General features: G+C 48.0%; 5 protein-coding genes across 5 annotated transcripts; 3 read left to right on the forward strand and 2 right to left on the reverse strand.

Moving 5' to 3' along the window:
- Window positions 1-25,180: 25,180 nt before the first annotated feature.
- On the reverse strand, window positions 25,181-33,290 carry LOC122365715. The gene is made up of 3 exons (XM_043337159.1): window positions 33,235-33,290; window positions 26,137-27,586; window positions 25,181-25,903 (listed from the first exon to the last, which is right to left on the reverse strand). The coding sequence occupies exons 2-3, from the start codon at window positions 27,583-27,585 to the stop codon at window positions 25,370-25,372; spliced, it is 1,983 nt and encodes a 660-aa protein (XP_043193094.1). The 5' UTR covers window position 27,586; window positions 33,235-33,290; the 3' UTR covers window positions 25,181-25,369.
- Window positions 33,291-37,317: 4,027 nt separating this feature from the next.
- On the reverse strand, window positions 37,318-38,280 carry LOC122364995 (venom protease-like). The gene has a single exon (XM_043335858.1). The coding sequence runs from the start codon at window positions 38,278-38,280 to the stop codon at window positions 37,318-37,320; it is 963 nt and encodes a 320-aa protein (XP_043191793.1).
- Window positions 38,281-46,807: 8,527 nt separating this feature from the next.
- LOC122365723 lies at window positions 46,808-50,580 on the forward strand. The gene is made up of 2 exons (XM_043337171.1): window positions 46,808-47,113; window positions 50,246-50,580. The coding sequence occupies exons 1-2, from the start codon at window positions 47,036-47,038 to the stop codon at window positions 50,537-50,539; spliced, it is 372 nt and encodes a 123-aa protein (XP_043193106.1). The 5' UTR covers window positions 46,808-47,035; the 3' UTR covers window positions 50,540-50,580.
- Window positions 50,581-58,859: 8,279 nt separating this feature from the next.
- LOC122365004 (myosin-binding protein C, slow-type-like) lies at window positions 58,860-66,999 on the forward strand. The gene is made up of 4 exons (XM_043335871.1): window positions 58,860-58,914; window positions 62,952-63,121; window positions 65,807-65,990; window positions 66,872-66,999. Exons 1-4 carry the CDS (start codon window positions 58,860-58,862, stop codon window positions 66,997-66,999), a joined length of 537 nt encoding a protein of 178 aa, XP_043191806.1.
- A 2,452-nt stretch (window positions 67,000-69,451) lies between these two features.
- LOC122365727 (tyrosine-protein phosphatase 99A-like) lies at window positions 69,452-100,007 on the forward strand. Its single transcript, XM_043337186.1, has 21 exons — window positions 69,452-69,703; window positions 70,321-70,505; window positions 71,037-71,230; window positions 72,689-72,803; window positions 72,981-73,172; window positions 77,357-77,540; window positions 77,912-78,008; window positions 78,274-78,390; window positions 78,638-78,786; window positions 85,177-85,415; window positions 87,279-87,484; window positions 88,226-88,357; window positions 88,695-88,864; window positions 89,614-89,720; window positions 91,074-91,255; window positions 94,606-94,777; window positions 96,102-96,220; window positions 96,597-96,740; window positions 97,565-97,707; window positions 98,629-98,764; window positions 99,137-100,007. Exons 1-21 carry the CDS (start codon window positions 69,693-69,695, stop codon window positions 99,287-99,289), a joined length of 3,147 nt encoding a protein of 1,048 aa, XP_043193121.1. The 5' UTR covers window positions 69,452-69,692; the 3' UTR covers window positions 99,290-100,007.
- Window positions 100,008-120,385: the final 20,378 nt, after the last annotated feature.

Below are 120,385 nucleotides of genomic sequence, written 5' to 3' on the forward strand. Positions count from 1 at the left end.
CGCCGCGATACAGCTAATGCATGGCTGATATCGCCTCCGGCGGCAGGCCGACACACACTGGATGGATGGAAGGATACAATGCTAACAAAAACCACCTTGGTCTTAGCGCAAAATCTATGTTTTCACCCCTTCCTGACGTATTAATCGGTCCTAATCAAAACACCTTTTGACGTTATCAGTGCGCTGCCACTGCATTATGCTCGAAGAAAAGCGATCCAAAAGAGGCCACTGGTGGCTACTCGCCGACATTGAAGAAGCTTCAGTACACCTATTTCTGCAACTTATTCCCGTTGCTATTTCAAGAGGCCCGGAGTCCGAGATCCATGGTTTGTTTTGTGGCGATTCATTGAGCCGCAGGATTACAACATTAGGAGCCTTCGCCGGCTAATGAAGATGAGAGACGGCTCATCAGGTAAATCTCGATATTCCAGCTCAAGTATGCGGATTGTATAGGAACAGCGTGTGCAACGCACAGCGTGCACCTAAGGTCACCGCAGCAGTCGCGTGGCTGGAGGTGCGCAGACTTATTTACATGACGATGCAGGGGTAATTTTTGTCCTGTACTGAGTGGGCGCACGTGGATAAGTGTGGATTGTTCGTGACGAAATCAGTAAATAGAATCAATACGTTTACTCAAGTATCCACGTTTTATATCACGGCCTATGCGGATCATCATAGCACTAAGTGCTTTCTCTCTGTCCACTCTATCCTCCTACCTATACCTACTTAGGTATGGACTGCTAACCATTTCGACATACGAAATGTTTAAGGCATGTATTTGAAGCCTAATGATGGTTTAATAATTTTTATCTAATAATATACCTAGAGTTCAACAGTTTTTTTTTTTACACAGTACTCATTTTCTTATAAATTAACAACAAACCCCCACCCCAGCGCACTTACCTACGACTAGCCGCTGAATTTTTTATCTTTCTAGTTGAGGTTTATTTGCCATTGGGTCTACAGTGCAGGGATATTTCTATCTCGCACTCCTCTGAGATGCAAAGATAAGGTGTCGAGGGTTCATAGCAAAAAATCAAGAGTTCAAGTGATGATGGGTCAATAATCGAACCATTTTTAATGGTTGTTTGTGTATGAAACTTGTGAAATATTAAAACAAAGTACTCTAAATCAATTTTTCCATAGATGAGAACATTTAGATATAATGTTTAATTAATTAAGAATAAACCTCAACGTAGAAAGATATAGAGGATTCTTCATGGCTCCGAGTGGAAGATAAGGATATCTTTTCCAAGCGGGTTACTGAAAAACCGAGCGACGAAGGAGCGAGGTTTTTCTGTAACACGCGAGGAAAAGATATCCGATCTTCCACGAGTGAGCCATGAGGAATCCTATATCTTTCTATGTTGAGGTTTATTCTTAATTGATAAAATATCATATTTAAATGCATTCATCTATGTAAAAATAGATTCAGAGTAGGGGAGAGCGGGGAGAGTTGTATCATGTCCAAGTTGTATCAGGGCGAATTGCGCCAAATTTATCCAACAGATGGCGCTCTTGACACGACCAGCCGACGAGGTTTTCCGGGCGCCATCTTTCCCTGTTCTGTCGTGTGGCTGGGTGGACGCGTCTCGAGGTGAGAGCCGATTTTATGTTTTTTTAATGTTTCTTTTTTTAATAAGTTGCAAGAAAATGTGTGTTTTGGGCATTTAGATGAACACGAATTTGAAAGATCTCCGTAGCGGTGGTGAGGGTAGGTTCTAACGCTGCGTGAGTGAAAATGGATTTCTCCAGCTGTCCGCTGTTATTGAGCACGAGGATGTTTTTTCCAAGATGGCGGCGAGGTACATGTTGTATCAGAGCCGGGTGGGGTGTGTTGTAACATGTATGTATGTATGTATGGGTAGGTATGTTGCTTTTGATCGCGAAAGCTAAGCCCTGGCTCGCGTTTGTAGGTAGCTAGTTAATACTCGTTCCATTTCGGCACAATGTGTTGGCTTCTTTGCTCTTAACGGGCCACTTTTGCGTCTAGTCTGTTGATGTTTCGTGCGTTTCGATGTTTCGTTCGGATTGACCTAAGTTTGGTCTAATAAAAGTGAAGCCTTTGAGCATATACATTGTATTAACCCCATTTAATGTTGTTGTTATGTTCAAAACCAGTGGCAAGCACACTGCTTGAAACGTGAAATAGTGATACAAATTACCCCACCATGTGATACAACTCACCCAAGCCATGGGGCAAGTTGTATCAAAAACATTGTTCTATTCGGCAGACCGTAGAAGAAAAACTGGTAGAGGTAGCGGAAAAGTTTCTTTGCACAAAAAAGCAGAAGAATCAAGGAAGGAGATAGTATGGAAATAATGATTTTATCACGGATGGTTACGAGGTTATGTGTCTCGGAGTAAAAACTGATACAACCCACCCCACTCTCCCCTATTTTGTTCTTATTTCATAAGTTTCATCCATAAACAACCATTAAAAATGTCGTTCGATTATTGACCAATCATCACATGAACTCTTGATTTTTCGCTATGAACCCTCGAGACCTTATCTTTGCATCTCAGAGGGATGCAGATATACCAAATTCTTATCTTTGCATCTCAGAGGAGTGCGAGATAGAAATATCTCTGCACTGTAGACCCAATGGCAAATAAACCTCGCCGCGCTCTATCGTTTCCTTTTTTCCTTCCGTTCCCTTATCTTTTGTTCCAATATTATTTGTCCTTAGTTCACCGTGCGCCGTTCTGGCTCGACGCCAACTTGGCCGGCTACCCGAGCCTGTAAATGTGACCACTGCCGATAGATGCCGCTAATGATTAACCGCGAGTGACCTGAGAAGTGGTGCCGTCCGACACAATATAGCATAAGCGTTTTTATATGTATCTGTAATTGCAAATGCTTAAAATTGATTGTTTCGGGTGCTTATTTATTCAACAATATTTCCAACACTGTTATAATTATCCCGATGTTGTGCGATTTACTTTCGAGCTGCCACGTCATGTGTTCGTGCGCGGGGCGTGTCGCAGTGACCGGCGACTGGGTCGCGGCGCCATTGCTGGTCGAGAGGCGATAATGTGACGTTGTGTGCTGTGCTCCGTCGCAACTGATGGTGAGTTGAGAGACCTGAAATTGAGATTGTTCTTTTATTTACGTCGGCATGAAATATGTGATATTCAGTTCAGTGTTATTGGCGCAGATACCTGAGAAAACTTATTGACCTGTTCTAGGTATGATTCGATGGTGACCGTCGTGTCAGGAGCGAGCCGCGTGGAATGTCCCGCAGGAGGCGTTACCTGTCGGTATGTAACGAATGTTGTTGGTCTCTGGCACATTGAAATGTTATTGCTGAACACATTTACTATCGGATTTGCAAGCTGAAGATAAATGTTAATTATCGGGAGAATTGCCGCGCTGTTCGGATTGTGTGAGGAATTGGCGCACGGTGACGTTATTTGTCTCGTTGGTTGTATTATGTTATTTGCTTTTGTTGTCGCCCGCGTTATGTGCATGTTTTGCTGTTTTCGTTGCATTAATCTTCGTACTGTTTGTTTCTACAGAAACGACCAAATACAGGCCAGTTACGGCTGAGCGCCGTTTGCATGGGAGCGGGTACCGCGGCTACAGTTTCGACAGATCTCCAACCGGCGGCGGAGCGACTGCTGCACCTGATGAGCAGCTGCTGTAATGGTTCGTCCAGCCGTGCCGACGGCTGCTGCGTCTGGTGAAGCCAGGAGCATGATCGCCTACAACGGTAGGAAAAGCGCTGCAGTGCCGACCCGTGTGCTGCGTAGTTTAACTGGTCGAGTTAACGTCAAGTTGGACTAGTGACGTGACGTGATAATGACTCGGGAGTTTCTGGTGGCGTAGAGTAAAGGGTGACGTCATAAATGATAGCGGCAGTGCTGTGACGTCATTTATTGAACTATAGCGTCACAAGTTGGGGACGTGACAGCCGATTGGTGACTAGTGGGTTTGGTGTGACGTCACAGATCTGCAGTGTTAGTGTACATGCTGACGTGGTTTGATAATCGATGTTATAAGACTGCTCTGTAGCTCACTAGCATATAAGTTATGAACGCAGCTGCGTACTTGTCGATAAGGCCCACTGTGGGGGGTATTTGAACTGGAACGAGTTGGTTTAACGTTGAGCCAGATTTGTTCCCGATCCAGTCCATTCCTGCCTTACCCGGTTAGCGGCGTCCACTCCGTATCTTCTCTTCGGCGTTTCGGACTGCTTCGAGTGGTTTGATTCCCGCTGTTGCAGTCCTGTCTTCTTCGGCGAAGTTGCAGTTGGAGCCGCGCCGACGAGGTTGGAGGTTGGAGCCGCACCGGCAAGTTGGAAGTTGGAGCCGCGCCGACGAAGTCGCAGTTGGAGCCCGCGCCGACGAAGTTGGAGGTTGGAGCCGCACCGGCAAGTTGGAAGTTGGAGCCGCACCGACAAGTTGGAAGTTGGAGCCGCGCCGACGAAGTCGCAGTTGGAGCCGCGCCAGCGAAGTTGCAGTTAGAGCTGCGGAGATCAAGTTGGAAGTTGGAGCCGCGCCGACGAAGTTGGAAGTTGGAGCCGCGCCGACGAAGTCGCAGTTGGAGCCGCGCCGACGAAGTCGCAGTTGGAGCCGCACCGGCAAGTTGGAAGTTGGAGCCGCGCCGACGAAGTCGCAGTTGGAGCCGCGCCGACGAAGTAGCAGTTGGAGCCGCGCCGACGAGTGGGAAGTTGGAGCCGCGCCGACGAGTGGGAAGTTGGAGCCGCGCCGACGAAGTTGCAGTTGGAGCCGCGCCGACGAAGTTGCAGTTGGAGCCGCGCCGGCAAGTTGGAAGTTGGAGCCGCGCCGACGAAGTCGCAGTTGGAGCCGCGCCGACGAAGTTGGAGGTTGGAGCCGCACCGGCAAGTTGGAAGTTGGAGCCGCACCGACAAGTTGGAAGTTGGAGCCGCGCCGACGAAGTTGCAGTTGGAGCCGCGCCGGCGAAGTTGGAAGTTGGAGCCGCACCGACAAGTTGGAAGTTGGAGCCGCACCGACGAAGTCGAAGTTGGAGCCGCGCCGACGAAGTTGCAGTTGGAGCGACACACACGAAGTTGTTGTTACCCGAGTACTCGTGTTTGCTACTGTTAGCCTTTCGTCATGAATCCGCTGGAAGAATTCAAGGTCTCGCAGCTGAAGTCTGAACTGAGACAGCGGGGAGCAGACACAAGAGGTTCGAAATCTGTACTCATGATCCGTTTGAAGGAGCTGCTGGATGATCAAGGTGTGGATGTGGCATCCTTTGTCGCTTCACGAAGAGATGATGCAAAGAAAAACGGACAACTGGAGGATACTAATGCTGGAGACTCTTCTCGTCGTGAGGACGACTCTTCTCCAGCCCCTGGACAACTCGTGAGGGCCGGTTCGCAGGCATCAGTGAACAGTTCCGCCTCACGAGTTTCTGTTTCGTCTTTGCGTGCTGCAGAATCTGCTAAGAAGGCTGGACTGATTGCGCGGGCTTCCTTTCTGAAGCAAAAGCAGAAGCTCGAGATGGAAGTCATGGAAATGAAAATGCGCCAGGACGAACTGCAGCTTCAAGCTGAACTTGCCGAGTCTGAAGCCAGAGAGCAGGCTCTCTTAGAGAGTGAGATGGCCCTGAATCCTGGAATGTCCCAACTGGTAGAACAGCCGTCCACCAGAGACCAGCGCGTGGAGCCGGAGAGAGCAGCAGCATCTGAAATCCAAGAAGTGTCTGGGTTGAGGAGGACTCTGCCTCTCTCGAGGCCCGGTCCTACTCCAGTCGTCCCGGAAGAACCGACGACCGATGAAAGTACGAGGTTCCAGTCAGCTCCTGTCCAAGCTCCCCACGAAGCCAATGGCAGCAAGAGCAGGAGTCAGCAGGATGCCACGCAGATACTCCTCTCGCAGTTGCAAAGGACTGGTCTTCCCACGCCTGATATACCAGTTTTCACGGGTGACATAACCAAGTACAGGTCTTTCTTGCGTGCCTTCGAAAGCAGGATTGGCAGCAAAACGGACAACGATGCCGAGAAGCTGCTCTACCTGGAACAATACTGCAGCGGAAAGCCGAGGGACATTAGAGGATGTCTGTATATGTCCGACGAGGCTGGCTACCTGGAGGCGCGACGACTATTGGAGAGACGCTACGGCGATCCAGAGTCCATTTCGTCGGCGTTCGTAGATATGCTGATGGACTGGCCCCAGGTGAAGCCGGGAGATGTAGACGCGTTGGATCGCTTCTCACTTACCTTGACGTCGTGCCTGAATGTAATGCAAGAGATCCCACCTGGAGAAAGAGAAACTGATCATCCCCGAACGATGAGAAGAGTGGTTGAGAAGCTTCCTGTCCATCTTCAGGATGCATGGCGCAGACGTGCGCATCAGATCAAAGAAACTGAGGGAAAAAAAGTGGTTTTCAACGACATCGTATCATTCGTTGATCATGAGGTTCAGGTTTTGACAGACCGAACTTTCGGAAAGCAAAAGGATGAGAGAACAAAGAAGACCACGCATACCGTGTCTGCTACCACTGTGACTGACAGAAGCCGTACCGTGACGTGCACGTACTGCCAAGGAGGACACTTCACAGATGTCTGTTCGGAGCTGAGCAAGCTGCAGTTCGAGGAGAGGCGGAAGTTTGTCCAGGAAAATAAGCTGTGCTTTGGCTGCTTACGTAAAGGACATCGGTTCAGGACGTGCTTCAGAAAGCTGACTTGTCAATCATGCAAGAGACTTCATCCGACCGCAATGCACAAAGAAGAAAACGCCGAGACTGCACGAACTGACGGCGTGAGCCAGGAACAATCCACTCTGGTGAAAAATGGAAGGCTGGAAATCACAGAGGTCTCGAAAGGCACAGCTTATAGCTCGTCAGCCATGATGGCTATCTTACCTGTGCAGGTTTGCAATGAAAACTGTTCAAAGTCGGTGGTTACTTACGCATTCCTGGACATGGGTTCGTCTGCCACATTCTGCACGCCAGAGCTTCTGAGGAGCCTCGACATGGATGGAGAGGTGGAAAACCTCACCATGACGACTGCTACGGCAGTGAATCAGAAGATCGCCTGCAAGGTGGTCAAAGGGTTGAGGATCTCCGATCTTAGGGGCAGGAACGTGATCTCCATGCCACGCCTGTACACCTTAGAGAAGATACCGGTAGATCACAATGACATTGCGAAAATCGAAGACCTTCGACGGTGGCCGCATCTGCAGGAGGTTGTCACCGAACGTGTGGATGCCGACATCGGATTGCTGATTGGAGCCAATTGTCCTCAGGCCTTGGTCCCCTGGGAAGTTCGTTTGGCTGAGGAAGGCTGTCCGTTTGCTGTCCGAACCGCGCTTGGTTGGGTCGTGTATGGACCAAGGGAGAACAGTTTGCTGTCAGATCGAGATGTGAGAGTGAATAGAATTCTGACTCGGAGACACGCACCAGACGAAGATTTGCACAGCAAGTTCTTGGCTCTGTATAACCAGGACTTCGACCACAACAGAAGCGAGCTTGGCACAGGGCTGTCCATGGACGATCAGACTTGGTTGGATATAGTCGAACACGGGATCCGTCATGTGGATGGTCATTACGAAATTCCATTACCATTGAAGCCGGAGACGCAGCTTCTGAACAACAAGCACCAGGCCAGGAAACGAGCAGAGTGTTTGAAACGACGACTGGCTAAAGATGAAAAATACTTGCAAGATTACAAGTCCTTTGTAAGCAAACTCATCGAGAAAGAGTATGCAGAGTTGGTGAGCAACAACAGTGAGACAGAGGAGGGGCGCACGTGGTACATACCACACCACGGAGTGTACCATCCGATGAAGCCAAACAAAATCAGAGTCGTGTACGATTGTTCTGCCGCTTACCAAGGAACCTCGCTCAACAGCAGGTTGTTCCAAGGTCCGAACTTGACAAGCTCACTCTTGGGAGTTTTATTGAGGTTTCGGGAAAAACCTATCGCGGTTATGGCAGACATAGAGCAAATGTTCTACCAGGTTCGAGTGCCCATTCATGACAGAAGTCTTCTCCGTTTTCTCTGGTGGCCAAATGGCGACTTGGCGCGGGAACTCAGAGAGTATCAGATGACCGTCCATCTCTTCGGAGCTGTCAGCTCACCTGCGTGCGCGAACTTTGCCCTTCGTCGAACAGCGGACGATTTTGGCCACATCTTTGGGGATGACGTCACACGGGGAATCCATCGATCCTTCTATGTGGATGACTTCATGACTACTGGAACTTCCCCTGAAGAGGTCTTGGAAGTTGCACGTGGCGTTCGCGATTGCTGCTCGATGGGAGGCTTCCGGCTTACCAGTTTTGTAAGCAACAGCAGCGATGTCATGCACGGGTTCTCAGAGACAGAGCGTGCAGTGCAGGCAAAGCTTGATCTTGCTAGCGACAAAGTCTGTCAAGGGCAGCGAGCGCTTGGAGTTCAATGGGATGTGATCGAGGACAGCTTGAGCTTCCGGGTCGACGTTAGAAGAAATGCAGCTACCAGAAGAGGCATACTTTCCACAGTTGGGGCGGTTTATGACCCTCTTGGGTTTGGCGCGCCATTCATTTTGCCCGCAAAGATCCTTCTGCAAGACCTGTGCAGGCTCCAGCTGGACTGGGACGAACCGATCCCAAACACTCATCTGACACGATGGAATCGGTGGTGTGATGACCTGCAGAAGTTACGAGATTTCAGTGTGCCAAGGAGCGTGACTCCAAGAAGTGAGGCACAAAGCTGTCAGCTTCACATGTTCTCAGATGCCAGCGAAGCCGGTCTCGGCGCAGTGGGGTACTTACGAGTTCTGAGCAAGACTGGAGAAATCACAACTTCACTGCTGATGAGCAAAGCCAGAGTTGCCCCATTAAAGACGTGTTCCATTCCTCGTTTAGAGTTGAGCTCGGCGACACTTGCAGTACAGATGAGCACACAGATACTCTCCGAGCTGGATTTAGTGATTGATGACGTATATTTCTGGACCGACAGTGTTTCAACGATTCGTTACATTCAGAACAAGACATCACGTTTCCAGACTTTTGTGGCCAACAGGCTTTCAGTTATTCACGATGGATCGGGGCCACATCAGTGGAGATATGTTCCGTCAGCTTTGAATCCAGCAGATGGTCTTTCCCGTGGACAGTCTGCTCAGGAATTCTTGCAGTCACGATGGGCTGTAGGCCCTGCATTCCTGGACGAGTCTGAGGAAAACTGGCCAGATCAGGCTTTTGCTCGCTTTGCAGACGACCATGTCGAAGGCCTCGAAGTGAAGCGACGCGTAGTTAGTGCCGCCAGCGTGCAGCACGACTACACTACCACGCTGCTCAACAGCACCTCTGACTGGCATCGGCTGAAGAAAAGGGTGGCCTGGCTGCTTCGGCTGAAGAAGCTTCTCCGGCAGCAGGTGCTTCGCAAGAAAGGCGCTTCGCCTGAAGATTCAGCTCGTTCCACCCGCCTGACTTTGACGGAACTAGAAGACGCAGAAACAGCTGTTGTACGATACACACAACAGAGGTCGTTCTCTGAGGAATGGACTGGTCGGCTGAAAAGGTCTAGCTCTATTTACCGCCTCAACCCGCGCCTGGTAGGTGGAGTGCTCAGAGTTGGAGGGCGTCTACGCAACGCAGAGCTACCAGATGCTTCAAAACATCAAATGATCCTTCCGAAGAAGGGACACGTTACAGACCTAATCATTCAAGACATGCACGAGAGGAAAGGACATTCGGGACGTGAGCACGTGCTGGCTGCGCTGCGTTGCAGATACTGGATAGTGAACGGCAATGCTGCAGTGCGAAGAGTTCTTTCAAGATGCACTCGCTGTAGAAGAGTTCAGGGACCGATGATGTCTCAACTGATGTCCGACTTACCTGAGGACAGGATGACGACACATGAAGGGGTCTTCACGCGTGTTGGAGCTGACTTCTTTGGACCGTTTTACGTCAAGGTCGGAAGAAAACAGTTCAAGCGCTTCTGCGTTCTGTTCACATGTCTCGTGACACATGCGATTCACATAGAAGTTTGCGAAAATCTGAGTACGAGCTCATTCATAAACGCACTACGTCGATTTCAAGCTCGTAGAGGGCAGGTCAAAAGCATCCGCTCCGACAGAGGTACGAATTTTGTAGGCGCTGAGCGGGAGCTGCGTAAAGAAGTCGAGAAGCTTTTCAACGACAAAGTTCACGATTTTCTGCTGAAGAAAAACATTGAATGGCAGTTTACACCTCCCGGTGCGTCATCCCAAGGCGGCGTGTGGGAACGACAGATTCGGAGCATCCGAAAGGTTTTGAGCTCTATTCTGAAAGAACAAACGTTGAGCGACGAGTCGCTGTGCACTCTTCTGTGTGAGGTAGAAGCAATCCTCAACAGTAAGCCATTGACAACTGTTTCCAGCGATCCGTCTGACCTGCAGCCGCTAACGCCAAACGACTTGCTCCTGCTGCGTGGTGGGCCAATGCCTGATGGCATTTTCAGTAAGGATGACTGTTTTGCAGGTCGAAGATGGAGACAGGTGCAATACCTGGCTGATATATTCTGGAAGCGTTGGCTGAAGGAATATTTGCCCATTCTGCAAGTCCGGCAGAAGTGGAACAGGCTGCGAAGGAATCTTGCCGTTGGTGACGTGGTCATGGTTGCCGACATGAGCGTGTCACGCTGCCGGTGGCCGCTTGGTCGCGTGACGGAGGTGTTTCCAGACAGGTGGGGGCTGGTGCGCTCTGCAATGGTGAAGACGGCCGTATCAGTCCTAAAGAGGCCGATTTCCAAGTTGGTTTTGGTGTTAAGTACGGAAAAAGGCCTGCCAGACGCAAAACTGGGGACATCTGGTTGAAGAGTGGGCGCTGGGGGTCGCCCGGTGAGTGTGTGTGTGGTGCCGGCATGCGATGACCGGTGGATGAGCTTCTGCCGGCGCCAGCAGCGGCAGCAGCAGCAGCAGCAGCGCGGGTTTTGGTGTTAAGTACGGAAAAAGGCCTGCCAGACGCAAAACTGGGGACATCTGGTTGAAGAGTGGGCGCTGGGGGTCGCCCGGTGAGTGTGTGTGTGGTGCCGGCATGCGATGACCGGTGGATGAGCTTCTGCCGGCGCCAGCAGCGGCAGCAGCAGCAGCAGCAGCGCGGGTTTTGGCGTTGAGTACGGAAGAAGACCTGCAAGACGCGAAACTGGGAATATCTGGTTGAAGAGTGTGTCACAAGTGCGATTTTCGGAAGAATGTGTTTGTTGGTAAGATTGGTGTCTTATTTGAAGCGTCTGGAAGATAAGCAAGAAACCCTGTTGGTTGTTGTATACCACACATCAAGCAGACGGCTGCCTTGAGCGCGGCTTTGGTTAAGATCTTTGAACCAGGAGGGTTCAAGGGAGGGGGTGTGGTCGCCGCGCTCTATCGTTTCCTTTTTTCCTTCCGTTCCCTTATCTTTTGTTCCAATATTATTTGTCCTTAGTTCACCGTGCGCCGTTCTGGCTCGACGCCAACTTGGCCGGCTACCCGAGCCTGTAAATGTGACCACTGCCGATAGATGCCGCTAATGATTAACCGCGAGTGACCTGAGAAGTAGTGCCGTCCGACACAATATAGCATAAGCGTTTTTATATGTATCTGTAATTGCAAATGCTTAAAATTGATTGTTTCGGGTGCTTATTTATTCAACAATATTTCCAACACTGTTATAAGTATCCCGATGTTGTGCGATTTACTTTCGAGCTGCCACGTCATGTGTTCGTGCGCGGGGCGTGTCGCAGTGACCGGCGACTGGGTCGCGGCGCCATTGCTGGTCGAGAGGCGATAATGTGACGTTGTGTGCTGTGCTCCGTCGCAACTGATGGTGAGTTGAGAGACCTGAAATTGAGATTGTTCTTTTATTTACGTCGGCATGAAATATGTGATATTCAGTTCAGTGTTATTGGCGCAGATACCTGAGAAAACTTATTGACCTGTTCTAGGTATGATTCGATGGTGACCGTCGTGTCAGGAGCGAGCCGCGTGGAATGTCCCGCAGGAGGCGTTACCTGTCGGTATGTAACGAATGTTGTTGGTCTCTGGCACATTGAAATGTTATTGCTGAACACATTTACTATCGGATTTGCAAGCTGAAGATAAATGTTAATTATCGGGAGAATTGCCGCGCTGTTCGGATTGTGTGAGGAATTGGCGCACGGTGACGTTATTTGTCTCGTTGGTTGTATTATGTTATTTGCTTTTGTTGTCGCCCGCGTTATGTGCATGTTTTGCTGTTTTCGTTGCATTAATCTTCGTACTGTTTGTTTCTACAGAAACGACCAAATACAGGCCAGTTACGGCTGAGCGCCGTTTGCATGGGAGCGGGTACCGCGGCTACACCTACTTAGGTATGGACTGCTAACCATTTCGACATACGAAATGTTTAAGGCATGTATTTGAAGCCTAATGATGGTTTAATAATTTTTATCTAATAATATACCTAGAGTTCAACAGTTTTTTTTTTACACAGTACTCATTTTCTTATAAATTAACAACAAACCCCCACCCCAGCGCACTTACCTACGACTAGCCGCTGAATTTTTTATCTTTCTAGTTGAGGTTTATTTGCCATTGGGTCTACAGTGCAGGGATATTTCTATCTCGCACTCCTCTGAGATGCAAAGATAAGGTGTCGAGGGTTCATAGCAAAAAATCAAGAGTTCAAGTGATGATGGGTCAATAATCGAACCATTTTTAATGGTTGTTTGTGTATGAAACTTGTGAAATATTAAAACAAAGTACTCTAAATCAATTTTTCCATAGATGAGAACATTTAGATATAATGTTTAATTAATTAAGAATAAACCTCAACGTAGAAAGATATAGAGGATTCTTCATGGCTCCGAGTGGAAGATAAGGATATCTTTTCCAAGCGGGTTACTGAAAAACCGAGCGACGAAGGAGCGAGGTTTTTCTGTAACACGCGAGGAAAAGATATCCGATCTTCCACGAGTGAGCCATGAGGAATCCTATATCTTTCTATGTTGAGGTTTATTCTTAATTGATAAAATATCATATTTAAATGCATTCATCTATGTAAAAATAGATTCAGAGTATTTTGTTCTTATTTCATAAGTTTCATCCATAAACAACCATTAAAAATGTCGTTCGATTATTGACCAATCATCACATGAACTCTTGATTTTTCGCTATGAACCCTCGAGACCTTATCTTTGCATCTCAGAGGGATGCAGATATACCAAATTCTTATCTTTGCATCTCAGAGGAGTGCGAGATAGAAATATCTCTGCACTGTAGACCCAATGGCAAATAAACCTCAACTAGAAAGATATAGGATTCCTCATGGCTCACTCGTGGAAGATCGGATATCTTTTCCTCGCGTGTTCCAGAAAAACCTCGCTCCTTCGTCGCTCGGTTTTTCAGTAACCCGCTTGGAAAAGATATCCTTATCTTCCACTCGGAGCCATGAAGAATCCTCTATATGTTCCACCATAACGGATTATCCAGTTACACATATTTTACCTTCATAGCTACTTACCTTCATTTTTACGGACTATCTAGCCTTGCCCCGCTCAAATATTATGTAACAATGACACTTCCGCAGGCCTCCACATGAAGGTCGTGCAAATACCGTGAAGTGAGGGGGGAGGGGTTATCTCATTGCTAGCACTGCTGCCTGGTGGCCAGCGAAGACACCCGCCACCCGCCCGTGCTGGCGTTGGTGCGGAGAGGGCAGCACCGGACCCCGGGCTTCCGTTCCTTGGGTTGGTAATATTGAATGAGGTCTGTTTGCTATTAGAACTCAAGGTCCCTGCATTGTATTTGCGATTCTACGACGTTTCCTTACAGACGTTAGAAAGCTGGGGAGTGTGGTTAAGAGTTTGAACTTAAGTCCAACAGGACGAAAGTAACCACGCATGGCTGGGAGGGCCTCTACAGAGCCCCCTTCCTCATTTTCTGCAATGCCTTCCAAATCGCTGAACGTAGCCGCACGAAAGTTAAGCACCTTCGGCTCCATCAATTTAACACCTTGTGTCAAAAGAAGAAGAACTTTGTAGCTACCACTCGTTGGCTGGAAATGACGTCAGCGTGACGTGATGTTTGGCCGATTTGGATGCACAGCCTTGACCTACAACAATCGCTCTCAAGGGCCTAGTTTTTAAGCAAGCAGCTTTTTCGTTTCATAAGAGAGCTCTAGACACGTATAGCTACGAAACTTCTATCTCAGATTTTCAAAATTTTCGAAAAAAAATGAAAATCAAACACAAACTCAGATTACAAAAATACCTATTTTTTTACTTAAAAAAAACAGCACACCTATGTGATGGAATACATGATAGTCAACTTTCTAGACAGGTTAAGCCCCATAGCTTAAAAATGGTCAATTTATCTGCTTTTTTAATTTACGTGGTCAATTATTCATCGTTAATAAAAAATAAAATTCCTTTTCAGCCATTGTGCTAGACTTCGTACACCAAAACAAATAGCACCACCGTGTTGCTGAGCTCAAACTGCATGTGGATGATTTTTCTTGAAGCAACAATCAGCTTTTTTGACCTCTTTTGACCTGATGTCAGGCACGTAGCTAGGATTTGGCCAAGGGAGGGGCGGAGGAATCCCGGGGGCCTCCTTTCTACAGAGGGTCTCATGCCTACATAATTACATACAACATAATGCATTCACTTTTGTTCAGCTTTCATATGGCCAGCGCACTGGTATGTTTCTTACCGCACTGGTACTGGTATGTTTCTTGTGATATGCGTAAGAAACATACGCATATCACAAGTCACCGAGTGGCATGGTAACTGGCAAAAAAAGAAAAAAAAAAAACTCGGGCGCCGGCGGCGACGGCGGTGGCGGCCGGACCGCAGCAGGAGGGGGAGGATCTGCGAGGAATGGGTGGATGACGGTCAGAGTAACACTATTCCGGGCGGGCTCTGAAAGACTCTTGAATCAGGCGGGGGCCTTTTTGGCCCCCGTCAGAACTCGAAAAGCACGAATCTTAGCGACAAACGGCAACGGCGTTTGATAGTTCGTTGAACGACTTACAACTTTTGCAAGCAACTTTTTTGGGTCAGGTCAATATTGAGGTCGCCAGAGGTCATAACAAATAGTATGGTTTATAATGTACATAGATAGGTCAACTTCAAAATCTGACCTAGGAAGGTCACGCTGGGTATCAATCGACGCGTTATGACCAGGCGAACAGTTTGGTACACTAACAACTATTTAGCCCCATCATATCGTGATTTATTGGCTAAAAACTGTTGATGACCTCAGCTCACCTCAGATGATCCTTCCCGGTGCCCCTGTCAGTAAATGCCACCTGGGTGCTTACAGATCAGATAATCTGACGTAATTCAGAAAGAATTGGGTGGTTTTGACTCGTTTTCTCGAAGCAGGACACAGTTCATTATATTTTCCAATAGGCTTGTCACGATTCTGACCTGACTGACGTCTGCATGATTGAAACTATACGGTTATCGATTATTTCTGTGTGAATGATGCCACGTTTACTTGCTGTAAGTAAAACATGGTTTCGTTAGTAAATTTTCCTAGGTCCAGGTGGTTTGCTTCATTTACGCCGTAGATGAAACAAACAATCGATGGATATATATTGATTTCCCGGTCAAATAAATTATTATGAGTTGTGCGAAGCATGGCTATGGGAATATCACCACGATCCAGGGCTGCGGAGTCGATGGATTTTCGGCGACTCCGACTCCGACTCCGACTCTGGCTTTCAAAAACCAGCTCCGACTCCGACTCCGACTCCGGGCAGAATTGTCGACTCCGACCGACTCCAACTCCCGACTCCGACTCCGCAGACCTAGCAGGGCTGCGGAGTCGACAGATTTTCGGTGACTCCGACTCCGACTCCAGCTCGGGTTTCTAAAATCGACTCCGACTCCGACTCCGACTCCGGTCACAACTGTCGACTCCGATCGACTCCGACTCCGACTCCGACTCCGACTCCGCAGCCCTGCCACGATCTGATAAATGGTTTGGGTAATTGCATCCATCGTAAAAATACCAACGCAGCCACATGCATACATATATTACAGAAATGGGCTGCTGTGTTCATGCATTAACCCGCGCCCTGCCGGGGGGTGTTTAAACACCCCCGTGCAGTTTTCCGTGAATATCTCAAAAAAGGCGGCGCGGCACACTTTATCCTACATCATTTCTACATATGTTGTGAAAATTTCAGACCCTGGTCACTTAAGGTCACAGGTCAGGTCAAATGACCTCACTACATAAAAAGTTTCAATGTCTGCCAAAGCTACACGTAGTGACCAAACGCTTTGAAACTTTTAGAGATGCAAATGCACAAGAGCGACAAAATGCACAAAATGTATGTCTTGGAATTTTGATATCGATGACATAAGGTCAGGTCAATTTTGCGACCTGAAATTGAAAGTCGCCTTTTTAGACGGAAGTCATTATAAACACTCTAAAACACTGAATTACTAGTATCTTTGACACATTCAACATGAAAATGGCACCCGTGACTCCTTTTTATAACCCTGAGGTCATCTCAGGTCACCAATGGTATCTGACAGTTTTTCGCGAATAACTTTTGATAGAGGCATGCTAGAGCGATGAAAACACCTTAGTTTAGTGTTTGGCTCGACGATACGGATGTACTGATATGGAACTTAGCCCTTATCGGTCAGGGCATGACCTTGACCTGAGGCCAAATTTTCAAGTTGACCTTTCAAGGTCAATTGATAGGTAGTTCATTCCACACGTCTTGACGAGAGGAACACGATGCTGGTAAAGGGAAGTTTTTTTTTTACATTTATTACATTATCACATAGAACAGATACGAACATAACGATAGTATGTACATGGCACTTGAGGGTTACGATACGATCTGGGCGCGGCGGTCTCGTGTGGGACCGGCGTCTGGTCCCACACGACCGGCGCCGCACGTCCCACACGCCTGTCCCTGTAACTAGCTTCGTTACCACGCAGAAACATTAAGCAGGGGAAACAAAACTCGACCATTTCACGTCCCCGACGCGATCGTTGCTCATGATTCCTGTGAGAGGATTTTAATCATTTTTGAGGTTGCCTCCCAAAGAGTATTAAATTCCTCAACTCTGCCGTTGATTTTATAAACACATTCTTGCACGTTTTGATATTGTCGTAAATGAGTCAGGTATGAACGCATCGTAAGCATGCTCTCGTTCCTACTTTGTTTCCAAATAAACCATTTGGCCAGGAGCAAGAACAGATTTAAGTCTTGGGCTTCATCTTTACATGAGCCAAACATTATTTTTCGAGGTAATAGTTCAACATTCCGATATGATATGTTACCGCGCTTGAACACCATCCATATTTTGTTCCAGAAGACTTCAACTACTGGACACCGTACTAATAAATGTATTGCCGTTTCCTGGGCTTGTTTGCAAAAAACGCACTGGTCGTTGTCCGTTAATTTGAACATCTTCAACATTTTACGTGTTGGGAGTATTTTATGCACAAGTCGGAACTGAAACCATCTCAAATCGATATTTTTAGTACTTTCCGTCAAGATTTTAAACCATTTCTTCCATTGAGGTGTAATGCCTAGTTCCACATTCCATTTGTTTTCGCATTGACATGTCTCTAATAGTTTAGGCTTAACCAATTTTTTGTAAGCCCATTTTGTGACGCTTCCTACTGTCATCATTGTCTCCAGATATTTATCTGAGCTTAATCTAGGTTCCGTGTTCATTTGAACTTGCCGCCATGATGACGGCACAACGCTCACAAGAGTGTTGCACGTCATGATATCTAAATTGTTCCATTTTCTTTTCAGTTCTAAAGCAGTATGCCATCTTTTAGCAGAGAAGTTGTATAGATCCTTAACGCGAACAACGTTAAGTTCTTTCATATTCTGAATCTGCCTAGCCGATAGCGACTGTTCGATGTTTAAATTCTGGTTTAAATAAAGCACCTGCATCATTATCTTGTCTGGCTCCTCTCCTCTATCCCGCATTTGTGCCCACGCTGTTAAAGCCTGATCCCAAAAACTCGGCAGGTGCCTTTCACGTATTTGCGAATTGCTAATCTCGCATTGGAAAATGTTCGTATCACGACATATTTCGAATTGGCCCTTTACGAGCTCCTTCCAGCTGGGCTCGTTTGGGTCTAGCCAACGTTTAATCCAAGATATCTTTATCGCATTGGCAAACGCTTCGACATCAGGCGCTCCTATACCACCATCTAAGAATTGTCTTTTTGCAATGCCTCTTTTTATTTTGTCCTTCTTTCCCCATATAAACTTGAATATCAGTGACTCTAATCTTTTAAGATAATCCTTGTTAGGACTTTCGATAGCTGCAAATAAATGTACAAATTTCGCCAAAAACAGGGACTTTACAAGAATTACTCTTCCCAACGGTGTTAAACTCCTTTGTATCCAGGGAGACATAGCTTTCTCCATTTCTTCAAGTTTATGTCGATAATTTTCAGACTTGGTCCGTTCTGGGTCAAGAAACAGCTTGATGCCAAGAACATCCAAGGCTTCGTCGTCCCGTAGCCATTTTAGGTGCAGCTCTTGGCAAATTGGTTCTAAATCGCACCCTCTGTTACCTATCCATAAGCAGGCGGTCTTATTAACATTCAGGTGTAGTCCTGTAACTAAACTAAATTCTTTTAATAGGTTTACTGCATTCTGTAATGAAAATTCAGATCCGTCCAGGATCAGTGTAAGATCATCTGCGTATGCTGATAACTTTATTTCTCTCCCTAAAATTTGGAATCCTCGAACTGAGTTCGTTGCACGTATTTTTCTCAAAAGCGGTTCCATGCAGATTAACCATATCAAACAGCTCAGAGGGCAACCTTGTCTTATCCCACGCTCAATTCGAAAACTCGGCGATAAGAAGTTATTCACGTTTACCCTGGTGGTACTATGTGATCCAGATGGGTAGAACACATACATCCATCTCTTAAACTGATGTCCAAACCCATACGCTTTAATAACATCGTTCAGATAGGGCCAACTAATTGAGTCATACGCCTTTTTAAAATCGCATTGCATAAGCATTGCTCTCGTCTTATTTTTATTTGTTAAGTCAATCAAATCCATTATTAATCTAACATTTTCTCCAATAAAGCGCCCTTTTAGAAATCCTGTCTGATCAGGGTGGACTATATCATTAATCACTTTCTTTAGCCTTAAAGCTATTGCTTTTGCTATGATTTTGTACGCCACTGGCAGAAGGGTAATTGGTCTTAAATTTTCCACCCTTCTCTTGTCTTTCCCTTTTTTAGGAATAAGCGTTGTGACGCTTGTAGAAAATGACTCGGGTAGAAATCCTCGCTCAAATATTTCCGTTACCACCGCCAGAAACAGCGGACAGAGGATGTCCCAAAAACTCTTGAAAAATTCAACTGTCCAGCCACAGGGTCCAGGTGAGGTGTTTAGCTTCAAGGACAACAGGGCTGCCGTTAATTCCGCAGCTGACAGTTTTGCATCGCATTCTTGCCTCTGAGCATCAGATATTTCCTCAATTTCATCTAAAAACGAGACGTTTGCGTCCGACGGAGGCACACGCTTATAAAGTTTTTCGAAGAAGACTGAACATTCATTCAACATCTGATCTGTATCTTCGGAAAGTTTTCCTGTAGATGTAAAATGATTTAACCCTCGCCCGTAAACGGCGATCTGCCACCTTCGCCCATGCAGGGGGGGGGGTTTGGTGCGACCCCCCCTTGGCGTTTGAAAACGGAGCGTCGTAGAGCTTAGCGGAAAAGACCAACGGATTGCTCTCGCCGAGATCTCGCGATTGGTGGTATATTTTTTGGTCCTAGGTCAACATTTGACCTACTTTTGACCGGTCAAAGGTCAAATTTTCGGAAAAATAGACTTTTTTCAACTTTCCGCGGCGATTGCGGCAAAAACGGTGGGAGATATCGACTTGCAAACTTCACTATCGTGTTCCTTGATCAATTCTCTATCGTTTGGTATGTATTTCGTTTCCCTAGCTCTAAAAATGGCGCGTTGGGAGCGCCGGAAGTCGGCAAGGTCACAGTCGGCGGAAGAAATTCGAAAAATCAAAAATTAAATTTTTGAAATCTGATTGTATTTTTGGATTTGGGAGGTCTATTTGCTCCCTATAGAAGCTAATATTGCTGCATATTCTCATTGAGGTGACAAGAATTAGCAAAATAGTGGTTCGGGCGCTTTTCAAAAATAGTACCGGACGCTGTTCCTCTTGTGACGTCATAGCTCCGTGACCTGACCTGACCCGGTCAAGTTTCTTATACCATATGATAGCCAATACTTGCCCCAACATGCATGGGAAGTTTCATCACGATCCATCAACCGATGTCCGTACCACCGGCAGGAAACCTCGGGCGTTGGCACTCAGTTTGTGAAAATCCGGCTGGAGGCTGTTCCCTTTGTGACGTCATAACTCCGTGACCTGACATGACCCGGTCAAATTTTTTTTATCAAAAGATGCGCAAGGTTTGCCCCATAAGGTACCCAAAATTTGGCGGCGCTGCGCGCCGCCGTTTTTGCACTATTTCCGAAAAACCTCAGGGGGGTTGCACCAACCCCCCCTACATGGGCGAGGGTTAAGAACATGGTTGGTAAAAACCGTGAACGTTCTTTTCGTTGCTCCAAAGAGAAAAAATATGATGAACATCTTTCCGCATACGCAGCCCAAGTTACTTTGCACCTGAACATGTTCCTTTTTGTTCTGGCTTCTATCAACTCATTTCTCTCCTCGACCGCCTTCTGAAGCTGCTCATCGTTCCTATTGGCATCACTTTTGCTAGCGATTATATTTTCTAAACTAACAAGTCGTTCATTTTTTAACCTTTTTTGCCTTGAGGCGAATTGGATTACCTTCCCGCGAGTCATGCAGAGCACTGTATCGAAGAGAAGTACGCGAGAGACTCCTGCAGTATCGTTACTTTTTATTGCTTCTTTAATGAACATACCGAGCTCCTGTACAAACGTTTCATCTGCCAGTAACGAATTGTTAAATTTCCAATATCCTGGACCTCTGGATTGCTTCGCTGGACAAACCTTCAGCTGTACTGCTCTGTGGTCACTTAAGAATGGTGGCATTATATTGCATGCAACTAGTTTCCCTGGCATGCATAAGTGATCAGATATGAAAAAATAATCCAATCGAGACCGGGAATCACCTCTGGTAAATGTGAATTGGATATCGTTCGGATGATGCCTTCGCCAAGCATCAACAAGACGGAACTCGTCTAACGTTTCTTTTACCGCCCTGTTTCTTTGTCCGTAATAATCGCGTATCACTCTTTGATTTGGCCACTCGCGATCTCGAGATGGATCTAATGTTACGTTGAAATCACCTGCAAGCACGACGTTATCTGCATGCATTTCGCTCAGCCAATCGTTAATTCGCATTATTGATTCGACTTCATCTATGTTTGGGCAGTAAATACTACCAAGCAAAATTGACCTGCCTTCCAGTACAGCTTTCAAGAAAATTGTTCTGCCCTCGTCATCTTTTCGTACTTCTTTAACGTCTAAGTCGAGACCTCTTCTGACTAGGATGCACACACCTCTACTACTGCTGGTACCGTTACAGAAGAAACTGTCACCACCCCATTCGTGGGCGAATAAACGTTCCATTGAACTTGAACAGTGCGTTTCCTGCAGCAGAGCCACGTCACATTGATGGGCTTTCAACCAAGTGAACAGCTTACGTCTTTTGGGAACCTGCACGTTGTCACTGGCCAAACCGTTTATATTACAAGTTATTATGTTTAGGCTTGTCATGCTACCGAGACAGGTAGTACGTTAATTGCGTTCACTGACTTAAGCGAAGCATGTAACCATATCTCAGCAAGTCGCTGTGTCTTGTTATCGGCACGCGCATGATTTAAATGGCTACTTCGAACATGGATCACCATGTGACACTCGAGTACCCAGTTACTAGTCAATTTGCATGCTATCCTACTACGAACTAAAACAAAACGAGCAGTCAACCGATCACATTTCATCACACTTGATATGCGACGTTCCGATACAGCTACACTTAAACAGCTATAAACAAAATGTATAACTTGAGCAAAACTTGGATTCCTACCGCTCATGTACATGCTGTCTTTTTTCAAAGTGGTGTCTTTTTGTCTTTTTTCAAAGTGGCACCCGTGACTCCTTTTTATAACCCTGAGGTCATCTCAGGTCACCAATGGTATCTGACAGTTTTTCGCGAATAACTTTTGATAGAGGCATGCTAGAGCGATGAAAACACCTTAGTTTAGTGTTTGGCTCGACGATACGGATGTACTGATATGGAACTTAGCCCTTATCGGTCAGGGCATGACCTTGACCTGAGGCCAAATTTTCAAGTTGACCTTTCAAGGTCAATTGATAGGTAGTTCATTCCACACGTCTTGACGAGAGGAACACGATGCTGGTAAAGGGAAGTTCGTGCAAATTTTGAGACAAAGTTATTGCCGAAAACTGGTTTCCGAAAATATCGGCTATTTTGGCAGTTTTTGCCCACTGCAGGTAAAACCGCTGACGGCAAAACCGTTGACGGCACCCGGCATGATTTCTCTGAGCGCATTTATACAACTAGTTTGTCTACATAGGATAGGGCCTTCTGTTTACAGAGGACCTCCTCCTTACAGAGCCCCTGTCCCTTCCTACAGTGGGCGGCGACACGGTTGGGAGTCTATTCTGTACAGTTTCCTGAGTTCTCAGTTCTCACTATAGTGAGATAGAGAGTAGCAGGGACCAGAAGCCAGAAGGTAATTTGCTTACAGTGGGCCTCCACTCTATGTACTTAATATACGACGCTGTCTGACTACCGGGGGCCTCCTGCCCACAGAGGGCCTCTTATCTACAGAGGGCCTTCTCTCTAGTCTCTACAGGGACCTCCTCTCTACAGAGGGCATCCTATCTATATAGGGCCTCCTCTCTTCAAAGAGTCTCATCTCTACACAGAACCTCCTCTATACAGAGGACCTCATCTCTGCAAAGGGCCTCCTCTCTTCAGAGGGCCTTCAGTCTACATGGAGGGCCTCCTACCTACAGAGGACCTCCTTTCTACTGAGGGAGTCTTCCTCTACAGAGGGCCTCCTCTCTTCAGACGACCTCCTCTCTACAGAGGGCCTCCTCCGTTCAAAGGGCCTTCTGATTTCAGACGGTTTCCTCTTTACAGAGGGCCTGCTCTCTACAGAGGGCATCCTTTTTACAGATGGCCTCTTTTTTACAGAGGGCCTCCTTTTTGCAGAGGGCCTCCTGTCTACAGGGGGTTTCCATTCTAAGGGGGCCTCCTCTCTACAGAGGGCCTCCTACCCACAGAGGGCCTCCTCTCTACTGAGGAGTCAGAGGGGCCCTAGCGGTCAGACACAGACATTAGTGGTTATTCACAGGAGATGAGAAGGACCCTAGCTGTCACTTGTCAGGCTGGTCAGGGGGCCCTGATTGTTCTGACGTCATTTTTTTAGATTCCCGCGTGAATTTCGTTCGCCTCCGACGTGATTTTGGCCAACGTGGGCCTTCGGTCCACGTTTGATTCAGGCCGAAAGGATTCAGGCCCATTCGGCCCACGTTGGCCTGAATCCTTTCGGGGGGCCTCCTGAAAACCCCAAGGGAGGGGCGGGCGCCCCCTCCGCCCCCCCCCCCCTTGGCTACGTCCCTGCCTGATGTTGACCTGACCTTCGCTCTATTCAGCTGAAAATAGCCTTGGATGGCACCGACGACACTAGTTTCGAAAGCTATGACCGAAACTGACCGTGTCGCATGTCCCATACATTGTTTTTTCCTCGCCGGCACAGGGCAACCGGGTTGATGCACAGGGTTGATGCAACCCCCCCTAAAGTTTTTTCGCGAATAACTCGCGTAAAAAGCGACCGATCGCAACGAAACTTTCAGTACCATCGCATTGATCAATTTTACACCTGCCTTAAAAATTTCATGACCTTGACCCAAATGACCTTTGACCTGTGACCTCTTTTCCGAGACCATGTTTGGCCGGAATCGCGATTCGGCGTATGTCGGCTCGCATTAGCCGTGCGTTTGCCAGCTTTTCGTGGTTTCAAACGTTCAAACATGTGATCTGATGTTCCTCCCATGCATTAGGGTGGCTATCAAGGTCACCTGAAGGTCAGGTCAGGTCATTGACCTTTGGTGACCTCGGTTCACTTTTTCGAGTTTTACATGTTTCTAGGCTAGCTTTTTTAGCTGATTTCGAATTTAGCAACCATTTGAACATTTACGAAGTAGTTTTGGTGCTTTCGTAACCCGTTACGAAGCTGTCAGAGGCGGTTGACACGTATTACGAATACCCGTCACGACCCCTACCGGTTGACCTGACCTGACCTGACCCGACCTTCTCTAAATGCTTAAAGACATCATCTCTGATCAAAACTAACACGATATTCGTGATCAGCACACCGGAAAACCTCATAGCAGCCACACTTTACGACTTTCTAACAGGTCCCGATTTTCCCGATTTTCGGGTCATTGACCTGACCTGGAAGATCACCCGATGACCTAGGACCTTGAAATTGGACATCATCGGCTTCGTCTCGTGACGGGCAACACGCTCGTTTTTTCCGCGAAGCTCTAGCTCGATCAGGGGCCAAACGCGAGGGGGGTCGTACCCCCCCTTGTGCCGTCGAAGGACGCAAAATGGCCTGTGCCGGCGAGGGTTAAATTTCCGTAACCTAGCCTGACCTATAGCTTTAACCTGAAATGTAGGTAGGGGAGAGCGGGGCAAAGCGGCCACCCGGGGCACAGCGGCTACCCATCGTTTTAGCCCTTCATAACTCGAGGGTACTGAAAGTTTCGTCGCGTTCGGCCGCTTTTTACGCGAGTTATTCGCGAAAAACCTTGGGGGGGTTCATCCGACCCCCCCCCTCTACACATGCGAGGGTGGCTGTACTCTGTAGATCACGTTCGTAAGTTCCTGGACGGTCAATGATAGTGTAGCTTAACCTTAACGCTCTGGTCCCCAAAATCGTCACTGGCTTATCAGCCAATGAGCGTCGAGTATTGACGTACGCTGATTGGTGGGATGACTGCATTTGTTGTTTAGAATGCTCACGGTGCTGACAGCGCTAGCGAAGGTGTCTCCACTTTTCGTAATGTTAAAAGCCCGGAGCGCACCTGCCGCCCCGCCAAACATTCTTTCCTGCTCGTTCAGTATGAGGCTTGTGTTGATCAACGTCGATTGTCGATTGTCGATCAATGCAAATGATGCGTGTAGCAGTTCATTTTCTAACCTTTGACTTGCGTGTGTACTGAAGACATTGTAAGGTCTTAGAGATTGCAGTAAATTATATGATCATCGTATGTATTGTGAAAAACAGGTCAGATTCACTGTTTTATAACATCGCGCTTCCGTCACATGTAAGCATCTCATTTACCAATGGGCTATTTGTGAAAATGCGGCGACCTCGATGCTAAAGTTCAACACATATCTCAATCACTGTTGAAAACGCCACCCACTTTCAATGGTGTTACACTTGAGCCACTTGTTTTGAACCCCCTCGGCAGCACTTAGTAAGGAGGACGGTATCCTCCGTACCCTCCCGAGTGTCCGCCGCCGCAGTATCCGCCGCCGCGTTTCTGCGTGACCACGCGCTCCTGGTTCTGCACCTGGTCCACAATCCGCGTGTTGTACACCTCACGCTGCACGGGCACCGTCACGATCTGGGTGTTGTAGGTGTCGGCGCCTCGCACCGTGCTGGCCACCTGCACCACCTCTGTGCGGTACACCACGCGCGGCTGCGACGGCACGCGCACCGTGTTGTACACTTGTTTCACCTCGGTGCGCACCACCCGCTGCGTGTCGGTGACGTAGTCGGTGACGAAGCGCGTGTTGACCACGTTCTGGACGATGGTGCTGCGTACGGGCACCAGTTGAGTGGTGGCCTCTGTGCGTGTCACGGTTTGGGCGACGTTCTTGGTGTTGGTGACGTACTGCGGCACCACGCGCGTCCGGTAGACGATCGAGGTGACGGGCACCACGTTGACACTGGTCACGGTGACGAAGGTGTCCGGCTGGCGGACCGGCTGAGACACCACCTCCGTCTGTGAACAGGAGGCAACAACGATCAGGGATAGGAAAAACATCTTTTGAGAAAGGTATGCAATGAAAGATGTTGTGTGACTATCAAGCGTGAAATCGTAAGGCATAAGATTTCGGTAATCGGTACCTGTTGAAGTCTAGCCCATTCAAGTATTTATGATTTCTTTCTGGATTACTGAATGCTCCGTAATTACCACTTCAGCGGCCCTTCACAGCATTGTCTGAATAAACTTACCCTGTATTGGATACTGGTCTTGACGATGGTCTCCGCTGGAACCTGGAAGAAGCTGGTGACCTCGCGGGTGTTGTAGACCGTGCGCAGCTGGGTCTGGGCAGGTCCGGGCACCGGCACCACCAGGGTGCTGACCTGCAGCCGCGGCACCTGCACCACCGTCGGCACCTGCACCTGCGTGTTGACGACGCTGACGCTGGTGCGCACATCCTGGCGCGTCACGTACTGGGTCTGCGTTTTGAACTCGGTGTTCACCTGAGTGCGGACCACGGTTCTTATGACGGTGCTGAACTGATCCGGTAGGCGCACTGTGGAGACGACCTGCTGGGTGTTGACCTTGGTCACCAACTGGGTCCTGAAGTCAGTGCGGCTGTCGATGTCTGTGCGCACAACGAGGCTGGTGACGAACGAGGGCACGATCGTGGTCCGTGTCAGCAGACGAGTGCTCCGCTGGGGCACCCGGACGGTACTTACGATCTGCAAGACTGAGGTGGATTCCCGTGGCACCGTCACCACACGATCCTGGGGACAGTCGGCTCCCACACTGGCACCCGTGTTCCCGCCGCCGACGAACGTCGCTCCGCCACCACCGATAGCGCTTCCGGTGCTGATGACATTGCCGGTACCGCTGTCACAACCAACTCCAGTTGCAGGGTTGCAGCCTACGGTGAGGATGTCGCCTCCGCCACAGCCAACTCCAGTTGCGGGGTTGCAACCTCCAGTCTGAACACTGCTTCCACCACAGCCAACGCCGGTTGCGGGGTTGCAGCCTCCAGTCTGAATACTGCTTCCACCACAGCCAACGCCGGTTGCGGGGTTGCAGCCTCCGGTGAGAACATTGGTTCCGCCACAGCCAACGCCGGTTGCAGGGTTGCATCCTCCAGTCTGAATACTGCTTCCACCACAGCCAACGCCGGTTGCGGGGTTGCATCCTCCAGTCTGAATACTGCTTCCACCACAGCCAACGCCGGTTGCAGGGTTGCATCCTCCAGTCTGAATACTGCTTCCACCACAGCCAACGCCGGTTGCGGGGTTGCATCCTCCAGTCTGAATACTGCTTCCACCACAGCCAACGCCGGTTGCGGGGTTGCATCCTCCAGTCTGAATACTGCTTCCACCACAGCCAACGCCGGTTGCGGGGTCGCAGCCTCCAGTCAGAACATCGCTCCCACCGCAGCCGATTCCGGTGGCAGGATCGCAGCCGCCGGTGGTGTATCCACTACTGCTGTCACTGCCAGTTCCACAGCCGACGCCAGTAGCGGAGTTGCAGCCACTGTCGCTGTTGACGCTGCTGCTGCTGCCAGTGCCGCTGAACAGGGAGAGAAGCTCAGCAGCGCTTGAGTCAGAAGTTGTTCCAGTGGCGAGACCACCGTCGTTCTCTCCATCATAGTACGCCACTGGTGATGCAGCGCAGAGGGCCAAGAGCCCGGCCAACAGAATGAGCCGACACATCCTGAAACAGACGGGTTATTCAGACAAGGAATACGCCATAACACCGCTCAGAAACTGATCAGCGACATTCGCACGAGTTCTCCTCAAAACCGTTCACATATTACAAGTTAAAATAAAAGATTGACTTACCAAAGGCTTGGATATAAATGCTGTCACGAAGAAGAAGGACATTTCAAGCTCGTAGAAGATAAGATGTGGATGTAGGTATGATGTATTCTCACATTGAGCAGCCATGGACACATTTGGTACACACTAAACGAGACTGTGTGTCGGTCATTTTGTCCACATGGTAACTTATCTCGCATGCTTAACTCCCCCCTTTCTAAAATAATTGCGCTGGCTTATTCTTATGCCTCACACTCTAGAAAGAGATTTTGGCACATGACAAACGGGATATTAAAAAACTTTGTTGGCGCATATTCTGCTTTTAGCCCTTCAGGTGTTAACGCAATAAAATGACACGTTAATAGCGATAGGGCGCCCTGTATGACCCATAGCCACCTCTACCGCCGAAACCACCAACAGCCCCCGCGCCACCTACAAAGCCCCCACCAAGGGGCGCAGAGTAGCTCCCGCTGGGCGCCGCAAATCCGCCGCGACCGCCACTCCTGCATGGCAGGTCGATGAACTTGGTGCGCACGACGATGTTGGGGATCACCCTGGTTGAAAGCACCTCCCGGTTGACGACCTGCTCCACGGTCTGAGTGCGCACCACCGGAATCACGTTGCCGGGCTGGGTCACGACGTTCACGTCGGTCCTGTACACGACGCTCACGACCTCCCTGGCCGGCTCTGTGACGGTCACGAAGTTGGTGTTGACGCGGATATCTGTGTTGGTCACCTGGATCTGCTGTGTCTTCACAATGCGCGAATCAACGTACTGGGTGTTGACCACTTGCACGGGCACCACCTGCTGCGAAGTGTAGGTCTTGTAGAGAGTGCGCTCGAAGAGCTCGGTAGAGGTAACGTCGATGGTCTTCACCTGAGGCACCACGACCTCCGACTCAACGGGAATCACCCGCTGCGACTGCTGAATCACTGTCGAGGTGCGCACGGCACCGGGAACTTGCACCGGCACCGTCCTGAAGCGTACCTCCTCCTGCACCAACGTTGACACCACTGGCGCAGACGGCTGCGAGACCACGCGCGTTTTCAGCACCTCCTCGGTCCTCGTGACGACCACGTTGGGTCCTGGCACGGGACGCCGCTCGGTAAAGACGCTGACCTGCGGCACGATCTGCGTGCTGGTGACGAAGATGGTGCGTGTCTGGGTGCGGAACTGGACCGAGGTGCGCAGCTGGGTGGTCTCCAGAGTGGTGGTAAGCTGCCGAATGACGGTGCTGCGAACCACCTGCTCGCTAGTGCGCACCACCTGGCGCACGGCGCCCGGAACCTGCACCGTGCGCGTCACGTAGCGCACCACGTTGCTGGTCCGCACCACCTCCTGGGGCACCACCACGGTGCTGCGGAAGACCGAGGTGCGCACGATCACCGAGGGCACCACTTGCGAGGAGATCACCGTACTCGTGACGAACTGCACCACTGGCTGGGAGACCACGCGGGTCTGGGTGTCAACCACCAGCCGGTCGGAATACGACGTGATGGTCTTGGCAGGCGGGCAGATGCGGTTGTTGTTTCCGTCACCGTCGGGATCGGGTGGAAGGTAGTTGCCATCGAGCTGCGGCACCTGCGCGCGCGCAGCGGTCACCAGCAAACAGAGACAGAGGGCGGCCAGCATCCTGCCGGAGAGAGGGCCACACCAGTGAGAGGTGATTGGACTGGGAGACGCGGGCGGCGGCGGGGGCGATCTAAGTCCAATCACTTCTGCACCGGCGTGAACCCTCCCCCGGCTGGCGGGCTGGCCCTCCGGCTGATTGCCGCTGGCCGACCCTGGGCAGCAAGGACTGGACTTACGATCGCCCCCGGCCGGGGCCGCCCGCGCGACACACTGTCGCTCAATACCCAGACAGATGCGGCGGGTGTTTCTTCACATGAATCTCGGAATGTAAATGTTAATATCAATATCGTTTTTCATAGCCTATCGCCATTATTGACATCTGTCGGACATGAGCAGCACCTTCCGAGATCACCGTCATCATTCAATTCAACACGTTACTCTGTTTTTATCTGTCTGCGCTTATTAACATCATGCGCTTATCAATTTCTACACTAAGCGGACGAAGTCAGGGATTGTTTTTATAGTACCACGGTGACAAAGATAAACGTCTTCCTGTCTCTTTGTGCTTACTGATTATGTCCACAGCTTTGCATTATTAGATAATTCAATAGTTTTCAGGTAGCTATATTATGTCGATAGGTAGGTAACAGAACAGGGGACTCTCTCGTTCCCCCATCTCACGCATATAATATGCGCTGCTTGGCACGTGCTCTACCTGACATGATCACATGCCATGTTTTAAGTACCGAAGTCCTTTCACTTTGTCGCAACCTCGTCGTGTTTTTAATAGGCATTAATACCCTATGTTCTAAGTGACACAAAACACAAAAGCTGAAGAAGTGAATTAAGGCCAAGACCCATGCATCTCTCGTCATGCATTCAGTATGTAACAACTACCAACGTCATATGTTTCAATGTGTCACAGAAATCGTAAGAGATTTACTTAAGCTAGCAGAAGAACATCTTTTGCAATGAACATCGTCTTTTACTGCATAGATGATAGCTATGAAACCTCTTGCAAGGGAGTTACCACATTTTAAAGACTGCCTGACTCATGAGCCGATGTCTCATAACGCGTTTTTGTTTCGTACGCAGCCGTCCGTAGCTGTTCTCAGAGAGCCACAATCCGTGTCGCCCTGCAGTGACTGGCGGCCAGACCGGTCCGGGCAAGGTCAGCACGGCCGGTCACGTCAGGAGCGTAAAGCGTCACTGATGTCACTGATGTCACTGATGTCACAGACACGGTGCCGTTGGGAAACTCGTGCCGCTTCTGGACACCCGCGCGTGAACTAGCGGGTCGAATCTGATGCTATCTGAATTTTAAGCCGGTGTGAGCTGTGGCCGGTATGATGAAGTGTCTATTAGATATATCATATAGCATATATCGTACTTAAAACACTTATATTGTGTAGCATATTATTCTTCATTGTTTTAACTTACTTTGAAACCCCTCAGATCTCACCAACAAAATAGCTTCTTCTCGTTACCAGACCGAAAATGTGCCAGAAGATGACATTATTTTTTACATATTGCACGAGAATGATCCTTATTTCTTTCTTCTTTTTTTTTTGCTTTTCAGTATATATCGATCACTTATTACTTTTCATGTACAAAGCATGTCTCACATAAAAAGAATACTTTTTTTAGTAATAAAACAGTCTTCTTCCCTGAATCAAACTATGTCAAACAACAGGACCTGTAGGCGAGCACCATAAATCATCGTTGAAATGTTTATGAAATAAATATGCGAATCATGACAGCGGTCTTTCCCAGTTAAGAGTTGAATTTGTTCTTCTTACAATTTAAATCAGTTAGATATGCAAAATTGGATAGAAATTATTTTTTTTCATCTGATTTACAGGCACATTGTTTGAAAATATTAATTTATCCCTCGCATGTGTGCGGCGTTTGCCAGCTTCTAATGTTTGGGGGGGGGGGTCAGTTGGACCCCCCCCCTTTGCCGTTTGGCCCCTGATTGAGCTAGAGCTTCGCGGAAAAAATGATCTTGTTTCCCGTGACGAGAGGAAGCCGATGATACCCAATTTTAAGGTCCTAGGTCATTGGTTGACCTTCCAGATCAGGTCAATGACCCAAAAGTCGGGAAAATCGGGATCTGTTAGAAAGTCGTGAAGTGTGGCTGCTAAGGTTTTTTTGTGCTGATCACGAATATCGTGTCAGTTTTGATCACAGATGATGTCTTTAAGCATTTAGACCAGGTCGGGTCAGGTCAGGTCAGGTCAACCAGTAGGGGTCGTGACGGGTATTCGTAGTACGCGTCAACCGCCTCTTGCAGCTTTGTAACATGTTACGAAGGCACCAAAACTACTTCGTAAATGTTCAAATAGTTTTAAATTCGAATTCAGCTCCAAAAACTAGCCTAGAAACATGTAAAGCTCGAAAAAGTGAACCGAGGTCACCAAAGGTCAATGACCTGACCTGACCTTCAGGTGACCTTGACGTCCACCCAAATGCATGGGAGAAACATCAAATCACATGTTTGAACGTTTGAAACAACGAGAAGCTTGCAAACGCGCGGCTAATGTGAGCCGACCTACGCCGAATCGCGATTCCGGCGAAACATGGGTTCGAGAAATAGGTCACAGGTCAAAGGTCACTTGGGTCAGGGTCATGAAATTTTCAGAGTAGGTGTAACCTTGATCAACTCGAGGGTACTGAAAGTTTTGTCGCGATGGACCGCTTTTTACTCGAGTTATTCGCGTAAAACCATAGGGGTCCATCCGGCCCCCCCTGCACATGCGAGGGTTAACCTGTTTTATGGCAAACAAACATTCAACCCGGGCGCAATCACTTACGGGTGTGAGCAATTACGCATTCACAACGCCCTTTGAAATAATAAACTGCAAAAGAGGTTAAGTACAGAATAGTAGAAGCCAGCTGCTCTCTTTTCACTTTATCTTAATCACGCATTGATTTACGTGCAATCGGAGTATTCAAACTCAAAGGTTTTGAGAAGCGGGAAGCGTAAGTACACACTTAGGAATTTACTTTGATATGTGAGTGCCACGTGCCACTGCCTTTGACCAAAGAACTTTTTATCCCCTCCCCCCAAAAAGAAGAACTGAAGTTATCAACTCATAGAAGTGGAATCTGCATGTGCGCCTTTCGCACATGCAGAATCATGCCCTATGCAATGAGTGACGGCAGCTGACTATATCTGATCGCCCCCGCCCCCCCCCCCCCCAGACGCTCCAACCGACCGCTTTATCTGCAACTGCGACTACGATGTGGGCGAAAAAGTACTTTTTTCAGAGAAACCTCGTGGACGCTTTGCCCTTCCTCTTGTACAATCAATGTTGGCTTTTATTTGACCAGATGCACAAACAGAAGTATGACGTATGCCAATTTGCTTTCGAAATGGCCATCGGATGCCAACTTTTGTGCGTGACTTTATACAAATACCAAACCAATGCCGATTTTGTAATAAGTATTTCAATTTAAACCAATCGTTAAGCATTTTCTGGAGCTTAACCAGTATCTAATTTTGTAAATTTGGTAAACATTTTTTTACAGGAAGTGCCAAGTTTTGTTCTGTATTTCCCCCCGCTGTTTTGGTTTGTGTGTTTTGGTGCGGCTTTTCCAACCATATCAATTTGATATCAATTTGAATCAATTTGAATCTGATAACAATTTGACTTCACTAGTATTTTGAATATGGCAACTGATAGATATAACTTCTTCCTTTTTACCTGCTCTCTCCAGTCATACATCTCTGTCTCTCTCTCTTTCTCTCTTTTCTCTTTCTCTATTTTTCTTTTTTTCTCTCTCTCCCCCTCTCTCTCTCTCTCTCTCATTTTCATTCCAAAAGTAATTTATCTGATCGCAATGACGTCTTTCAGGATAATTCTAGAATCTAAACTGTCAGCCACAACTGGAGATGCTTCTAAATTGTTTGAACCGCCAGAGGACATGCACTGCACCCGCGACCCCGGCATACCGCTCAAGGTTCTTACCTTAGGTGCTGCGTTCGGAGAGGTGTTGTGATGCTCACCTCTCGACGGTGAGAAGTGCCACTGACCACCACCGGTCCTGGCTTTATAGCGGACCACGGAGATGGTGTCCATAAGTCGCCCGGTGACGAAAGGGTCATCCGCACCAACCAACCCGCGGCCAGCGGTATTAGTGACAACAGGCGGCGACAGTGCACCGGTTGGGACCAGAAACGGTGAGTGGCAGCGCACTGTGATATCACCGTGTCATCGGTTACGAAAATCTGCAGATTTTTAAAAATCGTACATTCGTCGTGTGATGATCTGAATTGTTCTTATCATTCAGAAGTGGTATGCATTTAATGATGGTTTTCGCCTTAATTTCGCCAAACACGTGCCCTCAGTAATAGTAATTCTACGAGTACAACTGAACAAGATTGATCGACTTAATTTTGTATTGAAGTACCTATGATGTAAAAAATATCCTCATGTGCCAGATTAGCACATTGCATCACCATCGGTCATTGGAAGTAGGTAAAAACATCTCTTAACCCGCGCACCGACGGGGGTCTGCGCCAACTTCGCACCGACGGGGGGGGGGCGGATGACCGCCCCCCCTGAGATCTCGAGAACGAAGCAAGATAGCGACAAGCGGTAAACGGCATCGGATACGCACGGTCAAGATCTACAATTTTTACACAGGTCATTTTCAGGTCAGGTCAAAGATGACGTCACAGGGGTCGAAAAAGTCAAAATGGCGGCGCTAGATATGGAGAGAGTTTTTCTCGAATAACTTTCGAATTAGTCAAGATAGGAACAAACTAAGGGCATCATCGTGATCCTCTCGTCAATCCGCATCGAATGATATATATTTTGACCTCGAAAGGTCAAGGTCAAAGGTTGACCTCAGGTCACGTGACCTCGAGGTCATCATGCATATCATTCGATGCGTCTTGACGAGCTGAACACAATGAGACCATCCACGCGGCTGTATCTTGTTCCTGTACGGAGTTATTGGCCAAAAACCTTTGGTGACTTTTGATGACGTCACATGACCTCACAGCTGGCCAACAGCAAAACAGACCTCCAGGTAGTGAGGGTTGATCGTATATGAAGTCATGTATGGTATATGGGGCCATTCCGACCCGTTTTAGTGGTAAAAATAGGGAGTTGATTTTTCCCCCATTGACTAATAATGGGGAGGTCGTGAAATTGACCTGACCTTAGGTCACCGATATCAAAATTCCGAGATATACAAATTGTAGCTACTAATGACCTTATAACATCTTGCGGCTTTCAAAGGCCTCCGACATCTACTGTAGCTCTGGCACGGTGACAAAGTTGCAAAAAAGTGACTTGAGGTTGGGTCATTCAAAGTGACCTGGTGACCTGACCTTAAAAGGTAGGAGGTTCAACCTTGCACACCATGTGTAAAATTAATGAGGGAATAGTCGTACCAACTTTCGCGGCGCTACGCGCTGTGGTTTTCCCGCTATTCGCGAAAAACCTCACTCAGGGGGGCGGATATCCGCCCCCCCCGTCGGTGCGCGTGTTAACCTTCGCCCCATGGGGGGGGGGGGGGCATAGGTATGCTACCACCCTGTCGCGCTTTTTGCGTGTGAATAAAAAACTGCGGCGCGTAGCGCCGCGCCGCTTGGAGTATTTTTCTGTACATTAATTTTGGACAAGGTGTGAAATTGTTGACCCCAGGTCAGGTCAGGTCAGGTCATCAGGTCAAGTTAACTGACCAAGCCTAAAAAAGTTTGCAATCATGTCCAGCCTGCACTGTTTGTAAGAGAGTTTTTAAACTTGGTGGATTGCATGATGTTATGGGCACCTATAATTTGTTTATCTCGGATTTTTATATCCTTGAACTAAGGTCAGGACAGTGGCGTGACCTCTCCAATATAAGTCCATGGAGAAAAATGAAAATGCCTCTAGATCCGTGTGTACGCATAGGAACAGTCCAAATATTTCAGAATCGCAATGAATTGGACCACCCGTGACGACCAAGGTGTCTTTTTTGCTGATAGCCTCTAGGAAGGTCATCCGAGGTCATTTGAGACTACAAACAGATTTTTGCCAATTACTCTCGATTGGAAAGAGATAGAACGCTGGGGATTGTGTTGTGTTTGTGTTTGTCTTGTCGATACGCATCGAATGATATGCAATACCTATGACCTATTTGGGTTACCGCGTGACCTTGAATTTGACCTAGACCTTTCCAGGTAAAAAATATATCTTTCGAAGCGACTGAAGGAGAGAAACACGACAGTGCCATTGCCAATTCTTCATCTTTGCTGGTTTAAAATTATTCGTGAAAAAAGTTTCATACGAAAACAGCTATTTCACAATATTTGACCTATGGCGGCTTGACCGTTGACCTGAGGTCAATTTTGATGATGAACTTATCAAAAGAAGAGTTCAAAAGCTTTTACATACGTTTTTCTAGCTACCATAATTCCTGAGATAACTGTATGTTTTCTGAAAAATATAATGACATTTGGCAAAGTTTGACCTTTGATGACCTCCGGTGACCCCCAAATTGCTCTAAAATGAAAAATGACCGAAATACTTACGTACGCATTGAGAGCTATCGACTGCTTTTTACCGCGTCTTTCTAGCCCTCTTAGTTTTTGAGTTAGAGGTGGGTGGTAACATATGCCCCCCCCCCCACCTAGGGCGAAGTTGGCTGAGACCGCCACTGGGGCGCGTGTTAATTGATATATGACGGAATGAAAACAAACAGGCACTGAAAAGGTGAAGTATAGGCTATAATGTAGAATATGATAGCTTGAATTTAAGCTAGAAGCCTTGAATAGACGGGTTGACAGGGCTGGAGCCCACGCTAAGCAGAGCTTGTTGCTTAGGACCCGACACCTACCGTCGGATCGCAAGTTTCCGGGAAAAAAGGAAATTTTGATGCTAAAGTTTAACGTGCCCATCAAAGCCGGACGGGACCTGTACCACTCAACTGGCTGCGGCTCCTCCCTCCAACCACAGACCATCCCCGCCAAGAGTCTTATGGAGCGCCGGGGCGACTCGAGCCCGGGCTCTCACCACAGGAAGTCCATCACTAAGCAACTGAGCTATGGGACAGTCCTTTTTACTATGTATATCAACGACAATGCATTTTCAGAACATTGGATTCTCACCAATTGGATCCTATATGTAAAATGAAAATGAAAGGCGTTGTGAGTTGCTATACTGATAACACTGATGATATACATCAGTGAGTTGATATAGGTACAGAGTGTTATGGGCATGGTTGGTGATATCAATTAGCAACCAAGTAGTGACAACCGTATTATGTATTTGCAGAACATCAGGAGATTAAACATGTATGACACATTTTCAGATGACATTTGGCACTTACAATCCGGCTATGGTATCTTACATAATCGTTTCCCGTCTCCATCGGTATCTTACATAATCGTTTCCCGTCTCCATCGCGAGGTAAAAGCCCAGTCGCTTAGGAAACCTGCACACTGAAGAAGATCATGGCAAATGCTACCTTGAAGCACTACTTTACCAATGAATGACATAGAAATGACGCTATGCTTCGCTTGTAATTTGGGCTGTATGCCAGCTTATGACTTGTGCCAAGGCTGCTTTGATATTTCACCACCACGATACAGCAACAGCTGATGATCCTAGATGACTAGTGATATCTGGGTCCATTGTCATGTACCTAACATAAGATAACTCACTGCCAGTAAGTTCAATGGGCGTTACACCTACTCAAATCCGTATCGATTGTCACAATCGGAACAGAGAGGTCATTGATTTAGTTACAAAATGGATGGCGAAATGTAAGTCATCAACTTAGCTGCTCACTGATTGAGCTGAGCAATCCACAGTACTTGTGCTGAGCAATCCACGGTAATTTACTCTCTAATCCTGGGATGAGGTAGCACCTTTGTCTTGCATTTGCGTGCCGGCTCACATGTCCATAGAAGATACACTTGTCATATTGTTTAAACATTTCAGTCGCATTATCACTTCACAGTTTTTCGATTTGCACCCACGTTACTGTCTGTGCATGTCACCCTGGGTGTTAACTGTTAAGCCACTTTGCGAGGAGATCCACCCTCCAGTGCCAATGATCTACACCTGCAGCATATGTCTGACGGTCATATCGATCCACCTGACGTATTTGGACACTCTTGTGTAGACGCCGGGCCTGTTGGGGCTGGCGCAGCCCTCTCCACCGGACACCACGCCGATCACCCTGTACCTCCCGTCAGCCCCGCGGGCTACCAGGGGTCCTCCCGAGTCGCCCGTACACGCGTCTCGAGGCTCGCTGCCAGCACTCTCCGCACACACCTTACTCGTCCTCCGAAACCCGTCTCTGAACCGCTCCAGCTTTCTGAACGCCTTCTCACAGTCTTTGGCGGGGATTACTCGGAGTGTGGCCTGCTGTAGCACTGGCGGCGTCTCTCCATGATACTCCAGCTGCCCCCATCCGGTCACCGTGGCCTCCACACCGACAAACACGGCTCCCGGAGGAGGCAGACAGGCGGGCCGCACCCGCCGCCGGAGGACCACTGGCTCGCGCAGCAGCAGCAGCGCGATGTCGTTGTGCGGCCCCCGGTACAGCGGGTGAACCTCCACCGTCGCCACCGGCACCGTCTCATGGCGGCCGTCGTCGTCGCGCGTGAGATCGTGCTCGCCAAGGCGAACGAGCAGCTTCTCTGCAGAGTGGCTGACCACGCAGTGCGCCGCGGTCAGGACGACAGATGGCGCGATCAGGGTGCCCCCGCAGAACCAGCGGGGGTCGTCCGGGGGTCCGGTGCCGAGCAGGACCACCCACGGCCAGTCGCCGGCCACTGCATCCCTACCCCCGACTATCCGAGAAGAGAGCCTCGGTGTCGGCCGGCCGCAGTCGATGGACGAGAACGGATCCTGGCGAGAGGCTCTCTTCAGGATGCTCTTCAGCCTTGAGGCGAGGCTACGACCTCTGTGGCCAAGTCGGTAGTAGGAGTGTATCGAGTAACAGCTGTGGACGTAGAATCCACCCACTGCAACCAACACCGTCGCTCCGAGTAGCGCGCCCGCCACAGTCCGCATTGTCCGTGCGCCGCACACCACCTCTTGACAACAACTGAGTCCCGTTCACACTGCTGTGTGTAATGCGTGTCTGAAAACCGAGAGACAATGCCTGATGTCCATCTGAAACCCGCATGCTACTGGTAGCCCGCTCTCTGGACAAGGTCACTCTCGGTATGTGTTGCCCTCATACTGTTCCGCACTGCCGCATAACTGACAGCGTTTTCTTTTGCACCACATGAGATGTAGAGCGAAACGACATTGCGAGTACCTACCTACAGTTTATCTTGCAATGGTATCGGTAAGATAGCAATCACACTGCACTCACTACATGCATGAAAATATAGGTATGTATTGCTATGCCAGCCTCTCCTGTGGCATTTAACGACAAGAATGCAGAATGCAGAGCCGGAAAATGCAAGTTTACTGCCTAGCAAACATCACAGTTATTGACGTGCATTGTCATGTGTCTGTATATTATTGGTTGTGCTCATCTCTCATGTATGTTCAGTTGTTCATAGCTTTGATAAAATCAGGCAAGGCCGTGGCAATGAATACGATTCACTTTAGACCCAGGTTACAAACATTACTTTAAAAACTGTTTCTTAAAATTTAGACCTGGTGTAGACCAAGCCAAGCTGATGTTGAAGTCTCCATCATTTTTTCGTGTATACGGATAAAAGCGATTAGCGATGCTTATTGTTACCGCAGCGCTGTAGCGACCGCGACGACATGCAACGGTCGTCTAACGCACTGCAATATGCTTTCACGTATATACCCGACCAGCAGGAGCGTCGCTGTCGTATAAAACACCCGTTTGCCGAGCGGCCGCTGCTGTCACGGCCGGCTGCAGCGACGACCACCGCTGATTTTAGCTGCGCTAGTGGCGTGGAGGTCGCAGACGACGTGCTCCCTGGTCACGACAGTCGCAGAGAGCGAAAGGCTCCGTGCTCCTGCAGTGACCTCCCGCAGACCGCCACCGCGCAGGACCGGTTCAGATGTGCGGTCCTGGTCGGGAGGAGTTTACGTATGGAGTTCCCATGGAGACGATGAATGGAGAGGGAAAGTGCTGTGTTATATGGTATACAGTAAACTAAGAACTGTGATAACGAGTGGAGAAGTGATCAACTAGCTCAGGAAAAAGCTCTCTCAATTCACATCCTCCTAAGTCAATCCTCGAAAAAGCAAACATTTAATTCCTGAAAACGGTCCTTGACAATTTAACCCTCGCATGTGTGCGGCGTTTGCCAGCTTCTAATGTGTAGGGGGGGGGGGGGTCGGTTGGACCCCCCTTGCCGTTTGGCCCCTGATCGAGCTAGAGCTTCGCGGAAAAAACGAGCGTGTTGCCCGTGACGAGAGGAAGCCGATGATACCCAATTTTAAGGTCCTAGTTCATTGGTTGACCTTCCAGGTCAGGTCAATGACCCAAGGTCGGGAAAATCGGGACCTGTTAGAAAGTCGTAAAGTGTGGCTGCTAAGGGGTTTTTCGGGGTGCTGATCACGAATATCGTGTTAGTTTTGATCACAGATGATGTCTTTAAGCATTTAGACCAGGTCGGGTCAGGTCAGGTCAGCCAGTAGGCGTCGTGACGGGTATTCGTATTACGTGTCAACCGCCTCTGACAGCTTCGTAACATGTTACGAAGTCACCAAAACTACTTCGTAAATGTTCAAATGGTTGCTAAATTCGAATTCAGCTCCAAAAACTAGCCTAGAAACATGTAAAACTCGAAAAAGTGAACCGAGGTCACCAAAGGTCAATGACCTGACCTGACCTTCAGGTGACCTTGACACCCACCCTAATGCATGGGAGCAACATCAAATCACATGTTTGAACGTTTGAAACCACGAAAAGCTTGCAAACGCGCGGCTAATGCGAGCCGACATACGCGGAATCGCGATTCCGGCCAAACATGGTCTCGGAAAAGAGGTCACAGGTCAAAGGTCATTGGGGTCAGGGTCATGAAGTTTTCAGGGCAGGTGTAAAATTGATCAATGTGAGGGTACTGAAAGTTTCGTCGCGATCGGCCGCTTTTTACGCGAGTTATTCGCGAAAAACCATGGGGGGGGGGTCCATCCGACCCCCCCTACACATGCGAGGGTTAACCCGCGCCCCACTGGGGGGCTATTTATAGCCCCCCCCCCTCCCGTTTTTCTGCAATAACTTCCAAACCGCTTGACGTATCGACGCCAAACTTTCAGTACCTTAGGCTGCATCAATTTGACACCTTGTGTCAAAATTTGAACTTCGTAACTACTATAGGTCGGCCGAAAATGACGTCAGAGTGACGTCATGTTCGGCCGATTTCGACGCAAAACATTGAACCACGGCAATCGCTCCCAAGAGCTCAGTTTTTAAGCTAGATCCAATTTCTTTGCATGAGAGGACTCAGAATAGATTGCGCTATCAAACTGCTATCTCGGATTTTCGCAATTTTGAAAATTTGGAAAATTTAATATAATAAAATCCAAAACTTATATTTTTACAATTGTTTCAAAAAGTTTTTGACTTTTCGAAAAAACCGGAATATATGTGATAGGACGCATTATTATGACTAACTCTAGCAAGTTTTAGCTAAATATCTTCAAAAATGGCCAAGTTTTACGCATTATTGCAAAAAATTCACAATTATTAATTTTTCAAATCAATTTTCCAGCACGTATTTGACACCGTACGCCAATATAAATAGCACCATCGTGTTCCTGAGCTCAAACTGCATCCAATAGACACCTTTTTTGTTGAAAATTTCAACTTCAAAATTTGACCTTTTTTGACCTGAAAGTGACCTGACCTAAGCTAAATTCGACTCAAAATGACCTCGAATGACACAGACGACATCAAATTCGAAATCTCTGACCTAAATGGACCAGAAAACATGTGTCACGTGACCGACGCATGATATAATATTTTCGTGACATGTGATGACCTGACCTTGACCTGAAAATCAAAGTACAAGTTTGGTACCCTCAGGGTAACTAGAGCATCTGTTCCCGAGTGTGTGATCCAAAAATGAGCCTGATCTGACTTGTAAGACGGCGGCCAGAGCCCAAAACGTTAACAAGCCAAAATGCTAATAAATTTTACTTTGACCTGACCTGTGACGTCATCGGTGGCCTCGAGGTCAATGAAATTAGGTTTCTCTCGACAGTTTTTCCGGGGCTATCAGACGCCGTTTGAATTTTGACGATCGGCCCAGTAGTTTCGGAGTTAGGAGGGGGGGGGGGCTATGAATACCCCCCCCCCCCCAGTAGGGCGTGTTATACGCAGACCCCAGTGGGGCGCGGGTTAATAGACCGATTGGTATCTCACGCCTGCTCACTGCTACACTATGTCAATATGAGCGATACAAAAACTATAGCTCATTTGCAAGGATCGTATTATGCTTTCTTTACTTACACAAAACCTGCATTTGGTGTAAAACATGAAGGCTTTGGTTTGGATGAATGGGTTCAAAGTACCAGACCGGCACAGCTCAGCCTTACCAGCTCCGGAGCTCTGATCACATCAGCACCGGCTGTGATCAAATCCACACCGGCTTTGAGCACGTCTGCGACTGCCTGTTTAACTCTCTAATCCACCGAACGTGGGGGAGTAAATCCGATGGCTGTTACGCAACAGCTGTGCAACACAGTCCAACATTGTCTCCACAGGTGTGCCAGCGAGTACAACACACCATACACGCCCATCCCAGAGTCTAATCGTTCGGTTTGCATTCTGTCTTTAAAGTTTAGTCGTAAGGGTGAGATGCAAGAACTGCTTTAGTAAACAGTGCCGAACCTTGTCCGGTCCAATACCACCTACACCTACATTGTAGGACGTAGGTGGTGTCCATTTATGTTCCACAACGTACGCAGTTGGCCGCATTCGGTCGTCGTGGGTAAGTATTCGGTAACAATCCATATGCCTTCGAACATGGAACATGTTCCAGAAAAAATTAACAGGCCTAATTAAAGACAAAACCGCAACAGGTGATGTTGAAACTTGAAATTTTGCTACCTAACTCAACTCAGCCATTTCTTACACCATTTACGTCAATTGCAAATCCCTAAAAATGGACCTTTTGGTACGAAGCTGACGTTTGAACATTCGTGACTACATTGCGACACCCATAATTATCAATCGCCCTACGAAATGCGTGCTGTTATGTATGGCAGCGTATACCCGTAGGAGATTAAAACGGATGTTGTAAAAATAGAATCGTGCACCTCATCCGACGACTTTTTCAAGAACAATCCGCTATCTCTGGTGACTTAGTCAGCATTTGAATGATTGAAGTTCTTTTCGGTATTCATATGCAAGAATTAAGCAGTCATAGTGTTGTCAGCTGCGCTTCTGTCTGCGTCACTTTCGACCAAGGCTCTATAGAACTTTCGACGCTGTCTCTTTCGCAGCAGGAGGACGGCTGCTGTGTAGGAGGGCTCTTCTCTTTTTCTTTTTCGACTTTGTCGTGATTATGAAAAATGAAGTAGGTAGGTACTCATGGGTCTCGCCACTATGCTTCTATTTGTTTATTTCATATCTTATAGAAATTAGAATTGCGTTATGCGTTACTATAACGAAATTCTAATTCTACTCTATAGAGTAGAATTAGAATATATTGTCAGTACCACTAACAGGCATTCCAGTTTCCTCTTAATTGGCGTTGACAGAAGTTTTCGCGTCCCAATCAAAATAATGCCAAGATTATTGGTAGCTTGATAGAACCATTAACACTCAGTGCATGATGACAGCAACAGATGGGCTGACGCCGATCAAATGTCCATTCCTTGGCGATTCCCGACGTCTCTTGTCGTCCGACATGCCAAGACATTTTAAAAATGTCGCAACAACCAGACATCACGACACACAATCTCGTGGACTCTCATGTGCACTCTGCACCGAACCAATGGGAGGACATTGGCGGCCGATCTATGCACTGGCAGCCATGCAGTTCTCTCTCGTTTGACCTCGGTCCTTGCATGGGACACAGCGGGCCATGCTAATCTGTCCCACTCACGCCGTGTTTGTTCGCAGAAGGAGGCGCCCCGAGGTCGTGGCGAGACACTGAGCCATTGGTCCACCCTCCGAGACATTGCAGCGAGCCATCGCACATGATACGGCCGCCGGTTGACGAAACCGAGCCGCTACCCGCTGGTTGACCGGTCAGCGGGGTTTCCAAGTACAGAACGGTTAACATCGAATGGCACCGGTAGCGCAACGATGCTGAAAGCTGCATGGATGAGGCGATCGCTGGTGGTTACAGTCCAGGGAGCAACCATTACAGCTTGCAGGCACGTGGAGAAATGTTGCAACTTCCTGAGCTTTTTGTGAATATCTGAATTGTGAAACGGAATGAACGGATCTGACTCATTGTTAGCACTTCAGTTAGTTTTAAGAGAGAGAGAGAGAGAGAGAGAGAGAGAGAGAGAGAGAGAGAGAGAGAGAGAGAGAGAGAGAGAAAGAAAGAAAGAAAGAGAGAGGAGGAGGAGGAGGAGGAGAGAGAAACGAGAATGGAATACAATAATTTATTGGGTATCTACTCCTTTTGGTCTGGTATTCGAATTTTTGTTCCTTTTGTACTTGGCTAAATAATGTTTTCATATTCTTTACATTTGTACAACAGCACATTCACATCAAACCTACATGGAGTACCATGGGGATGAATGCAAAACACCATCTAATGTTTTCATTTTATGGACCAAAATAAGCTTAGAGCTTGAGTGTGTGTGTATGTATTTTTTTTTTTTAATAGTATAATCGCCAACAAGATGGCTGCTGGATTTTCATGACCCTGAATCAGATAAAAGGGCGACGGTTATACACTATAGCCCTCAATCTCTGATGCACCTTTCTCAAAAGAGCGCTGCTGATTGCACAGGACCAATGTCAGGCAAACGCCTTAGCTGCTAGCCATTTTCAAGCACGTCCAGTTTCCACCCTTTTGGAAGCTAGCGTTATGCTTAGTGAATGAAACGAGCATACGAGTATAGCATTATCTCAACCCTTCTCTTGATCGGGATGAGCCAAAAGTCGTCTGACGGGCGGGGAACCGCAAACCACTAGTCTCTTATCATGGTTTGCAGGACAGCCAGGTTAATAAGTCCTAAGTCATCTTTATTATGAAGCACAGAGCAGCTTTTCAAAACCGGCTAAGGCCACTAGGCACGTATGCTTGCTTAATTGTAGCACTTTCAAAAATCAATGTCGGAATTTATGTGTTAACTCGTCTTACGTCTAAACCATACTTTTTGAAACTGAAAGTGCACCCTAAAGATTAAGGAACAGGTACAGACTAACTGTGTGTTTTATTCGACATTCTAATTCTGAACAAGGGAAATGCAGAGTCCCTTCACCAACAATAGCCCCGACCAGACGCCTGAACAAATGAGCTAGGCTGAACAAGCAGAATGACCAACTCTCTGCTGCTCCCATTGGTAGCTACTCCCTCCTCTCCTCTGGTTTAGCCTCAATGCCCTGTGGATTGGCTCCCACCGTTCAGGCAAGGGACTGTGTGAGCGCTCTCCGGAATAGAGGTCAGGTCGGGCGCTCAGTCCACCAGTCTGCCCCCAGACGGCATATCCAGCTCTGACCCGCAGCGTTCTGGCCACACTGCAGTGTGCACTGGTTTGGGGATAACCTCGAAAACCCGGTTCAGAGGTGACTTTCAAAATGTTTAGGGCAGGGTAGTGATAGAGACGTGATGTTACTTTAACCCTCGCCCGCATATGCCATTTTCCCATCCTAGAACGCACATGGGGGGGGGGGGTTGCCACCCCCCCCCCCCCGCGCCATTTCGTTCCTGTTGGAGATAGAGCTTCGCGGTAAAGACCAAAAAAGATTCTTTGGGAAGAGACAAATCCAATGATACCCAGTTTTACCTTCTCAGGTCAGTCATTGACCTTCCAGGTCAGGTCAAACTAAAAATATTGCTGTTTTGGGTCACCGTTGGATATCAAGTGCGCTGCTTAGTGCTTATCATATACCGATGACGATGCCGTTTTCTGGTGCCAAGCCAGCTAGAACCTCTTTATCACACTACCCGACCAGATTTTTGCTGCTGAGGTCATTTCAGGTCAAGTTAGGTCAAGGTCAATTATATGTGTTTGTATGTTTGTGTGTGTCTGTGTGTATATTGATGTGTGCACCGAGTGTTTATGTGTCCATATTACATGAAATCATGATCTGAGAAGCTTTTACCAAAAATGCAGTCAAAAAAAATTCACGAAAAGTAAATTCAGCTTGCCTAAAACGTAATTATGTTAGATGACCTAGGTTGACCTTGACCCTGACCTTGACATCTGTACATCGTCGAACAACATGTTTCATGATAGGTGAGAGGTAAGACTGGCAAAAAAAGGCCGAAAGCAAGGTGTCAAAAGCTCACAAGGCCCATAGCCAACGCAAGATGTTGAGAATTGGTCATTTGGGTCGTGACATGACCTGAAAAACAAGGTCATATCTCCGAAACCAAAAACCACAGAAACTTGAATTTTTCAGTGGACATCAAGAAAGGATAGAGGAGCAGCTATACACGAAAAATCAGGCTTCTAGCTCTAAAAATGTTGAGTGCAGAGCAGAAAGACTGCCTGGGGGGGGTGTGTGGCAACCACACCCCCCCCCCCCATGTGCGGGCGAGGGTTAAGAACGGCCAGGCGGCCAGTCACCAGGCTGCAGAATCAGAGCGGTAATGGTATACCTATTCCTGCACGACCTTAGCACATTCCCTAAACTCTTCAGTGGTCGATGATTAACTTTCAAGTTGATCTATCCTTGCCAGTGGATCGTATAGAATACTAAATGCAAGCTTATGTGTGTCTGTGTGTGTGTGGGGAGGGGGGGGGGGAAGAGTACAAAAAATATCTCATTAACCTCACCGCTTGCTAATATCTTAATTAAATGAAGTATTAAATGTAGTACCGCTAATATCCACCGAATGACGAGCAGTAAAGGGTGGCTCGAAAGAAAGTGAAACTTACGAAACCCTTTCTGATTTATTTTTTTTTTTGTCGTTCGGTTAAATGCTTAGGTAATCATATAGGCTGTCAAGAGTGTTTGTTCCCTATATTGTTAACAAACAGGGATTATCTCGCCTATAAGCAGAACATTCGATAGCAAGCGTTCATAGCCTTTGAAAAGCCAAACTTTGTTATGCCATCGTTTCCACGACACCTCATTGGCATTTGAACTCCTAATTTTTAGTCATTTCTGGATATTTAGAACTGATATGCATAAATATTTCCTCTTTTTTTGCGACTGCTGAAAACGACTTTGTAAAGAAGCAGAACAATTGAAATGGTAATTTTTGACTTTGATGAAAATTATTTTTGATCAAAAGCGCGTCATCATGACCGACTGATGACCAAAATGACCTACTCTGACCACAAACGCATTAAAGCGAACAGCGGATTGCGGCCACGTTTTCAGCTAAAATGTCAACTACATAACATTGATGTCCTCTGATATTATCGACACTTTATCGCACTCGTGTACCATTCACAATCACATTGTAGTGGCTGTACTGGCTGACCATAACCTTCAAACCTCGACGTTGCTGCACAATTTACCGTCTCGAGGTGGCGTATACGGTCAGTCGCGTGCAAACCCTGGGGTACGTGGCCGGGCAGGAAGCGCAAACGGCGGGCGAATCGAGGCCGCCATCGCTTCTACCTGCCACGTCTTCACGCGAACAACTGCGGAAAGCGGGGCTCCGTGCACTGTCGAGGAAAGAAGCCCTGTCAGTTGGCAGGGGACGCTCGTCAGTGGCAGGACGCAGGCAGCGACAGTGCAGCTGCAGCTATGCGCAAAATTAGGGCCTCGTCGACGGGCGCCGTCAAGACGGCAATGTGCCTGCTCGTCATCGTGGTGCTGTGTAAGGTGAGATAACCGGTCTGGGGATTGTCAACAACATCCGCGTCTCAGTCGCACCCGAGTTTTTGTCGACGGTAAATAAAAGGTGCGTCTAGTTTAACCCTCGCCCCGTTGGGGGGGGGCCATTTTGGCCCCCCCCTGTGGTTTTTCCTGAATAGCAAGAAAACGGCGGCGCGCAGCGCCGCCAAATTTTCAGTACCTTCCCGGGCATCAATTTGACACCTTCACACAAAATTTCAAGTCTTAGGTCACCTTAGGTCAGGAGTTATTGAGGTCAAACTGAGGTCATGTTCGAGCAAAAATGAGCAAAAAACATGCAATCTTGAAACGCTCGCCAAATCTACAGTTATCAAGCCATTTCAAAGTTCTTTATATGGTCTAGTAGACAAAAAGCGGCGCTACAAAACTGCTATCTCGGATTTTCAAAATTTTGGGTTTTTGATCCCCAAAAATTCAAAAAATTGATTTTTTTTAGAAAAACTATAAAAAAATCCCAAATTTTTCCGAATTTCGAAAAAACCGGAATATATGTGATAGTCCCTGCGCTCTTCTATATACATACCAAATTTCAGATCGATATCTCGTTTTTTGGCCAAGTTATAGCGAAAAAACTGTTCAAAAATGATGACGTCAAATTTTTGAACTCAATTTTTAGTGATTCTAGACCACGTACGGCAAAACAAAGACCACCATTGAACTCCCCGTGACGAGCTGCATCGATTCGATACCCATTTTATGCAAAAATATCAACTTTGAAATTTGACCTAATTTGACCTGACCTTGACCTGACCTTGACCTGACCTTGACCAAAACGTGACCTAGGCTGGCCCCAAAGGCTGCCTGACCCACATAATCGCATTTGTCATGTGAAATGGACCATAAAACATGTATCACACGACACTTTCATATTGTGACCCCCCAGTGACCTGACCTCTGTGACCTGACCTGGTATCAGTGACCTCAAATAGCAAAATATGTGTTTGAAGAACATTTCCCCATCGATGATTTTCAATGAAATGCATTTTACTCGATTTTACAACGCATTTCTTGAAATGCCTGTAAACGGTGAAAATTTGACCTTTGACCTGACCTGTGACGTCATCGGTTTGACCTAGGTCAATAAAATTGGGTCACAAGGTAGTTCCCTGATAGGGCTATCCAACACCGTTTGACGCTTGTCGCTAGGTTGCGTGGTTCTCGAGATCTTAGGGGGGGGGGGCCAAAATGCCCCCCCCCCCAACGGGGCGCGTTGCTCGGCAGAGCCCAACGGGGCGCGGGTTAATCAAGCTTAGACATTCTTGGAGCTTTAAAGTCTTTTGCTTCCTCGTTAGGAGCTGAAGACGCAGGATCGCAATTAATGTGCTCCTTGAAAATGAAAGGCGCATTGAGCCTCATCAGATGCTTATATTTTGAGCGTAATATATTTTGGAATGTTTACCATCAAATCATAATAATTTGTAAAAGAAAATATAACGTACCGGTTTCTATTTGTCTAAGCCTAGCCATGACAAGTGAATAACCTGTAAATTATAATACAGCTTAGTATAACAAAGCATAACACTAACGTTATAACCAACATACAACATTCACTAACAAATCAGCACTCTGCTTATCACCCAGGCCCTTCCTTCCAGCGTGGACTGCAGCCACCAACATATGTCCTTTCGGCTCAAATTCCAGAATAATGCGCTCAGCACCAGCGCCGGCAAACCGGTCCCCTGGCCTGCGGCGGGACGAGCCGGCTGCTAACCTTGGCAACGTGGCTTGTTGGCCCGGTTTGACGGAAAAATCCCGCCTGCGCTCCTGTTTTCCTTGTGCTTCCCTGCGCATCGCACCCGGTCAAGGCCAAGTCCTATATTCACAGCTTTATGCAGAACTGTGCGCTCCATGAAGCAAACGACAATTTGGTTAACTTGGAGTAGATAATCCTTTTTTTATCCAAATCTTATATATGGCCTAGTCGTGGCAGCATGATACCCATTACAGTAGTTATAAAACATATTCATCCATTACAGTATAAAACACATGACAATCTAAAACAGCACTGGTGTGTGTCAGAAATATTATCTTCTTTTTTACCTTCAATGCCCAATTACCCATACATCACACAGGTATTCCCGGTGGACTAGCAGTTACATAGGCAATGCATACTCTGACTCTGCTTTCTTGGCATTTGGCAGGCAGCTGGCATAACTAGATGACAGATTATTGATTCGTCTTTGAACAAATTGAGTTAGTGACCGTTTGGAACAATGCGATTGCTAGCAGCTGTTAGTGTTAGCTAATTACCGCAATAAAATATCTTATCGTTTCATCAAAATTTTTAATATACCTGTAAGCCCTGCAATAAAGTTGCTAACACAGAGTGGCTCTCTCGAAATTCTAGTCATCTGGGAGGCGCTAATAGCAGTGATTCTCGTAACTTAAGCTTGTTCTACATTTGACACTCGCGATGAAAGTAAAAGTTAGAGTTACGACATCTGACTAATGACTAATCCATTTTTGTTCTGTTTATTTCAGCTCGTTCCACTCATAAGCAAGTTCTGGTAACTGATCACGATGCCCTCGGAACATGGGACATTTCTCGGTGGCCGGTCGGCAAAATTTGACAGGTTAGGAATACCAAATCACATTGTGCATGGTCCACTTATGGTGCAAAAAAGTAAATGAATAATAACTTATAGATAGTAAAAAGTCAAACCACAACCTAATTTTCCGATTTATCATGCTGGATTTTTTATTGATGGTTAAGCAGAATTCGAGCATGTCACCGGTCTTTTAAAACAATCAATTTGCACTATATCATTCAAGAGTTCCCATCCTCTACGGCAAACAAAGTACTCACCATGATGTTCAGCTTCATAATCGTTTTGAGCTCATCTGTAACGCTTGGCAATTAAACTTGTCAAAATATAATAGTTTTCCTAAATGTATATATATATATATAATAGACGCCTCTCTCTACTATCTAACTCGTTAACTGTTTATCGTGTTCAAAGATGATCGCAAATAAAAAGGTGTTTGCAAACGTTGAAAGCATGAAGTACAGAAGAATGTCCAAACTGGCTTGTAAAAGTTCCCTTCACCGTTGCCACTCTTTTGTGCTCACGGAACTGACTCTCCCTCTCGTCTTCACAGATGGACCTGTGGACCCGTCTTCTGTTCCCGAACGGCACCGATTTCCTCTGGGAGTCGAGCACCAAGGTGGCCGACGCGCCGGACGTGGACACCCTGATGCCCCGCCCCCTCACCGGCGGCTTCTGCCAGCGTGGCGAGGAGTGGGCCACGCCAGACATACTGGCCCACGCCGTGGGGAAGGGACCGGTCACGGAGCGCGCCGGCCAGAGCACCGTGTTCCGGCGGGACGGCCGCGTGAAACGGCGCCGACTGGGTCTCTACTCGGCCAGCCGCACGCCCAGCGGACTCTGCTGAGAATGTACAGCGGACTCTGCTGAGAGCGCACGGCGGACTCTGCTGAGGACGGTACACGAACTCTGCTGAGAACATACAGTGGACTATGCTGAGAAAGCACAGCGTACTGAGCTAAGAACCGTACACGAGTCAACCAGTCTGCTTGTATTTGGCTCAGCGGTCGTGAATGATTCGAACGCGAGCAAATGGAACCAAATCCGGGCAAGGTGCAAGGTGAAAATTGTAAAACGGTATTTGCAAATGATTGGCGGGATGTATGGCATTAGTATAATTGGGTAAAGTCCTGCCTTTTTAGAGGCTTGGATTCAAGTGTGCGTGTATTTCGCTTTAGTTGTGTTCTTAGAAAGACGTCCAACATAAAGCTGAACGTCAAGGAACTCGCGCAGTGTTGGCGATGCAGGCAATGGTGATAAACACTGCATATCATGTCCGAATCCTTTGTAAATAAATGGCCAATTGTCTTGTAGTTTCTGTTGGTTATGTGATAAAACACCGATAAATATTTACAATGATATAAGCCCGGTTTCATGGGCACCTGTGATCCGGATCAGCAAAAGTAGATTAGCTAATCCATTATACTTAGTACATTTATGAAAATTAGAATAAGGGATTAACTGATTATATAAGCCTAATCCGCTCTGAATTATACCCTGTAACGAAGAGTTCGAGGAATATTATACGATTTATATTTGCTGATCCGGATCACGAGTGCCCATGGAAACGCGGTCATAGTTGCATTTCTGTATTTCTTCAGAGTTATAACATTTGGGAGATGTTTTGAAATTCCCTGCGAAAGATGCAAAGCAAATTGATTGGGATGGTATGTGCAAATGAGAAATGTACAGACACACGAACAGCCTTTATGAACTCGTTAAATTGTGACCTCAGCACAGATACCTACAGTTGTTAGTTATATTGTTGAGGTCCAACTTTGAAACCACGTTTTAGATATCGCAGCTGTGCATTCACTTTTCATTCAGAAATCCCACTTTTTCTGATATTTTTTGGCACTCAATCCAAATATGGCTCATTACATATCGCGTAAAAAGCCATATTCTAATAATTATCTAGCCAATCTCTTTGATAAACGAACTTAGATGATAATGCCTATTTATATTTACTGGCTATTTAGGTATGTTTTCATTTGAACGTTGGAGCGAAACTAGACAGCTTATTGAGAAATGCGTAACCAATCGTGTGATATATAGCCATCTAAATACGTATAGATAATGTAAACAGTGGTAGAAGGAAAAGATAATTTGAGTTTCATGTAAAGTGCAATGGCATATCTTCATGACACGAAGTGTATGTATAAATGCACTCACAAGTGCCTGAATTCAATGATAACAGGTATCTTGGTATGTTTTGGTCGCGTCACACTGCTTCCTTGCCCCTCTGACGTTTTATGGCCACAGGTTTATGGCCGGAGCAGAGATAGAGCAGGTGCCACAGTGGATGGGAACAGACCAGGGACCAATGGAGAGGCGACACCATATGTGTCGCATAAATCCAATGGGAAATGCCGAGTTTATGTCGATTGATTCCAAACACCAACGTCCACCTCGATCACACTGTAACTGATGTTAGCTCACTGAATGAGCATCAAAGCTGCCACACTTAGTCCGAGTTCTTCATGCATATGGAATATGGATACTTGCCCTTTTGTGAGACTCAAATCGTCGCGATTCGGTGCGTTAGGCGGCACGGGTGGACATCGATAGCAGCGCCTCTATCGGTCACTAGGGAAAGCTGGGCTGTAGGCGACGAAATACCGGCTGAGTTGTCACACGTTGAATAGGTTTATAGACATCCGTCTTGTGAAAAAGTTGAACTTTTGCCTTCAATATTTCTACAGGCAATTTTAGAAGTGTCTTTACATAGATAACAAAACCGTTTCGATTATTGTATTCACTTCAAGCCTCCCCTATTGTTCTTGACGATGATGCAGGAACTATTTCTAATTAGAGTTTCTAGCTTAGTAAAAGAACATATTGTGCAAACGATGGAAAAAGCATAAATGGAAGATTTTAAATGCAATTTTCTCTAACAATTAATGGTAAATTCTATGCATATCAAGGAAAAGGCGCATCATAACTGATAATTTAAAGTTCTTGGGGCCAGTTGCTTTCTTCTTTTCTTACGTCGCCCCAATGGCCGCGAATACACCTGTGATAACGCCTATCGGTGATTCGTGACTCGTCTTGATCTTATACCTACTCGTCGTAACCACTAGGCATTCAGTATTTTCTTTCTTAGAAACATTTTTCAACAACCGTCTTGAATCATTTTCGATTTCTATGCTTTGCCAAATGGATTATTTTGATCTAATAGCATAAGTGAATAGCCTAACCCTGCGCGGTGCAGACCCCCTTTCTCTGTTCACCCTGCAATAATTGAACAGACGTTCTCTGAAGTTAATACTAAATATTCCTATGTCATATGTGCGTTACAAAGCAGCACTTTACTCTGGTTGCCAGCGACCATTCATCATTGTCTTACCGTTCTTATCTCCTGTTTTCCGGTCTGCGTCTGTCACATTGTTTACTTTCCATCTTGTCTTGCAAAGACCAAATAATTAAAGCTCTGAGAAGCTATCGAAGCTGCTTATTGCGTTCTGCAGGAGATGAATGATAGCTAAACTCACTTCAAGCTTAATTGCTGACCATTGAAACGCGCATCATTCAGGAGGCATTCCATTCAGCATTCAATTATTCAGCAGCAATATAGCTAAAAGGCATCGTCAAGTATTGTTGTAGTTAAATAATTGTTATTTTTACAAAAAAAGAACTGCTTTACTTGTTAGGTGGTTGTTCTCAAATACTTATAAGTAGAAGTCACTATTATCATAACACTTAAGTTTATGTGTGGTTTGTGTTGTGAATGTTGGTTGCATGGTGTCAGTTAACTAATTTGGTCAAATACGTTGACTGCAGCTTCGCTATGGATAATATTTATTGCTCGTTTCTGTTAGCGCCTACCACAAAAGCAACAAGGAGACCAACACTGAACTGATCTACGTTTTGTTGAACGTCATAACTCATAATTACGCCCTCCCTGGTGGTTGTTTTCAATGGCTGTCAGCCAATTTACTTGACCCACTATTTTTTACCCGACGCCCCGCCGGCGAAGTAATGCAATCTGACAGGGAAAATGAAAGTGTAGAGCGTGACCCGTCACACCATATGGTGCCGGCCAGCTTATTTTGCCGCCCAGAAGCCTAGTTCTTTCCGAACGGGGATCAGCCGCTTCGAGCAACAGGATGCAATTGGAGGTATTTACGTCCTAAACAAAATATCGGGAAGGGTTGCGGCAAAAAGAGCCACTGATTTTCTTGTAAGGTTGATTTGCGTTTTTTTAGGATTAACTATAAACAATTAATCTGTGGGCAACAACTAGTGATGTCAATTACGGAAAATCGTGATACCGATACCAAACAAAATACCAACAATATCCATGGAAAAATACCGAAACCGAACGGACTTGGGAATATGAGGAAAATACCAACTTTTTACCAAATTCTCAGCCTCTTTTACATTAGTGAGGATTCATAATACCAACAAAATACCAAATGCACTCGCCTTGAAATACCAAATACCAAGTTGGTATCGGTTTGGTATCGGTATAGGTACCAAACAGTTGGTATCCGATCGACATCTCTAGCAACAATCGTAGATAGCTAACGAATTCAGAGACATGATAGCTCTACATTACAATCGCGATTGTTTTCCGTGTTATATCTGATGTGTTTCCAAACAAACCAAACCAAACAAAATCAAAATAAATCAAGTTCAGACTAACACATAGCACATAATAAATAGAATAGTTATACTAAATATGTCAGCGCCATTTTCAAAACGATTCACCAGGCGTCCTTTCGGTAGTTGATCTTCCGTTACCACAGCCATGACCGACGCGGCGGACCAAGGCCTCCAGTCGCCTAATGAGCTTCTCCCAGGAGTAATCCAGCCGTATCACCCGGCCGGAACCAGCCGGCGGAACAGCCTCGCCGAATGGACCACCATCCGTCCGTCTGGAGCATGTATGGATTATAACTGAGTGGCCGACGCGGAGAGATTGTTACAACGTTTTAACCAGCGCCGTGCTTTCCGCTATGTGCCTGGACTGACCAATCCGCTCAACACGCATGAGATTATAACACCAGCCCACTTGCCATGACCTGGATAGGCGACATTTGACCATCTCTACCGAACTTAGGCGGCGCAACGCGCGGTGCCCGCTGACTGATGCCTGACCTTCCCTGCTCTTGGTGATCCAGCGCTAAGCTCCTATCGCTCCGTATGCATTGTTCGGCAGGCTGATATGCATAAATGTAATCTAACCAGTCACGGGTCGGTATCGATCGCTGATCGTGTTCCCCATCCCTGAGACCTTAGGACCCGTCCCACTGTCTTTTTTGAGCGCTGTTGCTGCCTGTTCCGCTTACAGCCTCGCTGTCTCGAGGCACTGTCTCTTCTCTCTGCCCTCGCTGTGTCTCCACACATAGCCTCGTTGTCTGTCTCGTCTCGCTGTTTCGCTGCTTTACTGCCTCGCTTTGCTGCTTCCCCGCCTCCTGCTGCCCTCGTGGCTTCGCTGTCGCCCCTGCCCCCCCCCCCCCTCCGCCTCCCGCAGTCGCAGTCTCGTCCTCCTAAGGAGCTCGGTCACCCTCACGGATGCTGAGGGAGCTCGCATGAATAAATAGGGTCGGCACGGAAGGAAGTGGCAGATAAGTATCCGCAGTGTTTTTAATAGTCGGCTTTCTGTAACGAATTGATTTCTGATGACTCGGCGTGGGATAATAATTGTCACAAAGCGACTATAGTGATCACGATTTATTCGCTATGGAGATTTATTCGCTATGGAGATATGTTGCTATGTGGGGTGATGAGTGAACACTGTTCGAACTTCGAAGCTTCTTGGACAAAACTTCAGCAAAAATGTCAGCGTCAAATGTAAAAAATGACATGTTTTGCCTCAGTATGATAGCTATACATACTGTAATTTCACGGCAAATCGTATTCTAATCCTCACATAGTCGCTGCTCAACTGCAGTTTACATTCCATGATAAAGAGCACTACCACAAAACACAAACCGCAGCAACCGAAACAAAAAGCTGGGTCTGGTGTGACAAATGACCACAATGAGCACAGTGGCTGGCTAGTTAGGACACTGCAAGGAAAATCATCACTCAGAGACGATAGCAAATGATTAAATGCAGGAAAAGGAGGCAGCGTTCTGCGTTATCAATGTGAGGCCGGATGCAGCGGCGGCAGCCGAAAATGCATGGTTCTCTTATCCAGGAGAACTGGGACTCAGACAGAATTGGCTATGAAGGGAGAAGACAAAGGGGACTGGACTTAAGCGGGCCAAGGTTATACGATATTTTTATTATATAAGTGTAGATAATACCTATATCATATTCATATAGAGGTAATATTTTTATTAGTATGGCGACGGTTGCCTTTCATATGAGTGAGGGCAAAGGGACTGAATGAGATTCCAATTGATCCCACTCATCGCTATTCCGTTTCCATTCGGTTTCCGTTCCGTTTCCGTTCCGTTTCCGTTGTGTTTCCGTTCCGTTTCCGTTTCGTTTCCGTTCCGTTTCCGTTCCGTTTCCGTTCCGTTTCCGTTCCGTTTCCGTTCCGTTTCCGTTCCGTTTCCTTTGAAGAGCCTTGCATGCTGAAGTCCTGCCAGGGATAAGTTATGATTTTATGCCCGCTGTTCCCTTCCCGTTAGTTTCGCTTCCGTACATTTCATTTTTGTTCGTTCCTTTCCCGTTTGTTCCATTCCGACTGCTCTGTTCCCGTCCGTTCCTTTTCCATCTGCTCCGCTCCTGTCCCGCTCTCTAAACGCCTCATCACGGCACCGTCACCGGTGACCCCCGGCTGCGTCGAGCCTCGGTCTCACGTGCGGCCACTAGTCATCATCATCAGCGCTCGCTGATGGCCGGCGCTCAGCGCGTCGCTGACCGGTGCCCGCCCAGCGCGCCACCAGCAGGCCGCGCGCGCGCGCGAATTAATGAGCCGCGTCTCGGTGCGACTATTACGGCGCACTTGGCTGCCATTATCTGCGGTGGGCCGGCGGCGGTGGTGCTGTTATCACGGCCGGAACCGCTCGCCGCCGCGTCCCACGGGGCTGCGGCTGCTCGAGCTGCGAGCTGCAGAAGCGGGGGGGGGGGGGCGGTCAGAGGAGCGGAACAGAGTGGGAGGAGGGAGAGAGAAGCAACAGGACCGGTGAGATGTGATGGACTGGTCGGAAGAAGATGGACGGTGTGGACTGTGGCGCATAGAAGTGGCTCAGGCTGGGTGGGTAGCTGAAAACTGAAAATGTTACTTCGGGGTGTAACTTTTTAGCACAATAAATGGCGGCTGTGAGTGGGTGTCGGGGGTCGTGCTCCTATTCGAAACCCAAATTCGGACATCACGCTTATGTAGTGCACGCAGAGGTAAACACCCGACCATGGCCACCCCTTTTGGTGGTTATGGGCAGTTTCACTCTCATCTGGGATTGTTGGTGAGCTAAACTGTTGGGTGTTTACAGGCATAAAACAAATTGTGGCATGCTTTTCTTTGACAAGTGACTGGAGACCACAGAATGCAAAGAGCAGCTTGCAAAGCATGCACAAGGACGTACAGAGAAATAGGTCAGAGGTTCCAGTTCAGGAACTGTCCTTATATCTTACAACCCAATCCTGCCTTTGAAGTGTAAATGCGTGGGACACTGCTACAACTTCCATTCGTAGCATTCAAAGTCGTTTTAATGAACACATGAACATGATCATTTTTCAGTAGCGGCGGAACACCTTCAATTAACCCTCGCCGGCACAGGCCATTTTGCGTCCTTCGACGGCACAAGGGGGGTTGGTACGACCCCCCTTCGCATTTGGCCCCTGATCGAGCTAGAGCTTCGCGGAAAAAACGAGCGTGTTGCCCGTCACGAGAGGAAGCCGATGACACCCAATTTTAATGTCCTAGGTCATCGGGTGACCTTCCAGGTCAGGTCAATGACCCGAAAACCGGGAAAATCGGGACCTGTTAGAAAGTCGTAAAGTGTGGCTGTAATGTGGTTTTCCGGGGTGCTGATCACGAATATCGTGCTAGTTTTGATCAGAGATGATGTCTTTTAGCATTTAGACCAGGTCGGGTCAGGTCAGGTCAGGTCAACCGGTAGGGGTTGTGACGGGTATTCGTTATACGTGTCAACCGCCTCTGACAGCTTCGTAACATGTTACGAAAGCACCAAAACTACTTCTTAAATGTTCAAATGGTTGCTAAATTCGAATTCAGCTCCAAAAACTAGCCTAGAAACATGTAAAACTCGAAAAAGTGAGCCGAGGTCACCCGAGGTCAATGACCTGACCTGACCTTCAGGTGACCTTAAAACCCACCCTAATGTATGGGAGCAACATCAAATCACATGTTGAACGTTTGAAACCACGAAAAGCTTGCAAACGCGCGGCTAATGCGAGCCGACATACGCCGAATCGCGATTCCGGCCAAGCATGGTCTCAGAAAAGAGGTCACAGGTCAAAGGTCATTTGGGTCAGGGTCATGAAATTTTTAAGGGTAGGTGTAAAATTGATCAATGCGAGGGTACGGAAAGTTTCGCCGCGATCGGCCGCTTTTTACGCGAGTTATTCGCGAAACACCTTAGGGGGGGGGGTGCATCAACCCCCCCTGTGCCGGCGAGGGTTAAGGGGGGGGGGGCACTGTCGACTTTTGGTCCCATTCTTTCCATGCAACGTCCATAGGGCTAATGTTAAAATGCCAAAATCAAAGAGGGGCACGGTGCCCCGGTGCCCTCCCCGTTCCGCCGCCTATGTGACATTTTTAGCCGTAAGAACGAAGGCGTTTATGCATAGCCGGATCTTAGCAATACAACATGCACCACATAACTACCTCGTCGTCGAATGGCTTTCTCACGTACATACCTATATTACCTAAACTCAACTGCTATGTAATCACCACCATCAGCAACATTACAGCACCCGCGGCGACCGCAGCACGATCCGCAGACTCGGGCGGCGACGCGCGCGGACCGGAGGCTTCGGGCAGCTCCGTTGTCGGTCCGCGTCGTTGTCGACGGGCCCGCGTCGTTGTCGACGGACCACTCCTCTGTGGCCAGTCGGTGGGGGCGGACGGCTGAACAGTCCGCTCTGCGGAATACCGCGCGTTCATAGTCGGTGGAAGGTTACGGATAATTTATAAATTAGAAACATCAGCTCCGATGGCAATGTGTGATTTATGTCGGTGTTAGGTATATCAGCGTAGTGAGGCAACACATGGCAAGAGGGAAGACAGGACACTAAGAATCGAGATGATGGCAAACGGAGACTTCTTGCTGGTGGTGATCGTTTCTCATCTTCTTCGGACAGGTAAGTGCATGAACAAATATCTGTCTATGCGTGAAGTGTATCGCCTGTATACGTATAGACATTGAAATATGTTGCTGAGAACAATCACGGGGTTGCAGTTGCACTGTACAGGAACTCGAACTCTAAAAGTATCTCCAGTCCAGTTCCAGGAGCAGCTGTGTGCAGCGATATCAACTGCGGCTCCCTGTACAAGATCCTTATCCGGTTCGCTAGCCAGCGACCAAAACCCAAGTGGTGTACAAGCCAAAATGTTGATAGTTTTTACCTATAGACCTGACCTGTAACGTTATCATTGAACTCAAGGTCAATAAAATCAAGTTCCGCAGGACATTTCTTCCAGAGCTATCAAATGACGTTTAAATTTTGACCATCAGCCCAGTAGTTTTGGAGATAGAGGCAGTAGCGGCGGAACACCTTCAATTAAAACCCATTAATGCCGCTTGGGTCATATATGACCCAAAAGCAAAACCTTAATGATTTTTCTCAATGAAGGCAAGTGGCACTTTGAGGAACTTGTGCGTGTGTTTTGTTGGATTTGTGGGTTCAGTGGCGAGCGTCGGAGCCCCATAAAACTTGTGTGAGCTCGTCCACTGAAGTTTCTGGAGCCAAAGACGACGGGACTGCACAGTCGCCGGTCACTGGCAATGGCGCGCCGCCCCAAAAAGTAATATTATATTATGTTTGCACCTTACTATCTGTTGAATGATCGTCCACCTGGCATTTAAACTTGTCTGAAAAAGGCATGATGTATATTTTTGCCCTTCTTGTCGCCATCGGATAACTTTTTTTCCTCGATAAATATCATTGGGTCATAAATGACCCAGCCGGCAATAGTGTTGTCAATTTTCTCGTATGTTGAATACAAGGGAAGCAACTGATGATTATACGATTACTTATTTCTGGGGGTTGTGATCAGATCCCAGTGGCGGATCCAAAGGAGGGGGTCATATGGGTCACTCATGACCTCCCTTGGGGCCCGGGGGCACCACCGACCTATCAGGGGCACCACAGGCCTGACAGGGGCACCACAGGCCTAGTGCTGCGATGTTGGGATATCATGAGCGGACCGGTCGTGCGGGGCCGTGACGCGGGGCGGGCCGGCGACTCGGCCGGCCGAGGGGCACCACGGGCCTGTCAGGGGTACCACAGGCTTGTTAGGGGCACCACAGGCCTGCAGGAGCACCATCGGCTTAGCAAGAGCACCACAGGTCTGCCAGGGGGCACCACAGACCTGCCAGGGGCACCAGGAACCTGCCAGGGGCACCATCGACCTCACAGGGGCACCACCAGCCTCGCACGGGCACCTTGGGCCTGTAAGGGCTCCACGGGCCTGTCGGGAGCACTTCGGGCTTGTCAGGGGCACCACAGTCCTGCCAGGACCCAGGGGCACCAGCGGCCTAGCAGGGGCACCGCAGGCCTCCAGGGGCACCACAGGCCTAGCAATGGCACTGCAGGCCTGTCAGGGGCTCCACAAGCCTGTCAGGGGTACCTCAGGCTTGTCAGGGCCCAGGGACACCACAGGCCTCTCAGGCCTATGGTGCCCCTGACAGTGTCAGGAGCACCAGAGGCCTAACAGGGGCACCACAGGCCTGCCACCGGCACCAACGGCCTCGCCAATTTGACGTTGCAAAGCATTGCAATGCAGTGCCTCTTAATATTGTTTGGCTGAGACCGCTATACAGCATACACAATAAGGTATCTAGCTAAATCGGTTTTCGTGATAACTCCTTATTTGTGACTATACTAATGCCGGTTGGGTCATTTATGACCCATGCTTATAACTTGAGAACCGATGGAATAATTTTTTTAAGCTTGCACAGTTTTCTTACTTGGACCCGTGTGGCTAACATTTGTTAAGGGCAACTTAAGAATCAAAAAATAAAAATTCCGGCATTAATGGGTTAAGGGGAGCACTGCCGACTTGTGGTTCCATTCTTTCCATGCAACGTCCATGGGGCTAATGTTAAAATGGCAAAATAAAAGGGGGGGGGCACGGTGCTCCGGTGCGGCGGTGCCCTCCCCCTCCTTCCGCCGCCTATGGATAGAGGGACTAATAGAGCCCCCCTCCCCCAAGTCTCCGTGTTATCCCAGTTATATGCGGGTACAGTCAAAGTTACTAAAAGCTGTGTGTCAATATGCTAAGCTGTTCAGTCAAATTGCAGGACAATTGACCAGGCGCAGTTTAATCAGGGCTCAAGGTTGTAGAACTGAATTTATTTACAAAAATGTACTAGAATAAGTTTTTGACTGTGTTCAACTGTTCATCTACGGGACTTACTATTAGGCATCAGTATTGTTATTAATCGTTTTATGTACTCTCATCTTAACTTCTAGCTTTAGTTCTCAAAACAGCGTGAGTCCACTTGAACAATTAACCCTCGCCCGCACATGCCATTTTCCCATCCTAGAACGCACATGGGGGGGGGGGTGGTTGCCACCCCCCCGCGCCATTTCGTTCCTGTTGGAGATAGAGCTTAGTGATAAGACCAAAAAGATTCTTTGGGAAGAGACGAATCCAATGATACCCAGTTTTACCTTCTCAGGTCAGTAATTGACCTTCCAGGTCAGGTCAAACTAAAAAATGCTGCTGTTTTGGGTCACCGCTGGATATCAAGTGCGCTGCTTATCAAATACCGATGACGATGTTGTTTTCTGGTGCCAAGCCAGCTAGAACCTCTTTGTCACACTACCCGACCAGAATTTTGCTGCTGAGGTCATGTCAGGTCAAGTTAGGTCAAGGTCAATTATATGTGTTTGTATGTCTGTGTGTGTCTGTGTGTATACTGATGTGTGCACCGATTGTTTTTGGGTCCATATTACATGAAATCATGATCTGAGAAGCTTTTACCAAAAATGCAGTCAAAAAACTTCACAAAAAGTAAATTCAGCTTGCATAAAACGCAATTATCTTAGATGACCTAGGTTGACCTTGACCCTGACCTTGACCCCTGTACATCGTCGAACAACATGTTCCATGATAGGTGGGAGGCAAGACTGGCAAAAAGGCCGAAATCAGGGTGTCAAAAGCTCACAAGGCCCATGGCAAACGCAAGATGTTGAGAATTGGCCATTTGGGTCATGACATGACCTGAAAAACAAGGTCATATCTCCGAAACCAAAAATCACAGAAACTTGAAATTTTCAGTGGACATCAAGAAAGGATAGGGGAGCAGCTATACGAAAACTCAGCCTTCTAGCTAAAAAAAAAATGTTGAGTGCAGAGCAGAAAGACTACCTGGGGGGGGGGGGGTGGCAACCACCCCCCCCCCCCATGTGCGGGCGAGGGTTAATCCATCCTAATTTGTATTTACCAAGAACGGCTTAGATACCAAACGCTTGATTTATTGACACGGCCACCAAGCCTGAACGGAAGTTGGAAGCTTCCTCGTCAATGCGATTCGACCACATTCAGAATCCAATCGGCCGTCTGGAGCTGACGATTATGAGACCACTATGATGAGACGCTTATGAGACGAGGACCATGCCTAAATGGCCGTGTCGAATTAAAAAGGAGCCGACTGTTTGTTGTCAGCCAAACAGTGTAAAACTGGTAGTTAATAAGTAAGCATTTTATGCATTTGATGTAAATAAATGGCTTGTATGAATGCCAAAAGGCAAAATATGACTAAAAAATACGGAAACAGGATTTAACACTATGCAACAAACACCATTGTGCATTGAGCAGCATGATCACTAGTAGAGATGTCAATCGGATACCAACTTTTTGGTATACCGATACCAAACCGATACCAACTTGGTATTTGGTATATTTCAATCCTAATGTACTTGGTATTTTGTTGGTATTATGAGCCCCCACTAATGTATAAGAAGGCTGAGAAATTGGTAAAAAGTCGGTATTTCCCTCATGTTATGAAGTTGGTTCGGTATCGGTATTTCCTTACGATTTATGTTAGGATTTGGTTTGGTATCAGTATTCAGATGTTCTGTAATTGACATCACTAATCACTAGCAAGCTAGAATTTACAGTTCTCATTTTTTGAAAGCAGTTTTTCTATAGCTATCCTGTCTTTTCACAGGCTACTGTTCACCTTTGACCCCGGTCTCGGTCAAGGCAGGAAACAACGCCACGCTGCCCTGTCCCGCCCTGTCGGCCGCCGATGCCAGCGCCCCTGGTGACTATCGGGTGAACCAGCTGGTGTGGAGCCGCTGCTCAGGCAAGAAGACGTGCCTGGTGGCCGGCCAATCGGTAAGAGCAGACATTGACGTCATTTTTTTAAACACGCTGGCTGATTTCATTAGTTATGACCGGGACATACATACGCGTATGCTGCCTGAGGCTGTTTTCAGTAAAGTTAGGTAGTTTTTACCTATACCATGAAGTATGAACACTGAACAATAACACGATTACGCCACAATTAGTATAAGTGAGACGTTCTTTCTGCAATTTGCAAACATTGGGAGCTAATGCAATCTTCACCCCTTAGCGCCCCCTTCACTCATATCTCCTCAGTCCTCATTGAACCCTGACAGTCTGCCGAAATCCAAAGGCCTGGCAGGTAGACTGTGCCGCAGGGCTCGAATACCGTGCGGCACAGCATTCCTAGCACACAATAACGGCAAAACACGGACGTCGGACACGCTTCCGTGGTCGTAGGATGCAAAAAAAATTAGCATTCTGCCCTTCGCAAGGAACGTTGTTAATCCTTAACTGAACAGTCTCAGGTGAACTGGTTAAAGTCGATATGACCTCAGATATCGGACAAAATTCAGTTCGTGATGGATGGCTATCTAAAGTTGCATCAACCGATTTTCATTAAGTCCATTTTGCACTATCTTTTTAGGAAAAAATGCTGATTGACTTTTTGCGGGATATGAAGGAAATGTAAATAACGTAGAGGTTTTGCGTGGCTTCCACTTTCGAACTGTTCATGTTTGTAGGCAGTAGGGGGCTGCGACTGTAACGGGCTTATTTATGTTGAAGACATGAGGCGCCAATAGCTACGAGTATATTGCGGCTGTCCTCGAAAAATAATCTGGGTCTGAGTGTGGTCCATCTTAGAGAAAAACAAGTGGGCATTACGGCTTAGGAAATACGGGATGCCTTAGTCTTTAAAAGTTAGGAAGCTTACGCGTTTGAACTGTGTTTAAAAGTGCCGTGATTGAGCGTGCAGAACATGAAATAATTATTAATAAATATTGAAATGCGGAAACAGACAGATAAGCAGGAGAGAGAGAGAGAGAGAGAGAGAGAGAGAGAGAGAGAGAGAGAGAGAGAGAGAGAGAGAGAGAGAGAGAGAGAGAGAGAGAGAGAGAGAGAGAGAGAGAGAGAGAGAGAGACAGAGACAGAGGGAGACAGAGGGAGACAGAGAGAGACAGAAAGAGACAGAGAGACAGAGAGACAGAGAGACAGAGAGGAGAGAGAGAGAGAGAGAGGGAGAGGGAGAGAGGTCTTGCATATTGCATGTTGCACACATGTTTTAGAGGTACACGAACTTCACCAATAACATTTGTCTTTTGCATTATCATCTATCGACTATTATTCTAAACGAAGTCCGATTCCCAAAACCCAATTGGGTATCAGGGGCCGTATTCACGTCGACTTCGTAAGTCGATTTTCTTTCGTAAGTTTAATTTGGTATTCACGTCGACACTTCTTAAGTTTTTATCGACGGAGTTCACGTAAATAAAGACATTTACTTAAAAAGTAGGTCAAACTTAAGGGGACAGTATCACCATTTTGATGAAATTTGACATTGCATAGGCCCCACCTTTCTGGTCCGGGAACTGAAGACCGATCCTCGAAGCTCCACACCGTTATCCCGCTATCGCCGCTCAAAGTACGAAAGGTGTACTACACTTTGAATCGTGCTTCACTATCTTCACTGTTTAAATGTTTGCGCCGTTTTGAATTGACCGCCAGTAATAAAACTTTTACCCTGGTCATTTCATCAAATTTTATAAAGCCAAAACGTTTTTCGCACTTATTCATCACCGTTAAATTCATTAAATAGTCGTAGGCAATTTCCGCTGTTTCCTTCGGATTCTAGCGGCTCAACAAAGGAATTCCTCCAGCTTGAATCACAATCTCCCTCCAATGTATGACGTATATGTATGACGTCATCTGATCAGTCTCGATCTCAACGACAACTCAATCAGAAGAGCGGCCGCGTAAGCGTAGCGTCAATAATGTATTATCTGCGCCAGTTCTGTAGTAATTTCGCAGGCTTCCAAAGTGGCGGCCATGCTTGTAGTGCTGGTTCGCTCATGAAAATGACTCGCTCATGAAAAAATATTTTTCACCGAGTTCGGTCCTCAAACTATGTTTTTCTGATTCAGAAAAATAAGAAATGCTAGTAAAAAAAAATCAGCTCCATGCATTGATTTTTTTTTTTTTGATGATACTGTCCCTTTAAGAAAATTCTTACGAATATGATCGACGTGAATACGGCCCCTGGTCTCCGGTCTCCAACCTCTTTACTCAGGGACCTCCTTTACTCTAAAACGCCAATTGAAGCACGCCTGGAAGTAGTTAGTTAGGGCTTCCCTGCCGTTGACATAATTGGTAATCTGCCACATTGTCACAAGTTATGGCGTCGTTTGGCCGGGGCACGACAAAATATGGCATCATTTGCCGCGCGCTAACCGTTTGCATATCGATAGAGTCCGTATTATGCTGCGATCTTTGACAATAGAAGGGAAGCGAATGAGCTTCTTCGATTATATGCCAGACATACGATGTAATTGAAAAGTTCAATAACAGTTGCCTTCACTTATGAAAAAACTCGCTCCCATTCGCTAGCTCCAATTACTAAACAACGGTTTTACATATTTTTGTAAGACTGTAGCATGTTTAATCAACATTCAGTCACGGTCACAGCTTGACAGCCTACGCGAGTTTACGTATTCAACCAGCGCGTCTGTTTTGGCGCAGAGCCAGCTGGTGACCTATGCGGGTGGAAAGGTCAGCGTCCAACAGGAGGACGCTCGTCTCTCCCTGGATCTGGACTCGTGGTCCCTGGTGATCGACCCGGCCAGAGCCACCGACTCGGGCGTCTACAGCTGCGTCTTCAACAAGCAGGCCTCCGAGCGCAACATCGTCCAGCTGCTCGTCCTCGGTAAGACAAATCGGGGGTAGATGACGCTGCTTGATCCTAGTCCTCTATCCAGGTTTAATGCGATGTGAGAGGAGGCCCCAAAGATTCACTGCCAAGTGATGCATGATGCTCCTGACGGACAGGATGGAAGGAAAGCTACACTTTGTTTATCATTTTCAGAATGTCTTATTCCAGCGTCCGGCTCTTAGTTTCATATTCACGATCTGAATACTGGCATAATTGAACGTTTAGACCCAACTTGTATCCGAGGTCTCTGCGTCCGGCAATGTTACGAGTCGATGCCAGAACAGTTTACTGCTAACAGAGCCCCTGAGATCGGCTATAACCCATTCACATACGTCTGCCCTCTCATGGTCGGTCCATTTCCGACCAAGTTAGGGTCCGAGTGGGCTCCTCGCTGGAAGCGACTCGATGCCTCGGTCTCCTCGACAGTCATTTGACAAACAATCATGGTTTTATTGACCATCAGAGTTGCTCTGGTAGGCCGCCCTCTCTGTGACAAAGGGCGGCCATTGGGGGATCGGCGCGTCAATTGACCTCAATCGTTGACCATGATGTGCGATGTAACAACTCACAGAAACTGCGTGTGGACTGAGCAGAACTGAGATGCTCAGCACATAGGCGGCGGAACCGGGAGGGCACCAGGGCACCGTGCCCCCCTTTGATTTGGGCATTTTAACATTAGCCCTGTGCTCAGCAGCGTCACCCGCGGTGACGCTGCTACAAGTTTCTTGCCGAGTTCTTGCAACAAGTTCTTGCATGGAGTCCTATCAGGCCGATGAAATATTGTGCTGTGTGCCAGACTTTTCGAATACTCCCTGTAAGCACGCTGTGTTTCAAACGTGCCCAGTCCCCCTGTGAATACTTTCACTGTGTTTCAGACGTGCCGAGTCCCCCGGGGCGGCCCATGGTGCTCCGTCACGAGTCCCGGCTGGTTAACCTCAGCTGGGCTCCCAGCAAGTACACCAATAACGCGCCGATCGAGTACTACGTGGTCCAGACCAGGTAGGCGGGCCCTGAACAGCGGCTCAGACCAAGTAAATGGCATTCCGGGGGCACAGACAGTCAAGAGAACATAGATCTAGTCCGTTCTCCAAAACTGTCAACGGAATCGACCGGTATTATCACTGGTCGGTCTTGCTGGACTTGGACCGGTCACGCATCGTTCTACCGGTTCAAGATCCAAATGACATCATGCAGTACATATAACCGGCAGTTTGATCAGATACATACCCGTAAGAAGAAGTACGCTAAAGCTGCAATAAAAACCGACGGTCATGGCTAAGAGTTGATTGATATGACAAAGAAACTATCAAGCGGTGACAAGAAAGTACCTACTACACATGAATTCATGTGCATTGGTGGTATAGTGTTGGTTGCTCTGTTGGGTGCTTACGGCATTATACACTGCAGCAAGTGTATTAGAATTTAGTGCCGTCGTCGTCGCCGCCAATGGCAGTAAAGTCCCGTAGCGTTCAATGGGGCGGCACTTTGTCCATTTCCGCTATGATTTGTGCAAATTGTTTATGATGCTACGGAGAACAAGCTGCTTTCCACAGTCTTTGAACACCAAACTTATGCGACGGATGTTGAACAGTGATCTCTATCCCATGAGTTGTTGAGGTTGACAAAAATTTCTTGTTCATGCTCTTTTGCGAATGAACGACCAGATGCGTCCTTATGTTACATTTTTGTGTAGCAAGCCTGTTACACTCCTATGCGCAGGAATATTCAGCCAGTAGTCAGTTTTCTTTTGTTAGTGGATTCTTCCGGTTAATAAAACAACTGAACGCAATGAAGAAAAGAGCACATGGAAAATAAATCACCATTCCTTCCTCTATTCGACGATACGACTATTTGTTCAACATGTTCATGCGTATGCACAATGACTTTCAGAATCTAGAGGTCATGATTGCGTTGACATGTTATCGTGCGCCCTAATATTTCGTAAGATTTCAGTTCTTGAAAATTAAACCTAGGTATGTCAATTTATAAAAAAACGAACTATATAAGTGTACCACTTAAATAGAGCACGATGTCGTGGTCAGACGAGAGCAATGTGAACATGGAATGTCATCAAATAAGTTTAACGCCCAATGTTAGTGGGTTGACAAACCCCTGGAATATGCGACTGCGAGGTCTGCAATAGAGGTGGCAAAATGTGGACCCAAGGACCCGGTCCAAAGAACCGGTCCCAGACCGGTTCCTAGAAATTTTCTGACGGGTCCAACTGGGTCCTACCATAAACCCTATATCTTGCACACTTCACATGATTGCAAAATGTGAAGTGAATGGAAAAAAATGTTCATGTATTGTATGTTTCTTTGCACACTGTAGCTCATAGGTACTCACAGGGGGGGAAAGGCTGTTTTACATGATGCAACTAATGATACCTATAAAAAATTCTGTTAATTGACTTTTGGGGAACGGGTCCAACTGGTTCCGAATCCAGCTTAGTCCAGTCGGATCTGGTTCGAGTCTGGTTCCCAAAATTTTCACCTTTTGCCACCTCTAGTCTGTAAATTTGAAACGTTCTGAACACCCACTCATACCCATGCTCGATTTGACTTGTGGTCATTGGACCGCACCATTCCCAACGACCGAGTGATCGCCAAACTCGTTTTCAACCGTGTAAATCAAGCAAAACACAATAACTCACCGACCACTTCCGCGTGGAAATGAACATCTTCCATCTCCAGCATAGCGAAGCTACCGCTCATATCCTGTCCTGCGCTCGACAAGTCCCCGGACGTCCGCACGCGACTGCTGGCTCCTCCTCCCACCCCTCCCTCTCAGGCCCCACACTGATCCCCAGCCTGATGAGGCCAATCAAGAGTAACGAGCCGGCGGCAAATGCTGAGCATGACACTTACAGGCGCGGTCTAATGAACGACTGGAGCTGGATGCCATCTCCGCCGGACCAGGCCTCGATTGGAACAGCTTCTGCGCGGCCAGCTGGACGGAAATAGTTTTTGGAGGGCGCTTGGTGGATTAATATTTATTGCCCATGCCAATGGATACCAATGGATTTTACTTCATTCTGTTTGCCAGTTTTATGTTAGGTATGTATTAACGGTGTGCTAAATATTAGTTGATTGTTAATTGATCACTAGTGTATACATCTTTGTAACATCATATAACATAGCAAAATATCATTTCATTTCCTGTTTAGCCTGACATATTCTGATCATCATCAAAGAAGCTCCAAGCGACACGAGCCGTCCAGGACCCCTCTCATTTCCCGATTGAAGCGCCGGGCCCCTGGTAAGCACGTCTAGCTCCTGGCCGTCACCGTCTGCGTCAGAACCTCCTCCTGCTAACTAGCTTACAATGGCGCACAGACAGCCCCTGGCGTCACATCTGTACGGAACATTCCGGCTGATTGCTGGCCCGTGAGTCGCCATCTGCATGGAACGCACGTGCCGACGCAGCAATTCAAGCGACGATCCCGACGAGCCCCTGTGACGACTGATGTGAAATCCAAGGAGGTCGGATTTCAGATGGTGGTTCCGACCTGGGTCGCAAGGTCAAACTAGGTCGGTGGACCCGTCTCGGCACGAGTTTGGTGATGGATATTAATTATTGAAGTGGATGGAAGAGCAAGATGCTTAGAAATGACTAATGCAAAGTTCGTATAAACTTCAACAGATGATTACAGCCTGCAATGTTGCTTGCCGCCTAGTGATACGTTAACTGCAGGAGATGATGTACTCGTAAGTGCTTACCTGTTGGATATGCGGCACCGAACATAGTAGTGATGTCAATTACAGAAAATCGGAATACCGATACCAAACCAAATACCAACCAAAACCGTGAGAAAATACCGAAACCTATCCAACCTAGGAACATGAGGCAAATACCAAATTTATACCAATTTCTCAGCCTCTTATACATAAGTGAGGGTTCATAATACCAACAAAATACCAAATATATTAGGACGGAAATACCAAATACCAAGTTGGTATCGGTTTGGTATCGGTATACCAAAATGTTGGTATCCCATTGACATCTCTAGAACATAGTAACACGGGTGATTCGTGGCGGGTCGTTGCATACTCACAGGCCACAACACTTATTTATAGATCCTATGTATGTATGGTCATTTGATGACCATTGAAATTGTTATTGACACGTTTTGTGTCCTTATTTTCAGGGGACTCTAAAAAGCATATATTTGACCAGCCATATGCTACTCTAAATCACCCAGCAAAAATACTCTATAAATAAATGGTATAAACTATAAACAACACGAGTATTATAGCACGTAACAATGAGAAACATCGAAGACCTAACAAGTAACGGTTAGATCAAGCGTATCGCCCTATTTCAGATACGGCAAGAGTGGTCTGTGGCCGAGCGTGGAGGCTGGGCAGCGGACGGTCAACAATCACACCAACATCACCATCTCGGGCCTGACTCCCTTCACGGTCTACACGTTCAGAGTGGTTGCCATCAACGCCCTGGGCCACAGCCGGCCGAGCACCGTCTCCTACCCGGTCAACACGCAGCGGGAGCGTGAGTTAGAGAGAGAGAGAGAGAGAGAGAGAGAGAGAGAGAGAGAGAGAGAGAGAGAGAGAGAGAGAGAGAGAGAGAGAGAGAGAGAGAGAGAGAGAGAGAGAGAGAGAGAGAGAGAGAGAGAGAGAGAGAGAGAGAGAGAGAGAGAGAGAGAGAGAGAGAGAGAGAGAGAGAGAGAGAGAGAGAGAGAGAGAGAGAGAGAGAGAGAGAGAGAGAGAGAGAGAGAGAGAGAGAGAGAGAGAGAGAGAGAGAGAGAGAGAGAGAGAGAGAGAGGAGAGAGAGAGAGAGAGAGAGAGAGAGAGAGAGAGAGAGAGAGAGAGAGAGAGAGAGAGAGAGAGAGAGAGAGAGAGAGAGAGAGAGAGAGAGAGAGAGAGAGAGAGAGAGAGAGAGAGAGAGAGATAAAATACTGACGTGAGAAAGCTGCACGGATGGGCTTCTGATACTGTAATATGCTAGTCTTGAATCAAGGGATGATTACATCTTTTACAACATATCCTCCATTTGTTTGTTGACAGTTCCATGCCCTCTCAGGTCCCGGCACAGCCCCGAACCTGACGTTCGCCCGGAACCGTTCGTCCACGTCTATAGAGGTGGGCTGGGAGCCGCCGGCCAATTATACCCTGCACGGGGAGTTCACTGGGTACCGACTGACGTACCGGCCGGTGGAACCTAGCCGGACGCCAGGCACGGTGACGGAGGTGGACCTGCACGACATCTGGCTCAGGGTAGGTCACAAATTTGAACACGAGCACACATATCTCTCAGTGTGTCCTTCATTTCTCCTTCATGGCAGGCAGACATCAAGGCAGACATCTATGAACCTGCAGGCTAGTCACGAGCCAAATAATGCATTTATGACGTTAGGTAATTTATTAGTTTCTTATTATATTTTTGCTTATGGTCAATAATTGTGTCAATATAGTTTCACTGAACATCTTTACCTGATAGTCGAGTGGTCTGGTCTGTTCCCATTGGCTCTGTCATTAGCTGGCATGAGTCCTCACATGAGTCCCTTACTGACATAATGCGCTACAAAATGAAATGCCAAGACCGTTATCCATTTGTTTGTCGCTCGCCAGCCCCGCAAAATAATCACACATTGTCTGGCCAGGTTGGATGTGGCGGAAATCAGAGTTCATCTTGGTTTTCATTCACTTCAAAGAAGTTATTTTCAGTCCAGTCTGAATAAGAATGTCTATAAAAGCAGTACGCTTCTAAGAACATTTTATCGTAGGCCCCAGCGCAACCGGATCAAGCACATCAAAATCTCCCTCGGACACCAAAGTTACAGCCGAGCGGATCCGTCCGACGGGTGTGAAGTCGAGCTGTTTTGTCTTGCCTTCCAGTCGATATTGGGTCTCTTTCGGCTGCTTTATCGCGGAAGTTTGCCATTAAGTCGGAATCGGGCGGGGAACTAGATTTGATCGTGCAAGTTTCCAAACGATGTAGTCGCTGCAATGGAGGCCGCCGGCAGCGACTGCCGGCATGAAGCGCGCCCGTCGCGGCCGTCGCTCGTCCGTTCAGATGCCGCTGATAGATTGGGCAGTAAAGTGCAGCCAGCCTGCCGCTCGGATATTGTGAACGGCCGTGCGCGGCGGCCGAGCGGTAAATACGGGCCAACTTGGAGCGGAAGTTGCCACAATCCCTGAGCCAGAGTACCCTGACAGGCATCTTTCAGTCGACAATGGTCCGCTCATGGGACGCAAACGCGGCGGAGTAGTGGTGCCGGCGTGACCAAAAGTGAAGTGCACTGGAAAGGCTATGCTTCGGCTATTCCGGAGGGGTTGTTAGTGAAAGGCTAGCTCATGTGGTGCACAGACATCGCATGAACGTCAATCATTTCAGTTATTATTTGTCATTGTTGCACAAGGAGTATTGCTAAAAATATCAAGCATCCAAGAAAATATTATGGAAGGACTTCACACCTCTTGGGCGCCCATTTCATCACAAGGCTAGGCTTATGTGCGGCTTAGGGTTGACGTCCGCAATGTGTGTTTTTTACATTGCATAGCATATTGCATAGTATTGCATAGTTTGAGAACATGTAGGTAATTACATAACGTGCCTTACGTCAGCGTGCCTAACACGCTACTGGCTTTTCAGCTTCCTTTGTGCTTTCACGACTCGATTTATAGTAATGATTGAAAACTTCTGAAAACTAATGAATGAATGTCCACTTTCAGAAATATTATATCGATGGTCTGGAGCCATTTACCAGGTACGAAATAACACTTCAAGTGAAGAACCCCGAGTATCTGAGTCCACCTGACACCATTTCTGCCGTAACTTCTCAAGGAGGTAAGAAATGAAATGATACGAGTACATAATTATTGTATTTGTCCGAAATCAGTTCGTTTCAAACCGTCCATCGAAAGTAAAAACTTCTGCAGGTGCAAACTCTATGCGTGAAAATGTAATCCATTCTGCATTTAGTGAGTCCGCAAGCACATCTGATCATTCCTCCGCGGCTTCCAGTTCCATCTCGGCCGGACAACGTGACGTTTCTGGAGGTCACTGACCGCAGTATGGTGCTCGGCTGGACGCCTCCCCGCCACCCTAACGGCCTGCTGCTGGGCTACACCGTCTACTGGACTTCCCAGCAGGCTACCGTGCGCAGTGTTACCGTGTCCGCCGGAGACGTCACCTCTTACACACTGACCACGCTCGGTAAGATCCCCGCAGAAGCCGGCGGATTATACGTGCCGGCCGAGGCAGGTGGTTGAGCCCGGCAGGACGATACGCCATCCGAATTAGCTCCGGTTTCGGCCGTATTTTTGGTCAGACACGGGACAAATACCATACGAGGATGTGTGGTGTTGGTATAAAGAAAGTCAGCAGCAAAGGAAATCACATATAGCCTTCATTAGTCTCATGCGCGCACTGGAGATAATCAGACGATCTTGGGCTCTTAGCCCGCGCACCGACGGGGGGCGGATATCCGCCCCCCCCCCCTGAGTTTTTTCGTGGATAGCGGGAAAACCGCGGCGCGTAGCGCCACAAAATTTAGTACGACTATTTTTTTTTTTGTCGATTTTACACATGGTGTGCAAGTTTGAACCTCCTAGCATTTAAGGTCAGGTCACCAGGTCACTTTTAATGACCTAACCTCAAGTCACTTTTTTGCAACTTTGTCACCGTGCCAGAGCTACAGTAGATTTCGGAGGCCTTTGAAAGTCGCAGGATGTTATTAGGGCATTAGTAGCTATAATTTGTATAGATCGGAATTTCAATATCGATGACCTAAGGTCAGGTCAATTTCTCGACCTCCTCATTATAATGGGTATAATGGGTGACTTATAATTATAAGTCAATGGGGGAAAATCAAACTCCCTGTTTTTACTTTTTACCACTAAAACGGGTCGGCATGGTCCCATATATCATACATGACTTCATATACGATCAACCTTCACTACCTTGAAGATATGGTGTTGAGTGCTCTCGCGAGGAACATATTGTTATAATAACTCAAAATGAGTTACCTTTTCCTAGAACATAGAAAGTTTAAATGTCAAAAATGATGTATTTAGGTGAATTTTCGCCCATAGGGCATCATCAGACAAGCAATTGGCACAAATTAAACATCAAACATCTTTGTGTCAAAGATGTTTGATGTTTAACCCGCGCACCGACGGGGGTCTGCGCCAACTTCGCACCGACGGGGGGGGGGGGGGCGGATGACCGCCCCCCCCCCTGAGATCTCGAGAACGAAGCAAGATAGCGACAAGCGGTAAACGGCATCGGATACGCACGGACAAGGTCTACAATTTTTACAAAGGTCATTTTCAGGTCAGGTGAAAGATGACGTCACAGGGGTCGAAAAAGTCAAAATGGCGGCGCTAGATATGGAGAGAGTTTTTCTCGAATAACTTTCGAATTAGTCAAGATAGGAACAAACTAACATCGTGATCCTCTCGTCAATCCGCATCGAATGATATATATGTTGACCTCGAAAGGTCAAGGTCAAAGGTTGACCTCAGGTCACGTGACCTCGAGGTCATCATGTATATCACTCGATGCGTCTTGACGAGCTGAACACAACGAGACCATCCGCGCGGCTGTATCTTGTTCCTGTACGGAGTTATTGGCAAAAAACCTTTGGTGACCTTTGATGACGTCACATGACCTTACAGCTGCCCAACAGCAAAACAGACCTCAAGGTAGTGAAGGTTGATCGTATATGAAGTCATGTATGGTATATGGGGCCATTCCGACCCGTTTTAGTGGTAAAAACAGGGAGTTGATTTTTCCCCCATTGACTTATAATGGGGAGGTCGCGAAATTGACCTGACCTTAGGTTACCGACATTAAAATTCCGAGATACACAAATTGTAGCTACTAATGACCTAATAACATCCTGCGACTTTCAAAGGCCTCCGACATCTACTGTAGCTCTGGCACGGTGACAAAGTTGCAAAAAAGTGACTTGAGGTTGGGTCATTCAAAGTGACCTGGTGACCTGACCTTAAAAGGTAGGAGGTTCAAACTAGCACACCATGTGTAAAATTGATGAGAGAATAGTCGTACCAAATTTCGCGGCGCTACGCGCCGCGGTTTTTTCGCTATCCGCGAAAAACCTCAGGGGGGGGGGCGGATATCCGCCCCCCCGTCGGTGCGCGTGTTAATTTGTGCCAATTGCTGGTCTGATGATGCCCTGTGGGCGAAAATTCACCTAAATACGTCATTTTTGACATTTAAACTTTCTATATTCGAGAAAAAGGTCATTCATTTTGAGTTATTTCACTACCTTGAGGTCTGTTTTGCTTTTGGGCAGCTGTAAGGTCATGTGACGTCATCAAAGGTCACCAAAGTTTTTTTTTGCCAATAACTCCGGTTAGGAACAAGATACAGCCGCGTGGATGGTCTCATTGTGTTTAGCTCGTCAAGGCGCATCGATTGATATGCATGATTACCTCGAGGTCACGTGACCTGAGGTCAACCTTTGGCCTTGACCTTTCGAGGTCAACGTATATATCATTCGATGCGTATTGACAGAGGATCACGATGCTGCTCTAACTTTGTTCCTATCTTGCAAGGCCTTCTGTTTGACACAGAGATGCTCGTACAATCGCGCAGAACCGCCGTCTCGGTGTCATATGGCCCGAGTTCTGACCTTTGGCCTCCAACCCCCCCCCCCCCCCCCCAGGTGCGGGCATCGTGCGAGTCAGACGAGGCTAATCTGGCGCGGTGCCAACTTTCGCCCCGAACTTACTCGGTGTAAATTGCTGATTGGGAACTTCGCGTCGTGTAATCGATCCTGACTTTGTCGGGTTCGGTGGGCCAGCTTCGTGTTCAGAATAGCTCGGCCGATCCCCTCACACCTTGTCTGGGCTGTGCGAGGCTCAGTAGATTGACCGCTGTCGGCGTGCTGTGGGGAGAGGCGAGGGGGAGGCAGTGGGGGAGGTGCTGGGAGGGGGCAGAGTCGACGCTAGATGGATGGTTCACCACAAATCAGTATTGGGGTGTGAAAGTAGTGAAACAACAAATGACAACAGTAGGTACGGAAAGCGCAAAGGCAGACAATAGAGAGAAGCAGGCATTGCAGAGAGATTGGAAAAAGTTATGCGTCGAAGTTGATATCAAATATCAATTGAAATTTAAATATCAGAGGCTGATTAGTCACCTGACATCCTCGTAAACTACAAATTATAAAGCAATTCACATACGCCATGAAAACATGTTTCTGGAATTAGTGAAATATTTGAGCACATCTCATGCAAACCATTGCCAAAGCTTCTTTACCATGTGGTTACTAACTGAGCGGTGATAGAATATTTATGTTCCATTTTATCGGATATTTGGGCACTGATGTAAACAAGGCCATTATTCCACAGGTCTGTCAGGCGAATGAAGAACCATTTTAGCGACATGCTTGTGAAAATGACGCAAATGATAAACGATAGCATTCCCCACGGGCAAGCTCTATCGAGTATTCAAAATCAGGACTAAAGTACCTACATCAGAAACGCCTTATATGCAAAGTACAAAAGTTGCATTGGTCTTCTACCATGTAACGAAGGGCCGTACTCAATGATCAAAGCCAAGCTTACAGCATCTCAGATAAATATGCAATGTCACTGCACTGGAGCCATGTTACACAGATTTATCCAATCAAAGCGAGCTTTGTAACTCGAGACACAATCCTTGAAATTCAATCACTCGTTCGGGTCACACGAGTGATGCCATTTGGTTCCTGTCACATACATGAATTCCATGCTGATTTGATCGATATTTCGAGTGAAGACTCCCTGGCTCATGTAGATTGGCACAGTTTGAACAAGCTGACTTATATGGACCCTGGACCCAAGGCAACCCCAATGATTGCAGGTAATCCTGTTTCGAGACACCTTTGTCATCATTTTAACAGCATGAACCAGGCAAAAACATACTTTGTTATGTTTCAGCGACCTTCATACTGTGAAACAATTTATATCAAGACGTATGACATGGAAGACGGTAGCAGTCGCGTATCCGTTATCCCTTGTTACGGACCGAGCACTGTATTTACATCTTGCCTTGCGTTCGACATCCGGAAAATGAGGGATAATTATCCGGGATCACTGGTAATTATTTGGTATTGCAGGGGCCATTTATACAGTTAGTCGCATTTTTTATTTCTTTTGCTTCAAAAATGGCCCTTTTACTCATTTTCATGTCCGTTGTGCACGGTGTCAGCCTAAAACACCGAATGATCCCGGAAAATTATCCCTGATTATCCGGATGTCGAACGCACGCTTTATCTATCTGTACCGGCTGACCCGACCAGGAATACACCGTATGACTGAGCCGTGTCTTTCTGTGTCTGTATCTGTAACCGTCTTTATCTGTCTGTGTCTGCCTTTGCGTATCGATAGACCCAGACCAGGAGTACACCGTTTGGCTGAAGGCACGCACGGCCTCCGGAGAGGGGGACCGCTCGTTCCCAGTGACGTCACGAACTGACGTCAGTGGCCCGGGGGCACCCGTCATCACCAACATCAGCTGTCCTAGCGATACGTCACTGGTGCTGCACTGGCGGCGACCGAAACTCATTTACCGGTGAGGACGGTGCTGAGGGCTGGGGGAGGATTTTGGCGGACTTGCCGGATGGGACTCTAGCTGGAGCTGATTGAACTTACAAGTAGGAAACATGCTTACATTATTGAGGATTTGGACTATGTCAACAATAAGAATGGCAGCAGTTAGGGGTCCTTTCTGGATTTTGATATTTGCAAAAAAAGAACGCCGATTGGTGCCCTGTTGTTGGTCCAGGATGTGTAGCAGATGTATTGGTGTGATCCACCTTTCCTTTTCATAAACTGGTTGCGATAGATAGTTTTGTTGGTGAGAGGATCCTTCAGCTTTATTTGCAATGCATCGCTAACTTTTTAAAAGCCAAACCAGCTGATATCGGCCTCGCCCATTTCCAGCTCTGTGGATATGTACTTTTTGTTGTATCGAAGCAACGCGAGCTGGGACTTCGTGGAGCGTCACGTTCCACTGAAGGCAGACGGACTCAACTTATCGGTAAGCGCTCCATAAACGTAAAACGGATAAACCAAAAAACTAGGTGCTGTGTAGTGTGTGCTCAAGCTTATGCGGTTACAATGTGGCTACTGTATGACGTAGTTAAGTGATTTTTCAATAAGTCTTAGGTTAATTTGTAAAATCTGTATCATGCTGTGGTGAAATTGAGCGTGGCCAACCGATTTTCATTGGATGCCTGACGCTGATCATAGCATATATTATGATCAACACCCGGTCTTGACGGCACACCACCACATGTTTTCAGATAATTCTCACAAACCTAACTACGAATGAAATCTACGAGCTGCGCATTCAAGGTGCCACCTTCTCAGTGCTAGTTCCGAAGAAAATATACAAAGGCCAGCAGTCTGCCTCGGCAAAGGTGAGAAATCCGTCGGCTACAGTCACGTTTATCTGCAAGTTCGAAATTTCAGATACATGCATGAATGTGCGGTACTGCGTCAATGACACAGTACCTCGGCCTCGCTCTACCGTCTTATTTTTACTCTTACATTTTGTCCTCAATCATCATTCATCACCGTCACATCTTGTCGTTAGTGTCATGTCTTTTTCTCAATATCATGTCTTACCCTCACTGTCCTGTGACGTCATATGACGGCTGCTGGCAGGTGCGTATGGAGCGGAACTGTCAGCAGATTCAGCTGTTCAGCACGTGGCGACACCAGCCCAGCACGGCACTGGCTGGCGCCCAGCTGACCGGCGTACTTGTCGGCAGTCTTCTGCTGGCAGTCACCGTCGTCATCGCCGTACTTTGGAGGTAGGTGTGTCACCGTCATCGTCATCGTGTTGTGGAGTTGGGTGGAGGTGCCATCATCGTCATCAATATTAGTTGGAGCAGGTGTGCCATCATCGCCATCACTGTTCTTTGGAGTTCTTGCTCTTTGGGAGGGGGAGAGTTGTAGACGTAGCCGTACTCTGGAGGTCAATGTGTCACCATCGTCATCGCCGCACTTCGAGGTGGGCATGGCTACAAAGGCAGGAAGTTCCCCTACGAATTACCCCTGAGGAGGCGGTAAGGGCATCTGGTAATGGTCCAAGCAGAAATGGAGGGGGTCTAGGGAATGGCCATGGCAGGGGTGGTCGCAGCCCGCAGGTCAATATCTTAGTGGCACTCACGTCCTCCTCCCGTTAGCCTCATTCGGGGCTCTGTCACTGCAGGTCATACGTGTGGATGGGCACATACTTGTGAGCCTCCGTCGACTGACTGGAGAGTTTGTAAGATCGATCACGCCGCCCGTCTCACGCTACCATGGTGTTCAATATCGGTCGCTCGGTCGATTTCGCTGTTCGACTGGTGTCGAGACTGCGAGACCCGATCACGAGTCTGGCAAAATCATCGCGACGTGCGCGACTGCTGGCTGCCTGCGTGACAAATTTCCAGATCAAGTCACCTTACCGACGCCATCCATCTGTCCTGAGGCAATCGGCGAACATTTGTCCGCGCTGGAGCTCCGATTGATTTAGAGTGTCTGAAACGGCCAGCTCTCTACTCAATTTGAGGTTACTTTCAATTGCACGTCACCAGCGCGGTGGCTATACAGCTGGTTCTGTGTAAAACCAGACAGAGTGGTACTTGTGCAATATGTTTAGCTTGTTTGGGTTACCGGGGCGAGGGATAAGACACACGCTATCACACTTCTCTCTCTCTCTCTCTCTCTCTCTCTCTCTCTCTCTCTCTCTCTCTCTCTCTCTCTCTCTCTCTCTCTCTCTATCTCTGTCCCTCTCCCTGTCTCTCACTTTCATTACCTCTTCTCTGAGTTCCTGGGCAATGTGGCAAGTACACATGTATATACTTACGCGGAGGAATCATAAACGTTTCATTGTTTTGCAATGTGTGCTCGTATTTAAATAACAATAGCCATAAAAATGTGTAACTACAAGATAGCCTCAAGCTAGAATTAGAATCAAGCTAGACCCTTCAGCAGAATGAAAAGATGACTTTGTTTACGTTAATAATGAAATGGAGATCGAATTCCGATCGCAATAAAAGTAATTCACTAAACATGTACTTGCTTTTGTTCTTGCAAAAAAGACGTACATATATAATGGGAATACATTTTATGAAATGTAAAAAAAACAAGCACTTCATTGGAGAAAAAGGTATATTTGCGATATAAATTCAAGTCAACAGTTGCATTTATAAATCGGAAAAGAATATATGTTACTGCATATAAAGACAAACATACATGCCTAATGAGATACAGAGAAGTGATCTTTAAAAAAAGCTCGGTCCAAGACAAGCCCTCATCATCATTCAATTGAAAAATATGTAATTCACCAGCGTCAAAAGAAGAAGTTCATGAGACATATGTAACATAACGAAAACACTGCAGTGAGCACTGAGCAGTCATTTGTTTGTTTGTTTATTTATTTTTTTATTTATTTGTTTATTTATTTATTTTTTAGTGGCCCCTCCTGACTGTGCCGGGACAGCGGTGAGCGGGCCCAGTGCCCGCAGTGATCAGAGACCACCTACGGGGTGCAGGTGTTGGCGTCAGCCGTATTGCTGGCGATCCAGGACAGCGCCTCGGTGACGCGACCGAACACATCGGGCCAGTTGGCCACGGCGCACGGCCGGCCGAACGAGACGACGCCGATCAGACGGAACCGGCCCGAGACCTCGGTCACCAGCGGGCCGCCGCTGTCGCCCATGCAGACCGACCTGCCGCCCTCTGGGTAGCCGCCGGCGCAGATCATGCTGCTCTTGAGCGTGGAGCCCCAGGCACCCTGGCAGCGACTCTGGCTCCAGACGGGCAGCTGGACATGCTGAAGGTGAGTGGCCTGAGGGTCGCTAGCGCCAACCTGGCCGTAGCCGCTGGCGATGGCCGTGACGTCGGCGTACGTCTGGCCGGCGGTCGGCAGGCAGACGGGCGAGATGGTGTTGCTGAAGGTGATCTCGCGGTCAAGCTTCAGCAGCGAGAAGTCCCAGCCGCTGCCCGAGGCGCTCGTGTACTGCGGGTGGTTGATGATCTGCTGGACCGAGAAGCGCTGCTCGCCGGCGTCGGAGGTGCCGATTTTCAGGTCGCCCAGCATCACCTGGATCTGGCTTGGGCTGCTGTTCTCGGTGCAGTGGGCCGCCGTCAGCACGTAGCGGTTGTTGATGACGCTGCCGCCGCAGAACGTGCGGGTGCCGCCGGGGTTGACGAGGCCGGCCTGCCACGGGAACTGGCCGGCGGTGGCGTCTGCGCCGCCCACCACACGGGTCTGGCGCAGGCCGCACTGGCAGTCGCCGCTCGGCGGCGCCGACGTGGTGCCGGAGCCGGTGGCCACGGTGACCAGGCAGTAGAAGCCGGTGGCCGTCACCGAGTAGTCGGTGTGGATGCGGATGCGCAGCTCGGAGGCGGTGATGGCGGCAGGAGCGCTAGAGCCGCAGTACTTGCGCTCGTTGATGGAAAGATAGTCGTAGGCGCAGGAGGAGTGGCTCTCCATGCTGAACGGGTTGCAGGTGACGGTCACGTCCTGGCTGTTGTCGCCCTTCAACGTGAAATTGGAGTCATGGTTGTTTGGGTACTGATCCGGGTAGTTAGGGCTTTGGAAGAAGTACTGTCCAGGCGCCAAAGTGTAAGTGTTGCGAGTTTCTTTCTCGAGGAACGGAATAGGCTCGGGTCCCTCCTGGAATGCGACCGGCTCGACATCGAGTGGCTGGATGGGATCGCCGTCGGCCTTGGCCGGGGGAGGCGGCTTGGCCAGGCCGGTGGCCAGGACCACACAGGTAACGACTGCCAGACGGAACATAGTGGAAGGTACCGGCTGCTAGTCCGGGGGCCGCCTTTATACACAACTGAAGGGGACGCACAGATGTCTTTGGCCTCCCCGAGTGACAACTCAGCGGGGCCACTTGTTACTGAAAATGACTGCGCACCTCTGATAAATGTCGAATACCTATGCGGTTAACTCTGAGTGGGATGAAACGCCAGCAAATTGAACATCTGTTTCTGGCGTCGTCTAAATGCACGATTGACAGTTCCGTAAGGCTGATAATGGATGTTATTCAGACATTCCGCGTGCGCAGCACGTCTGTAAGGCAGTTCAGCGTACGTAAGACAGTTTTTGTCGGAATTGGATGTTCTTTGTGTGCTATAGTGCAATGTCACCAGGGCATTCTAGGACATGCTAAGTGCGATGCTATATACTGCCCGCGGAGGGATGCGACGAAATCCTGACCCATTGGAGTGAAATGGCGTCGCAAGGGAAAGCAGCCTTAGGAAGCGGATTTTTTTTTAACTTTACGCATCGCCTACCTAAAATCATCGGGTATTCCATAATTCCTCTCAATTATATAATTATGCATATAAGTTAATCAACACGCGCCCCACTGGGGCCTGCGTATAACACGCCCTACGGCGGGGAGGAGGGTATTCATAGCCCCTCCCCTCCTAACTCCGAAACTACTGAGCCGATCGTCAAAATTCAAACGGCGTCTGATAACCCCGGAAAAAACTGTCGAGCGAAACCTAATTTCATTCACCTAAAGTTCATCGATGACGTCACAGGTCAGTTCAAATTAGAAATTATCGTTGCTTGGCTTGCTCACATTTTGGGCTCTGGCCGCCGTTTTACAAGTCAGATCAGGCTCATTTTTGGTTTACACACTCATGAACAAGATACCCTGAGGGTACACCAAAATTGTACTTTGATTTTCAAGTTAGGGTCACGTCATCACAGGTCACGGAAATCTTATATCATGCATCGGTCACGTGACACATGTTTTATGCTCCATTTAGGCCATATATTTTGAATTCGATGTCATTTATGTCATTCGAAGTCATTTTGAGTTGAGTTTAGCTTAGGTCAGGCCACTTTTAGGCAAAAAGGGTCATTTCTTTAAGTTTAAATTTTTCAACAAAAGTGTCTATCGGATGCAGTTTGAGCTCAGCTGAACACGATGGTGCTAGGTATATTGGTGATGGTGCTTTGGTTAAATACGTACTGAAAAATTGATTTGAAAGATTTAAAATTGTGAAATTTTTGCTATAATGCGATATATAACTTGACCATTTTTGAAGATATCTGGCTACAACTTGCTAGGGTAAGTCATAAGCATGTGTTCTATCACATATATTCCGTTTTGTTTCGAAAAGTCAAAAAATTACTGAAAGAAAGATAAAAATTCAAGTTTTAAATTTCATATACCTATAATTTCCAAAGTTTTCATAGTTTTGAAAATCAAAGATAACAGTTTGAAAGCGCAGCCTATTCTGAGTCCTTTCATGCAAATAAATTGGATCTAGCTTAAAAACTGAGCTCTTGGGAGCGATTGCCGTGGTTCAATGTTTTGCGTCGAAATCGGCCGAACATGACGTCACTCTGACGTCATTTCCGGCCGACCTATGGTAGCTACGAAGTTAACATTTTGACACAAGGTGTCAAGTTAATGCAGCCGAAGGTACTAAAAGTTTAACGTCGATAATACGTCTAGCGGTTTAGAAGTTATTGCAGAAAAACGGGATGGGGCTATGAAATATGAATAGCCCTCCAGCGGGGCGCGGGTTTAAAATTAAAATGCAAGATGAGCGAAGCAAGAAGCAATTGCACAATTGAGTCCCATTATTACCATCCCATTTCCTTAGTATCCTATAAGTCATTGACCACATGCATCGAAAGTTAGCGACTTTAATTACACCAGTTTGTTACGAGCGAGCGAGCGCAGCGAGCGAGCGAGTTCATACTGAAAAGGGAAAATGACAAGTATGAGCGGCCGGCCGGCCGGCCGTGGGGACGTTCTTCAAAAGCTCATATCTTAGGAACGGGACATCCGATTGACAAGCGGTCTTCTTTACTGAATGTCACTTGGACGTAAAAGTTCTGTGGTGCGATGGCCACCATGCGTTCTTGCCAACCACCGTACGTGGCGCGTGGTAAAGTTGGACATTTTTTAAGAACCCCCAAAATTGCAACCTCAATAACGGCACAACGGTTGGGCCGATTGAATTGAAACTCGGTACACAGTTAGGTCTCCATCAGATAATTCATCTGCATGTGTTAAGGTTGGGGTGCTACTGCACGTGCGCACGTGCAGGAGGCGTTTCCAGATCTCGAGAACGGCTGGGCCGATTGCGCTCAAATTTGGTACAGGGTTGGGGACCGGTTAGTAGGGTGCCGTGCAAAAGTCATTTTGGACCCTGTTTGCACGTGCGCACGTGCAGAACGCCGCTTCCAGATCTCAGGAACGGCTGGGCCGATTGTGTTCAAATTTGGCACACCGCTAGCGACCGGTTAGAAGGGTGCTTTCCACAAACCCGTTGGAAGTACCCTCTCGCCCTTCCGCGCGTGCAGGAGTCACTATCTTGCTCGCTCGTTCTTCGCCCAAAAGGCGTTTTACTGGTACCTACTACCTAGTCTTATTATTGTACCTACATAGGTGCAAAACAATGCGAACGGTGCCATCATTCAGACTGGGAGTCATTTCAACAGACGACAATGTCGCGCAATGCACATGACACTAAAGCACATGTGATTTAGCTGTCCACTTGAGTGTGAGTTGAAGCAAAGCCAGCCTATTGTCCACATACGCATTGCGTTGAGCGGAGCTAGCTTTCCGGAGCTACTCGCATTGATTAATGAATCCAAAACGTGCCCATTATGCTGAGCCATTGTTGTCCTAAGAGCGCAGGCCGTGCTGTAGGAATGTAAATTGCATAGGGCGTATAATCTACAGTAAGTACTTACTACCTACTTGCATAATGTGAATATTATGTACGGAAATGTATTTTCTATGACAAACTACATTTCCTATATCTTCCCTCTTGATCGGTTGTGAGCACTTTCTTACAATTACACGTGTAGTCACGTTACATGTAACATACACGGAAACATGAATCCACGAACATCTTCATCACCGATCATCGTATATAGTTGCTCGATCCCAACATGACTGGGGCATATTTCATCTTCCTTACTTACTTTTGCACGGTTACAGGCTGCCCTGGTTTCTCAAGAAGACAAAAAAAAACTCAAATTTGATCTTAGTCTTTAATCACCAAACTTCCCTAAGTAGCAGAGCGCATCACTACAAAACACAATATCATGGCTCTGCATGTATGACCGAACCGGGCCAAACTTTCCATGATGCTCTCATGATGTACTCTCATCTGCTCTAAGACCTCATTGACCACCATCACTCACAGCTGTTATCTGGGGCCCGCAGAAGACGCCAGCTGAAGCGCTGCTCGATCGACTCGGACCTGAAGCCGTCAGGGAGCTGCGGCCGGACGGTCGGCTGGCCGGCGCCCTCGCACGAGGCGGTGCCTGCCCGGCTGTTTGCTCAGCACGTTCACCAACTGCATGCTGATGGCGGTGCCGGCCTGCTGAGGGACTGGCAGACCCTGCAGACCGCGCAGACCCTGATCGACGAGACGCAGACCAAACTCGTAGAACAGGTCGATGGTGAGTTCTGTGATTCTAATTCATCGCTGCATTGTTCTTCGATGTTCAGGTAACCGGCAAATAATGGAGCACACATTAGCTCAGATTTAGGTACTATTGAGAACGTTGCACCACGACAGCAGCATTTTCTTTTCGGGGTACAGGATGTCCCGCAATCCTCATCACCACTAGGGGAGAGTGGGGTAATTTGGCCGGTGGTGTAAATTGGCCGCCCCCACCTGTACGAAAGCTAATAAAAGTGAATGAAATAACCTTAGTCTCTATTCATTTGTTATCGGCAGAACTAACTCGAGAACAAATATCAAAACTTTCCCACTCTTAGTTTTATTCAAAATTAATAAAAGGTGAATTTCGTTAGAAAATGGTAACTTTTACTTCCCTTTAAAAATTTGTATAACATGTAGTATTTGGGCTGTACACGAATTCCAACATTATCGCGCCATTTTTGAGGGTGTTCAGCGGTTCCAAGAGCAATTTCATCTAGTTCTGTACAGCCATGACGACTTTATAGACAAAAATTTTCAGAATGGCAATGTGGGGTTATTTGGCCGGGACTAGCGGGGCAACTTGGCCGGTGCGCTCAGAGTCACTATGCTGGGACGGCCGAGTTGTCATGGTCAATTATACCATAAAGGACATAATTTATGACCAACTTTGACTACCTTGATGCCATATTTCCTATTGGACAGCTGTAAGGTCATGTGACGTCATCAAAGGTTACCTAACGCTTTTTTGCTAATAAATACTTACAGAAAAAAGATACAGCCGCGCAAATGGTCTCATTCTGTTCAGCTCGTCAAGGCGCATCGAATGATATACATGATGACCTTGAACTCACGTAACCTTGAGGTCAAGCGACCTGAGGTAGCGTGACCTGAAGCCAACATTTGACCTTGACCTCTCGAGGTCAACACATACATATTTCGATGCGGAATGACGAGAGAATTACGATGGTACTTTTAGTTTTGGCCTAGCTTGATTACTTCAAAAGCTATTCGTAAAAAACTGTCATCGTATCTAAAGCCGCTATTTTGACTATTTTCGACCACTGTGACGGCTGAGTCAACCTCCAAAATGCTTCAAATGCGTCGTAGGACACACGTCATTGCTGAATGTGAAGCTGACTCGCCTATAACAAAAATCATGGCCTCAAACTAACACCGGCCAAATTGCCCCACACCCCCGGCCAAATAACCCTGCTAGTGGGGCAATTTGGCCGCTTTGCAGACCTTTGTAATACGTCACAATTTCAATATAAATAGTTAATCTAGCATTTCAAGTTTACTGTCCAAGAAAGTAAAATGTATGCCACACCTGTCAGCGTTGAGAAAATGCAGAAATATGTTGTCGATTTTTAGTTATATCGTTTTCTAAAAAAAGCGGCCAAATTACCCCACTCTCCCCTATATCGCACCACATGCACAGCCGAACACCTCGACGTGTGCAGTGTGCACACACCAGCAGCCCTATAGCTCACTCGCATCAGCGTGATATGCTAATCCCGTCAAAACCTGCTGTCGCCGTTATAACAACACTACTCAGATATGAGAATCAATTATCGACCGGCGAGCGGTGATTTACGACAGTTCGGATGGCAGGATAATTCTCAATGTACATACATACGTGCCCAGCAATCGGATCACAATAAAGGCTTTCTATAAAAACAATAAAGGATTTCTATTTACTGAGACATTCTTAGAAAAAAATGTCTCGGTAAATTATAACAATGATAATTAATTGATAAATACAAAAGCGTCTGTATTTGCTACCGTCCGTGGTCACTATTCCAGTTCACATTTTCTCCAATGAGTCTTATTCAGTCAGATATCTCGCCCTGATTTCGTCATCTCTCCCCACCTTCAGGTCGTATGATGCGAGTACCCCTCCCATCGCGTCTGTACCGTGCTCGTACCGCGCTGGTACCGCCTGCCTACTTTGTGGACGGGTACCGACGGGCTCGAGCGTTCATAGTGACAGAGCGCCCCGGCCCCGGGACCTCCTCTGAGGGCTTTTGGAGGCTGATTTGGGATCAGGGAGTCACCACTGCAGTCAGCATCGGCGCTTATCAGGTGAGAGTCGGTATAAGTAATCTGCCGCTGCTGATATTGTTACGTAAGGTTTATGTTGCAAACTTGTATGCTGATTGTGTTTAGTGATTCGTCAACGTTTGATTCGTTCCGAGAATCAGGTAACGTCTGTGTGATTGCAGTCTATTTACCAGCAGTATTTGGTATGTATGTACCTATAAACGATCTATCGTGTGCAATTTAATGGAATTTGCTTAAAGATGATATTAGCCGTTTTCACGACGGCCATCTGGTACACATTTGGTGCACATCTGGTACAGATCAGGTGCAGATCTGGTCAAATCAGGTTCAGTGCGTCTCTTAGTAGCTATCAGCTAGAATTGCACTAACTGCTTATATGCCTGCTTTGTCATATTATCAGAGAGCATCATCAATTAAAACACTGAAATAAATTCATAAAATAAAGATATTTGCTTGAAAAGAGATTAGGTGCAGATTTGGTCAAATTAGGTGCACTCACCGGATAGCCCGTCGTGAAAACGGCTATTGACTTCTGGAAGGGCTGCCTATATCTACTGGGTTTGTCTTCCTAGACATATCCAGCACCTGAAACGGTAACTTATCGTATTTTGAATATTGAACAATCGAGATCGAGAGGGATTTCCAGAACTTCTATGATCTCTGCCGGCACATGGCACTGGACGACGCATTTGATTGGGTTCAGTGGTCCGTAAATGCCGGTGGACCAATCAAAGCGCTCCCCACGTGCGACCGTGCCCTCAGGCGTCTGTGACGTCACGTCTGCCGCCCGAGGCGGGCCAGGCGCGACCTTGCGGTGACCTTGAGCTGCGCTGCATCGGCGACCACCTCCAGACGGGCTGTGAGGTCTCCGAGGTGGTCATCACCAAACGAAAGGTATGGCTCAGTAAGGAGTGTGGCGGCATGGGTGGATTTCTCTGTCAAATGAAATCAGAGGATATTTTAAGTCGGTGCTTCTTGCCTATGCGGCTTGCAAGCCAATGGCTGAGGTAGCGCATATGTCAGTGTATTTTACTTCAAAATCCATAGGTGTTTCCATCCGATTTGTGTGTCAGAAGCATCATTATAACTAAACTCGATGCAGCTAATAACCAACAGGTCATTACCAGTCGTCTATTCTTCTCTCGCCACCCTCCCCTCCAACAGAAAAGGAGGCACCTGCCTCATGATCTGTCCCTCTCTGCCTCCTTCACTCCCATCTCTGTACCGACAGAAGGAGAAGCGCCTGACCATGTACCAGTTTACCGACTGTACCGAGTCCGGTCTCCCAGACGATCCTCTGCCGCTACTGCAGTTAGTGCGGCGCACCCAGGCCACGGCAGAGGTCACAGCTACCGCTGCAGCTACTGCTACGGCAGCTCCACCGGTCCTGGTCGTCACAGGGTAAACTTTATGGATATGTGAACATATAAGCATGCACACCCCCGACGCATAAATAGCACAACTGTGTATTACCAACGGAGCTGCGATGCTCATTTCAAACTCGGTCGCATGCAATCCACATTTTCTTGCTCATGAAGCTGGTTTAATAGTTGGACCCAGTAGGTGAACATAATCAGTTCAAACGGATTACCTCACTTTCCTTGGGTTTCGTCGAATGTAAAAACCAAGGTCTTTTGTTTAGAGATCGGTGAACAGAATGCCGGGCCGGATTTCGGTCCACTGACGTCAAGTATTCGCTGTGCCGCACGGGTCAGTGGGATCACGGGAGCTGTACATTGGGGGTAGGTGTCGAAAGCTTTCAGAGCATTGGCACCGAGGGCACAGCACTCCCGACCGAGTGCGGAACATTCCGCAGTACTTTGTTCGAGAGGAGTTGGGCTCGCAGACCATTGCACTGAGCCAGTGTTTGAACAGTCGACCCTGAGCCGGATGGACCACCGAGCCCCTGACCGCCGATCAATGTCTGCGGACGCGGGGGGGTCGGCCGACACTTACGGCTAGATGTGCAATATTTTCAAACCTTCATGTACGCATCATATATCACCAATAATTTTGCGGCGTTCCAAGACGGACGTTTCTCTCACATTACCCGTTTGACAACAATTTTTACGTCATCACTTAACTAAAATTGCATTGACGTGTGAGAAGTGCAAAATCAGCACAGATGACCATTTGTCCGTCTGTTGCAGGCTGGACGGCCGAGGCGCCGGTCTGTACTTGGGACTGGCGACTCTACTCACCCAGCTGACTCGTAACCAAGAGCTGGCCGTTCTCTCCTATTGTCAACATATCGTAGGTCGGTCTTGGTGTGAACAGTTGACAGTGCGCTTGTAAAAAAGTAGAGTTTAGTGCATGCGCTACTGACGTCAATTATCCCTTTTTATAATTGAACGAAGTAAATATGCTTAGCGGAGCTTATGTCGGATGTCTTTTGATCTTGCAACATGTCGGTTTTGACTTATAAATTGTTGTATCATTTCTACAAGACATGACGCAGATTCGCCCATTTACTGCGAGCTTTGTCGGAAATGTGGGAGCCCTACATATTCAACAAATGTTCCATATCTCCGCAAACACAGAGAGAAGTTGTTTTTCCCCGCGAATCGCGGACGTTTCAGTGTCGTGCTGCGTTATGACACTGGACCGAGCCGTAATGGAGTCACAACCCCGGCTCACATTGCCTTTTTCCGGGGCGTCCTCTGAAAAACAGTCCGTGGCCAGGTGATAAATCTCGAGATCTCATAACAGCACGGACGGCTGGATGATTTAGGGGACCCCTCGTTATCAGCCCTGGGTTTCAACAGGCCCGGTGCTGGCTTCATCCCAACTTCCTTCCTGGGTGTTTGTCTAGACAGGACCTGTGGCTCAAGGCGATTTTTCTTCATGCTGTTGCTTCATTAATTTTTTTTTCAATTATACTATGCCATTTTATCAAGTCGTCCTTGTTTTGGGATGAGATAATAATGATGTTGCTCACTCTTATAGTTTGACTGAGGCCACCGAATTTGTACACCTTGTCTTCGAGGCTCGGCAATTTGTAACAAAAATACAAACAGCAGCACAAGAGGAAATATGTCGTTTGTCTCTTTGAGCTGTTGTAATCCGTATGGCGGCCATTGTCTGCGGTTCGGTCGAGCCACTTCAATTACCATAATGTCCTCAGGCCGGGACACGCTGGGCTTTACGTTCATGGTGGCCGTGCTTTACGGAAAATCCGGCTTTCCGGCGTACTGACCGGAACAGATTGTCATAAAATGGAACTGAATTTAAGAAAATGCATAACATTGGATCGATGTTCACGTCCAGCGCATGATTTTATGGTGTTTAAAGGTTTCATGTAACAGCGTAACAGTTGCTATGCTGCGGGCTCATGGAAGAATGAAAGTTGATGAAACACAAGAGATCATAAAACAAAACTAAAATGTACTTCATTTGGTTGTGCTACAGATGTGGGATGTGTAACTTCTCCTTTCGTAGGTGACCCATTTTGTTATCTCTTCCTATTTTTTCGTCTCTGCCACTGTTTGTGTCTCGTTGTCTCTGACTCTCTCTCTCTCTCTCTCTCTCTCTCTCTCTCTCTCTCTCTCTCTCTCTCTCTCTCTCTCTCTCTCTCTCTCTCTCTCTCTCTCCCTTCCCTCCCTCCCCCCAGGTCAGTGTCCTCGTCTCTTAGGGACACTAGAAGAGTACTCACTCCTCCACGAGTGTCTTCTGGAGCGCGTCTCGGTCGGGGAGACACTGGTGCCTCGCGACTCGGCTCAGACCTACACAGAGAGACTGCAGGGCGGCGGGAGACACAGCTTCCCCTACCCGACCGCCGAGACACAGTATAAGGTGGGTGACGGGAATTCGGGGGGTGGGGGGGGGGAGGTAAACCGATTGAATGATGAATGTGCCATATGTTGGAAATGGACGCATAAAGTTCGACGCATGCCTTTGTTGCGTATGTGTCTTATTTGTCCATCAAGTTTGATAAATATTTTATCATCTTGTTGTTTAAGGTGGAATGTAAGGATACAGCTAGGATAACGAAGCAAAATATTTTATTATGCGAATGGCCCATATTCGACATAACTCGGAAATACAGGGCCTGTATCTCCTTAAGTGTTGATATTGTTGAATGTTGATTGTGAAGATCGGCTATGCTATGCGTAGTAGCAAGAACAACAGCAACAAGCATCAGCAGTAGCGCTATAGCAGGTCGCTCTGTCTGACTAGTCTGTCGACGAGGCATTCAGCATCGTAAAACAAGCGGTGAAGCTTGCTTAGGCTAATCGTCACTGACATCAAGTGACGATGGAGTCGTTGGACACCGAAATGGCTCTTTGCGTCTTATTTATCCCTCGCCCGTATTGGTGTTTTTCCAGCCGCGAACGTATCAGGAGGGGGGGGGAGGGTCCGTTGGACCCTCCTTGTCGTTTCGCCCCTGATCAAGCTAGAGCATCGCGGAAAAAAACGAGCGTGTTGCCCGTGACGAGAGAAAGCCGATGATACCCAGTTTTAAGGTCCTATGACATTGGTTGACCTTCCAGGTCAGGTCAATGACCCAGGTCAGGTTCGACCCCCATACGAGCGAGGGTTACGACTGCAACGACGAGACATGTTGAAATGAAGGTGCAGTCAGTAAACTGATAAGCTGTCCAGTCAGCTGACTGGAATCGCTACAAGACATGGCAGCCAGCATTCACCACTGGACCGGCTCATCGTTCAAGTGAGCGTAGCCCGACAGTCCATTGTCCAGTCGTATTGTGATATGGACACTGCTGAATGTATAGGGGAGGGAACTATACGTGCCTACCCTCTATCATACGGCTGTTTACCAGGAGTTTGTATGTCGTCTGAAGGTGAATATTATAAAACTGAGCTTTTTCAACTACACGAGAAATTCCTAGGGCGGTCAAAAGTTGAGTTTCAGTCAAGGGGCAAGAGTACTCGACCCTTGACCGTGACCAGGACGGCTGGTTTAAATGTCGCCATGTTCAAATAGACCCGGCACATTGCTGGTACGTGGTGAGTGATGATGCGTATATGTGTGTTGCGACAACAGCCTGAAGCGACAGACCCAAGTGGCAAGCCACGATAATGTAGGTAAAGAGTAAAGACTGCAACGTCGTGACACAATGGAAGCACCATGGGGTACTGAATAGGAATCGTGTCGAGTTTATGCTGGCTTGTCTTTTTATCACACTACTTAGCTCATCCGGCGCGAGACCGAATTTCGCGAGTTTGTTGCATGACTACAAGGCTACATAGCGGTTAGTTACATTGCTGCCGCTAGATGTCAGTGCAGTGGGCGCCTGAAGTCATACTGTGCCGGCGAGCTCTAGGCATACATTATTCCACTGCCGCTAGATGTCACTACTATGAGCGCCTGAAGTTATGCTGTACCGCAGGTCTCCAAGCATATGTCATTCCGCTGCCGCTAGATGTCACTACTATGTGCGCCTGAAGTTATGCTGTACCGCACATCTCCAAACATATGTTATAATACCGCTGCCGCAAGATGTCACTACAGTTTGTGCCTCATGGTACCGCATGCTATGGGAACGATGCTAATAAAGTTGTTTTCCATGTTTGGAAAAGACATGTTCCCATCGCTCACCTGCTCCTCTGATCCGAGTAAGCCACGCGGTTCCGGAACTCGTCAGCTAGCGTTAACTCGCGACCTACTGGAGGGGATGGGGGGAGGGGGCGTGAGACGCCCCCAACCATTAGAGTTGTAAGAATGTTTGCTTAGGTTGGAAACGTTTCCATAGATAAATTATATCTAGAAATGCTAAATCAATAGTCAATACGATGAGCTGTTTAGCGTCATTTCAATCGCTGTTGCTCTCATGAATGGGCTAGAATTTGCCAACAAGGGCAACTCTGTTAGCCGCTATTTAATGACAGAAAAACACGACTGTGTCTATTTATTGTTTGTGCTTCACTTAGCAGATCCATCATTAATTATGTAATTACGGCAGTCCATGTAGACCTTCTTTCAAACCTTGTTGTTGATTTTCTGTTCATAAGTGGATCCAGAAAGGTGAAAACAGGCGCTTTGAGTAAAATCCATAAAACTATTTCAGAATACCTAAAGAAATCCTCCTTTTTCCCAACCTCCTAAGTAAGTGCGGAAGTCCAAAAAATTGATTACGAGCGAGCGAGCGCAGGGAGCGAAGCGAGTCTTTTCAATATAACGGAAAAATCTCAGTATGAGCGGCCCGGCCCGGCCCGGCCCGGCCTGTAACGCTTTTGAGAGGCTTATATCTCAGCAACCGCTGGACCGATTGGCCTGCGGTCTTTTTTGCTGGGTAGCCTTATCCCTTCTACCCCGTAATTGACTACTTTTGATACCTACATCTCAGTGACCGTCGTGGCACGTGCCACGTGAAAAGTCAAGGGTGTTCAAGCAGTTTTGCAAAAGTAATGATTTTGAGAGGCCCATATCTCAGGAGCGGCTTGAGCGATTGTCTTGCGGTAATTTTTATAGGGTAGCTGCATCCCTTCTACCAAAGGTCGGATACTCTTGATCTATGTGAGTGACCCCCACTGCACGTGCAAAATGCAAAAAGAAGAGGTGCCAAATTTGTTCCCATTTCAGTAACTCGGTAATTACTGGGGCGATTTCGCTGAAACTTGGCATACAGGTAGGCACCCACCAGGCAATGCATTCCCATGTGTTGCGGTTAGGGTGCTACTGCACGTGCGCACGTGCAGGGGGCGTTTCCAGATCTCGAGAACGGCTGGGCCGATTGCGCTCAAATTTGGTACAGGGTTGGAGACAGGTTAGTAGGGTGCCGTGCAAAAGTCATTTTGGACCCCGTTTGCACGTGCACACGTGCATAATGCCTCTTCCAGATCTCAGGAACGGCTGGGCCGATTGCGTTCAAATTTGGCACACCGCTAGCGACCGGTTAGAAGGGTGCTTTGCACAAGCCCATTGGAAGTACCCTCTCGCCCTTCCGCACGTGCAGGGCTCACTATCTCGCTCGCTCGTTCTTCGCCCAAAAGGCGTTTTACTGGTTAAAATGTAATTTATTCTTAGGCATGTGAGAGAGAAAAAAAAACGGCACACTCCCGGGGAATTTCGGGCGGTGCGTGGACGCATTTTTCCCTAGCACACCTTTATTATACTTGTAGATCCACCATTGCGCTCGTTGGCTGTTTATTCAAACTCCCTCCCGTCGCATCCCCTTCAGAGCGTGATAGCGCTGGGCGCGCGTCACTTCACGGTCGTCTCGGCAGCCAAGCCGTGTAACGAGGCCAAGAACCGCAGTCTCAGCTTCATCCCGATGGAGCCATCCCGGGTGCTGCTGCCCGGGGACGCTGCGCTGGAGGGCGCCAGCTACATCAACGCCTCCTGGCTGCCAGGTGAGCATGTCGGGGAGTCGTCCAGGGAGTTGGGGACGTGAACATGCGTAATACGGCGCTGGATGTGGTCTTTTTTTTAGTGGCAGCCATTTTCGTGTTACATGTAGGCGGTGCTCTTTAGTTGTCGACTCACGACTATGTGTAGCTCTATGAAGCAACAGGAGCGAGTCGAGATAGCGGCGATGAAAACTTGTTGCTCTTCGTACTGAAATGGATCCCTTCTGAGCCACAATAAAGTAGAAGTACAAGTGGACAAAGAAAATCAGATCAGTCACAAATTGGCAATCAAAGGCACTGTCAATGTTTGTGCCACTAAACCTATGTGATGTGCGCTACTCGAGAGTCGAGCTTTAAAATGCTTTAACATTTTCTCGCGGAAGGACAGATCATCGGTGCCGTTCTCAGAGAAGATGTGACTGATTGATCACGAAATCGTAGAAAATCGCATAATGCGTGCATTTTATTATCATCGACGGTTTGATTGATCATCAAGTGTTTCGTATACCGCAAGTAGCCTCGATAGTCGACACATGCAAACGCGACTCGCTTGCGTTCCATGGAAACTATGCAGAAGTGCTATACGGAAGTTTTCAACACCCAGGGCCCTCAAACAACCCTACAGATCGCAGCTTATGAAAATTTTGCTTTTAGTCGCTGCTCAACTATTCATCGACGAACCTCGTGCTAACAGCAAAGTGTGTTGTACAAATACTCAGCAGGATTGTGCGATGGTAACCACTCACGTTATCCCCTCATGAATTCAGCGGCCGTATGTATGCGGTTGGAAGTGCTGGCCATAGTGTTCTGAGCAGCAGGGATCAGCTGAGCTTTTAGTATCGTTAACGGACTATGTAGCTCGCTATAAAGCTCTTGCCGCTAAACATACCAGATAAAAACGCAGGACTTGAAGCATTTGGCCAAGAATCTGCTAACAGTGCCTATGCAAATTGCAAACCTTGTTTTTTATTCGTTTCGCGCATGAATGTTTTCGTTGTATTTGATAAATTCCCTTATTTTATGAATGTTGAATAGGGTTGGCGATTAGCGAGACTTGGATCGTCATGGTAAATGCCTAAAATCGTGACAACTCAATCGTCTCCTATACTGGCCAGCTGCGTCACTCTGAATCGGAATATCATCGCATCGGTGGCGACAAAAAGCACATATCACCAACGATCTTTTCGCAGGCTTATGCGAATGCATTGTCGCATCAAGACGACACTACTTTGCGCTTTCTGCGAAACTGTCAACAAGTGCCACCGCCAAGTGCCCGCCGATGGTATGGCTGATCTAGTTACGAACAAAAGTTTCCGTGTGTTTCCAGGCTACCGAGTGATGCGGGAATACATCCTGACTCAGCACCCGCTGCCCAGCACTGTGATCGACTTCTGGCAGATGGTGTGGCACTACCGAATCACGACCGTGGCCTGCCTCTCTCCGGAGGTAAATTAATATACACAATGTACGTACATTGTACATACCGTGCAGTGCATATTTAATGACCCGTTTGTGTCCCGATTGTAAATACAGGATGTCTCAATAAGGTATGCAGTATTTAGGACACACCCTGCTGGGTATACAGTTAGCAACACAATGATGCTCCACTCCTCATAATCTATCAGTTGGCTTTGGCTGGAACGTTAAGTTGTACCGTTTATCACGCAACTAAGCGTGGCAATTGTGAACTGAACTCAGTTCCTGTGATGAGGCACAGCCTACCACTCCAGCCAACTATTTAACTGCTTGCTTAAAGTGGCGCGTCAATGCACAGAGGCAGATGTAAGCACTCATCATCGCCGTTTCTCTGTGCTTTCACTAGGGCTGCGGCGTGTTCTGGCCCTCCGAAGAGGAGGTCATTCGGGGGTCCAACTTCGTCGTACGCTACATGTCCGAGAGCGCCGATTGCAGCGCCACCTACAAGACGTCCTGGGTGATCCGCTCGTTCCTGCTGCAGTCCACTGTGGTGAGGTGGCGCTAGTGTCGCACCATGCACCATCCGTGGCGCTAGTCTAGAGCAGGACTGCGCCGATGAGGGCGACTGAATGTGGGGACGTCCGAACTCCGAGGGTCATTAAGATCGACCAGCAGCCCGTGATGATTGCTGTGCGTATAGCCAGGGGTGACGGTGTTTGGACAGGCTCATTTGGCCGACGTCTCTATTGTGGGACGGGACAATTACCGTAGAAACCCGACTCCGGGTCCCCCAATGGTCAATTCTCCGTGCCCGGTGAGAGTGCGAGCGACTGAGTCACTCGGTAAACTGCCCGAGGTGCCTGATTACACTCCAGTGTCATTATACCCCTCAAGAGAGCTATGTATTCTTAGCATGAAACTATTGATGTAACGCAAGTGTCAGCAAACTCCAAACGCATCGATTCTCCCATTGGCTCAGCCTACCGTTAAACACGCCCGGGCCCTGTTTCACGGCGGAGCGCTGCAGTGCGCTGCGCGCGTCGGCGCGTTGGGTTTCCATGGCAATATCAACAAACTTCCCTCTGACGCTACGCTATGACGTCATCGCAAAACGCTAGCACCGCAGCGCCAGCACCATCCGCACGCTAGCAGTATTCGCACTCAAACTTCTGTTCAATTGGTACTAGGTTCTTCAAGGTCTCTGTTCGAAACGCGATTTACCATAAGCTAACGGATCGTACGCAACGTCATTCCAGTGACGTCAGGGGTATGCCTCGCCTCAGCTCCCAGCGCGCTGCAGCGCGCGCAGCGTCGGGCGGTGAAACAGGGCCCTGGTGTCGTTCCCCGCTGACGGACCCCTCTGTGACGTCACAGGGTACCACTGATGACGTCACGGCCCGGGTGGTGCACCTGCCACTGTGGCCGGAGGAGTGCTCGCTGGACTCGGTGATGGAGGGGGTCGTCGGAGTGCGGAACATCCAGGGCGACCGGCTGAACCCGCTCGTGGTCGTCGATAAGTAGGTGTCGTGGGATTATGCTGCTCCTAAATCGTTGAAATCGTATAGAAATACGATGAAATACTGTGAACTACCTACCTAATATTTACCGTGTTTTCTCACCTTTTTGTGTTTACATTGTAAAAAAGCATTTCAACGTGCTTACATAGTGCCACCTGAATATCCATTTCTCGAATATGTCACAGATCAAGTGTGCCATCCAGCATCCTGTTAACGGCGCCAGCCGCCAAGCCTCGCTCGTACCTCTGATGCATGTTCTTTTGGGCATCTCATCCCTTATCTCAGCTTCCTCTTTTCTCACCCATTTGGATCGCGCTCAGCTTAGTATTCTGTAAGCGATTTCGGCCTTTTTGTCCATTTCTTGGTCGTCGGAAAATTTATTCGTGGATAAGACAAGAGCTATCCGAAATTCACTTGGTTGTCGAGGCTGCACAATCGCCATCAGCATTACAATGTGGACGCTCGCGGGCTGAAGAGCCAACCGATCCTGTATTGTACGTCAGCTGCTGTCCATAAAAGGCGTCCACTGAACATCATATGCTTAGCCGTCCTAACAAACCTTGGCGGGAGGGTGCAGCAATGTATGGGGTTTTATTTATAGACGATTCTTGTCATCGGAACAGGTGAGACAGTAATAGACCGCGCCGAAAAACACTACGAAAAGCAAAATAACGACTCACTTGCACATGGTTATTTATCACATATTTTTATTGACCATCTTGCACACTGCACAGGCCTAATGACATTGATAACGGCATTTATCACTGTTAGAGAAAACAGGAATTTTTAGGCAAAGCAGATCCTTCACACGTTTACACTTAGCCATCAGATATCAATTCGAACTGCGGACCAATTTATGCCCGTAATACGTTTGGCCCAAGCTCCTACCGACCGCTGTGTTCGTTCGTGTTCTGTTCACAGGTACGGGGGTACCGAGGGAGCCAGCTTTTGCTTACTGAGCACTGTACTGCGGCAACTTGAACAGGAAGCCAGCTTCGACATATTCACATTCGCCAAGCTCTACCACCAGCGGCGACCGGGAATCTGGAAAAACATGGTAATGATAAGCTGGGATGTGAATGGGTCTCCAAGGTATAGCTGAATGGAATACTGATAGTGTGTGTATATCTGCACTAGTCTCTAAAGCTGTCGTATCTCGCTCCACTGTTTTGTAATATACTCGGTATCTAGGGCGATAGTGGTCATTAGATTAGCTCAGTATGTTTGGTCTAGCTGAGGCTACGAAACATTTGTGTGATATTATTTTAAATTGATTTGATCTAAAGCGAGCAGAATAAAAACGGTGACAGCACTAATGGTTCAATGTAAGTTTGTTGTAAGCATTGACCTGGCGGCCATTTTACGCACCGCCAACTACAATTGTTATACCAGAGTTATTTCTGACCATTTCCCGGCGTCTCATTCACAGCGTGAGTACCTGTACCTGTACCACGCGGTACAGGAGTGGCTGACCTCGCGGGGTCACGGTACTCTGCGGAGAGCCGGCTCCTGCACCAGTCTCTGTGAGAACCGCACCCCGACAGAGGTCAGCGTCACTGGTCTGCACGGCGTCATGGTCTGAATGGGGGACGTCACATACGGCGTCATTGTGTGATGTGAAAGTGATACGTCATGTGTGACGTCATGGTCTGATGTGTAACGTTATATACACCGTCATAAAATGATGTTTTACATCATATGATCATATATGGCGTCGCGGTATTATGTGTGACGCCATATACGGCGTCATAATATGATGTGTGACGACGTCATATGAAGCGTCATGTATGACGTCATATACGATGTCGTGGGCTGATGTGTGATCCTTGTATGCCGCAATGTATGATGCCATGTATGACGTGATGTATGACCACATGGTATGATGTGTGACGTCACATACGTCGTCACGGCCTGATGTGAGTCGTCGCATATGGTGCCATGCTCTTCTCCGTGACGTCACTTAGGCAGATTGTTGTTTGATGTGTGACATCATGGTGACAGGTGACGTCTGCCACGGTGTATCATGACGCTATTGTCAAGCTTGTGAATGGAGGTGATCGGTGATGCACTAGCGCAGTGACTGAAACCGATGTTTGACGGAACTGTGCGATCATTCAGTTGGCTAGTGTCGTGATGTTATGAACGATCATGTGATGTGACTGTAGTATGATAGGTAAAGTGACATGAAATGAGGGATGTCGACACTAAATACGTTGCTACCCAGCACCCACATTGCAAGAAAGAGAGGACAACTCTCATTTTAAGGTTTGTGAAGCATACGCGTGACAAAAGAGACGCTCGATAAGTTAAACCCGCATGTGGAAGGTGTGTTTTAATCGTAGCACATGGAGATGAGATGAGGTGCTTTCTTGAGATGAGGTCACCTAATGTGACATGGTAATATGACCTCAGGTGACCTAGGTGACGTCTTCTCTGCACAAATGCAGAGAAGATGTGTGAAAAGGTGAGCCAAAAAAGAAAAAGCAGACGAATTAAACGCCCCATTCCCTTTCCCGCCACGTCGAAGCTAAAAAGTCAACCGATGAAGTGAGATAAACATCTTCACGGCTACGTTTGTAGTCATTATCTTGATTATGTCATTATGCAGTGGCAATTTCAACTTTTGATGACCTTCCCGTTTTCCATTTAGTTCCGTATTAGGGTTGTGAATTGTGATGAGAGAGAGAAGTCTGACAATGTAGAGCATCGCGCAAGCGAAGTGTGTTATTTCTTATGACGTATTCGTGATGATATCCTGTATCCTGTATGACAAAGGCTTGCTGCTGCATATAAAATCGCTTTTTGTGTAATGAGAGGCTTATCTCTTCATGTTGTAACACATTACAATGAGGTCGGAATATACCAGACGAATTCGTTAAATTACCGTGGTGTTGTATTCTGCGTATATATGCTGATAAAATATACATATTGTATCAAAGCGAGGGCATACGTACATGTCGAGATCAAGGTATATAAACACTGTCAAGATAAACTTCAGACAATCGGTCTCGCTATGCCTCTGTCTCTGCCGTAGGCCACAGACGGCCCCCAAGGCATGTCTGCCGGATTCTTTTTCTCCCGGCCATCCAACACCCGCTAAGCCCCCCGACTTGGTATCCTGTTATCAAACAAACCTTGTTGGGCTGCGCCGGAATTAGGTGCTGACATTCACCGACAAACAAGATTAATGTGTTTAATGATAGAGCGCAGTGGTTAATGAACCCGACGGCCCGAAAACAAGGCTCAAAGGAGACTCAGGCAGAGATAGAGGAAACCACGGTAGGATTTCACACGGGAACAGATCGACGCTCGGCCCGAGATGACGGAATAAGTCCGCCTGAAGTGCAGACATGCTTGGCGCTAATGCGTTCGGTGCTCAATTAAACACCCGCAGATTGCTGTCCTAAGTACACGGTAGGGTGCTGAGTAGAGTAGCACTTTTAACACGCGCAGTGGAAGGGGGGGGCGGATTTCGCCCACCCCTCCTGTTTTTCGCCAATAACTCGCGCCGCAAGCATAATATCAATGTGAAATTTCGGCTACCTGTCCAGAATTGAATTGCGGATCTTCTCGTGCAAGAAGTAAGAAAATCGGTTCACAACTTTTCTAGTAATAGCGGTGTAAAGTCAAACATTCTGCGGCCGCGGCGGCGCGGCGGCGCGGCGGCAGGCGCTAGCCGTTACGCGCCGCCTGAATTGTAGACTGTGCCGGGGCGGGACGGTTCCGTCTTTACATCGCGCTCCTTACCGCTGATTATATTAGATTCGCGTCAAATTCGGTGAGAAGACTGAGAAATGTACAGGCAATCATATGGTCAAAGAATTTTGAAAATCGGCCGGTAACAACTTGAGTTATGAGTGTGTAAACACAAAATTGTGATTGCCGCGTTTCCCGCGTCGGCCGACGCCGCTTCAGCCGGCGACATCTTACCCTTAGCAGGCTTCTAACTGCCACATTTATTGTTGGATTATCTAGAAATTCACCATACATACTCACAAATGTTTGCTCTTTCGTATAGTGAAAGTTTTTAAAAAATCGGCCGGTAACTTTTTGAGTTATCGGCGTGTAAACGCAAAAAAGTCGCTAATATGGCAGATTTGACCACATTTGACCTCATTTGACCTTGAAGATATTGACCTAGGGTCATGAAATTCACACACAACAGAGTTCCCCATGGCCCCCACCTACCCTCCAAATTTCGTCTTTCTAGCTCCAGTGGGAGCTGAGATCTTAGGGGGGGCGACATCCGCCCCCCCTTCCACTGGGCGTAGTACTCGCAACCCTTCCACTGCGCGTGTTAACACGCGCACCGACGGGGGGGGGGGCGGATATCCGCCCCCCCCTGAGGTTTTTCGCGAATAGCGGGAAAACCTAGCCGCGAAATTTGGTACGACTATTTTCTCATCAATTTTACACATGGTGTGCAAGTTTGAACCTCCTAACTTTTAAGGTCAGGTCACCAGGTCACTTTGAATGACCCAACCTCAAGTCACTTTTTTGCAACTTTGTCACCGTGCCAGAGCTACAGTAGATGTCGGAGGCCTTTGAAAGTCGCAGGATATTATAAGGTCATTAGTAGCTACAATTTGTTTATCTCGGAAGTTTGATATCGATGACCTAAGGTCAGGTCAATTTCTCGACCTCCCCATTATAAGTCAATGGGGGAAAAATCAACTCCCTGTTTTTACCACTAAAACGGGTCGGAATGGCCCCATAAACCATAAATGACCATTGACCTCATATACGATCAACCTTCACTACCTTGAGGTCTGTTTTGCTGTTGGGCAGCTGTAAGGTCATGTGACGTCATCAAAGGTCACCAGCGGTTTTTTGACAATAACTCCGTACAGGAACAAGATACAGCCGCGCGGATGGTCTCATTGTGTTCAGCTCGTCAAGGCGCATCGAATGATATACATGATGACCTCGAGGTCACGTGACCTGAGGTCAACCTTTGACCTTGACTTTTCGAGGTCAACATATATATCATTCGATGCGGATTGACGAGAGGATCACGATGCTGTCCTTAGTTTGTTCCTATATTGACTAGTTCGAAAGTTATTCGAGAAAAACTCTCTCCATACCTAGCGCCGCCATTTTGACTTTTTTGACCCCTGTGACGTCATCTTTGACCTGACCTGAAAATGACCTTAGTAAAAATTGTAGACCTTGTCCGTGCGTATCCCTTGCCGTTTACCGCTTGTCGCTATCTTGCTTCGTTCTCGAGATCTCAGGGGGGGGGGGCGGTCATCCGCCCTCCCCCCGTCGCACAGTGGGGATTTTTCCGATCTAGCGCCTCTTAATTCCAAAAATCTTTTTTGGATTTTTGTTTATTTTTTTTGTGTCAGTGGGGCTAAGAAATGTCTGAATTTTTCATATATGGCATTGTTTTATCAGTATGTCCACAGCAAAACTAGGAAAAATGCGCCCAAAGTTCACACTCATGCGTGATTAGGTACTCAATGGGCTCAGCAAGGTCCGAAAGTATAGCTCAATTTCATTGTCCTGTCCTGTTGGTTTTAATCTTGCGAGGTCTTAAAGTTGCATATCTTCTGAAAGGCACCTTTATTAGGAATGGAATGACAAACAGAAAGTATACCACAACCCTACTAAGGTCACAAAAATGCCATTTACAAAAAACCCTTACAGACACCACATTGAAGGAATGGTATTCTAAATAAATGTAGGAAATCAACAATGTTCTCCACACTTTTCCACTCCGAAATATATCTTATCGAATTCGCCACTTTCTCCTGCACAAGACAACGCCTAGTTTGGCTGCCGAAACTTGCCTGAACACGGAATATTCACATTAGAGTATCTTAACACCCCACTCTAGGAGCGCTAAGGCAAACAGCACGATATAGGTATGTTCCGGACATAGGCGAATAATTTTACTTCGTGATTTATATGATGCATATTTTCTGAGACACATTCATTAGGAATAGGATGACAAGCGTAAATTATACATACCGTAACCTTATTAACCCTCGCACTTGTGGGGAGGGGGAGGGGGAGTGGAAGGGGTCGGATAAAACCCCATGGTTTTCCGCAAATTACTCGCGCAAAAAGCGGCCGATCGCGACGAAACTTTCGGTGCCCTCGAGATCATCAATTTTACATCTAACCTAAAAATTTCATGACTCTGACCCAACTGACCTTTGACCTGTGGCATATTTCTCGAGACCTTGTTTGGCCGGAATCGCGATCCGGCGTATGCCAGCTCACATTATCCGCGGTTTCCAGTCTTCTTGTGGTTTTAAACGCTCAAATATGTGAAATGATGTTGGTGCAATGCATTATGGTGGGTGTCAAGGTCACGTGAAGGTCAAGTCAAGGTCATTGACCTTTTGATGACCTTGGTTCACTTTTTCGAGTTTTACTTGTTTCTAGGGTAGTTGTTGGTGCTGATTTCGAATTTAGCAGCCATTTGAATATTTACGAAGTAGTTCTGGTGCCTTCGTACCATGTTACGAAGCTATCAGTAGTAGGTGACACCTACTATGGATGGCCGGCAGGACGCCTACTGGTTGATCTAACCTGACCTGACCCGACCTGGCCTAAATGCATAAAGACATCGTCTGTGATCAAAACTAACATGAAATTCGTGATCAGCACCCCAAAATACCCCGTAACACCCTAACATTGCGAAGTTTCAAGAGGTCTCGATTTCCCAACTTTAGTTGGGTCATTAAACTGACTTGGAAAGTCAACTAATGACCTTGGACTTTGAAATTTGATATATTAGGCCTCATTTCGTTATAGGCAGCACGCTTGATTTTTCCGCGAAGCTCTAGCTTGATCAGGGGCCAAACGGCTGAGCCGGGGGTCCAATTGAACCCCCTATACTATGTTGATTATGCACATTTACAGGTAAAATTCTCACCAGGACACACCAGCCAACATCTGTGCACAATCTGGCTACAATGCTACCTATGGTTTGCCCTCTACGAATAAAGACGTGCTAGATCGGAAAAATCCCCACTGTGCGTCGGTACGAAGTTGGAGCAGACCCCCGTCGGTGCGCGGGTTAATCACAACGGACTGATTGTTCATGCTTTTAGCAAAACACCGGACACCCACACTTCAAATGCGCAAGGTCAGGTCACATGTGTGCAATAAAAATATCTTAGCAATTATATTGGCTAGATAAATCTTGCAACAGACCGCCAGCTCCTTTTCGGGTTTTCCTGATCAAACGTCAACCAAGTGTTCTTGAGAAGTACATGAGTACATACAAGGTAGTTGCTTCATTTGTACTGTTATCTCATTAAACAACCTAAGAAAAAATGTTTAAAAGGTTCACAAAAGCAAGTTCAAGCTAGCTAGGCTACCGACCTCTCTCCTTCTCATCCTTTTCTCTCTCTTTCTCTCTCTCTCTCTCTCTCTCTCTCTCTCTCTCTTTCTCTCCTCTCTCTCCCTCTCCCTCTCTCTCCCTCTCTCTCCTTCTCTCTCTCTCTTTGTTCCTCTCTCTCTCTCTCTCTCTCTCTCTCTCTCTCTCTCTCTCTCTCTCTCTCTCTCTCTCTCTTTCTCTGCATTGTCCGTGTGCCGGCGGGTGCTTATTCGGCGAATCATGGCCCGTAATGACATGGGACCACCTGAGCCGGCCACCCTCGGTAGACCCATGTTTACCCCATCGGCGCTCTCGGCAGCCCCGGAGAACGTTATTCTTCCTCTCGGCGGCTCTCTCTGCAGAACACTTGCGCGCACTCGGCGACTCGGCGACTCTCTGGAGCGGGGCAAACAAAGCCAGAACGAGGTCACCTGTTTCTGCCATGCGGGAGGCGCGCGCCGTGGTAAGCGACCCTACATGTGGTCAGTATTAGGGTTCGGCGCATACGGTGTCAAGGAGGATCTCCGGTCAGCCAAGAAGTCTTTCAAGTGGCACTTCGATGTTGTGGCGTACGGAATATGGTTTCGCTTGTATGTGCGTATTGTTATGACGTCTACACATTATTCTACAATCTACAAATGAGGGATATATCGGTCGTCGACGTACCCAACGCATATACCAACCGAGCCAAGCCAAGAGCTGAATACCTATAAGCTACGCAGCACCGGCTAAGAGAGACGTTGTTGACATCTGTTGCCATGACGGCAAATCTATGTTCACAGCGACATCGCGTAATAAGCAGCTCCCGCTATTGAAGCGAACAGCGTGTGACAACCCTTTCCGTCTGCTTCTGAGATCGGTCTTCTGGTGTAATGGCTCAGCGGTAGCTGCGGAGTCAGTGTCGGTGTCCGCGGCAGTCACTCCGGTCAACTGTCCAGTCATCTATGTAGGACCACCGGCAGAGACCGAAGGCACGACGTCTTTCAGCCGATTACACGCCGGTGGAACTGTGACGGCAGCGCGATGACACGGACTGCGCCGAGACTGCCCGGAGGTCGTCAGGCTGGGCTACCTCGGGAGACTAATCATCCATCAGCTGAGGAAGGTGTAGAGACTGTGACAGAATGGTGCGTCACCAACGGAGAATAGTCTCTATGTGACACAAAATTGGTAGGTAATTAAAAGGCGTGCAAGCTCTCATGGCTACGTGGCGAATATGGCAAGTGTGAGAAACCACCAGAGGGCCTGATAATGGCAAAATAATGTTTTTAATTCATTTCAGACAGTTCATCATTTGATACCGGAAAACAATTTCGCAGCTATTCTATCAGAAACTTGTGACTCACTGAGATACCGTTCTTGTTTTCGGATATGATAGCTTGTTTTGAAGAGGTAATATTGCATAGCTTCCTGTTGATTGAAGCTATCGACATTATTCTTTTGAAGCTGAATTCACGAGACAGGCAAATTACGGCTTTTGAATCTTCTTTTGTTTGGGAAGTCCGTACAACCACTCACAAACACAACTTTAGCTCTAGTTCAGTGAAACATGCAGCTTCAACTTTAAAAATTTAGATTAACATTATTTGTAGAGCAGACCATCATAGCAGAGGAAACAATGCATCGATCCACAGTCAGGCGGACAATAAGATAGTGCAAAATAAAATTTGTTTCATTCATTTACAGTCTGCAGTGCAGCATGTCTAAAGCACCGCACCTCAGTTAAACACTTCCCGCTACTAAAAATTGCACAAGCTTAGACAACCACAATCTGCAGCTAGCATATTGGCAATTCCATATACCTATGCAAATTATCAACGTATGTCCGCCGAGCCAAACACCATCTCTTTCCCTGGGAATCTGTCGCACAGCCACGCGTCTGACAGTCTGTCTGACATAAGTGACATTTCTTATTGTCTGACGTCAGACGCAGCCCGCATGACCCGGTGTGTGGTGACAAAGCCATCAGCTGACGCCAGGCCGCCGGGCTGACCCTTTGTACGGGTCGGAGCGACTTCCGTCCGTCCCTAACATACGTCGATAGTCCGTATGTGTGTGTCTGTCGGGCCTCGCCAGAGTGCAGCCAGCCGCACGGCCTTGAGCTCACTAGAAGTCGCTATGTATTGTTGTTAGCCGTTTTCACGACGGGCTATCCGGCGAATGCACCTGATTTGACCAAATCTGCACCTAATTTCTTTTACAGCAAATATCTTCATTTTTTGAATTTATTTCAGTGTTTTAATCGATGATGCTCTCTTACAATATGACAAAGCAGGCATATAAGCAATTAGTGCAACCCTAGCTGATAGCTGCTAAGAGACACACTGAACCTGATTTGACCAGATCTGCACCTAATCTGTACCAGATGTGCACCAAATGTGTACCAGATGGCCGTCGTGAAACGGCTATTGTCAGTGTATATAGGCCTTAAACCAAACGGAAGAGTTAGCAACAGCATTCCAACTGTAGCCACAATACATATACCATCGATGACGGTTTTCATAGCAAACGATAGCTTTGGTAGAACCATCTATCATATCATGGCACCACGCCGTACACCGTCCACTACCGATGATGAATTCAGAGTAAACAGTGCAGAGGCCGCATCCCATGCTGTTACTGCCCGGTGCACGCAGCAAGGACACTGACTATGCCTAATTACCTATAACACTGGGAAACGCTGATTCTGTAATTGCTGCCGAACTACGATGTCGTAAAATTTTGTTTATTGCAACAGCTAATCAGGCACCAGACGTGCCTGTGAATACCTATATTGATCCAGCGTTGGCTATTATTCTGATATGTGTATGGTCGATCATACGGTCGAGCACCGCTGAAGTGACGAGGTGCACTGTGCAGTCGCAAAACAGTGTCGGAACAACAGCTGCAGCTTTCAGTAGGTATTTAATTAGACTTTTCTGCGCCTGCCGTCCGAGCGAGGAACGGCTGTTATTGCCACATTGTTTGTCTGTTGTCAGGTCTTACCCTCTCTAGCTCGGTAATACAGAGCGCTAAGCCGAAACAGCTGTGCACGAACGACGCGTCAACGCCTTCGGGGCAGTCGCTAATATCACCGAATCAATCCAGCGTGATTACTTCCGACCCAGCCTCAGGGCAGTCGTTACCTTCCATAGTAGTCGCCGAATCTTATCGGATCTCAATGGAACGACGAACCTTCTGTTACAGTCACCATCACGTCATCCGTCACAGTAATCATCACAGTCTCTGATATTGTCGTCTCCGACCTTCAAAGTCACCGCGTCACCGTCAGCCACTGTCACTTTAACCCTCGCCCATGTAGGGGGGGGGTTGGTGCACCCCCCCCCCCCCTGAGGTTTTTCTTAGCTACACGCCGAACCGTTTCAGATAGCCTGCTCAAATTTTCAGTAGCCCCTGGGGCATCCTTTGCGCAACTTTTGGTATTTTTTTGTCAAGGTCACGTCAGGTCACGGAGTTATGACGTCATAAAGGGAACAACCTCCGACCAGATTTACGCTAAATTGGAGATTGCTTCACATTGGTATAAATGCCGACTGACCTGACACACTGATGGATTGTTTTAGAATCACAACTGGCTGATTTGACGTTGGCACAATGTCCGTTGACATTTTGAAGGTTACTAAAGGTCAAGGTAAGGTCAGTGACCTCGGTTGACCTGCAATGACTTCTTGCACTTGTATGCCTTTTCGGGGTATTTTGATGCCCTGAATTCGAATTTGCTATCCATTTCAGGCATCGTCGGTTGTTTCTTGTAGTTCATTTTGGGTCAGGGTCAGGTCAGTGACGTCACACGCCTGATGTGACCCAATGCACAAATGACCTTGCAGACTTCCGATGCTCCCAACGCATCATTTTTAGAGTTATGACATCGAAATACACAACAAACGATAGGGAATTGATCAAGGATCACGATAGTGAAGGTTTCAAGTCGCTATCTCTTACCGTTTTGCCGTAATCGGCGCGGAACTCTGAAAAAGTTAGATTTTTTTCCGAAAATTTGACCTTTGACCGGTCATAAGTAGGTCAAATGTTGACCTAGGACCAAAAAATATACCACCAGTCGCGAGATCTCGTTGAGAGCAATCCGTTGGTCTTTTCCGCTAAGCTCTACGACGCTCCGTTTTCAAACGCCAGTGGGGTCGCACCAACCCCCCCCCCCCCCCTGCTTGGGCGAAGGTGGCAAAACACCGTTTACGGGCGAGGGTTAAAAGCCACTGTCACAATCACACCTTCACATTCAATGTCACCATCACATTCACTGTCATACTATAGTCACAATCAGACACACAGTCTGAGCCTGAGCCTCGGCTGATATTTGCCAGTCCAGTCATCCATTACCTTCGCGCCTCACTCCTTCGCTGCAGCCTTTCCCGCAGCACTCCGTAGCAACAGTAGAAGCCCTCGCCGTAGCCCTGATGTCGTCTAGCCCACACTATCTGTAGTAGGTATATGTAGTAAGTACCGAGCCCGTCCCTCGCGTAGTCCCCATGTCCGTGAGTAATCCTGCACTGAAAACAATTTAACCCAAGGCTGGCGAGTAAACCGGTGTTTTACGGGTACCCCTATCCGCAACCATTTTTAACCACCCTCCCAGGAGTAGTGCTAGGTCCCATTGCGGTGTAGTCGTACTTGCTCTGAGCGGATATAACCGCTGTCAGCGAACAAGTCCGCTGAGAGCAGGGACGACTACACTGCAATGGGACCTTACTGTACTCCTGGGAGGGTGGTTAAAAATGGTTGCGGATAGGGGTACCCGCAAAACACCGGTTTACTCGCGGGCCTTGGGTTAAATTGTTTTCAGTGTGGGGGTGTTTCCTTGCTGGCAGATGCCCCCAGACGCTCCGGTCTAGCACCAGGCGAAGCAGTCGCCTGCGCTCATCGTCATCCGATGCGGGAACGAGTGGTCCTGGATGGCTTTGTTTGTGAAGGGAGAACCAGGAATATTGCACATGGTAAGAGCATTGTGAGATCACCTGCATCTTCTAGCCGAAATATTTATGACAAAACATTTTCTTAATATCATATCTTCAGTACCACGATGCAAGAACCACGTAGTTACGGTCAGAAACATGTAGAAATACTTTTGAGTTTATTTTGATTGTGCATAATATTCATTTTTATACGTAAACATCGTTGGAAGCATACTCACGGATTGTTAATTATCGTTCGAGATTGAATAATCACTTACATTACCGGCAGAGCCTCTTATATTACCTGTGCCAACAAATCCATGGTATCATCAACGGCTAATTTTCGCCAAGCAAACACTTCTCCGAAGTCTGAACACTTAGTCAGATAGTCTTGTACGGAAAGTCCACCTTATACCTACCTGCGTTACTGGTTAGTAGCCTTCGTTAACTGCCAATAGCAGAAAAGAATTCTGGAAATGTGAAGTAAACTTGCCCGAGCCTTGGGAACAATTGCAAGACACGCGATCGGCTTCGACTTATTTATTGGCCAGCCTGTTATCCCAGATTATTTTCTTTCTGGATACTTACGTGCATCTAACGTCACAACACAACACAATACCTTCAAACAGCACCCGGAAGAGGCGCGACGCTGGAATAACGAGGGCTCGATCGCCAATAACACCGGGTGCTTGTGCGTCCGGTCCGTCAGCGTATTGACTGACGTCCGCTGAGCTGCAGTAATGAGCCGGTTCACGGCGGCTGATCAGGCACAGCAGCCAGATTGGCAGGGGGATCACGCGCAGCGCCCGGTGTCGGACCCAGGACGAGAGGAGAGGGGAGAGAGCGGGGTGGAGTGGAAAGGGGCAGCGAGAGAGAGAGAGAGAGAGAGAGAGAGAGAGAGAGAGAGAGAGAGAGAGAGAGAGAGAGAGAGAGAGAGAGAGAGAGAGAGAGAGAGAGAGAAGAGAAAGGGAATGGGGAGGGAAAGACAGCTGAGAGCTGGGGTGGAAGGGACGGGGAGAGAAGCGGGTGCGGAAAGGGCAGAGGGGCGGAGCCGGTTCAGCGGAGCGAGAGAGGAGGAGAGGCGGAAATGATAGCTGTGTCAGAGCTGTGAGCTGGGATGGACAGGGGTGAGAGGGGCGTCTGCTGTCAGGACTCAGGATGTATCCCCTTCCTTCTCCTCTCTTTCTCTCTCTCTCTCTCTCTCTCTCTCTCTCTCTCTCTCTGTCTCTCTGTCTCTCTCTCTCTCTTCCTCTCTCTCTCTCTCTCTCAGTCTCTCTCTCTCTCTCTTCCTCTCTCTTTCTCTCTCTCTCTCTCTCTCTCTCTCTCTCTCTCTCTCTCTCTCTCTCTCTCTCTCTCTCTCTCTCTATTTCGCCTCTGATACTCAATGACCAATGTGTCGAGAAAAATACTCAGCAATGTATAATACTCGCTCACTCAGCAACCCATAACAAAAACAGTTTTTCACCAGAATCATAAATTCAAATAACTTATTCATTGTAACCAAATCTCTGACACTCACAGTGTCCCCACAATATTGCATGTGGCTAAAGCATTGTCATCGACCCCTGTTCAATTCATTCTCAACTGCATTACCAGCTAATCCCAAGAAAAAACGATCTGGCTCACGGCCTAATGAGGGTCACTGCTGCTGTGTGCACCCCCACAAACAATCCGCTGACTCATCCTGGCCGGCCAAAAGTCGCAGCTCCTCCTCTTAGGGGGCCTGTCAGCGCCCAGAAAAGAATCACTACCGCCCCCGCCCCGCGCCTCCGCGCGGGGCGGCACGGACAGGCTGAGGGACTGGCTCACTCGCCCGGCCGTTCTGCCAGCCCGCTGCTGAAGGCTCCTCTGTCAGAGCTCACACAGCCAATCGGACAGTGCGCAGGACAGGCGAGGGAGGGCGGGAGGAGACGCTGTTAACGGGGAGCGAACCAGAGGCCGGCTGTCGCCACGGTTCTCAGTGAACATTTGTCTGCGGCGTCTAGAATTCGCCCTGCGCCACGAGCCTCTTCATAACTAGGCTGTTACGGTGTTCTTGCTCAGCTAATGCTCATCGTCTAGCACGAACGTAAACAAAGCTATTTTGAAGCTAGTGTTGAATTAAGCCTAGCCCTTTTTGGATTATTGTGTTCATTATGTGTGCATCTTTCATCTAATTTTATTCAATAGGCTGTTGTTGAGGATACCCATTACGCAACAGAAAGATGACTTTCTTCCTCATTCGTTTCACTGTGTAGATGAATAAAAACACAAATCATGAAAAGTAATAAGATGCAACAGGGATAATTTCAAGATCATCCAAGTAATAGCCATTGTGCTGCGGTTGGCGGCGACGCTGCCGAGGATGTCCCTCCTGCCGGCGAATCTCGGCCGACCCCGGAGATCGATTATTCGTCCCCGCGGGGGCGCCCGATTTGCTCGGCCACCATCGCCCCATCATTTCCTGTTCCGGCGGCAGCCACGTCGTCGGAACCGGCGGCTGATCATGGTCCGATGCTGGCCGCTTCCTCCGACGGTCCCTGGCCCTGGGGCCTGGGGCCTGGGACCCTGGGGCCTTCGGAACCCCTCGGGACCCGCAGGGCCGCCTCCCCCTGTTCCGGTTTCGACAGGGCACGGTCGGTAGCGCTGGTGGGAGAGAAGCCGGGGAAGAAGGAGAAAAGACAACAAGCTGAGGGTGCGAAGGGCGCATCGACGGTACCGACAGGAAGGGAGGGCGATAGGCAGATGATCGGGAGTGGATGAAAACTTGACAATGATATGCTTTTGGGAGCAATAAGAAGAAGGAATGCCATAACGCACGGGAAGTTATCTTTTTAGGGCACGCACACAGATGTTTGTCTTACGCTGAGCTTTTTCTGCACGGGTCTTTCGATTGACAAATGTTTGAATTTTATCCTTGAATAGCAGTGGAAATGCAGTGCGCACCACACTTCAAAGTATTTTTAATCAAGAGAAATAAGTACAGATCTTCCGCAACTCCATCGTTGAGTTTATCACTGTTCCCATTACCAGCACCCCTCGTTTAATAAGTCCTTGCATTCTTGGGGTAGTTGATGACCGCCATTTATCCCCTTTCCCCAAGTTTCCCCGGCCACAAATTGCACGCGGGATCGCTTCCCTTGTCGGCGCTGGTCGGGTCGAATCCCCTGCGCTGATCCCTCTCAACACCGGCAGACACACGCTTTGTTTGCGCCCTGAAATAGAGCACCGACTCCATCTGCGGCCATAACTCAGACAAAAACGCTCCGTCGCACACACGACCGGCGTAATTATAGCAATTCATTAGACAGACGCAGTTTGCGGTCGCGGAACGTTGAGCTCTCCAGCAATGTTGTTTGCGTCGCCCCACCCCCACCCACGCCCCTCTCCGGGGTGGTCCCTTCCAATCGTCACCCCGTCGTTTGCGACGCGTCGCCGCCGCGAGGCTCCGACCGCCGCCGGCTCGGCCATCGGCGGTAAATAAGGTCAACAACGCGCCGAGACACTCTCAATAAAGCGCCGGCGGCGATGCATCGATCCCGCCGCCAAGTTCGGTGGTCGGCTGGGCCGCTGCTGTAGTTGGGCTCATCCCGCTGAGGCAGCAGGCGACTCCAAGACCGCAGAACAGCGCCGGCGATCCGACAGGAAGGCAGACGTGGCGCGCCGGCGATAAATCTACCGCAGGCGGATTTGTCTCGGACGATAGCCGCGTTTGGTGGCGCCGGCTAGTTTTTTTTCTGACCGGACATCCTCTCTCGTCTGTCTGTGCCCGCCTGGTGATCTTGTTTGTCTATCTGCAGTATGTGTGTATGTATACGTATGTGTGTGATGGTCACCCTATTGATGTTCAACGAGATGGAACGGCAAGTACAAAGCTGGCTCGATGAAACAACGTCCGCCTGATTTCGAGCTGGGGACAGTGAAACAAAGGAAGTGGCGCTCAGCCACGTCACGGAGTCCAACAACAGAGCACAAGACATTTCGGTTCGGACTGAGCCTTGCTGATGAGAGATGGCAAAAGAGATTGACGATATAATTCTGTATCGAAAAAAAAGTTGATGCGTATAAGTTATTTTCACTTCCTGTAGATTTCTTTCAGCAACGCATGACAAAAAAAAAAGAAGCGAGGAAGATGCCCAATATCCGTATTCCTTGTCTGTTCATCGAGCTCCACGGCCCACCCCTCTGAAGACAAACAAGTAAATATGTGCTTTCTCTCTCTCCCTGCCGGCAGGTCCTCGTAGCCATCAGTGGGGGCGGAGACCGAGCCATCCCAACCAAATAGCCCTTCTGTTGGCCATTAGCTGCCGAGCGGCGGCGTCCATTTCGAGCCGGGCGCGCGCCGCGCCGCGCCGGCCGCAGCTGGGAGCTGTAGTTACCGGTTTGTCCCAGCGGTCCTTCCACCCCTCTGGAAACAATTGTCGGCAAAAAATGGCCACTCGTCCGGTGTGATGGCGCCAGAGTCTCTGGGGAGGCGGCCCACGGCCTGCCGTGATGGGGAGACATACATCAGGCCCGGTGGCCCGTTGGAGGGAGGTGGTGACAGCGGCGGTGGCGCCCTCCGCTCCGCTCCTGTGACGGATGTCGTCAGCGAAGACGCCCCAGGTGGCCAGGTGTGACGACTGTAACACTTATTTTTTGTGTGTCTTTATCACACTTCAACACACGAACTTTCAGGCTTGATATCATAACACCGATCAACAGGTTTCTCTAGGCGTCTAAGCCGTCGGAGGAAAACTTCCTCTCCGGCACTCAGCTCACGTCTTCGCATCTTCCTTCCCGCATCGTAGATTTCCGCGGGCACGGCCGGCCGGCGCCGGTGCTCGAGACGGTCTTCGTTCCGCCGCTCCGCCTAAGCTCAATCAAGTTGGCGAGATTCTCCAATCTGGCGTCCGGGCGGACAGCCCCGTCGGGACCCGTGAATCGGGGGCCGGGTCGGCGGCGGCTCGGCGCACGTCCGCCTTAATTTTATCGCCCGTTGGTCGACAAGTAGCGGCTGTGGCCGGACGGTTACGGCGATCGGGCCCGCCACGAGAACGGCAGAATGAGCTGCCTTGGACTTAATGTCCCAACGCGGCCCGGCAGTGGCGGGGAGTGATCGTAGGTCAGAGAGGGTGGACAATGGACATACAAGACACCTTTACATTTTCATACTGTACAAATGCAATAGGAAATGTCTCATGGGTAACTGAATAAAGCGCTTGGAAGTCATCCAAATTAAACTTAGCACCGGAAAATTAACTCGTTGTCTTTTTTACATGTCCATGATAACATTGACTTCGTTTAAGTAGCTGAATTGAGGACTGTAGGTAGAGGAAATCAACAGGACAGGAAATGCAATTCAACGAATTAAAACAACCAAGACTGATCGGGCTCCACCGGCACACGACAGACACAGAAGGCGCTCATTACCCTGCGCCCTGCTCTGTTCCAACTCCGTGAATATTTCCAGCCGTCGTTTGACTACCTTTACCGGCAGTTCAGTGCAGTTCAGTGAGCTAACGGCGGCGCTCGTCCGTCGCCGTCCCCTGGGGCCTGTCTTCTCTCCGAGGACCACACGACTTCCAGGAGCGTGCATCCGTGTCAATCACCCACGACAGGCTCCGTACGACCGAGTCGCAGTGGGACAGCTGTGCGTCGAATAACAAGCCAATCGGTCCGATTATTCGGCGCTCCTTTGCGGCACGGGTGACGCAGCGGCGTGCAGCGGCGCGCCCGTGGTGTATCCACCGCAGCTGCGAGCCGCCGACGGCGTGCGTTTGATGTCCTCAGCGCGGCGAATGAGAGTACGTCTGATGACAAATACGGCGCGCCGGAGTGTTTGTGGTGACATTCACGGCGCCGGAATGTTTGTGATGATAACTCCGGAACGCCTCCTCAAGCAGCGCGAAAAACATCGTCGAGTCGCACTGTCAGAAAGGGTGAAGATGTGTCGGGGGTGCCGAAATCGCGCTGCCGACTCGCACGGGAAAGGCAGCGTTTCCGGTAGGCCAACTACTGCTGCCGGAGTTGCACGTAGTTGACAGTTGCTCCGTAGTAGACAATAAACACAATAGAACGTTAGCAAGGCTGTAGTTTTTCTTAACCTTCGCCCCAGTGGGGGGGGGGGCATATGTTACCACCCTGTCGCGTTTTTTGCGTGTGAGAAAAAAACCGCGGCGCGTAGCGCCGCGCCGCTTGGGGTAGCTTTTGGTACATCAATTTTGGACAATGTGTTAAATTTTTGACCCCAGGTCATGTCAGGTCAGGTCACCAGGTCAAGTTAACTGACCAAGCCTAAAAAAGTTTGCAATCATGTCCAGCCTGCAGTGTTTGTCAGAAAGGTCTTAAACTTGGTGGATTGCATGCTGTTATGGGCGCCTACAATTTGCATATCTCGGATTTTTTTATATCCGTGACCTAAGGTCAGGTCAGTGGCGTGACCTTTCCATTACAAGTCAATGGAGAAAAATGAAAATGCCTCTAGATCCATGTGTACGCATCGGAACAGTCCAAATATTTCAGAATCACAATGATTTAGTCCACTCGTGATGACCAAGGTGTCATTTTTGCTGATAGCCTCTAGACAGGTCATCCGAGGTCACTTGAGGCTACAAACAGTTTTTTGCCAATAACTCGCGATTGGAAAGAGATAGAACGCTGGGGATGATCTCATTGTGTTTGTCTTGTTGAGACGCATCGACTGATATGCAACATGACCTTTTCCGGTAAGGTCATGACCTTGACCTGAGGTCAAATTTTCAAGTTGACCTTTCAAGGTCAAATTATAGTTCATTCGACGCGTCTCGGCGAGGGGAACACGATTCTGGCAATAGAAATGTCGTGGCTTTTTGTAGTCGAAAGTTATTGTCGAAAAACACTTTTCGTAAAAACAGCTATTTTTGGAGTTTTTGCCCTCTGGAGGCTAAACCGTTGACCTGAGGTCAATATTGATAATGACCTTTTCAAAAGAAGAGTTTAAAAGCTATCGTTTGCTGTTCCATGCGTTTTTCTAGCTACCATAGTTCCTGAGATGGCGGCATGTTTTCTGAAAAATATAATGACAATTGGCAAATTTTAACCTTTGATGACCTCTGGTGACCCCAATATTGCTCTAAGGTGAAAAATGACCGAAATACTTTCAAACGTACGCATTGAGAGCTATCGACTGCTTTTTACCGCGTCTTTCTAGCCCTCTTAGTTTTTGAGTTAGAGGTGGGTGGTAACATATGCCCCCCCCCCCCCCACTAGGGCGAAGTTGGCTGAGACCGCCACTGGGGCGCGGGTTAATAGATGGTACACGAAATAACCCAGCTCGTCACATCAAATAAAATTTTCCATACGGAAACTGCAAATCGATTTGAGAATACCATTCCATGACATTCTTGTTTTATTGTGCGCACTATGCAAATCTGAGAACTCTTGAACGGGCTTGTAAAACAAAAAAAAAACTGATAACTATGTCTGTGGTTTATGGCGAGGAGAAGATTCAAATAAATCTTAAAATTTAACTAATTTCTTTAGCCATTCTGCATTACAAGTAACATGAAACATGTATGAATTTGAGAAATTTTCTAAAGAAAATATTTGTTTTTATTTTGATTTTTGAACAACATAGGGGAGTAAAGCTTAGGACGTTTTGGATGAAAAATTGGAATGCCTGTGATTAATACCGTAATCGATTCCCAGCCGTTACGCTTGCTCCTGATCCAATAGTCACCTACCAATCGCCTAGGACCCTCATACAGAAAACCAATTTCCGAGAACAAGACGGCACCAAGACAAACATTCTCCGGTGGCCCTTCACGGTGTCGCCAGGAGCACAGAATAAGCACACGGCAATAGCTCGTGCCGCGGCCGCCCCCGCGTGGGACCTCTACCGACCCATCGCACGCGCGCAGATGGCATTCGTGAGCGCTCCTGCGCCTCCTCGTTAATAACTGCGAACAACTGGACCCACGCGCACGCCTTCTCCCAGGGGATCAATAGAGGTACGGAGCCATCCGGCGGCACACGCCCGTCTGCCGGCGGCCCTCTCCTGCGCCGGGCGTCTCAGAGCGGTGAGCCCGCCCGACCCAACCCACCCCGGTCGATGGAAGGGTGTAACGCACGCGGCTTGCGACGCCCCCGCCCGCGCACCCCTCACACTTCGTCTCAGATATTTATTCTAATCCAGATGGGCTCACACGGCGGCATTTCAAGAGGCGCTGATGGGGGTGGCGGCTCATCTTTCTTTCACGAGGCGAAGGTGGTGTGGAGGTGTGAGCGTTTGGGCAGCGCTGACAGAGGTCACAGAAGGATGGGCCTAGAAAAATGGAGGTAATATGGGGTCAAGCTGCACGGAACATTATTCCTTCCCGCATGGCAGCTTTTACCTTCTTCAAATATTCAAATCACTTTGGGAGATTTTGTACTTTTGTACTTCACTAATCCCTTACAAAGAAACGATGTGAATTTTGCTTGGTAAGAAATCCTGTTAAGAATTTGGCTTTTTGAAACTACGGATCGTTTAATTACCACCCTAACTCAATATAAAGAACAAAGTTATTAGCAGTAAAAAATCGAGCCCATTCTAGAACTTGCTTGATAATGAACAAGATTAATAACCCTCGCCCCTTTGATCTTACTTTGCTGCAACTTCCGGCGAAGGCTTCGACAGCCGCCATCATCAGGGAGGGGGACGTCGTCTATTACATAGTCACAAGCTTTAAATGTAAGTCGCGGAGGGACAGACCACGCTGCACGTCTAGACGCGCTCTTTATCTGCAAGCAATAGGATGCGCAATGTGCATGACGGATAATTAACACCACTCTAATTGTACCCATATTAACAGAGTGAGATGCAAAAACGGATCTGAATTGTTGATACGCGGAGGACATCTATAGAACATATGCTTGAAATTTGTGTTATTTTTGTAGCCTGCTGATTATACTAAGAACAATCTGTCGTTGATATTACTCTAGCTAAGATCCGCGTTTAGGTCGAATTTAATCTTGTGTGTAGTCTTGTGGAGCCATAGCCGAATGTAACTGAATGAAGCAATTTTTCTTCTTCCGTTCTACCCCGTCATGTCTGCTAACCGTTCCCTTCAGAACTTTTACAAACGAGGTGCCGCCACGCGAGTCGCAGGCCCCTCAATTACCGCCGGTCAACTGTGACTGGAACACCTCCCGTTGTGTCATCTGTGCCGACTTGGGGCGCCGCACCCACACATTATCCCGTTTCCGGCCGGTTCCTATCACCGTCACCTCGTCAGTGCCCCACCCACCGTCCCACCTGCCCCCCATCGCTCCCATCGGGCCACCGCCAGCGTCTTGTCCCACCCTTCCCCGCGAGCTCTGCGCCGCTGCGCCAGTTCCCGACCGCAGCCCGCTCGTGATGACGGAGCGGGCCGGTTGTCGCACGACGACACCCAAGGAGATGTGCTGCCGGCACGCCAGTGTAACGACCAGCGACCAACGACCAGGTGCCGCGGTCGATGGGCGCTTTGGGCACCGTTCGCAGCCGTTTGGTTACGCCTCCTCCGCGCCGGTCTCTGTCATTGTGGCGCGTCTGTGGTCGTACAGGTGACGGTAGACGAGTTTCTTTGTGTGGGAAGTGTTTCCGACGCCGACATTGGCAGACTGGTGGCTTGTTCCGTTCTGCAACAAGGATGGTTTGCGGAATTGATGCTTCAAAATCCGGTAGCTTATTCTGCTGGGGCGTGCACAACTACACAACTACATTACCCGTGAGCAGCAACTGCATTATGCAAGAGATGTAAAAAGCCGATCTTGTGGTGTCTGGTTATGCCACAACACACAAATATTGTCCGTGAGCATTTCCATTCTTGGGAAGCGTTCGCGAGTGAAGTTGAAACAGCCTGGAAAACGTGGACGGCTGTCCCAGGCCGTAAAGCTGCCGCGCCCTGCCTGTGGAATACTAATGTCGACCGTATCGCACCAAGAGCATATCCCAATTAACGAAATGTCTTCACAGCCTCCCAGCTGGGAATAGTGGCCGACACACGTGTGCTGTGAGAGCTTTCTCGCCCCCTCACTGCCATCCTTGTTTTGGTCGAGTCCGCTGTGACACATATGCGAGCCTGATTTGCAGGGGGCTGCCTAAACTCAAACAAGGCGAAGAGGTTTTTTTTACTCTACACAGGGTGTGAAAATGCAAAAACTCATGTTAATTATTTTGCCAGTCAACTTCAAAGCCAGACGTTCATCATTTTGATTTGACGAGTTTTCAGGTGTCCATGTACATACTTAAATTACCTTACAACTATTGAAAAATGGCCGAAATGTGAAGCGAACTTAATCCTCGCCGGGACCTGTTAGAAAGTCGTAAAGCGTGGCTGCTAAGGGGTTTTCCGGGGTGCTGATCACGAATATCGTGTTGGTTTTGATCACAGATGATGTCGTTAAGCGTTAGGACCAGGTCGGGTCAGGTCAGGTCAGGTCAGGTCAGGTCAACCGGTAGGGGTCGTGGCGG

The sequence above is a fragment of the Amphibalanus amphitrite genome, unplaced genomic scaffold (genome assembly GCF_019059575.1).
Source record: "Amphibalanus amphitrite isolate SeventyFive unplaced genomic scaffold, NRLGWU_Aamphi_draft 000028F_arrow, whole genome shotgun sequence".
NCBI classification, from domain to species: Eukaryota; Metazoa; Arthropoda; class Thecostraca; order Balanomorpha; family Balanidae; genus Amphibalanus; species Amphibalanus amphitrite.

Bases quoted from the DNA above. Each gene is read 5' to 3' on its own strand.
- LOC122365715 (XM_043337159.1), bottom strand. From the start codon at position 27,585: ATGTGTCGGCTCATTCTGTTGGCCGGGCTCTTGGCCCTCTGCGCTGCA. The intron at 25,904-26,136 runs GTAAGTTTATTC...TCCTGTTCACAG, and splicing joins AGACCAGTATCCAATACAGG to ACGGAGGTGGTGTCTCAGCC.
- LOC122364995 (XM_043335858.1), bottom strand. From the start codon at position 38,280: ATGCGGACTGTGGCGGGCGCGCTACTCGGAGCGACGGTGTTGGTTGCA.
- LOC122365723 (XM_043337171.1), top strand. From the start codon at position 47,036: ATGCGCAAAATTAGGGCCTCGTCGACGGGCGCCGTCAAGACGGCAATG. The intron at 47,114-50,245 runs GTGAGATAACCG...TCGTCTTCACAG, and splicing joins TCATCGTGGTGCTGTGTAAG to ATGGACCTGTGGACCCGTCT.
- LOC122365004 (XM_043335871.1), top strand. From the start codon at position 58,860: ATGGCAAACGGAGACTTCTTGCTGGTGGTGATCGTTTCTCATCTTCTT. The intron at 58,915-62,951 runs GTAAGTGCATGA...GTCTTTTCACAG, and splicing joins TTCTCATCTTCTTCGGACAG to GCTACTGTTCACCTTTGACC. The intron at 65,991-66,871 runs GTAAGACAAATC...ACTGTGTTTCAG, and splicing joins CGTCCAGCTGCTCGTCCTCG to ACGTGCCGAGTCCCCCGGGG.
- LOC122365727 (XM_043337186.1), top strand. The intron at 88,865-89,613 runs GTAAACTTTATG...CGTCTGTTGCAG, and splicing joins CCGGTCCTGGTCGTCACAGG to GCTGGACGGCCGAGGCGCCG. The intron at 98,765-99,136 runs GTAATGATAAGC...TCTCATTCACAG, and splicing joins CGGGAATCTGGAAAAACATG to CGTGAGTACCTGTACCTGTA.